This window comes from Dermatophagoides pteronyssinus, unplaced genomic scaffold (genome assembly GCF_027571235.1).
Source record: "Dermatophagoides pteronyssinus isolate colony J.1.1.1.1 unplaced genomic scaffold, Derpt_VIB-CSIC_2022.12 sq0008, whole genome shotgun sequence".
Taxonomy (NCBI): Eukaryota; Metazoa; Arthropoda; class Arachnida; order Sarcoptiformes; family Pyroglyphidae; genus Dermatophagoides; species Dermatophagoides pteronyssinus.
The window spans coordinates 1,480,494-1,591,494 of NW_027461532.1; the positions used below are offsets into that span (position 1 = coordinate 1,480,494).

Here is a 111,001-nt window from a genome sequence, read left to right on the forward strand (position 1 = left end):
TCAGACAAATGACTATCATTATTGTTAAATGAATAATTATGAGATTATCATTAGTAACGACAGCGAAAAAGTTGTTTCAAAAATTAAAAAGTAAGAAATTACGTCAAATGAAATGAAATAATCTTTTCTTTCTTTTTTTTTTTTATGGCCACAGGATCAAGTGTGTAATGGAGAAGCAAAAGAGGGAAATCTTGAAAAAAAGAAGAAGAAGAATCGGTGGTATTGATTATTTGAGAAAACAAACTGGAAGAAAAAAAATGGCAGACTGAAAAAATCAATGTTTTTGTTTGCCATCATCATCATCATCAATTATCATGGAACGAATGGATTGAATGTTTTTTTCAAGTTTCTCTTTTTTTTTTTGCTATAGAAACAACTTTGATTAGCAACACACACACACACTTTGCACACTTTTAATTTTTCTGAAATATTTGATGAATGAATGAATGAATGGTTGGATCCAAGGCGATTCATTACCTGTTGTTGCTATTGTCATTTGCGCTTTTTTCTTTTAATTTCTCTTTCATTTTCTAATTCAAATATTTATGAAGACGGTGATGAAACGAATGGTTAGTGAAAATAAAAAAAAATGGACAATGATAACAACTTAAACAGCGAAGAAGAAGAAGAAGAAAAAAAAAATGGAAGCTACAAAAAAAGAAAAATTTAATGATAATCGCCACTACCACCATCCAATAATTTTGAAGATAGATCGATTTGATGAGAGAAATTTTGTAAGATGTTTTTTTTTTGTTCACTGTTTTGATCAAGTGTATGGTTGGAACAAACAAATGTACATTTATTTACATTATTATTCTAGAAATGATAAGTTAGTGTGGTCAATTCTGATTTAGCAGAAAAAACAGCAGATAAATAATAATAATAATCAAAATTCAAAAATTAAGCAATCTGAAAACTTTCAACAGAAAGTAATATAACTTTCATCATTTGAATCCTTATCACATCATTGTATGATATAATCGATTCAATCAAGTGATAAAATGATGATGAGAAAAGATTTGCATCAATTATCACCGGTAATGATAATTTTATCATTATCATTTTTATGTTTGATTATTTCCACCTGTTTGGGTATGTTTGTTTGTTTGTTTTTTGCTGTTTTGTTTGTTCAAATTTTTTTCTTTTTTTTTCATTATTTTGATTGAATAATAATAGGCCAAGAACAAACAACAATAACAAATGAACCATCAAATGTAACTGAATCATCATCATTACCAAGTGAAGCAACTACACCAATATCGATTCAAGATGATGTTTCGACTGTTGGTACCGATAATACATCTCCAGAATCAGTCAATGTTGATAGTAATGATGGTACTGATAGAGCCAATAATCAAGGTGATGATGAGAATTCCGATAATCAACAACAGCCTAAAGTATTCATAATTCATCATCATTATAATGGTCCACCACCGTATTCAGATTTTATGAATCGATTACAACCGGTTCCATCACCATCTGATCAACAATCATCATCACCATCAATACCAAATCAAAATAATTTCAATAATTTACCACCAGAATTTCAAGATCCAAATTATCCATTCGGTTCACGAATACAAAGTCGATCACAGAATTTTCCACAACAACCACAATCAGAAGAATCACAACCAAATGCAAATGATGAAGATCTTGGCCGTTTTGATCCACTCGGTCAATTTAGTGATCAGCAGAAAAAACGACAATTTTTTCAAGATTTACTTCATAATCAATTGAGTAAATTTGAATCAGAAATTGAACCAATGATTGAAAAAGAAGATAATATGACCGAAAAGAATGATATGGAAGATTTATTAGCCAGTGTTCGTGATCTAAAACGTTCCGTTGAAAATCATCAAATATTCAATATTACAGAATTGATGGATGATTGGAAAGAGGGTCGAATACAACCACCATCGATGCAATCATCAAACCAAAAGCCGAAAAATCAACAACAACAACAACAATCATCATCACCGATGCCACATTTTATGCATAATTATCATCCAAAACAATTTCGACAACAATGGCCATCATCATCGTCATCATATTCATCGGCTATTGATATACCACAGATACCTGCAAGTCATTCAGAAATGACATTGAATATACGACCACCAAAAACACGAACATTATTACTGGTACCACAATCTCGTCTTATTCAGCCAGAATTTGCACCACAATTTCACCCAGGTGGTAATGGCTTTCAATCGGGTTTTTATCCACCGCATTTGCAAGCTCCACGTGGTTTTTATTCAGTACAGCAACAGCAACATCCACAATCAACAGATATGCAACCAATGATGTTTCAAAGACGATCGTCAATGATACCACAATTCAATAGATATCCAATGAAATCCGGTGTTCAATATACTTTGGGACGTTCAGCCGATAGTGATGCTGAAAATGCTCATCCCATTAATGTATCACCAACAACGGATAAAGCCAATGACAATGATTCGAATGATAATCAACGATCATCATCATTAGAAAATGCTTCCGCATCACCTTCATCAAATGCCTATGGTCCCGAAATTGAATATCAAAAATGATAATTGAATCAATATCTGTCACAAACAAACCAAACAAATACAAATGCACACATTCAATTTCAATGACAATAATATTGTCTTCAACCAATCACTGTCATTTCCTATGTCAATAATCAAATTTTTTCTTTTTTGTTGTTGTTATCTCTTCACAAATTGTCATCAACAATAACAATCGAAGAGGAAGAAAACTTTTAAAATGTCAACACAAACAATGAAACAAACAAACAAACACTTTAACACACGCACAATAATTTCATTGAAATTTTTCAGAAAAAAAAATCAAATTGGAAATTTTTTGTAGAAAAAAAATCATGATGAATACATTTGATATAGGTGACATTTATATGATTGATTATCATTAATGGTCATTATCATTGTCATATTTTGTTGATCATGATTATTTGAAAGAGAAAGAATAAAATCTAAATTGTATTGGTTAAAAATTTTCAACAAAATCAAAATAAAGAACGGAAATTCAAATTCAAATATGAAAAATTATGATTAACATCGAACGATTATCGATTAATCGATTGTTTGCGAATGCAATTTATTCATTTAATCTCATTAAATTGATCATTGAATCAAGGCTAATCTTTATTTTTTTTAAAAAATCATTTGGTTGCAATCCAATCAAAGTATTTTTTTTCTCAATTTAAAAATTTAATGGTTTTTGCCATAACGGACATTCCTGATGCATGGATTAAGCATCTTTAATTATCATCATCATCATCATCATCATCATAAAATGTGTGATGGTATTAAACTTGATCCATCATCATAATAAATAAACAGTTACATGGATTGATTCTAGCAACAAAGTTATTTATTTCCATTTTTTTTCTACATACCAATGGAATGCCAATCAATCAATTGATTGATCGATCGATACGTTGACATTCACATTGAACCTCAATCATTAGGAATGAAACAACATCGACATTATGAATACAAAATATCATCGAAATGGCCATCAACAACAACAACAACAACAACAAAAACAGCGTAAAATCGATGAAGATGAAGATGACTATTATTATTACATTGATAATGATAGACCAAGAAATTTTCGGCCACCATCATTATCTATTATAACATTAACTTCGGAAACATCGGTAAAATAAAAGAAAAAAGATTGTTTTTTTTTGCTAATTTTTAACTTAATGTTTTTCACATTTTCTTTTATGATAAGAAATTATTCTTACAATCATCACAACGAAGACGATCACATCTTTCGAATATATCGGCCATTGATATTGAAGAAGTACCGGAAGAAGAAGAAGAAAATGAAGAAACTAAAGTCGAACAAAAAGAAAATGACGATAACGATCATTATGAATCTAAAATACAAAATACAAAAACAGTAAATCGTTTTGAAAATTATCGCCCATCAATTAAACGGCATATAACAAAAAACGACAATGAATCTTCATCCTCGTCATCATCATCATCATCATCATCATCAATGGTCCGGCCAAAAAAGAGTCCAATCGAACGTCGTTTATCCAGGAAATTTTCCGACTCTGATCTGAAAATTCGTTCCATTGTTTATGGCCAAAATGATCCGGATGATTCGAATAATGAAGATTATGAGGAACAAACGACATCAAAGAATAAGGAAATCATAATTCGACCCGAACATTTGAATAATGAAAATTATCAAGCGCCAAAACGTTTATTTGAACAAAGTCGAAATCCTCATCAAAAACAGCAGCAACCAAATGGTGGCAGTAAACTTGTTTTACATCGATTAAATCGTCTTCGACAAGTTGATGATTCTATATCAAATATTATCGGTAGGTATACTGAAATTTTTTTTTGAAAAACATAATTCAAAAATGTCATATTCGTAATATTATCAAGTTCCACAAGCAAAATCGATATTAAAATCACCAACAACCGATCATCCACCACAATTACATTCATCTAATAATCAATATGGTAGTGATATGGCATCGATTGGTGAATGTTCTATAGGTCTTTCGGGTGAACAATTACATCAACAAAATAGTGAACAATTGAAATTGAATGAACAACAAAATCAATTAATGTGTTCACGTTTAATTAAATTATTATCGATTATGTATGCATTATTTTTGGTTGTCATCGGTGCAATGATTACAATCGGTGATATGGACAAAGCAACCAATGATCAAGATCATCTATATTCAATATTGATTACTGCCATTGGCATAGCATTTCTTGTATTCATTCATGTGGATGTTCAACGTCATAAAAAATTCGTTTTGAATTGGCAACAACGCCGTAAAGAATTGATTGAATCACCATTGCTCAAATCGAATGATGATAATTTGGAATTAAATATTGATTCTAATGGTGAAAATGAAATTGTTAGTAAAGAATGTGATTCTGTATCCGTAACAACAGCCGTCATATTTAATCGTGTTTATCATATGAATAATGGCCATAATCAATTAGTTGATTTGGATGATCAAACACGCCAATCATTAAATGGTTATCGATTTTTAACTGGTAAACATTCTGGAAGTTTTTTTCTTAAAATAGGAATGACATGTAAGTTGATCATCATCGTTTAAAATCATTTCTAAATATGATTTTGTTTTGTTTTGTTAACACTATAGTATTCTGTATGGGTAGTATCATTCACCAGGGAATTAATCTATCATTTCAGATACATTATTTCAGTATAAATGCAAGTGATTGTCGTAATGGTATATCATTAGCTGTTTATCTTATACGATGTATATCGGCATTCTATCAACTTTATATTGCATTCAAATATTCCAATGTATGTTTGTTTGTAAATCTTTTTTGTTTATTTTTTTTTAACATTTGACATCCTTTCAATTAGTTGATAATCAATCGTAATCATTGGATAGTTCGTTTTGGCCTAATGCATCTTGTTGGATCATCATTATCATTTTGGGTATCGACCATTATTGAAGAAGCTGTACATGGTTATATGGAAAAAATTAAAGCAATGAATGAAGCTGATAATAAAACCTGCACACCAAATACAGTATTCTTACAAGATGCTTATAATCATTATATTCAATGTTTAAATAAAACATTAGCCGATTTTGAATCAATCGATGCATTACCATTACTTTATCCGTTTTCGGTTGAATTCAACATTATTCTTGCATCAGTATGGTATGTTGTTTGGACAAATATTGGTAATATTGATTCGAATTCAGAAATGCATACAGTGAATGAAGAATTGAATGAAGATCGTCACACTGGAAAAATTGATATCGTTTATCGTTCCAATGTAACTATCTCGGCTGATTGTCATGCATCAAATATAGGAATGTTTAGCGGATTTTTCTCTCTACTTGCCACATTGATAACGATAATCATATTTTTTACAACAATCAGACATGATACATATAAGACAATCGGTATCGCTATCTATACGGCTCAATTGACATTTTTAACTACTTGTTGTGCTATTACCGTACCTATGGCATTTCGACAAACTATTGGATTGAATGTAGCTAAACATTTAGATTCACCACAAACAGTAATGGATGATTTTCTACTGGTTATTCCATTACCATTCTATTATATTCATCATATACTTTGTATCTATTCGGAAATTTTACAATTTACATTGAACAGTGTATTTATGGCAATCTGTTATTTGTTAAATATTATACAGGTTACATTGCAAACACCATTTATAATTGATGGTATACGTCGTTGTTCAAATGAACGACGTTTACGTTATAAAAAACCCGGTAAACAATTGATCACATTTAACATAATTATTAATATTACCTTATGGATTCTAATAACATTCGAAATGAAATCTGTTGATAAATATCATTCAATGGGATCTAAATATGGAAAATTTGTCTGGATGATCATATTGGATACATGTTTACCATTAATGTTATTCTATCGATTTCATTGTTCAGTTTGTCTGGCTGATATGTGGAAAAATTGTTATGAAAAAGATGAACATTGATTTCAAATTTAAAAATTGCAAAAAAAATTATTTCATTGAGAATATTAACAAAAATAAAATATCACTACAAAATTTGATTATACAAACAACATTTTTTTCCATAATATATCAAAATTTTGAACTTTCATTTTCAACAATTGAATTATGATTTAAATCTAATGATTTTTTTGCATTAATATCTGATATGATAATCGATGATGTACGTGATAGATCAAGCATGATTGAAGATTTTTTATCTTTTTTGTCTAGTTGAAAAGAATCATTATTAGTAGTGATGAAACCATTATTTTGATAAGAAAATTCCATTCCATTTTTTTCATTTGTTTTTTCTATTTGTTTAAATTCTGATTCATCCTGATTAGAATCAGTCAATGATGATGATCGTCGAATATAATATGTTCCAGTATGATCACTTGTATTTGATAATGATGAAAGACTTTTTGTTATAGGAAATATACGGCTTGAAAGAACTTCAATTTGAAGAAGATTACGTATTGGTTGTTGTATCATTATATGCATATAATAGGCTAAAAAGAATGATATAACAGCATCGGATACAATTGAACGGAACTGTTTTTGAATTAATTAAATTAAAATTAATTAAAACAATAAAACAAATCAAATAATCAATTTTACCATAGTCTGTCCGGAAAGGATGATTGTCTGTCGTATTGAGAATAAACGATAACAGGTAACAACGATACTTGTTAAAAAGAATCCATAAGATAGTTTCGAAATTGGACGAAATGCAATAGATGATAGAAATCGATTGACGATTGCTAAAAATTGAATGATAATTGATAAGCTTTTTTTCATATATCAAAAACTTACTGATATGTCCAGTGATACAGGAATAAATGATCCATGCATGTAAACCGACCAACATTGGCCGACCTAATGTTAACATCATTGTCAATCTAAATGTAGTTAGATTTGGATTCATTAGATTCATATTTTCAATGAAGAAAAAACAAGTAAAAAATGCAATTAAAGCTAAACATCCTGTAATTGCATTACGCATCGATCTATTTCGATTATTGCCTGACGTTATTTTAGCCGAAATAGATGGTTGTGTAATAATAAGATGACCAACCCATAAACCAATGATCAATGGCTGTAGATGTGGAAATGGATTAAATAGATAAAACATGACCGATTGTTTGATTTCCATGAATGATTTCATTTTTCGATGTTCATATGGTACTTTGAAATTGAAATAAAATCGATAAATAACATTTCCAATTGTTGCCATTATCAATAAACAACCATGAAAAATGTTACCACTACGTGGATTAAGATATGAATTAATTAATAAAATAACTGGTGCCAATAATTTTAGCTGAAAAATCATCGAAACAAATACTGTCGGCAAATTGCACTAAAGTAAGACAATGAAAATTTTTTAAAAAAATAATTTCATTTATAATTAGAAAAGAATTTACCATATCTTCAATATTATTCTGAAAATTATTGGTGAAAAATAATGCTGACCAAATATTATCTTTACATGGTTGTGTCATTGTTTGATCGAACAGATGCCATAATGGTCCAGAGCCAAATAATGGAACAACATAAATCATTCCTATCGATACAATTATCGGTAATGTATAACGGATATAATTTCGAATCAGATAATGTACATAGATGAATGATTTTGGTTTAAACGATATGGCCAATGCAATTCCACTATTTCGGATAAGCAAATAAATTATTATCAGATTTTTAAGTAGAAAAAAAAACATTACTATAAAGCAAATACCTGAAAACAACGAAAACATCGATAAGATAATACATACGAATGAAAAAATATTTCTTTTCCGATATGAATTGAAATGGTCCCTGTACATAGAAACGTTTGATGATCATCGGTGCGAATAACATTGTATAATAATAAACATTTGTAATGAAAAAGAAAATGATCAATAAAAGACGCATCGTATCCAATTGAGGATAACGATTTGGACCTGGATTATCGAATAAATGTCGAGTATTTCGTATGATTGAAAATGATGTTAACACCTGTACGATTGTCGGTTTATCAAAATATAATTTCGATACACGTGATTCATGTGAAATTGTACGTTGATCAAATGTAGATTGTTGATGACCATAAGGATGATGATGATGATGTTGATGATGAACAGCAAATACTGATTCAGAATGAGGAATCGTATGTCGATTTTCAAATAAATGTCTATAAATTATCTCATAAGCTGTGCTCATTATGACCAATAACAGCAATAATATGAACAATGATCTATTTGAAACAAATTTCGTCAAAAAGGATTTCAACAAAAAAAAATTATAAAAAGCTTACATAAATATTATCTGATAAAGATTCAATGGTGGATCATCTGTTGCTTTTACACATTCGGGTCCAACCTGAACGCTCATTCCAGTTTTTCTTACCAGAACTGTGAAAAAAAAGAAATAAATAAATTATCATGATGTTAACAAAATAAAAATAACTTACTTCGATTGATTGCATTTTCAACACTTTGTCGTTCACATTTATGTGGTAAACAAAGTCCAACACGTAAAAATGTACGTTGCATAAATTTATAAAGACCCATATATGTATCGATATATTCATCATTTAGAAATTTTCTTACACGTGGCATACGTGTTTCAGCTATTGGTTCATCTTGATTAAAATTTTCTGGTAATGGTACAACCGGTTTTAGAAGACAATATTGTCCATAAATAATATTTGGATTTTCTGTTGGATCGGATTCAATTTCTAAACATTGATCAAATTCACCCAATGAAACAAACATTCCTTGTTGAAAACCACCGACCAATATAGAGCCAGATGCATCTAAAACTATTAATTGATTGATTTTTTTTCAAATTAAAGATTAGAAAAAAACAAACAGACAAACAAACAAAACAAGCATACAATTCATTGCCCATGTTTCTCGTTGATTAATGGCACGAAATACACGAAATAATGCACCCATACAATCAGAATCTAATTGTGATTCATAAAGATAATCAGACATACGTGATACCATTTCACGTAGAAATGGATTCAATCGTTCCAACATTTTATTCGTAAATGTATACATTCTTTTTGTTTTGAAAAGTGAATGAATAATCAACTTCGTATAACAAATCGTATCGAGATACCTTACCTATTCAAACGTTCAATTGTTTCATTAATATGTTTAACATCTTTACTTATTTCATGTGGATAATCATCCGGTATGACTCGATCAAAAAAATAGCTAGCCGTACAAATACTATTCGGATTAGATTCATATGATTCTTCATTATTATCATTATCATTATCGCCATCATCATCATCATCATCATCATAATCATCATCTTTTTCATTATTATTCTTTTTTAACCATTCTGGTTTTTCAATTCGCATAATTCTTTTACTAAAATCGATTGTATCATCGATATTTGGATCGATAGTACCGTGACCATCAAGTTTACGTTTACGTAATACTGATATCGGAACTGATTCTGTCGTCGTCGTTGTTGTCATTGTTTCATCAATCATTGTTGTGGATCCTTCGTTTTCTTCTTTGTCAAACATCATCAAAGATTTGTCATTTGTCGTTGTTTCAATATCAATTTCTATATTGAATTGAATAAAAAATTATGAAAAAAAAATTTCATCAGTCAAAAAATGGACAATGATAAATTGGTTAAATGTTTATGATAAATCTATATTTAGTAATATAAATAGATTTTCATCGAAAATTGCGCCATTTTTTTCTCGAATGATGAAAAAAGTATGAAAATTTCAACAAAAAAAAACATTGAAAACATTATGATGTAATCGTTTGTATGAGACAATCATATATGAGAAAAGAGATCTTTTGTGTACCACTTACCATCATTGTCTTCGGATGATAATGATGATGATGGTGATGTTGAATGATGATGATCGTTGTCGCTATTAGTGTGAGAATTTTCTCCACTATCTTTATCATCATCATCATCATTATGATGAATATCAATCAACAAAGTACTTGTTTCTAGATCGATTTTTGATCGATTCGATCGAACTGTTTGTGTTGATATAGTAGAATCATTGTTTTCAACAATCATTTTAGTCGTCGTTGTTGTTGTTGTTGAATTATCATCGATAACATTTGATCGATTCGATTGATTTTCAGTATCATTATTTAATATTATTGAATTCAATGATGATGGTGATGAGGTTAATAATGTAGAGAAAATTAAATTCGTATCATTTTGTTGTTGTAACGTTAATAATGGCTGTGACACTTGTTGCTTTTGAATCAATGTCGATGTCAACGGAATGAGAGCAAATAATAATAATAAAAAAATAGATGATATTGATGATGGTGAGAATGTCAATATTGTTGATATCATTGATGAATATTTAAAATGATTGTCCGAAATTGATTTCGAACAAACTGTTGATGATGATGATGATGAGTTTGATTTGGATTTTATCCAATGATGTTGATGATGATGATTGTTGAAGGATTGTTTCCAATTATTCACAATACTCGTTAACCTTGACATTTTTTTCACATCAATAAATTCGGCGACATTTAAAATTGTTGATCTAGTTGTTGTTGTTGTTGTTGTTTGATTATTATTATCATTATTTTTATTATTATTGTTGTTGTTTTTGTTTTTACTGTTGTCAACATTATTATCATTAATTTCACAATGATTATGATTCAAATTATTAGTCAGATTATTATTATATCGATCGATTCGATATCTATTTACTTTGTCGACACAATACTGTCGAAATAGAATCGAATCCATTTCGATCATCATCATCAATGTTGATTTTTTTCTAAAATTAAAATATTTTTAAAAAAATGATCATAATTGAATGAACGAAAAAAACTTGTTGATTAAAATGAAATAATTTCAGGTTGAATTTTTTATTTATTGAATATTCAATCTACAATTCGACAAACAAAAGAACAAAAATAAAATAAAAAAATTTCAATCCATTAATAGAATGTTTTCATGAAGTAAACAAAACGTAAAACTAAATCAAACAGGTATTTCCATATCAATAATGATGAATTTTTTTCAAATATTTTCTTTTCTTTTCTTTTTCAAAAAAAAAAACAGAACGTTATATTTATTTGATTTTTTTTCTAAATATTTGTTTTGCTATTTATATACACACACACAGGTATGTATTTTGTGAATTTATTCATACTTTTTTATAAATTTCTTCTTCTTCTTCTTACATTCATTTTAGATTATTACAACAACATCTTTATAACTATGTTGCCAAAGATGATGATGATGAGAAAAATAAAAGAGAGAAAGAGAACCTTGAACACAAACAAGAAAACAAACAAAAAATAGTTATTGAATCAAACACATAGCTGATATGATAATAATTCAACAAGTGTCGAAAATTTTTTTCATTCAAAATCAACATCATCATCAATCCATTTGGAAATCTATTTACAAAAAAAAACCTGAACAAAAACAACAACAACAACATTTATCTTTCAAGAGTTTTATTATTTTAATTATGATAATAATTTACATCAATGTTTTCTATCTGTGTATTACAGAAAACACTCCATCGTTGTCGATGTTATCGATGTTTCAACAACAACGAATATTCACAAATATATTACGAATGTTATGATAATTGTAAAAATTATGTTACCAAATTAACGAATACAAAAACATCGAAAGAATGTTATTTTCCCTCACTGATATCAAATTCTAATCATTGGAAAAAATTGGTTAGGAATGAAAACATTCACGCCTATCAATTTTGTTATTATCATTCGATTCTTTCAGGTGAAAAATTTCCAGAATAATTGTGTGCTTCACAAAAACACAATTGTGTTTTTTGAAATGTTCATAATACTCATTCATCATCATAATCCATGGGAAAAATGACTGTATTTTTAGCCAAGATGATGGTCGTTAATAATATTATTTTTTTCAACAAAAAAAAAATGATTTATCAAATGGATTGATATGACATTGAAAGACAACAATTATTCACAAATTTTCAAAATGCAATGATTTTCATTCATTATCATTATCACCATCGTCATCATAGTTGAATAATTAACGACTATTGAATGACCACATATTTTTATTTGGAAACAAAAAAATCAATCATCTGATGTTGATAATATTTCAAAGAAATGAAGTATTAAAAAAAGACACTACATTTGATTACTTATTTGATAATGACATTCTTTAACATTCGGATTCGAAAAGCTAAAATCATTAATGTTTAATGTATAATTGAAAATGTATAGTATCAGATTACAAAAACATTCAGTGAAAAAAAAATTGTTTCTTTTTTTTAAGATTTTTCATTACTTTCTATCTTTTTTGCTTTTTACAAAAATTCTGTTTCAATGAATGTTTTTTTTTTTGGAAATTTCTGGTTTTTTTTTCTTCGTTGTTGTTGTCGTCGTCGATTTCGTTGCTGTTGGAATTCATTATCTTCATCCATCTATGATGATTGATTATTTCATTTCAAAATAATTACACTTAGTTTTGATGCGAAAAAACAAAAACAAAAAACATTGAATTATGTATCGATTTTTTATGATGATGATGATAATAATCTATATTTAGATTCGGTTGATAAATAAATAAACAAACTTGATAAACAACAAACAGTAAATGCATGAATGAATTTTGTTGTTGTTGTTTTGTTGTTGATTTCATCTGATTAATTAACTTAACTTAATCAAATTGGAATTTAAATTTGGTGGATAATTAAACGAACAAAAACAAAACAAAACAAAGCAAACCCACATAACCAGAACACATTTTACATATTACACATAGAAGATTACATAACTTTTGCAAATAAATAAATAAACAAACAAACAATTTTGATTTTGAAAATCCAAAAAATCCAAGTTCAATGTCAATTGGAAATTTTGATTATCATTTTTTTGTTTTGTTTCGTTTCGTTTCGTTTCATTCGTTTATGTTAATCACACTAAAATCATTTCTGCTAAAAATGTCCCGTTAAAAAAAAGAAAGAAAACTAAATGGCCCTAAGATCTATTCATCCATCTCTATATCTCTATTTTCATTTTATTTTGTTCCCAAAAAAACAAGTGATCAAATCGAAACTAAGGGAAAAAAATCCAATTTTAAATTTTTTTTCATTATTAGCAGAAAAAAAATTGATGAAATTTTTTTTTCTTTCCAAATAGAGCTACTGTTTTTTTGTTGTTGATTTGCAGCAATGAAAAGTCGAAAGAGAATGGATCATATTGAGATTTGAGAGAAAGTTGAAGAATTGAAAATGTGTGAAAAAGAGAGAAAAAAAAATGAAACAAGAACAGATTTTTGTTGAAGAAAAAGAGTCGAATAATTTTCATTGCCAATGTTTTATGTTTGTTTATCACAATTTTTTTTTCAAAAAAATTTCAAATTTTTCAACAGAAAATTTCAATGTGAATTTGGAACACACACACACACACGATATATTTGTCAAATCAGGATTCATTCAATACAATATGTAATGGCAATGAAAACTCTTTCTTTTTTGTATTTCGCAAAATATTATTTCAGTTTTTTTGTTGTTTTGTTTTGTTTGATTGAAAAAAAAAGATTTTTCATTTTAAATGATTTCAATTCTTTAAATGATAAATCACGATGAATTATCAATTGTCATTGATCGAGTGCAAACCGGACAATATATCATGATAAAATAATAATGATGATCATCATCATCATTGTTATATCATCACCAATCATTATCATGACATTTTCAAAATACAAAAAGAGATAAAGAGAAAATATCAAAGCTTCTGCAATAACAATAGAAATTTAAAGAAAATCACAAGATATTGTCATAAACATCAGTTTGTTTGTTTGTTTTTGTTTTCGGTTTCAGTAGACATAATTCATTTGAATCCATCATAGGATATATTTTGTTGATCAATTTTATCCAAGTTTGATCGGATGATTAATTAATTTTCAGGTATCGATTTCAAGTTGATATTTTTGTTGTTGTTTTGTTTTGATATTTTTTTCTTTGGTGATAATGATTGATCATCATGTTTATGTTGATTGTTTGTTTGTTTTGAATGATCGATCGATGGATTATTCAATTCGATTGTAATATTTTTTTTTAGTGATGAAATTGTAATAAGATAATCCGATTCTTGAATGGAAATACTTATTTTTTTAACCAGAAAATTTTTTATTGCGTTTGCTTTTTTTTGGGGAAATTCCATGAAATGTAACCCATTCGAAAATAATCATCAATCATTTTAGCATTGAAAACAAAAAAAAATGTCAGGATTCGAACAAATAGGTTCAAATATCGATTGTATCGATATCGAAAAAAATTTTATTTCCCAATTTTTTTTTGGATCATCATTTCGAAAAGGTCAAAACAAAAAGTTTCATCAACTGATAACATGGCATTGAATTTATATAGACAAAAACATAATGAAAATGAAAACGTTTTATTTATCAATGACCAAACAAAAATTTGAATTTAACAGATCAAAAAATGCGAAAAATATCAATGATTATGATGATGGTGATGATGATGAAAAGTATTTGTTTGTGTACAATCACGATCACCACAATTGGCTGTAAATAAATTTACCTGTGGTAATGTTAATTTTAGATCCTGTATTTCAATTTTAATCATTTGATGTGATAATGATAACGATGTGTTGTGATTATTGATCGATGTTGATGACGATGATGATGCATGCTGTGTCGATCGATGTTGTCGACAATTTTCATCCATTTTATCATGGCCATTTTGATTGAATTGAGAAAAATTTTTCCCATCCTTGATAATGATATCAACCGAAGAAATTTGGTTACGGTTATCGATTCGATCACCATTATCATTACTATGTGATTTGTTGTTTGTCATTGTTGCAATCTATTGAAATTTTAAAATGAAAAACAAAAATCAATGAAAAGAAAAAATCAAATTTTTTTTTGAAATCAATCAAACAAACATTGAAAACAATCATTGTAGTAAGATTATTGAATGGACGTTCAATTATTACATAGAATATGGCAGCCATTATTGATGTTTGTATAAAATCGATTAAAATGAATTCAAACTTTTTTTTATTGAAAGAAAAATCATACAATCAGATCGAATAAATATCAATAAATCAATTGAATACTTACCAAAAGTTTATCGGTCATTACATAGGTATCACGTACGGTAAATAAACGATGTGATAATGGTATAAAATGTAACAAATAAATACCAAATGTTAAACGTGAAAGAAATTGAAATAAACGTATGGAGAAAATTTTTTCGATTATAACTTTTTTTTGATTATAAATCAGGATTAAGCATCAAGAAATAAAAATTATCATCATTAAATAATTGAAAAAAAAGAAATTGACTTACTTGCCTGTCCAATACAAAGTTCATAAAGCATCCATGCAATCGATAAACAACCGATTAATTTACCAATTGAAAACCATAATAATATTGATGTTCGTGATGGTGCTAAATTAATCGTATGTAATGTCATAAACCAATAAACTGATAATATTAAACCCATAATCGAAATAATCCATAATGTACGTTTTAGCCATAATTTTTCATTAATTTTTTTACGATTATTATTATTATTATTCATTTGAATTTGTCGTTGTATGATTAGAAAACCGATTAGAATACCAAGAAAAAAACTGATTAAATATTGATTAACACCCATATGATAGGCAACAAATGAATGTGTTAATTCTTCCAATGATGAAAATGATGGTCCATCCAAATAAGTACGTTGATCAAATAAATGATCAGGTAATATACTTGTATAACAACCTAATATAATCATAAAAATATTCAATATAATACCAAATCGTTGATAATGATATATAGCCAATATGAATATTGGTCCAATGATTTGTAATTGAAATAATGCCGATAAAAACCATGTTGGTGGATTACACTATGTTTTTTGTTACGAAAAAAAAAATCAATTACTATTATTAAACATCGATTTTTTTACTCAAATTTACCAATGCAAAACGTTGATCAAAATTAAATACATTTTGATTATCACGTATACGATAATTACTTAGATATAAAAAACTTGATAATAAACTCTCGGATTCTTTACAAGTATCGACCAACATTTTCATACCCATATTCCATAATGGACCATTACCAGTTAATGGTAATAACCAGAATAATAATATGATAAAAAACATTGGTATCGAATATTTAAGCCAAAGACGTACAGTGAATACAATATAATTAAAACGTCCACGATTAATTGCCAATTTCCGTAATAAACTATACGAAAGTAATAGGCCACTATTTGATTTTTTTTTGGGGGGGGGGTAAATTAAACAAATTAGTAACAAAAATTAGGTGAATAATAAAAAGATTATTATTACCTGATCAAAAACATTGTATCAATAATTAGAATATTACGGGCAAAAAAATAACGATTATAATCATATGCTTTAGTTATAACTGAATTTAATATTCGTTTGAATGACATAAATGCCATGAATGGTGGAAATAAAAACATATGATCAACACATACATTGATGACCAGAAAAAGTCTTACAACATCAATACATTTAAAATGATCAATAGTTTTATTACGTTTATTAAGTTTAGATTTTTTTCGATCATCATTATTATCATTTGTAATCATTGTTTGATGATCATCATCACGATGAAAATCAAACAATGCTTCAGTATTGGCTATGATTGAAAAACAAACAATCCATTCGTATAATCGTGATTTATTGAATTTTGAAAATAATTTCTGTATTAATGATTTGTTTGTTGTATCACAATAAACTAAACAACCAAAATGAAATCCAGTACATAAAACGTTTATAATGATAATTAACATTATTATTAATCTAAATATTTAAATATAAAATTTAATTATTTTTCATTGAAAAAACTAATCAATCAATCCAAAAAAAAACTTACATTGAATAAAATTCATAATTATCATAGGATTTTTTCGTATATGTTTGTAGATCATAACAATCTGGTTCCAATTCAACGGGAAGTTTAAATACCGGATAAAATACTATATGAATGTTTAATGAAAAAAAAATGTTTAATATAAAAATCAATGGTTTGATGATTGTTTGTTTAAACTTACTTTCATTTATTAATAATTCAAATTCATTTGATTGACATGCAGTTGGAAAACAAACACCTAAACGTAACCATGTACCATGTTGATTATTTAATTTTTCAACTACTTTACGCATTGTTAGATAATTATCCAGATTATATAATTTTAAAAAATTAATAAAATATTCAAAATGATGTCGTTTATATAATGTTTCAATTGATGGATGATCATTATTATTAAATGTAGGTGGATATGGAATAATAATTTTAGCCAAACAATAACGGCCATAAATTGTTTTCGATTCATCATTTTGATCATGATGTTCAATTTCTAAACATTCATCAAATTCACCAAAATGAGCGAATGAACCTTCAGCAATACCTGTTGGAAATTTTCCTAATGCATCCAAAACTAAATCATAATCATTAGTAATTAGTAATTTTTTCTCAGATCCAAAAAAACAACATTACATTTTAATGCCCAAATTTTACGATCAAATATACCGGTTGATACTTTTATCAATGACCATAAACATTCATTACTTATATTTGTATTCATAATAATATCGGCCAATATCATCATTTGTTGTTGATCAATTTCTAGATCGATAATTTTTTCCATTGTTTTCACTAAATGATCAACAATTTTCATTGTATCATTAAAATTATTTACATGTTTTATAATTGGTTCATTTTTATTCATTTCATAAAGATTATTAAGATAATGAAATACTTCGATTGAATGTGATTCATTACATTCACATAAAGATGTATTATCATTATCATCATAATCTTCATAATCATTATATGTTGTTTGATTATTTATTGCTGATGATGTTATCATGATAAAACTTATCATGATGAAAAATAACTGATAAATAATGAAATTGACCATCATTGTGGATGGCAGTTTTGTAAACATCAAAATTAAAAGAAAAACAAATTTTTTGAAAAGAAAAAATATTTCATTTTTAAAGGAAACAAAAATAATTTAAAAATTTTTTAAAAAAGATCATCGATTATAATGAATATTTAAAAAAAAATCCGATAACATCGAATTAAAACGAATTAAAGGAAGAAAAATAAATGAATAATTAAAAAAAAAAATTTGGTTAAAATCGATAATGATGACACAGACGCAAGCAAAAAAGAAAAAGCCGGATAAGGAATGCAACAGGTATTTTTTTTAAAATTCAAATTTTTTATTTTATTATTATCATCATCATAATAATATAGTAATATAAGCATGTCATATAAACAAATTTCCAAAATCAATATATTTTATCATCATTATTTTTTTGAAAATATTCAAACTGGATTATTTAAAATTCGATGTACCACTTTGGAAATGTGTTCACAGATTATAGCATTTGAATTTCGATTCTGACAACGACGACACAAAATCTGTGGTATAGGATCATTTTCATTATCATTTGATAATTTCAATGGATTATTTTTCATTTGTTTCGATGTTGTTGTTGCCGTTGTTATTGTTGATGATGATGATTGGGATCGTCTTGGTAATGGTAATGGCGGTGGAAATATTTGTGTATTTTGCTTTTGACCATCATCATCATCATTAAGATCATCATTATCAATCATTGATGATAATAGGATTGGATTTTCATTAACAGTTGATTCATTTTGAATATCTGGCAGTCGTATTGATGATAATGAAGATTGAATTGAAGATGTAACAATTGGATTATTAATAGTTATAGCGGAAGAATTGGTAGCGTTGTTTGCACTTAATCCTGTAGTTGATTTACGAATTAATTCGATGAAATCATCACGAACACGATTTCTCAATGTCAACCATACGGATTCATTTTTCCAATCACCTTTTTCCGTTAAAAGACGTGAAATTTTTTGTTCAAATTTTCGTAATAATCGACGATGATTTCGTTGATGTCGTCGTTGTTGACTTTTTGATTGTTTTAATGTTTGCTCATTCATGTTAACTATTGAATTTATTTGTTCCGTTTGATTCAAATGATGACCATTAATCTCATCAGATACTTTATCGGTATGATGTAACGTTTCTTCCAATTTCAATTTTTCATTTTCATTTTCATTTTCATTTTCATTTTCATTTTCATTTTCATTTTCATTTTCATTTTCATTTTCATTTTCATTTTCATTTTCATTTTCATTTTCATTTTCATTTTCATTTTCATTTTCATTTTCATTTTCATTTTCATTTTCATCATCATCATCAATGAAGTCATCCGGTAGATCGACACATTCACCAACATTATCATCAAACAACTTTTCTGGAGGATTATCGAAAAGATTATTAAGATTACCCGATTCTATATCAACGAACAATTGTTCCCATGAATAATTTGAATTATCTGTATTCATAAGATGCTGAATAATTTCAACAGGTAAGGATTTTTCCTCGTGATCAAACAAACAGGCTTCGAGCAATCGCTGTTTTTGTTGTCCAAAAGTAGATTCTTTATCGTTAGATAATTTTGATATTAATTTTTTCAAAACATTCACGTGCTTTTCAACACCATCATCCATTTGATTTTCGTCATTATCGATTATTTGTTTCTTTTCTTGAGATTTTCGTTTGGCAGCCAACACTGAAACAAAATTTAATTTTCAATCATTTATTTTGATTCTTTTATGGTTATTTCGTACCTTGTTCAATAACCATCGATTGAAGTATAAAATGAGCTGGATTATCCGGAACATACATATTATCATCATTATCATTATCATTGGATATTTTCTTTTTTGATCCTATTAAGCATTGAACAAAATTTTTTCTGGTGATTTGGTAATATAAACAAATGAAAAACTTACTTTTTTTACGAGAACCTCTTTTACGATTTTTAATTTTATCTTTTGCTACCGTAGATTGTTGATTTTGATTAACCGTAGTTGTTGTTGTTGTTGTTGTTGTTGCTGCTGCAGATGATGACAATGATGATGATGATGATGATGGTATTGATATTGGTAGTGGTGGTGGTGGTGGTTGCACCGGTGGTGGTGTATGACAATCATTCATATGTAAATTCAATTCAAGCATTGATTCAAATCGTACAGGTTCGACACATAATTGACATTCAATACTTTTATCTTTACGAATTTTTAAACTCTTTGCTAATGCTATTTCTGGACGTAATTTTTTTCGATTACGATTATTATCATCGAAAACATTTGTTGTGGTCATTGCTTCGATTACATATTTATAATACATTTGAAAAACAAAATCATCAAGTAATTCACGATTAGCAGATAAGTCTGACGATGATGATGACAGATTTTTAGCCGATTTTATTGAACATTTAATTCGATTTGTTCGTAATTCATTCGAATCATTCAATAATAATGATGATGATGATGATGATTGTTGTATATCATTACGATTATTACCATTTGCCATTGTTGAATAAATGAATGAACAACAATCTTTTAGAACATCAGTATTCATTGTTTCCAATGTAAATGTTTTTGAATCTTCAATTAAATGATCGATAAATTCAAATCGTAGCTGTTCATCTTTATCCAATTCGGCTAATATAGATTTTGTTTTCATTATCTGATTACATTCAATCATTTTGATTGAAAAATTTGGTAATATTTCCGAATGATTACGAAATTTTAAATATTCCTCTTTGTTTTGATTAATAAAGTGATAAAAAAAACATAAAATTAAAAAAAAATTAGAATTAAATTTATATGATTCAAACATACCAATTAAACATTCCATTTCAACATATTTTTTTGTTAATAAATGTTCAATACAAAGATCCAATTCATGGCGATATGATTCAATTAATTGTTGATCATAACCAGAACGTTCAACCAATAATGTTTCACGAATATCACGAAAAAATTGTCGTAACAAATATAGATCAAGATAGATTCTTAAACAAAATTGTAAAACTTTATATGCATGTTTACGTGAACGAGCTGCTAAATTATTCATAATAATTTGTTTACGAATTTTTCGCCTATTGATTCGTTCTTCATCTTCATTATCATCATTTTCATTTTCATCATCCAATTGTCCGGATGATGATGTTAATACTAATGATTCGTCGATTAATTCATTATCGTCATCTTCATCATCGTCATCAACAACATCATTATCATTATCACCATGAACCACACCATCATCTTCATCTTCATCATCATCAACCATTACAAGCCATTCTTGAAAACGTTCAACAATCATTGATTGTCGTTGTCGTATTGATTCTAATGAATCATTTGTTATTGTCGATGATGATGATGATATTAATAACGGATCGGATAACATTGGTTCCAAATGTTGTTCATATAATTCATAGAATTGTATTAGATCTGAATGTAATTCAAATGTTAACATTGATAAACGTTCGACTAATGATAAATTATATTTATAATTATTATTATCATTATCATTATTGACAACAATATTGTTATCAACATCATCATTATTATGATTCTGATGTTCATCATCATCAATCATTTTATGATTAATATTATAAGTTGCCATTGACATTATATCATTATCATCAATATTGATTTTATTATTTCCATGATTATTTAAAATTTTCGGTTGTTTTCGTTGTTGTTCATTCGATGAATGTATGTCATTCATAGATTTATTGTTATCATTTTTAACAATAATTTCTTGTTTCACCGTTGATTTGGTTGATGATTTTGTTTTGTTTCGTCGTTTTCGACGATTATTATGATGATTTTTTCCATTATTTCCATTCATAATTGTTATCATTGTTTATTTTTTTCAATCAGATTCATAAAAAATCATAATTATTCTTTAATCAATCAATTGATTTGAATATTGATGATGATGATAAACAACAAGTAAAGAATTTTATCGATTAGTTTATTGTTGACAATGATTTTAGAAAAAAAAATTCTTATAAAAACAAACAAATCGAGTTGAAAGAATTTTTATAGAATCACATAATATTCTTTACCAATAACATTAGAAAAACATAAACGAATGCGTGATGATAATAAATGATGGTGATAATGACCATATCAACAGCACCAAAAAAAAACAACAACAACAACAGAAAAAAATTATAAAAATACCGGATATTTTCGATTTATTCTTTTAATAAAAAAAGAAATTTTGCATATTAAACAGAGGATATTCAATTCAATTGTAGAGCATAAATATCATTTGGATCATTTTTCATAATAAATGAGAAAATAGACTGTATCTTTAATTTTTTTAATATCCGAGTAGTAGTGGAATTGTATACAAGGAGAATACAAATCAGAATCCATATATGTACCACTACTATTCGAACACAAACACACATTGATGATGCGGCATCCTAGATTCTGTGTTGCCATCTTTTATCAAAGATTTAAATTTGATTTAAAAAAAAAGAATTTTCTTCAAATTTTGGATCAAATAAGTTTATTATTGTTTATTGTAATATTATTTTTGTTATAAAATGATTTGTTTTCATTTATCAATTTTTTTTAAAATCATTTTTTTCGCATTTTTGCCAAATATAATGATATTGAACGTATTCTTGCGTTAAGCATTGCCATATGCATTGGATCAATACTTTCTGTTTTTGAAATTTCTGATTGTGATGTACTTTTTTCATCCATAATGTCTGATTGATTATCTTTTGTAAATTTACTTTTACCATAGTTTGATGATGATTGTTCATTTGATGGCGATAATGATGATGATGATGATTGAGATTCTTGAATAATCGTATGTTTATTACAATGACGACGACCACGACCACGACTAGAACGAGGACGAGAACGACAACAAATCAAATGCTGATAGCATATTATTATTAAAATCATTATAACTACTATGATGGCCATTACAATCAATATAATCGGAATTATCTTTAAAGGAGGATTCCGAGTTGTAGAAGGCATCATTTATGAAAATGAACTTTTTTTTTTGATTCAAGAAAAAATTTACTAAAAATTCGAATGAATTTATTTCCGAAAACAATTTTTTTTTCTTCGAAAAAATTCATTTGTAAACAAAACAAAACAATTTTTAATTCAATTTATTTTATTTTATTTTATAATTTTTTTAAATAATTATTTTTTTTCTTGATTTTTACCAATATCAATAGCTAATCGAATTAAATCAATCATCATTTCAATATCACCACGATTACTAATGCCGGTAGTTAATACTAAAGTTTTAATTTTATTAACAATCGATATCATTGGTGAATTGGCATTTGTTTCTCTTGCCTGACGAATTATTTCTTCAAGAATATCCATCAATACTACTTCGGTTTTATCAATTTCAATGTCGGCTATTTATCGGGTAAGTTTGAGAAAAAAAAAATCAAATAAACAAATGAAAACTTTTCAAAAAAAAAAATCATTTTTTACCTGGAAACAATTAGGCCAACAGTCATGATGCATAACAGCAACAATAAAGCGTTAATGAATTTCATTATAATCTTTTCAACAAAAAAAAAAACTTTAAAAGACAGCAACAACAACAAAAATTATCGTTTCATTCAATCATCCAATCTAAATCAATTTTTTTCCGTTTCCATACATTTTATATGGGATAAAAAAAAATAGGAAAAAAACCACTTGACAAAAATCAAGTACAAAACACTTGTTGTTGTTGTTGTTGTTGCTGCCGCTGGTTAATGAATTTCAATCAGAAAAATAGACAACAACAATATTCTTGAAAAACTTTCTTATATCTAATCAAATGACCTTTAAAAAATAGATTGATTTTCAATCAATTAATCAAAGATAACAAACATAATTTTATATTTAGAAAAATTTATTTATTGTTCAATAAACAAACGAACAAAAACAAAGAACAAAATCTGTTTTGTAATCAATTTTCATCTTTTTTTCTTAATTATCAAAGGATAATGGAAAGAATTTTTGATTATTCAATATGTTTTGGACAAATATCAACAACGGTACGAATCATTGTTAAAATATTTTCCATTGCACGAATTGAATGACCAAGATGTGCATCACGTACATTCAATTGAATTTGTGATAAAAGATCGGATTCTTGTTTACATTTCATTGATCGCATACGTGATATCATTGTGTCTAATAATTTATCCAATATTATACGTTGTCGAAGTGAATTGTAATTGTTATCGTCATCATCATCATCGTCATCATAATCATCATCTTTGACAATAATTGATTTAGCAGCCATGGATAACATTACTGACTATAGGATTATTGAAGAAAAATAAAATAAAAAATAGAAAATTAATTCAATTAAATCGGAAATATAAAAATATTTTAAGAAAATTACCGCAAAAATCAAAAAAAGGATGAGCAATTTTTGATTCATTTTTTGTTCGATTAACAAACGAATGAAAAGAAAAAGAGAAACAGTTTTTTATGATTAATAAAATTTATGTTGATAATAAACACAAATAGACCTTGATTGATGGATTGATCTGATTGATGATGGCCTTTAAATATTTAAAATTTTGGTCAAAATTATTCATTTTTTTTTTTTGCTGATAAAGATGTACTCAATTCGATCAAATGATTCTTATGATTTTTGTTGAAAACACTTATGTTATAATTAATCGATAAGATAACAATAAAAATATTTGAAATTAAGTTTATCTTTAAATAAGTAAAAGTTTATCTCAACGATAATGAAATATCTGTATACAGTTGTCCATCGTATAACACTATTTCGATATACCCCACAGTGAGATAATTGAGATTATTATAACAAGGTTTCGATATGTACAAACGGTACGACTGTACTTGAAAGGAAAGTCAATGAATATGGAATAGATTTGGGAGAAATTTCCGGACATCTAACAAAAATCATCATCATTTTTTTCCGAATAAAAATGTAAGAATTATTCATGGAATATATATTTTAAAAATGAATCTTATCAGTTTACAAACAATAATTCATGATTATATGATTGATTGATTGATGTGCAAACATCTCCTAGAGGAAGTGCGTTTCATACAACTAATCATATCCATAAAGGAAATGTCATTCTAATCATTATGATTTGATTTTCCGGAATCATTTTTGGAAAAATAAATTCATCATTTCAACAACAAGAACAAAAATCCATGAATGACATGATGATTGACATTTTGAACAAGCAACGAAAAAAACCTTCAATTTAATTCGCCAAAATTGTTGTTTGTTGTTAAATGAAATTCTTTGATCTTTTCATTTCATTTGGGCATCATAATATGGATGTGAATCAAATTGATTTGTCGAAAAATCAAGATCAAAATCCAAGAGAAAAAATCTCTAACCTTTTCATATATAAATGAACAAATTTTTCTTGATTAAAATATCAATGGAATTCCAAAACAAATTCATATTGTTCCAAGTAAATCTTTTGAAATTAACCTTTGAAATTGATAACTAATTTTTTTTTCTTCTCTTTCTCTCATAGAAATTGGTAATCGATTTAATTGGTTGATTTGAAAAAAACAATGGAAAACCGAATTTGTTTAGATTATTATCAAGGTGGATGTAACTATAGCGGCTATCATTGTAGTTTTCATCGTTCGGTTGTATGCTGTGATCGGACAGTTTTCTGTATAAAATGTAAACACTGATGTGATTCAATTTTAAATTACGAATTTTCAAATATTTTTTCATTTTTTTTTCAAAACAATAGGTCCATCATTAGCAACCGCAATAACACTTTGTACAACCAACACAATGGAAACTATCGATGTTAATCTTATTGAAAAATCATTGGCTAAATTGTATATAACACCACAAACTAGAATTTGGGATCTAGTTCCGGGAATCGATGTACTTTACGATGAAATCCTAACGGTTTATGTTCCAACCTTTTTCAATCAAGAAATCAATATTTTTAAACTTTCAATTTTTGAAATAACTTCAAAATTTTTCGTAAGAATTTAAATCTTTTTTTTTTGCTATCCAGCCTAGATTTAAAATCCTCCACTTTTTTTTAAAAAAAAAACTTATAGACTGTCGTTTGGTCGTATCCTGAATATCGGCGAATCATTGATTTCACTGATTTCGATATTCGTATTAAAATATTTCTCGATAATCTAATAATATTTGCTATTTTAATGCGAAATGAATTGAAAAAACCAAAAGATCAACGTAACATGTATGCAATGACTATAATGTTGGCACTTGTATGTGTTTTAATTGTTAAATGATTTATGGTATCTCAGTCTTATTAATTTGGATTTTTTTTAACTTCTTCGTCCGATTCAAATAGGAAATGGAATGTTCAGCACGAGCATCTGTAATAACAACATGCTGCAATCAAACATTCATAACGGAAACAATCGATGCTGTTCGTCTTGAAAAATCATTGGCTAATTTGAATATAACACGTCGAACTAGAATTATTGATCTTGTTCCTGGAATTGATTCTTTTTACGTTGAAATCATGACCATATATGTTCCAACTTTTTTCAATCAAGAAATCAACATTTTTAAACTTACAATTGCTGATATAGCTGCAAAATATTTCGTAAGAATTGAATTATTTTTTTTAGTTATTGAAAATTCAGATTCAAAACTTTCCAATTTTTCAAAAAAAAAAAACTTGTAGACGGTACTTTGGGCTTATCCTGGTTATCGAAAAATCATTGATTTCACTGATTTCGATAAACGCATCAAAATATTCATTGACAATCTTACATCATTTGTCATTTCAATGAGAGAAGAATCGAAAAAGCCAAAAGAAAAACGAATCGTGTTTGCAATGACCATAATGTTGGCTCTTGTAAGTGTTCAATTGTCGCTCTTAGTCTTATTGAATTGAATTTTTTTCTGCTTAATTCAAACAGGAAACTGAAAGCTCATCACCAGAATCCGCAATAGAAGAACCAGAACCCGAAATGAAAACAAATGCTGCAACCATAATGGATACAATCGATGTTGTTCGTATTGAAAATTCATTGGCTAATTTGAACATAACACGTTCGACTAGAATTACTGATCTTGTTCCTGGAATCGATACACATTTGGACGAAATCATGACTATCTATGTTCCATCTTTTTTCAAACAAGAATTTAACATTTTCAAACTTTCAGTTTATGAAATAACTACAAAATTTTTCGTAAGAATTGAAATCATTTTTTTGATTTGTTTGTTTTCCAATCTAGATTTAAAATTTTACACTTTTTTTCAACAATAGACAATTCTTTGGTCGTATCCTGAATATCGACAAATCATTGATTTCACTGATTTTAATAAACGAATTAAGATATTTATTGAAAATCTTAAATTGTTTGTCATTTCAATTCGTGAAGAATTGAAAAAACCACAAGACAAACGAACAATGCATGCAGTAACCATAATGTTGGCACTTGTAAGTGTTTAATTGTTAAATGATTTATGGTATCTCTCTCACACTCATACTTATTATTAATTTGAATTTTATTTTTATTTCAAGGAAACTGAAGACACATTACTATCAACAGCAATAAAAGCATTCAACAATATAATATCATGAAATTCTTTTCGTTTCTTTCAATTAAAACAGGACAACAAAATGATTCGCATTGAAACACAAATTACAAATTTACAATTTAAAAATTACAAATTTATTTGAGAAAAAATTAAAGTTTTATTATTTGTTTCTGATTATAAAATGACATGATTAATGAAAAGAAAAAAATTCATTTATAAATAGGTTTACACATATTTCTTAATGATTCAATTAATTTCAATACAATATAAAATGTTTTTGCTTCATAAATACGATGAACATTATCAAATTTTTCCAATATCATTGCTACATCATTACAACTATATTCTTTAGCTTGTTTAGCTGTTGTATTAGCCATTGCTGATAGAATATCTGATAATGATTCATAAAAATCTGGAACATTTGCTGATGGTGATGATGATGATTCATTATCAAGTAATGAATCAATTATTGAATCTTGATTGATCGGTATGGCCAAAACCGATATCATCAATGAACAGAATAAAAGACAAACAAAGAATTTCATCATTGTTAAAAATTTGAAATAGAAAATTGTTGAATTGAAAAATGAAAAAATCAAATTGACATTTATATATGATCGATTTATGGATTGAATCTAACGCCAATTGACAACAACAACAAATTGGATTAATCAATTAGTGGATTTAGTAAAAAAAAAATGAAATAAAATTTATTATTATTTTTTTGTTTCTTTTTTCATCATCTGTCCCATTAATTGTAATTGTAAAAATGATAAAATCTGTGTTTGATCATCATCGGTTACATCTTTTGTTTGTAATAATTGTCCAGCTGTTTCGAATATAATCTGATCACCAGCTAAACCAGATTCATTTGCTCTATGTGCTAATGATTGTACAATCTGTATTAATAATAATCGTTTGGATTTTGAAAGCGATTCTGATGATGATAATGGTGATGATTGTGATCCTGATGCATCTAATGCTATAAGAAAAGAATATATACATTTTTTTTGTTTCAGAATATTTGATTGTGATCGAAACTTTTAAACAAACAATCAAAAAAAAAACTTACCAACAACAATCATCATTAAGGTCAATAAGAAAAATATTGATTTCATTTTCTCCTTTTTTTTAAAAAAATTCTTTCTGTTAATCTTGTTTGAATCTGTAATCCAAAAGGATTTATCCAATCGTTTGTTGTTGTTGTTGTTATATTTATACCAATCAATTGATCAATCGATCGATTGATCAATTTGATTGATTATTCCATGGTTAAATTTTCAATCCTCATCCAATTATCAAAATGTATTTATTAAAAAAAAAATCTCAATCTTGATTGATTTTCAAATCCAATCAAAACAATTAAAACTGGAAAAATTCCATTGTTAAATCAATTAATCTCGCTTTTATTTACTCTTTGTCGATAAACTTGACAGCCAAAAAAATAATAATAAAAATCTTTGTATAATCATCAATTTAAAGTGATATTTTTATCAGTTAAGTAAAAAAAATAATAATAATAAAAATAAAGGTCATCATCACTACCTGTCATCAAACGCGCCTGATTGATCGTATACGTAAACGAAGAGTGAGTAGAAAAAAAACAAATTAATTAAGTCGTAAAAAAATGAAATGAAATATGGTGATAAACTACTACTCGTTTTTTTTTCATTTTTGGTTTCATTTCAAATCATATAGAAAAATCATTTAGTTAGAGAAAGAAAAAAGTCTTCATTATTGAAAATGAAAATGAATTGATTGATTGAACTTTTGTGGATATCAATATATTTTAATTTTCGCATTTAATCTAGGAAACTAGATCAGTTGGATTCATATCACACACACACACACACACACAGATCCAGGATATTACATTGAATCACTGATATAATCAGATATTGATCATGATCATGAACATTTGTGTTTTGTTTTAAATTTGAATATTCAAAAAGAAAAAAATTTAAAAATTTTTTAGTACCATCTTTGTTATCTTGATCGTTCAAGATAAACAGACATAGATAAATGATGATTGAAGTAAAAAAAACGGGAAAACAAAAAAAGTAAAAATGACCGAAGATGATCCGATTGAATGATAGCTGATTAATAACATTCATTTAGAGAAATTCGTAGAAATTTAAAATTCGAGGACAAAAAATAAAACAACAACAAATGATGCGTCCTTTTTTTTCTTGGCCACTTTTTCCTAAGTTCATTAAATTCAAGCTTAACTAAGTAAGTAAATAATTGAAAAGATGTTCAAAGATTGATAAGCAAAATTTTTTCCCAAAAGTAAACAAACAAAAATTTCCGTGTTCCAAGACTGATATCAAAAATATTAGGATTTTTTGTTTTTCTACTTACGGTTGCGGCCAAATCTAGTTAAAGTTCAAATAATCTTTGTCACTGATGATGATGATCTTATACTTTCCTGTTTTCATAGCGAGAAGAAAAATCAATAAAATAAAAAAAAGATAATCTTGTTTCGACTTTCGCTTTATTGATGTTGTTGTTGGATCATTCATTTTGAGAAAAAAAAGAGTGTTTTTCAACAGTGACAATTTCCAAGTAATTTTTTGTTTGTTTGTTTCACGTATAAAAACCGTTCGATATGAATGTTATGCATATCATATTTAGCAAAACCACTATTTATCCGATTTGTTCATCCACGAATGACATAGAATTGTTCTGTTTTATTTTTTATTTTTTTTGAATTGCTTTTTACAATTTTTTTTTCAATCAATCAATCAATCAACAAATAATGCGTTGGTTTCAATTATTATTGGCCACAGTGGTTATTGTTGCCATTATTCATATGAATCAACAGGTTGAAGCAAAAAAATTAAAAAAGAAAGAATTATTGGCATTGATTCTTTTGTCAAAAATACCGAAGAAAAAAATTATTCTACCAATTCCATTGCCGTTACCTCTTCCAATACCGTAAGTTTGTTTTTTGTTTTTTTGATTTAATTTTTCAATGACAATGTTTTTTTTTCTTAATAAATCCTTAGAATTTTTGAAAGAACAAAAAAAGTTATCAAAAAAGAACCGGTTGTTGTGAAAAAAATTATCAAAGTTCCATATGAAGTTCCAGTAAAAGAACCATATTATGAAGAACCATATTATGATTCTTATTCAGCTGCATCCGGTGGTGATTTTGAACAAAATTATCATCCATCATCACGTTCACGTGATGGTTATCGTGGTCCTAGTAATTATGGTGGCAGTTATGATGGTAATGATGGTTCATATGATAATGATTATGAACCTTCATACTAATGAAAACATAATAAAACAAAACAAAAAATCTGAATCTTGGCTGGACTGGATTCGATTTTTAGTATAAAAAAAAATTCATTCATCTGCCGATTCCTCATTCTGATTTCCTAATTATTCATTTTATTTTATAAAATCATTTGAAACTTCAAAAAAAAACCATTCAAGATAAACCCAGAAATAGTCCAACAATAATAATAATAATATTTAACCATTTTTTTCATACAAACAAACATAATCATCGTTTTTATAAATTCAATTTGTAAATAGACAATAATTTTACCACCTTATTTTTAAAATAAAAAATTCAAATTTTTTTCAAATAAAAAAATGATCTGATTTTTTTGTGTGTGTAAATGACCATCAGATGGCGAATAAGTTCATAAAAGTTTTTTTGTTGTTCTTGCTTCTTCTTGAAGACTTTCTTAAAATTAATTTTTTTTTCTTTCTTTTAAAGCGATAATTTTGAACAAGTCATGTCAAGACGATATCGTACAAGTTTAACATCAATCAGTCGTATCGATAAAAATGATGGTAACGATGATTATGATGATAATGTTGATTATTATCGATATCAAGATGATCAACATAATCATCAACAATTTTCACGAAACGATGAGGTTTGTTTGTTTTTTTCAGTCCTGAAAATTTTTTTTCCTCAATTTGAATTTATAATTTTATCAGTTTTTGCAATCATTTCATAATCAATTAAAACGTTTGACCGATCAGATGGCACAGATGACCGAACAAATGCAGAATATGACCGATACGATTAATTCAATGACATTATCATTACAATATTTAACTTGTAATTTTAGTTTATTCATGAATGGTTCATCACCATCAAGATTAAATAGTACAACAATTTTGATTGATGATGATACAACTAGTCGTTCATTTGGTGGTGGTGGTGGTAGTAATTTTATGCATACATTTAGCCATAATGGTAATAATAATGTAATGAATTCAATGATAAATCGTAATGAATCAATCGAACAAATACGTCAAAGATCACCATCGAATGATGAACATGAATCCATTCATATCGAAAGACAACGTTCATTTGTTGTTTCGGATAATGATGAAGAAGATATTTTCGAAGAAAAATCATTGGATCGAAGTAATTATCGATTTTTTCGTAATAAACAAAATAATGAAATGGCTAAAAAACCTACACCAATGAAACAAACACAAAAAAAATTGTCCATTTCAACGGCTGATAATATTGTTGTGGTCGATCATCCTAAAATTAATAAAGTATCCGAAGTTAAAAAACCAAATAAAAGACAAACAAAACAACAAAAACAACCAACAGTTTCAACAATTGCCAATCAAGCGAACAATGATGATCCATATGAATTTCCGTCCACTAATACAAAGGAAAAAAATCGTCGAGGAAAATCCAAAACTACTAAAGTAAAAAAATCGGTAAAAAAACGGTCATAATATTTTATAGTTGAATTTGATTTTATAAATTTTTTTTTTAAAAACAAACTTTTTATTATAAAAAAAATGAAATAAAAATATTTTACAAATACACAAACATGAAAACGATTAATGTGATGATAATAAAAAACAAAGATATTTTTTAAAAAAAATATATATAAAGAACATTGAATATTCTGTGTATTTGTTTTTGGCGATTTTTGAAAAATCATTTTTAAAAAATAGAATATATAAAAAAATAAAAATTAGAAAAAATATTTAAATCAAAGGCATTGTAGATGATATTTCGGGATTTTCTTTTGAAATGACATCATCATCATCATCATCATTATCATCAGCAGTAACAGCAGCCTCAGCATTCATAGTACAACTAATCGCACCACCGGCCGACATAATTTCATAATTACAATTATCATCCACTAGTAATTGTTGCTGTTGTGGATATTGATGATTATGGAATAATAATTGATTATATGGATGTGGATAATGATGATGACCAGATGATGTTAATGTTGTTATATCTGTTTGTGTATCGGTTATAGATGAGCTAGGTAAACTTTCCATACTTGAATACTGTTGTTGTTGTGGATGATGATGATGATGATTATAATGTTGTTGAGCCATTAATGGAAAAAAATTGGAATGATTATTTGAATTCATTTGAATCCATGATCCATAAGGAATAGTAACAGATGATGGTAAATTTGGTATTGGATGATTATTCCATATATTAGATAAAGGTGGATGAGATTGTAAAGTTTGTGATGAACATGTAATCAATGATGATGGTGGTGGTAATTGTAGTTGTGATGATGTTGATGTTGGTGATGGATAAACCATATTCATCATTATCATTTGATCTACATTATTTGTTGTTGTTGTCGTTGCTGTTGTTGCGTTTGTTGATGAAGAACATGTTGAAAATTGTCTATGTAAACGTTTGAATGGTGATGATGATAATAATAATGGTTTCTTTTTCTGAAATCGTAATGGCAATTTCGAACAACCACAATCAATTATAGTTGAAGTGGATTGTTGTGATGAATTTGTATCACGTCTTTGTTGTTGTTGCTGATTTTGATTCTGATTCAATAATGGTTGTGATATGGATGCTGATGCAGCCGAAGTCGATGTAAACATTGACGATTGACGATTCTTTGATGAAGGTGATTTATTTGATGAACACAAATTCCATACACATGAAAAACAATGATTGATCATAAGGCCAAATGTTGAGTATTTAACATAGCTTCCCATACGACTAGATACATAATATGATAGATTATCGAATTGATCACGATTGGTTGATAAATGTGGATAAAGCATTTCAATTATTTCACCAAAACATGGTCGCTGTGTTGGTCGTTTGCACCAACAAAGTTTAGCGATTTCCCATCTATATGAAAAAAATTGATAATTTTAGATAATTTAAATATTTTTTAAATTGAAAAAATAAAAAAATAAAAATTCAACCTACAATGGTTCAAAATAATATAACGGTCTTGAAAGTCGACCATTATTTGACAATAGTTTTTTCACTTCCATATCCGATCGACCATGATAAGGTTGTTCACCAAAAGACATTATCTCCCATAATACTACACCATATGACCATACATCAGAATATGGTGTGAAAACCTGATTTCGTATAGATTCCGGTGCCATCCAACGTAATGGCATTGGTGTTTCTTCGGATAAACTTTTAATAACAAATAAAAAATAACAAAAAGAATAACGATGAACAAACAAAAAAAAAATAAAAATAAAACATACCGATAATAATCTTTTTCATAAAGATCACGTGTAAGACCAAAATCACCAATTTTTACAGTTAAATCAGCTGCAACCATACAATTACGTGCAGCCAGATCACGATGTATAACTCTTTTTGAATGTAAATAATGCATACCATCAGCAATTTGAATGGCCATACGAGCCAATTGATCAAACGATGGTAAAAGATCATTATTTCGACTTTTTAAATAATCCTGATATCGTTGTCGTAAAAATCGTTTTAAATCATTATGTTCCATATATTCCATTACTACAAGAATCGGTTCGACAGCAGTTGAAACACCCAATAATTTTACCAAAAAATTTGAATTAAAAGTTTTCATAAATTTTGCTTCCTGAATAAATTTTTCCTTATTTATTATCGCACCACTACCGGTAAAACCATTATCTTTTAATTGTTTAATGGCAACACGAATCGATGGTATATTATCATTATTTGGATTTGATTGAGTCATACATGTACATGATGATATAGAATTTTCTGACGATTCTTCTTCTAACGTTTTTGATCCAGCCAAACGATGATATGAACAACCAAGATCATGATCTAATAATAATAAACCTTCATAAACGATACCAAATTCACCTTTACCAAGCGTTTTTTGTGGATTTAATTTCAATGATTGACGATTAATTTCACATGTAATATTATCATTCGTTATGATCGATGATGATGATGATGATGATAATGGCTGCTGTGGTCCATAATGAAATGTTGTCGACCAAAAATGATTTGAATGATCTGTATGATGATTATTATTGGACATATTACCATAATCTGGATTCACTGATATAACATCCATATTAACAAATGATTTTAATCCAAATAAACGATATAATCGAATTTGACGTTGACAACAGATAAATAATCCAATAATGGATAAAGTTAATATTGAAATTATAATTATTATGGTTTTGAGAATCCAATTTCCATTCATTTCATGTTGAATTTTGAATAATATTTGTTCAAAATCATCATATTTTGGATTAAATATATAATGTTGATGTACAATACATTTTTCATGACGTCGATCAACACAGAATTCTAATTTTATAACATAAAAATGTTCAAATTGAAATGGATATGTTTCATTTGTTATCATCATTGATTGATGTTTATCATTATTATAATTATCATCATAATAAATATTATGTAAACGACAGATATCGATATTATCCAAACGACGATTATAGAGAAAATGTGCTGGATGAATATGCGATTCATTTTTAAAACTTTCATATAAATTATTCGTTTTCCAATAAGGAAAATTTTTCTGATCAAATGAATTCGTATGATAAGGAAATAGAAATTGTTTATCCGAATAATCTAAATCGGATAATATAACTATTCTTGATGATATATTACAGAAAAATGTTGATCTCCGATCACCAGTTTCAACGAATGAATAAAATGTTGGATCAATTTCATAGATTGATGCATGTAATATAGGATAAATACGACGTTTTATTGTCGATATAATATTATCGAATCGTAATCGCGAATCGAAACCAATAATATTTGATCCATTTTCATCATCATTGATTGTTCGTATGGGTATTAAATAATTCGATTGAAATCTAGCCATTTTGGTGAATAATTTTCGATTACGATATCTATCCACTAGATGCCAATATGTTGATGAATGACGAAAATATGGCCGTGATTCAAGTATTTTAACCGTACCACATACTTGTTGTAATGAATCAATTGAAATATGATCACTTGTCCAAAAATTCGATATAGTTAAAGCAATATTATCAATACGACGATATCCATAAATACGTTTTAAACGTGGAAATATATGTCCCAATGTTATATTTACATTCAAATCATCATTAATTGAACGAAAATTATGTATAAGTAAAAAATCTCGAATAAATTCAAGATTCGGAAAGACTAGATTAATTAATAATGAATCATTTTGATTAAAATAAAAATGTCGTAATGAAACGAAACCGGAAATAATATGGCAATGTTCATATTGGCTTATTAATTTTGTTAAATTATTTGGCAATCCATTATTTTCTTTGATAAATGATAAATGTTTATTAAAATAACGTCCATCAATTTCGATATTTTCATGACAAACTATGCAATAATTTGATTAGGAATATTTTTTTTTAATATAACGACAAATTCATAAATGACATAACGGAAAAAAGATAGATTAAAAGAAAAAAATTCATTTTGAATTAAAAATAAATCACAAGGAAATTAAAATATTAAAAATGAAAACTTACTCTGATTAAGCGGATATTTTTCAACAATTTGATCAAATTGAAAACAATCAATATTGACATTATTATCATTAACAATGATTGATGATTGATTGAAAATTTGATTTGATTTCAATGTTGTTGTTGTTGTTGATGCGGCTGTTGATGTCATCGTTGCTAATGGCAATAAATCATTATTATTATGATTATTATCATCGACTGTGGACAAATTTGGAATAATATTTTTAAATGTTGTTGTTGCTATTATTGCTTCTGTTTTCGGAATAATCTGATTTTCATCATCATCATCAACATCAACATTATTATTATTATTATTATCATCATCTAATAATAATTCAGTAGTTGTAATGATTGTATCATCATTACTTATGTTCATCATCAATGTTGTTGTTGGTAATGATGATGTTGCTTCTGTTGTTGATGATGATGATGATAATGTTTCAATCGATTGATGGCCATCGGTTAATGTTGATAATGATAATAATAATAATATAAATATGGATATCGGATGAAATCGAATGTATAATTTTGTTGTTGTTGTTGCTGTTGTTGTTGTTGTTGATGACGTTGATCGTGGAATTTTTCCTCGATGTGAACCACCATAATTATATGATGATAATAAAAATAATAATTTCCTCAACAAATAGCAATGATGTGGATGTTTGTCTTTTAATATTGCCATTGTTGTCATGTTTGGATATGATATGATATGGATTTTTTTTATTTTTTATTTTTTCATGAAAAAATTTTTTGATAATTTTCAGTATCCACTATATTCTGGAACACAAACACACAAAAACTTGAAATTTCAAAAAAAAACAAACAAAAATTTCACATCAAAAAATGATTATTTAAAAAAAACAATGTAGAAATTGATGGCTCCATAAAAATTAATGGTCTTTATATTCGAACAATGTAAAATGAAGATGAAAAACACGGATCAATAATGTGATGAAAAAAAATTTTTTTTTTGAAAAAGTTCAAATTTCTGTAAAACAATATTTGATGATTTTTTTTTCGAAAATTGTTTTTTTTCTTCAAATCAATATCCTCAATGGAATCTAAACAAATGAAAAAAAAACGAAATTGAAATCAAAAATTAAAAAAGAAAAGAAAAGAAAAACAAATCACGTGAAAAAGCAAAAGCGAAAAAGAAGACACGTGCTTCATACACCCCCCAATATAAATATATAGAACGTACACATAATTGGTTTCATTTTTTATTTTATTCATTCATCCAAACCACCAAAAAAAACTAATTTTGGAATTGTAATGTGGATGAATATAATAACTAAACAAAGAAAAAGAAAAAAATACAGCATGCGAAGAAACATAAAAAAACCTTGAACCAATCATCATCAACATTCTGTTACCTAAACATTGAACAAAAACAAACCATCATTATGTTTTGTGTGTGTGTGTGTGTGTGTCTTGGATCAAGTGAACAACAACAAAGTTATAAAACATTTTTGTTTCCTTCGCATCCTCCAAAAAAATAAGAAGACAGAATGAAAAATGTTGGAAAAACAAAATGAATGTAAATTTTAGAAAGAAAGAAAGAAAGAACCATGAACGACAAAAAACAAAAACAAAACTAAACTAAAGTTTTGAAGGTTACACACACCAAGCATTGAAATTCTCAAATTGATTCATTCGACGAATCCAAAAAAAAAAAAAAACAAAAGAGTTAGTCATTTAATTTGAATTTTTTCTTTCTTCTTTCTTTTTTTTTGACAAAACTAATCAAAATGGATCGCTTATCTTTATGCTTGTAATTCATAGATCTGGAATGGAATTTAAAATTCAAACTAAAATTTCACTGTATTTTTATATCATTATAATTAACAACAAAACAAAACAAAATCGACGAAGAAAGCAACAACTATTTTCAGCTAACAAGGTAAAAATAAAGCCATAATGTTGAAAAAAAATTCAGAATTTTTGTGGAAACATCTGGAAATTCTTATTTTTTCATTCAATCTATAAAATTTTCAAAAATTTTTAAATTTACACACCACCACCACCACCCTTAGAACACACAGAAAAAGAATAACCAAAGTGAACAATTTTTGAATACTGTTTTTTTTCACTTGGTTTCAAATGTCAAAATCAAATATAATTTCAATCAGCCTATGGCCATTTGAATATTTGTTTTCATTTTAAAAAACAAATATTTTTTTAAAAAAAACAATCAATAAATAAATATAAACACCTACCTGAAGTAATTTTTTTTTTAATAATTCAAATTGGTCACAGCAAAAAAATAAAAATGCTTTCAAAAAATTCTTAAAAAACTGTTGATAATGATGCAACAAAAATTATTTGATGTAATAAATTTTCACTTTCACTGTTGTGTGTGTGTGTGGATGATCATTGAATAGCAAAGAGAGAAGAAAAAAAAAACAACAATGACCAGCATTGAACTTTTCAAATTGTCAAAAAAAAAAAAAAAAAAAAAAAAAATTCATTGCCATCACATGCACATTGAATAATTTTACATACACAGAATCTCTATTTCTTTACATTTAGTAATAGTAGTTGAAATGAAATGAAATGAAATGATGATGATTAAAACGAAAAAATAAAAGATTTGTTGCTTGTTATTCAATTTATAAAGTTAAGGTTTTTTTTCAACTCTCACTACATTCACTTTCTTTTTCTACATCTTTCACTGATTGAAGAATGAAAACTGGATTTTTTTTTTTATATATTAAAAGAACATTGGTTTGGTTTGTTATTCAACCCACTGATCAATGATCAACTATCAACCATTGATGATGATATGAATAAAAATTGGAAGGCATGTCTGATGTACGATATCCATAGCATGGCATGGCGGTATTATCTAATGATGTTTTTTTTTGTTATTGTTGAGCATGTACACTGAATGTATGTTTGAATGGATTTGAATGAACGATTATTCCAGGTTTTTTGGCCGAAACAAAAAAAAAGAAGCATGCTTGTCTTTTTATTTGTTTGGTTTTGGTTTAAAGTCTGTCGGTAATGTTTTGAAATAGGATCTTCACTAACAACAACAACAACAACAAAACTTGCTTTTTTCAATGAAATAATTGACAGCAACAAACAACTGAAAAAAAAACAAGCTTGCTTCGCGAATATAGACAAAGCGCAAGCTAGGATCCTTTTCTTTTTAAAGATGATTCAATTTAAAGATGATTTTTTCTTTTCTGTAGATAGATTCAATATTCTATATAGCAATAGTGGTAGTGGTGGCGGTCATAAAAAATGTTGGATGTTGTTGTCGGTATAGTTTAATGATATTCCTATCATACCCAATTCTCATATTTTTAATTTGAAATGAACGAAGAAAAAAATCTTGGTTCATTGTCTTCTTCATTATATTATCTGGTCAGGCGTATTATACATGACAGCAGCATGGATTCTGTTTTGTTTTTGTTTTCGAATGGAAATCTTCGTTCAACAACCCATTTTTATCATTTTAGTTCTTTTGAATTTTTTATTTTTTATTTTCTTCACAAAATTCTTCATCATTTTCGCTATGTCCAAGTTATTCAGAATTTTTTTTTTGGTTCAAATCAAAATCGTCATCAATATTTATTTTTTTCCCCCACATAAAAATATTCTTCGTTTTTTTTCTAATCGAATATTTTTTGTGTTGTGTGAATTTCGAATACGAAATAGAAGAAAAAACAAGGAATCAAACAGGAATTCAAAAAAAAAAAAAAAATGATAAAATTTTTATATTCCGTATTGACCATTGTTTGGCCATCTTCCCCCATAAAATATTGACATATTTTTTTTGTCTACTATTATTGTCGATGATGAAATTTTTGACAAAGATTTTGTTACCATCATTGTTGAAGCTTTTTTCCAAACAAAAATAAGGAATTTCCGCAATGGAAATTCTAACAAAAAAAAAAAAAAAAAAAAAAATCGGATCATTAACAATTCTAATTGAAATAATAAGAATTTCTTTTTTTTTCATCCCCCTGTTACCTATATTAATTCTTTTCAATTTATTATTTTCTAGTTTCGAAATTTTACTTTTCTCTTTTATTTTTTTTTGAATAATTGAATTCTGTCGAAATTCAGACAGAATCAGAATTTGTCTGTCTATAGTGGTATTTGGTGGAATTCAATTATTTGATTTTTTCATTTTCATCACATCATTATTCCATTAGGTAATTAATCAATGCAACAACAAGAAGAAAAAACAAACATTTTTCCTATTGGAGTTTATACTTGTTGAGAAAAGAAAAAAATGTACATACAGGAAAAACCAGAATTGAAAAAAAAGGATCAAGAAAATCAAGATTGATTTAACCATTTCTTCATTAATTTTCATTTCTGTTTCGAATTCAAACAAGAAAATAGAAAACCTATTCGATAATTCTATCGGATAGAATATTTATTTCTTGTTTTTTTTATTTGTTTGTTATTATTTCATTATAAAAAAAAATCTCATAATTAATTATGTTTGCTTTTTTCGAGGTCAACCATTTCTCTTTCACTTTATTTTCAAATGAAATTTTAAAAAAAAATTTCCTGGGAAATCATTAACATCAACTTGAAAGGTTGATTAAGGTAATTTCGAGAGAAAAAAAATGACCATTTTTTACAAACGAATTAATAAGCAATTAGCATAGCAAACAGAAAATTCTGCTGTTTTTTTTCACCTGCTGATCATCTTTATTTCAAGTGTTTGATGAACGGGTTTTGTTGTTGTTGTTGTTGATGTCTGATTTTACTGTCAATTTTGTGTTTGCTGCTTGCAACATTTTAAAATTGAATATATATAATGCGCAAAACTAAAAGTAACAAAACCAAAAATTTCCCAGAACTTCTTCTTTTGCTCTGATTTTTTCTTTCAAGATCATAGAAGATATCAAAGTAAAACCGATATGACCAAACCAACTCAAATCAAACCAAATCAACCAACCAAGTGATAAAAGATGATCAAGGTTAATTGACGACAACTTCTAATAGGAGAAAAAAACTAGAATTAAAAAAAATTCTTCAAGGAGATTTACAATTTAAAACAACAACCACCAACTGTGTATATTTGCCAACAACGAACAACCGTGAAAAAAACTCTTGAAAACAAATTAAGAAAATAAAAACATAAATTTTCAAGTAAAAACAACAACAAATTTGAAAATCATCAGGTTTCCACATTTCAATGTTGTATAAAGGAAAAAGATTGTCAAAAAATGATTCTAGTTTCTAACGAAAAAAAAACGCACATCTACATTCTGTGGAAAGGCGAATGTTTTTTTTTGGAGAAAACATTATCCTATCTAGTGACAAACTAATGATGTTTTTTTTTGTTTTCAATTTTAACTTGGAACATTTCCAAATAATGTATTTTCTTTTAAAAACAAGAAAAACTTTGTTTAAAAAAAATTTAACCAATTGTTTCCTATAATTCAATTACAACGTAATTACAATATTTTTTTTTCATGAATGAATCGAAGGATTCAAAACAAATTTTTCTTATTACGAAAAAGCACTTACGTTGTTATTTCGTTGCATACGAATGCATTGTATGTTTTGGTCGATTGATTAGTCCATTGATGATGGTTAAAGTAATAGAAAAAATATTTACAAAACATTACTTTGTAATTTACTTTTTTTTTATATAAAAAAATTTCAAATTTTAAAAGAATCGTTTTTGTTATTCTCATTGTTGTTGTTGTTGTTTGTTATTATCGGAATTTAATTCACATGAGATTTCAAACAACAGAATAACAGAATAAGAATCATTCTTTGATGCACGCAATTGAAACTTTTGAAAAATTCACAACAACAACAACAAAAAAATATCAAACATGTTGCCAAAATTCATTGTTCAATTGTTGTTGTTGTTAATTGATGATTAGGTAATTAAATTTAATTTCAATTTCAATTTGACAAAAAACTTTGATGTGTTTTAATGGCAATGTTGAATTAATTGAAAAAATATCTGAAAAGTTGATGCTGAAATTCTAATCAATTTCAAATGAAAGTGAAAATTTAGAAAGTAATAAAAATCAATGAATTTTTCTTTTTTTTTTTGCAAAGCAAAGCAAAATTTGACCATTCGATAAGGAGATTATCATATCCGCGGATAAAAAACAAGCCAAACCTTCGAATTTTTTTTCAAAAAAAAAGAAAGAAGAAATTTCCCTGCAAAAACATTGACGGAAAACTTTTTTTTGAAAATTGAAAATTAAAAATTGGTCATTCTAATCAAAAAAAAAAAATATTTCCTTTTATTTAGTCTGATGATGATCAGGATTGATTGCTGGTTGGTTTGTTCGGTTTGTTTGTATTTAAACATGTGATGAATATATATAATTAGCAACATTAAAATGATGATTAGATAATGAAAATCATTCCATTTTTCTCTATTTATTCTATCAATTCACATCGATGATGATAATGAAAATCTAAATAAATAGCGGAGAAAAAAAAAGAAAAGAAAAGAAAAATAAACATTTAAGAAGAAAATTGATTAATTTAGAAATTTTATTAATAGAAAATAATTGCATGCAATTGAACTTACCGAAAATTTTTATTTTCGTTAATGTTAAATGATGGTCATTGTCATCAACGATCGATCAATCGATCAAAATTGATATTAATGATGATAAAGATTGATTGAATCAAAAAAAAAAAATTGAAATTCACAAGTTTCGAAAACATAACAATGTTCGAATTTTTTTGCTGCTCGTTCAAAGATTCGAAAAAACATAACATAACATTCGAATTTCATTTTCCTTTCCTTATTAGATATATAGAAAATGTTGGAATTTGATTATTTAATTAATGACATAGTTTTTTTTGTTTGTAGAAAACTACAACTGTACACATTATTTTTTTCTCTGAAATTTTAGTTTTTAACTGAAAAAAATGAATCGATTTTACAATTCCAGATAATAATTAACAATTTTTTTTTCAACGAAACTCTTTTTTGTTTGTTTGTTTGTGCTATTTGATCATCATCGTAAATGATCAATGTTGGCTATAAATAATCAATTTTTTCCAATGAATCATAAAATTTGGAAAAAAAATGAGGAAAATCATTATCATTATCATCAACAACATCATCATCATCATCATTAAACAAACGTGCAATCATCAATACGTAAAAATTGATGATTATAGAATTTTCATTTGCAGAAAAATAATACAATTCAAATGTGTTTCATGTTTGTTCGAGAATAATTTTTGTTGATCGTCCCATGATGATGATAATCATAAACGAATCGTATAAACTTGTTTATTTTAAAATGATACTGAAGATTCCAACATCATTATTCAAATGATGTTACTCAGAAATTGAATTATTGTATTTAGAATTAATAAAAAATTATCGATAATATTGATGCAAAATCCTTCTTTCATTTACCTCTTTTAGTCTCTTTTCAATCCAAACATTCAATTCCGATTCATCATTTTGATCATGGTTTATTCGATTCGATCAATAACAACAACAACAACAACAAGGATAAACAAACTTGAATATAAATTTGGTAATAAGTAAAGAAAAACAAAAAACAAAAACTATCATTTATAATTACGCCCTTGTTATTTACCTTCCTACACAGGAATTTTTCGTAATAGAAATGGTAAGCATAAATGAAAAAAATTCAGTAAAGTTTTCTTACGATTTAATCATAAATGATGGTGGTTTAATTGAATCGCAATAACCAATTCAATTCAATTCGGTAGTTGAACTTGAGTTATTATTTGAAATGTTTCTTTTGTTTTGTTTTGTTGTTGTTGTTAATTTTTGTTACGTTCAATAATCGTTGATGAACAATTTCGTGAACTTTGATGATCATCATCATTTTTGGGTTGATTTATTTTCACTTTGAAAACAAAAGTGAAAAAAAAGAATTCGCATTATAAAAGAGGAAAATTTTTCGATTTGTTTTCGATTTCAAAATGAGCAATGATTGATTGATTGATGATCGTTGACATTTTATTATTATTATTATTTTTTCAATTGTTTTTTTTCACCATTTTTATTTTCTATCGGTTTTTATTATTATTGTTCAAATCAATAATGCCATCAATATTACGTACGGCCATTGATCTTTTAAGAATTGTTGGTAAACGTTATCTGAATCCACGACGACAACAACATCGTTTTATTCGTCAATCAATGAAAAATAAACAATATCGTTCATTTATTCATAAATGTTTTCCATATTTTCAGGTAAAATCATTACAATTATCATCATGGATACAATTATGGCCAACAATACAAAGTCTTATGATAAATATTGATTGTGATGGTCGAAAATTACATTATCATTGGAAAATAATAAATAGTATACGAAAATTATCAAAACAATCATTGATTATTAAATTCAATATGATCATACAATTAAATAGTAATAAATTGATTGTAAAGTTTTCAAGTCATTGGGAACGTGAATGTTTTTTACTTATCTGTAAAAAATTGGGTCGAATACCAGAAAGGCCAACAAGAAAAATTGAATCATCATCATCATCATTGTTGTCAAAACGAAAAAATCATCAACAACGACGACGACCACGACAACAACGAATTCATATTAAACATCGTCGTAAACAATATCCGGTAATTCGTGATTTATCCGAATCGAATGAAAATAATCAACGTGATGAACAGCTAAAAATTCTTAAAAGATTTTTAAGCATCGGAAATGATTCGAATCGATAGTGAAAACAATCGATATTTTTTTTAATAATAATATTTATATAATAAATGGATTTTATTCGAATTTTTTGTTTGTTGACCATTTTTGTTTTTGTTTCGCGCCGAAAAAAGAAATCTTTAAATTTTTGTTTGTTTTTAAATTTATTAAATTTGCTGATCAAACGATATAGCAACAAGATAAGCAAAAAAACTGTCAAGACACAATTACGATTGTTAACGGCAAAGCAAACACCAGATAAGGACAGCAGATTTTTTTCCTACTCATCATCATTATCATCATCTTCATCAATTGTTTTTATCATTCATTTGAGTGTACAAACTATAAAAACTTTGGCATTTAAACATTGAATTTTTTTTTTCATTTCACCACCAGAGCTTCAGTATTCAAGCATTGAAGGACATTCCAATTTTTTTTTTGGTCGAACGAAAAAAAAAACATCAATCAATCATGAATCAATCACAAATTCGAATGAATTTTCATACTGATTGTGAAAATGGTATTAATAAATTGATCAATCTTCGTAAGTCGAAAATTTTGTTTTTCTTTTTTTTTGAAAATCCTATCAATATTTTGATTAATTGATTAATCCATTGAATAGAATTGCGTGCATCCTATATATTTCAACAGATGGCCAATTATTTTAATCGTGATGATGTAGCATTATATGGATTTGAAAATTTTTTCATTGAATCTTCATTGAAAGAACGTAAAAATGCTGAACAATTTATGAAATTACAGAATCAACGTGGTGGCCGTATCATTTTGGATGATATACGAAAACCATTACAACAAACCTGTTCATCCGGATTAGAAGCAATGAATGTTTCGATTGAATTGAAAAAAACAATCAATCAATCATTATTAGATCTGCATGGTTTAGCATCTAAACATAATGATCCACATTTTGCCGATTTTATTGAATCACATTATCTTGATGAACAGGTTGAAGATATTCGAAAATTATCTGATTATATTACAAATCTTAAACGTTGTGGTAATGGAATTGGTGAATATCTTTTCGATCGTCATTCATTACAATAACCAAAACAAAAAGAAGTTTTTATTTTTTTTTACTCTTTAATTGAATTATAAAAAAAAATACAATTTCGTAAATATTTTTCGTAAATGAGAATTTAAATTCCAATTATTATTCAGATAATTCATCATCATCATTTTCACTGGCTGATGATGATGATTGTGATGAATCATCATATAAACAATTGGCAAATTTTTTTTTAGATTTTTTTGGTGAAAATTTTTGTCGATGTTGATTTGTTGTTGTTGTTGATCGATCGTTAATTTTTTCTATAGTTGTAGTCACTGATGGCGATGATGATAATATTTTTGTCGGTGATTTCAATGGTGATAACGGTGGTGGTGGTGGTGGTGATAATGATGATGATGTTTGATCAGTGATCATCATCATATCTGATTCTATTGGTTCTGATTTACAATCATCATCATCATCATCGTTATTCGATAATTTTCTTTTTTTCGCCTTTTTTGATTTTGTTTTCTTTGTTGTCGTTTCAGTTTGATTGTTTTCAATTTCATTTTCATCAATTGTTGTCGTTGATTGAATTTCATTCATTTCAAATTCTTTTATCTCTTCTTTTGTTGGTAATTTTCCATTCTATAAAATTTTTGGAGAAAAATTTTTTTTTAAAAATAATTTTTCATAGGTTTTTTTTTAAAAAAATCTACAAACCCTTTTAAAACGATTGAATAATTTTTCAAATAATTCACATTTATTTGATTGTCGATCAAGATAATGTTGTTTTTCATCCGCTGACATTGTTTTCCATTTTTCCGATGCAAAACGCATTCGTTCTTGTGTTGTTTTATCTTTCATTGTTGAAAGTATTTGACTACAAAATGCTGTAAAACCACAACGACGTGGTTTACGTAGACCAGTTTTCTGATAAAATTCTGATTCTTTATAATCTTTAAATTTTATTTCTTTTGTTGTTGTTGTTGATGATGATTCTTTTTTATTGGTTGTATTTGTTGGTGATTTTTTTGTTTTCGTTGGTAAAAAATCTTGCATCGATTCAGCAATTTCAAGATATTCAGATTTTTCCGAAGCTGGCATCGATGACCATTGTCCATTAATTATTTCCATTAATTCTGTTTTTGATTTATCCGGAAATAATGGTTTTAAACGATGCATTTCATTCATCTGATATGCAACCATAGCTGCCTGATCAATAGCGGCTGATTTTTGTCGTAATTCTTTGGTCAATGCTAAAATCGATGATGTTGGCATAAATTGTTTACCCAATGAAAAATAATTTTTTTCACTTGGAAATTTAAAATGTCCTTGTTCAATTAATAATTGTTTTTTCTCTTCATCAGGCAATGTATGAACATAATCATCAAATTTTCTTATATATTCACTCATCATATTTTGTGCATCTTCTTTATATTTTGCTCGTTCTTCTTGTGTCATTTCTTTCCATCGTTTAGCAACAAGTACCATTTTTTCTTTGGAAGGAACATCTTTAAATTCTTTGAGCATTATCTGTGAAAATAACATATAACCTGAATTTGGTGGTCTTGCTGGCATTCCCTGATAACGACGTCGTAATTCTTGTTCATTTTTTGTTAATAATGATTTCGATATTGATGGTGCTGTATATGTTGGATTAGCGGCCATAAATTCTTCCAATTCATTATTATATCTTTCTTGATCTTTAAGTGATTTTTTAATAAATTTATAATGTTTTTTATCACTTATATTATTCCATTGTTCACGTATACGATCCTGTATAGTTTTTGCATCTTCATCCGTATCTGGTGGTATTTTTTTCATTCGAGATAATCGAAATAATTGAAATGGTGTGCGCGGTTTATCCGGTCCGATTTTTTCGCCAGTACGCATACGTTGTGAAAATACTTCCGGATGTTTTGATCGAAATATTATCATTTGTTCACGATATTTAATAAGATCTTCTTCATATTCGCGACGATATTTTGCTCGTTTTTTCTCGGATAATTTTGCAAATTTCGGTGACATTAATTTTGCCAATTCGGCAACTGATTTGTCTGGATATTGTGCTTGTAGTTTAGGACGTTTTTCTAAAAAATATCGTAAAAATAAGGAACATGGTTTTTTAGGACGATCAGGATGATTTAATTGACGTTTATCGGTCCATTCAACAGCATCGACAAGCATTTCGGATAATGTTCGATATTTTCTTAATCGATTCATAATATTCACAGCACATTCTTTACATTCATTTGCATCATGATTACCGAATTTTATTTGATTCCAATCGATTGTCTTTTCCAATGTTGTCGAATATTTTGTCTGATCATTTTGTGGTAAACATTTTTTGATATTTTCCAATAAAGTTTTTAAATCTTTTGTAGACCAACGACTATCAAAATCATCTGAAATATAGTTTAAATCAATCATTCGATCGGAACAGTTTGACAAAAATAAAAAAGAATACTTACCATTAATGACAGAATCATTTGACAATTCAACTATATCTGGCTCAATACCATTATTATTATCGGCAATCATCATCATCATCAATGACATTTCATCTTCATCTTCAATTTTAATATTATTCGTTTCTGTAATATCGCTATCATTATTAGCTTCATTATGATTTAATTTTGATTTTTTATGTTTTTTTCTTTTTGTTGTCGATGAATCCGATAATTGTAGTTGTTCGTTTGTTTTCGAAATTAAAATTTCTTCATCCATCATTGTTTAATCATAAGTAAAAAAAAAAAGATTAATGTGATGAATTTATTGCAAAAAATATTTATCATTGATTTGTAGTTGGAAATTATGTCAGAAAATTTAACCGTAAACACTTCAAGCAATGCTTTTAAGCGAAAAATGAAATGAGCAAAAGCAAACCAAAAAAAAGAAACTCGCTATCAACTCGGATCAGTGTATTCAACGTGTATAAGAGACATACAATACGCATACGAACCGGATTTCAATTATTTTACCTTCTTCTTACATTTGAGCCAGTATTAAAGCCAGCCATTCGGCTTTAACATTAACGCTTACCGCTGCCCTAAAACATTGTATTGGAATTGCACATATCACGTGATATCAGGAAAAAAAAGAATAATTTTTTTTCTATCTATTCTCTGATTTTATTTAAACATTTATCAATTACAAGATTTAAAAAAAACATAAAATCGAATCAAAAAAAGTGAGAGATCACAATAAAAAGAAATGGAAAAGATTCGAATGTGGATTGCATTAATTATTTATTCATTCATCCAAAAGGATATTGCCATAAATTTCATCAATTTCATCTTTAATTATTTCCAATTGTTTATTTTCATTACGAATATCCTTAATCTTTGATTGTAATTGTTTACATTTTTTATCCATTTCCATTAATGTTTGATATGTTGTACGTAATTGAATCATATGATAATGGTAACGATCTTTATCATTATTTTCAAATTCTTGAGTCGGCATGGTCATCCATTTTATCATTTTGGATTTTAATATTGTTTCGGATTTATCGTCAACATTATCAGCGTTATCATCATTATCAACATTATCAGTAATAGATGTTTCGGTTATGGTCGATGATTTTCGTTTTTGATTAACATTTGATGATTTTTTAATTTTCACATGTTGCTCATTTTCTTGATCATTATTTTGATTCAAAGTTCGTCCATTTTTTAATGTTTTAAACATTTTGCCAATATCATTAGCATCATTATTTTTGTCATTGTTGTTGTTGATAACAATCGATTGTTTAAGATTTGTTTGTTTAATCGAATCATTATTAATTGAATGACGATCAATACGATTAATATCGATTACTTGGCCAAATGTTCGAGATAATTTATGATTTCGTCGATAATCAGTATTCATATTGTTCAATGTTCTGATGACAAATTAAGAATGTTTTTTGAAAATAATAATTTTCAGATAAATGTCTTCAAATTTCAGTTTATTTTTGGCAAAATAGTAACTTGTTGACCTCATGAGACCGAACTCAGAAATGAACGAATATTTCGCGCTCGAATACGATATATCGAATACGAAACGTACTTTATGAATGATAATTTCGAACACATGCTTGCATGCATGCTTCGTCATCATCCGATTTTATCGAATTTTGATCGATCAAGTGGCTGGCAAGTTTTCTATTTCGTTTTTCTTCTAATTATCTGTAAATAATTAACAGATTTTTTCCTAATTGTGCCAGAATGGATTGTCAATTTCGATTCGGTTAATTTGGAACATTTAGTTCCATATAATTAGCTTTTCTTTTCACTAAAATATATTGTGATATTTATCAAATCATATTTCTATCCTAATCTGACCAATTAATTTGACAAATGGCTAAATTTATTGTACACGATTCTAATGGCCTACATGTTTGGTCGACAGGTGGTCCAAATGAAACGGTTGAATTATTGAAGACTTTAGATAATGGTGATCAAAAACCATTGAATGTATTGCCATCACCGGATTGTAAATATTTGGCTATCATATTCAAAGATCGTGTATGTGTTTTTACACATGATCAACTTGATAAACCAATATTGGAATTAATGAATGAAAATGTTAAACATGCAGAATTCTCACCCAAATCGTCAATGATTATGTTGTTTACTCCATTCGCTCAACAAAATCCATCGCCTAATTTAAAAGTATTTGATCTGACAAAAAATGGTCAATTAATTCATGGTATTGTTTATTGCTTCTATTTTTCTTTCATGAAATTTTGAATAAAATTTCCAATTGATATAGAATGGACAATCAAAAAGCGTGAACTACTTCAATGGTCAACCGATGAATCCATCGCCCATCGTCTTTGTGGATCGGAAATTCTATTTTTCGAAAATAATGATTTCAGTCATTGTGTGCAAAAAATCTCACAACCAAAATTGACTACATATGGCTTTGTAACGGACAAAGCAGGCTGCAGTTATGTTGCCATTTACATAAAAGGCCAAAAAGGTTCACCAAGTATGATACGAATACATGGTTATCCGCATATAGATAATGTTATTGTTTCGAAAAGTTTCTACAAAGTCGATACAGTAGATATTAAATGGAATTCGAAAGGTTTGATTTTGTCGACAAACTTCATTATTTTAATCATTAATAACAATTTATTTTTCAATGGTTAGGCGATGCAATTTTGGCCATGACTTCAACCGATTATGATTCAAGTGGTCAAAGTTATTATGGGGAAACTATGCTACATTTTATGGATCTTCGTGGTGAAACATCGACCATTGTTGGTAAAAAAGAGGGTGCTGTTTCAGCTGCTGAATGGTTACCTAATAATGATGGATTCATTGTCATTCAGGGTAAAATGCCTGCTCTGGTTACTTGGTATTCTAATCGTGCTGAACCAATGTTTTCATTCGGTGAATTACCCGTCAACGGTATTCTTGTAAATCCATTTGGTACATTATTGGCTCTTACTGGTTTCGGAAATCTTTCTGGAAATGTTTATGTTTGGAATATAAAAGCACGATCATTGATTTCAAATTTCAAAGCTGTTGATACAACTTGTTATAGTTGGCTAGCCGATGGTCTTCATATGATAACTGCCACTCATTATGATCGATTAAAAGTAGCAAATGGTTTCAAAGTTTGGAATCATCTTGGTTCACAGATCCATCAACAAGATGGTTCTGATGAAAGCAAAATTCAACTTCATCGAATTTTCCCATTCGATCCTGTTGGCCGATTTGAGGAACCTAAACTGCAAGCAGGTGTCAAGGGTAAAATTCTCTGTGAAGAACCAGTCCATAAATATGTTCCACCAAGTTTGCGAAACAAACAATCCGAACCCTCAAAATTAAGCAAGCCACCACCACCAAAACCATCGATTAAATCGTTGAATAGACAATCACAACCGGTAGCAGCTAAAGATCCACAAGCGATAAAGGAAAAGAAATTGAAAAATTTGCAAAGAAAATTACAACAAATTGAACAATTGAAAAAAATACAAGAAGAAGGTAAACAGCTTGAAAAGAATCAGCTAAGTAAAATCGAAAAATTAGATGATATAATCAAAGAAATTGAAATGTTAAAAATGGAAGCATAACAATAAATAGTTTTTTAATTGTTTATTCATTTGCAAAGGGAACAAACAAACCAATGAATTAATATGTAAAATCTAATGATTTTTAAGAATGAAATGATAATAATAATAATAAAATGATCAATATCAGAATGTCGATCCAAACAAAAAAAAAAAGAATAATATTTTTTTTCATTGTCATTCTCGTATCAATGTTAATCGACCAATGTTGAATCGATTTTACATTATCAACGTGTGTATTTCTTGGTAAAAAAAGAAACCAAAAAATTTTTAAAAAAAATAATCGAAAATGTAAATTATCGATCACAAATGTTCCTTGTCGATCTTTGCATTGCGTTTTTTCTTAATTTTCAATCGTTGGGGCGCATAACATTTTAAAAACTAATATCATCATCATTAAGAAGAAGAAAGAATAATAAAGAAACAATTCGGTTACATTTTTTTTATGACAACGACCATAATGAATGACTTTATCGACATTGAAAACAAAAAAATATTAACCATTATAAAATTAGAATTAAAAATTTAAGTTTTCTTTTCAAGATAAAAACATAAACACACAAGGGTTCGTTTGTTTGTTCTTCAACGGTTTCCAAGACATTTTATTTTTATTTTTTATTTTTTGGTTGATTCCATCCAAAATGAAAACAATATGAAAAATGACTTTTCAATGCCCGCCATTTCAAAAAAAAATAGTGCGTTTCGCAGCGTTATTAGTAGTTACAATTCTTGTTCATTTGATCATCTAAAATAATTTAAATTTTTTTCTAGCTTTGATTGATCGAAATATATGTGACAATGATGATGATGATGATGATGATGGCTAAATATTTGTATTTTAAAGTTTGAAAATTGATTTTTCAAAAAATTAGAAAAAAAAATCAATAACATCCTTATTTTTTTTATTTAACAAAAAAAAAATTCTACCTTCAACAACAATGATAATATTATCATTATCATCATTATGGCCATCATTAACGGCTACATTTTCAATACAAAGTTTATTGATTATATCGATAATAGGAATGATGAATGCTCAACAATCAGCATCATCAATACCATTAATGACAACATTCGATGCAACATGGGATGCATTAAAATGTGCAATGAAAATATCATTAATACAGATGGCCAAATATCATAATAATCAAATGTCATGTTGTGGTCTTTGGGTAATGAAATGGTTTATAAAATCATCAGCTGAAGAATATTGTGAAAGACCTGAAGGTGCAAAGCAAGTGTTTGATCAATATATTAATGGTGATCTAATCTATAATCAAATGGTACGATCAGTATTAGGTGATCCAGATTTAAGCTGTGATCCATATCCAGAAGGTTCAACCGCTTGTACACGATTATGGATAATGTTAATATTATTAATTGTAATCGGTATACTATCAGTTTATATAATTATTATGTGGTGTTGTTGTGTTACTTGTTTTTGGTGTCGAACACGAAAAGAAAATCGTCGTTTACGTGAAAGAATATTAGGTATTGATGGACCAGAAAATTCAACAATAACATCAGTTTCGACAACTAATTCGATAATTGATAATGGTAAAAGTGGACAACAACAATCACAACAGCAACGAAATGATAATGGTGATAAAAATCGATCGGTAACAACTAATCAACCACAACCACCACCACCACCACCTACACATTTGAATCCATTACACGATCAATTACATTCAATGAATCAACAGGAAAAAGTATCCAATAATTTTCTTGCAATCAATGCTTATTCAAAACCATTACAAATTCGTACGGATAGTTTATCGGATAAAATTCCTATTCCAATCGATGATGATGATCTTGCTACGAACGAATCAATTAATAATGATAATAATGATAATAATCTTTTACCTGATAATCGAACAAATCTACCTAATAATAATGAAGTTTAATTTTTATTTTGTTTTTATTTTCCGATTTTAAACTTTTAATATTTATAATTATTGTTATTATTATTATTATTTTTTTTTATAATTTAATTAATCAAACAAGGGAAAAAAATTTATGAGAAAAATAAAGATAAATGATGATGATCATAATAATAACGAATCAAAATAATTAGTAATTAATATTTAGATTAATTAAAACGAAAATCAATGTTTGTGTAATATGAAATAGACAAAAAAAAAATAATAATTTACAAACAAAATAAACAATTCTAGGTATAGAATCTATGACAAAAAACATATCAAATCAAAAAAAAAAATCAAAGATGCTTATTAAGCTATATGGAGATTTTTTTCGGATGGAATAGACAAAAAAAAAAAAAGAATTATGCGAAATTCGAAAGTTCAACGGAAGATATGATGTGAACATTCTAGAGAATGCTAATAATGTTTACTGTCAATAATTTTTAAATGTTTTTCTTCAAAAACCAATGGTAATATATAGCGTCTAGATAAAAATTGAGAAAAAAGTTAAAATCTTGAAATCAGAATTAAAAATGTTTTTCGTAACAAACCTTATAGGAATCATTAAAGCAATCATGAATGGAAAGAATAATCGAAAACTTTTCCATGGACAAAAACCAACAAATGTAATCAGTGCAAGTAAAGCCAATTGTGTGGCTGTGAAACAATGTACGGTACGTTGTGGAACATGTCGCAAATAGGATGTGGGAGGATATGAATGCTATAAAGAAAATAAAAATAATATTGTAGAATCAAAAAGAATCTTATTTAACAATAAAAACACAATATTAACCTACCTGCTCGGTAAGAACAAGAACTACTCGATCACGAATAGAATTATTTCGTAAAGTTGAAAGGGCACAATATAGAAAAAGGCCACAAAGTACAGCAACCGGTATGTTCGACAATGAATTTGGTATTAATAATACTACTGAACCAATCATCAAATGTACAAGTAAACCGGTAACACGTGTTTCACGAACACGTACAACCACATAAGATTTAGTGGAATTATGTTGCGAATCAGTAGCCGGTACAACATCGGCTAATAATCGTGCATGTAATGGTGAATGTGGAAGTACGCCATAAATCCATGGCAAACCAAGCATCGATAGTACGGCATTCAATGAACCCAATACAAATAAATCCCAATGAAAAGCGCTACCCTTTTTCAGATGATTCAATGGTGATCCAACAATCGAAGCACAAACTGATTGAGCGATGAAGAATAACATCGATAGGAAAAAACCAAGGAATGCAGCTAATCCAATGGTTGTTGGTGTTAGTGTTTGAAATGTAGCAAGACGCCATTGAAAATCGGCATTAATTATGAATGAATCAGCTAAATAGTAAAGTCGTAAATAGTCGTCATATAAATCGATTAAAAATTCTATACTTACTGTGTACATCGCGAAATAAAACCGATCCAATCATACTAAATGATATGACTGACAATGGTAAAGCATAATCAGCTAATGTATTACGTAGAATTGAATTTAAAAATGGTCTACATATGTGAAAAAAAATCAAATCAAATTGATTAATTTACTCAAGATAATTATTCGTTTAGTGCTTACGTAGAGCTAAAATTATAAAGCAAAACAGCCATTGCAACCGTACCGAGCATAAGAAATAGGAATAGAATACTTTTAGCTGGAAGACAATCTCGAATGGGTATATCATTCAGATCAATTTTATCATCCATATTGTTGAAAGTTGTAAAATTTGAATAGCCTGTTTGATTATCAAAACAATAATGTTTAAGGAAACTTTCATGACATTCGGCAAATGCTGCAGCTGTGAATGCAACAAATACGAATGTAGCGAATATCTCTTCCGTACTACGAGTAACATAACGCATTAGATTCGATACATTTAACAAAGCATAAAGAATAAGATAGAATGCACAAAAACAACCAACAGCTGCAAATAAATCAAGAAAATCAACATGCCAATCTTGAGAGGCTTGATAAACAATTTTGACATATAATGTTAATGGTGCCGTTGTGGCAATGATAACCAATGGTTGGCCACTTGTCAATGCAAATATAAGTCCACCTATTGCCTGGCCAATTAATCCTTGTTTCGGTCCAATTAAACCATGTGTATTATGTTCATTAACAACACCGAAAGCAATCGGTGGTAGAATGCAAGCAAAAAATATAGATAATACAGCTGCCGATACTTTTGATATGGTATTCTTTCCTACGATACCTAAAATTCAAAAAAAAAAAATTAGCATAAAATTATAATTATAGTGAATGATAATTTACCATCTATAAAATCACTTGGATAATATTTGATTCGACGACGAAAATCATTGACTAAACCTTTACCGAAACCATAACTTTGTCTCTAATATCCAATTATATTACAAAAATAAATAAAATGGAATTTTCAAGGAAAAAAACACGTTTCTAACCTGTCTTACAAAATGATCCGGATGATTTTCTAATTTGTCCAATGAAAATGATTTAAATTTTCTTGATGATTGACGACGTTTGAGAAAGGCAACACGATCAGAAATTTGTTGACAAAATTCAGCTGGCGTTTCACATTGTAAAAGCGAAAATCGCAATGTTGAATCGGCAAATAATGATGCAAATGTTCGTGCTATTTCAAATGCTGATTTGGATGTTTTCTAATCATTCGAAAAAAAGTTTTATTGTTAACAAAAACAAAACTTATTTTGGAAAAAAAATTACCTCTTTGGATGGTACTAAAACTAATATTATAAACTGAACGTGTCGCAATGTTGGACCAAAATTACTTGGACGATTTAATCTGGCAATTACGATACGTCGAGTAGGAAGATTGTTTACCGTTGCACTAATTATAATTGGGCAGTTAAATTAGAAAAATTTCTTACTTTTTTTTTAAATTCTCAAAGTGCTTACAATGTACATAACCATGTAGGATCATGTAGATATTCACCAGTCTCAGTATGATAGATTCCCTGAAGAAAATCGCTTAATTGAAATGCATTTTTTTCATCATATAATGATGAACGAGCTTCAGATAATAGAGTACCATCTAGATCATTATTAATAGCCTTTATGTATAAAGTAAAAAAAAAAAATAGGGTTTTCTTTATGAAATAAAAATTTCAAATTGTAATTTACCGTCAACATTTGGTCAATGATTTCTTCAACAGAATCACCTTGGAGATCAAGTAAAACGCATGGATTTGCCAGAAATGATTTTACATCACGACCGGCACGTACTTCATTGTTAAAATTTTTCGGTTTAACTACTTCATTACGTAACCTTGATATAAGTACTTCTGTATGTGGTATAATCATTTGTCTATTAGCATTATGATCATTACCAATTGCTAAATCTTCATCATCATTATCATGGCCATGATCCATTATCAGACCAATATCTTGACAATCGCTTTCATATTCAGTTTCTTCAAAATTTGATGTTGGTATTAGACTTGTGATTGTATCAAAACAATTTGTTGTTGTTGAATATGGTGATTGATCATCAAAATTTTGTGATGGATTAAGCTGATCAAATGTAAGTACAGTAAAACGGCCAATTTTATTGGATGAAGAATCGGATTGTTGTTGTTGTTTTTGATGTTTTTTACCATGTTGTTTTTTATGTGATATTGTACGATATGGATCAATAATATCTGAATTTATTGTTTTAGATTGTTTATCATCAATATTATTATCCTGTTGTTTATGATGATGATGATTATTTTCATTAACATTTTTCATTTTATAATCAATATTATTATTATGTTCAGAATTGTTTATCGAAATACTATTATTTTCGATTGTTGTATTTGTTTCCGATGAATAAAGTAATGATGTTTCAGTAATACGGCCATCATTATTATTATTATTATTGTTATTATTTGTATCATTATTTACAGCCGATGATTCGGATGTTGATCTTGATGTTGATGCTGATGATGATGAACGATTTATAATCGAACTACCACTACTACTATATGATGTATCCATTTCAATCTGTATTATAACCGGTGATGATGATGATAATCGTTTATTTATTTTTGTTTTTTTCATATTCAAATTCAATTCAATTCAATCGATCGATCAATTCAATCAATCAATCAAAATTCATTGATCCAAAAAGAAAATGGAACAACAACAACAACAACAAAAATTCAATATAGTGAAAAACAAAAATCAAAAACAAAAAATTTTCAATGACAATCTTATAAACAAATCAATAGATCACAATACACGAATGAAACAAACAATGATACAAACGGATATCGAAAATAATTCTTTTTGTTTTCAAAAAAAAAAAAATTCAAAGAAAAAAAATGACTTTTTTCACCAAAAAAAAAATCAATCAACCAATGGTGAATATTAATGGTGAAAATTGTTTAATTGAACAACAACAACAACAACAACGACTGAAAATTTTCATTTTTTTGCAGAAAATAAATTCAAAAAAAATAGACAACATTTATGTATGGTAAAACCACACAAAAACACCATCAAAGTAATGACAAATTTTTATATGTATATGGAAAACAACACATGGATCAAATGCTACATGCATCAATGCATGCACACACACACACACATCGCTACCATTTCACATCTCCAATAAACAGAAAAAAAAACAAAATTTTGAAAAAAATTAGATGAGGAAATGACGAATTGAAATTTATTTTTTGTTGTTGTTGTTGTTTTTTCTATAGATGATCTTTGATTGGTTTCTGGTTTTCGTTTTCGTTTTTTTTTCTGACACTGTATGCACTTCTTCGTTCACTATATCTCGCTCAATTTTTTTTTAATTTCAATTTGTATTTTGGGTTGATGTCAAACACAGTTTTTTTTTGTTTGGTTTGAGGACAACAAGTGATTGTTTTATTCATTTTATTGTTGATGATTGAATAATGATGATGATGATGAGTCAATCAAATTGGTGGGGAAAAAAATTGAAACAAAGGAAATGCAATTACAGAGAATAATTTCAATGATAAGAGAATAAAAAGCTGAAAACATTCAGGTTTTTTTCATTTGAAATATCAAAAAAAATTTCATTTTTTTTTGTTTGTGAAATTGATCAATCAATGAATGAATGATTTGAATTAATGATTCAAATCGATTCGTTTTTGTTTTGTTTGGTAAGCAAAAAACCAAATTATTATCCAGGTCGATGAAATTGATAATTGAAATTGAAATTGAAATTAATCATCCATCCACACACACACACACACAAATGAAAAGTAACGGAAATTATTGTTTTTGTTATGTTGAAAAATGATAACAACAACAACAAAACGATAATGTTATGAACGAAAAAAAAGACGAAATTAAACAATTATCAAAAATGATTATTGAATTAAAATTACCTGATTTCGAAAATTCCGGAAAATATTTGTTCATACAGAAAATCTGTTGATAATGTGATTCATATCGTTGTTCAACATTCATTTGTATTGATATGAAATTTTCATTGAAAAAAAAACAAAAAATTTAACCAGAATCAAATGACTGTCAAGAACAACAACAACAACTGAAATGATGATAGCTAATTTAATTTTATTAAGATTTACGATTTACTAAATTGTTTTTTTTTCGTTTGGTTTTATCTAGCGACCTTAATTGTTAAATATAAAACAAAACAAATAAACAAAAACGAAATGGGAGTTTCAAATGATAATTAGTATTATTATTATGATCAATCATCATAGGAGAGAAAACAGAAACATTCATACGACAATGAAAACATTGAATCATCGAATTGGATTTTTTTTTTTTTTTGATTGTTTTGATTGATTTCCTTCAATTTTCGCTTATGTTCTGTATTATTTTTTTCAGTTGTTTTTAATCGATAAGACAAAGATATAATGATTATTGTCTTTTTTTTTCTTCTTTATAATTATCTCTCTAATGGAGTCTAATTTTGTCTGAATCAATCTCGAATTCTCGATTGCTTTTCTCTTATTTCACAATTTTTTTCCTTTCAAACACACAGGAAAGAAAATGGGGATTTACAAAAGAAAAAAAAATTCGGGAAACAAAAGGGAAAAACACCGTCAACAAAAAAGTGATTATTTAATTTGATAATAATAATTAAACAAATAAACCAAAATTGGTCTTCTTGATCAACAAAAAAGATATTTATATCAATATTTTCATTATCATTACATTCATTATTTGATAATCTTTATCATGTTGATAATGATTATGTAGTTGTTAATATAATAACAATCATTATCGACATTGAAGAAGATCATTCATTCTGGAAACAATAATAATTAAATTGCAAAGAAATAGATTTCTACTTTTTTTCGTATACCAATCACGAATTTGATTCGTATTTCTTTTTTTTTTTCTTGGAAAAGGAAAACAAATTAATGATCATTTTGTTTTGCTCATTTTTTTTATAATTCGATTTGATAATTATAAATGATTTTTTTTTTGTTTTGTTTGATGAATATTCAACAACAACAACAACAACAAAAATAAAATATATCTATAATAGCCAAAAGGCATAAATACCTTTGAATGTTGATTATTCAAAAACAAAGATGATAATGGAAAGAATAAAATGGATTTGATTAACGAATTTTAAATTATCATAATGTTGTTGTTGTTGTTGTTGATTATTTAATTGATCAATTATTGAGAATCAATTATGATGATGATGTTTGTTGTTGTTGTTTAACATTCAATTGATTTGTTGTCGTTGTCTTTATATAATTTCTCAGAATATCCATCATTGGTCATAATTATTTTTGCTATGATGTATGTGTACCCGGTAAAAAAGATGAGTATACAATATGTAATTCGAACATATCATTCAATCGAATCTGATATATCAATGAAAAATGAAATGGACAATCTCATTGATGTGAATCATATATCAAATTATTATGATGTAATGATCTGTCAAAAAAATGAATGTTGATGTTTTTTTTAAAAAAAGTTTATTATATCAACATAGACAGATGATGATGATGATATAACAGAATGTTTTTTTTTTTGAAAATGATCATGTTCAATATAGGAGGAGTACTTTGAAATATGAAGGGACAGTTGTTTGTTATTTTATGATGATGATGATTATTATTGAATTTCATTAAAATTTTTATTTAAAAAAAACAGATGGTTTTAATAATTGATATAATCTATGTACCTGATCTTGCTTGATGGATGTTTTTTTTATATTATTTCTTCTTCAAAGATGACCCAAAATTGTTGTTATGTGAAAAAGAAATGTTGGTAATATCTAATTAATGGAGGTCAGCAATCGATGGTTGTTGGAAAAAATTCAATAAAACACTTCTGGTTATTTAAATTTTTCTATTTTTTTCAACTAATTCATTTGATGATAATAATGATGATGATTGTTGTTTATGTTGTCAGTCGAAGTTATTATTAATTTTTTATTTTCAATACATAAATACAATCGTGATTTGTTTTTTGTTTTTCCACTTCTTATTCCGAAGGATACAATCAATTTTTACTAGCAAAAGAATCATAGTAGAATGAAAAGTTAACAAAAAAAATTCATTATATGATAATTACGGTTTGATGATCGATGATGGTAAAAAAAAAAAGAATGAAATTAATCGGAAAAAAATCTATTTTTAAAGATAAAAAAAAATTCAATTAATGATGGGTTTATGATTTTTATGTCTTTTTTACCCAAACATCATTATGTTTTTTTTTCGATGATGATGATGATCATAATTGGTATCGTCATTTGATTCATTATTATTAGACACAATCAAATTTATGTACCCGTAATCAAATTTGTTTTCTTTGAGCAAAAAAAATTTAAAATTTCAATTTCAATTTTAAAATTGATGATTTATTGGAAAAAAATTTGAAATGACATTGAAAATTACCATCGAAAAAAAAATAATTAAAAACAACAACAACAAAAAAAAAAAAGATGAAACGAAACAGGATAACAGGAAAATAATATTCGTTGAATGAAATAAGATTTGTAAATAAAAAAATCGATATATCGATTATTGAACATCGATTGTTTTAATCATATTTTTCTTTTTTGTTTTCTTTATAATTAGATTTATTTATTTTTGATTATTGCTAAAAAATTTCATTTATTTGGATCGAAATCTTTGTTTGTTTTTTAAAAGAATAAATCAGAATTATTGATTCTTCGAAAGAAAATGGAAAACATTATCATAAATTTATTTGGACAATTATTACAATTGAATCAACAACGTATTAATAATTGGAATAAAATTCAACAATTACAAGGTTCATGGAATACATTTAAATTATCACTTTTAGATCCGGCATTTAAAGATTCGCAAAGTTTTTCCAATGAATTTCAATCCAAAATTGATGAACTTTATGTTTTAGAATTTAATGATGATCAAATGGATTCATTAGCTATTATAGGTGGTGAGTGAAATTTCGAAATGATAATTTTTGTTTGTTTTTTTTTGTGAATTTAAAAACATTTTTTTTTGTTTGAAAAAAATACAGATATGATTGACAAATTGAATCCAGAAATTGATGATTTCGATGAAAAGATACGAATCACAATACAAAACTGTCAAACAAATCGATTAGTTCGTAAAAAGATTATCGATTTGTTACGAAAAAAATTTAATGATTCCAATTCGACAACTGTTGATAATAATAATAATGTGATTAATGAAACATTGATGAACATCGACGATCATGAACCACAAACAACTTCGAATGGATCAACACAAATTAAACCATTGACCACAACAATCGAAATAGCCGAATCAAATTCTATAAGTGATAATGGTGATCAGCTTCCGCTAATAACAAATCATCGTTCTAATATTCAAAATAGACCCAATAGACGTCATCAAAGTAATCAACAATTTTATCAAGGAAAACGTCGATATCGTTGTCCAGATTGTAAACGTTCATTTCGTAGTAATCCAAAACGTAGAGATCATCAATCAAAATGTCATTGATCGAAATTATTTATTTATTCATTTTGTTATCATGTTTGCTCAAAAATGTTCCATTTATTTCATGTTGAAAAACAATTGTTTTTTTTATACAAAAAAAAATTCCATTTATTCTCTGTGTTTATTCGCAATTTTTTTTGATATTAATAATTATAAAAACCATGAACAATTTTGAAAATTAAAGCCGTTCATTTGTGATAATTGGAAAAAAAAATATTCATTATTTTTTTTTGTTTTCCTTACATTCCCATTCCCATACTTTGTGCCGCTGCTGTTTGTTCCTGTTGTGCTCTTGGTGCTTTAATTGTTTCATCAACAGATAATATCAAACATGTTGCTTCAGTAGCGGCAATCATTGCATTACGTTTAACGACACTTGGTTCCCATACACATGCTTCATAATTATCGGATATATCTTCCGATCGTACATCGATACCATACCATTTACCATTCGGTTCTGAATGACGTTTACGTAATCGATTCAATAGATTGGTAGCATCAAAACCGGCATTATCACATAGCTGTCTAGGTATAACTTCTAATGATTTAGCCATTGCTGCAATAATTAATTGTTCTTTACCAGCAATCGTACGTGAATAATCACGTAATATACGTGATAATTCCATTTCAATAGCACCACCACCGGCAACGATTGAATCATTTTTCAATGCACGTCTTACAATCATAATAGCATCATGTAATGAACGTTCAGTTTCTTCAATAAATTGTTCAGCACCACCACGTAAAATGATCGTTACTGTTTTTGAATTTGGACAACCAGTAAAAAAATTATAACGTTCTTTACCAATTTGTCGTTCTTCAAAATGTTCACATCTACCAAGATTTCCATCACCAAGATCGGAAACGGTTGTAAGTATAGCGCCACCACATGCTTGCATTGTACGGCGAAGATCTTCATCCTGTACACGACCAGCACAAAACATATCTCGATCGGCAAAATACTGTGTAGCAACATCACCAATCGGTAATTTTGATAGAACAACTTTAGCACCAGATTTCCAGATTTTTTCCAATTTATCATAAAGAATTTGCCATTCAGCATCAACTACACGTTGATATTCATCTACTGAATCAACACGAACTTCGGCATTATCTTTTTCTGCTTTCAATTCTAATTCAATATTCAATAAAGCAATCTTAGGATTTTCATATGTTTTCGGTTGCATTTCAAAACCAGCATATGAAAATGTTTTCTTAAAAGCAACACCGGCAACCAATAAACTTTCTTCAAGTGCACCACCTTTTTCTTTTTTAATACCTATCATATTCATTGGTAAAAGTTCATCCAATTGCATAACAGCATTGACAACCATTTTGGCGAAAAAATCCTTTTGATGTGCAACAATTTTCGATGATAATGTTGTAGCGGCACATTTTTCCAACAATTCACGTTTAAGTTTTGGATCATTAACGGAAAATTTTACCGATAATTCATCAAATTGTTTAAGAATAATTTGTAAACCTTTACGAAATGAACGTATGATCACCTGTGGATGAACACCTTCTTCAACAAATGGTTTTACTTGTTTAAGAAATTCGGCTGCAATCAATGCAACCGATGTTGTACCATCGCCAACTTCATCATCCTGTGAACGGGCAATATCAACCAATGTTTTTGCACCCGGATGAACAATGTCCAATTTTTTCAATATTGTTGCACCATCATTTGAAATAGTCATTTCACCTTTTTGATTGACAATCATTTTATCCATACCACGTGGACCAAGTGTTGTACGTACTGCTTCAGCAACAGCTTGACAGGCAGTAATATTACTAATAACCTGTGCTTTACCTTGAGTATTTTCAGTACCATCTTTCAAAAGAATGATTGGTGGATTCTGACAAATTAAAACATTAAACAAAAATGAATCATTTCAATCAATCAACATCAAATACAAGCAAATAAATAATTACCATAAGACGCATCATTTTTTTTGGTTTGAAATGATTAAAAATTATCTGAAGATTTGAAAGGAAAAAACAAAAATTAATCAGATTAAAAATTCAATTGTATTGAATGAATGTATGGAGAAAATAAAAAAGCACGCCGGTTTAATTGTGTGTGTGCGAAAGAGAGAGAGAATCGAACAATTGAAAAATTTTGCAATAAAAACACACGCCTTTATGGAATGCTGTTCATAAATATCAGGACACACAGAAAAAAATATGAATTTTCGTAAATCACATTGTTCCATGATTAAAGCTGATATTTTCAATCAATTTTGTGCAAAAAAAAATTTAAAATTTTAATTTTTTATTATTAATTTCATTCATAAATCAATTGGATAAAATTGTGTGCTTGTGTATGTTGTTGTTATTGACAAAATTATTGACAAAAAAAACTGCCGCAAAAGAAAAGAAACATTTCATTTAAAAAAAAGAAACGTATATTAAACGTTAATTAACAAAACAAATTAACAAAATATTCTATTGAAATGAAAAAAAAGCAATGCAAAAAAATAAACGAAACGAAAAAGAAATTGCAGTGTTGAATTGAAACGAAACAAAAAAAAATTAATAATGTTGGTCAATTTGACAGCAAAGCACACACCTGATTTTTTAATTTTTTCAAAAAAGTTTTTAAGTTCTGGCCTATTTAGAAAAAAAAATTTGATATTATAATTTTTGATTTTGTTTTTGTTGGTCACATTATTATTATATGTTGTTGGCATGTTTGATTGGCTCGCGAAAAAAAAATGAAGAAAAAAAGATTGAATTCGTATATCGATTAATCAACCAATTCATATGATGAATCAGAATTACGTTCACCATTTGATTCTTGTGAAGAATCTTCACCAATAATTTCTTCTTCTTTATTTTCATCAATGATTTCTTCGTTATCCGATTCTTTCGGTGATGATTGTGGTGATGGCGATGATGATGATAATTGTTTTTGTTGTTCGGCTAATTTCATCGAGATCAAATTGATAAAATCATTTTGTTTTGATAATGGTAATATATAATGAATATTATCACCATCATAGATTTCGATTTTAGGATAGGCAGTAAGACGATTTTCCTGTAAGTTTTACGAAATAAAGTGTGAAAAAAAATTTGAATATAAAAACAAACAAACAAACAGAATTAGAATGAAATATAGTATACCTGAATATATGATTCGATAGATGAATAAACACGACGACTACCAATAACAACAGACATAATACCACGATAAGGAAATTTTACATAAACAACTGGATCAACTTGTTCAGGTAATTGAGCAAAACGATAACCTTTTTCCATTAACATTGATTTAATTATTGGATGTTTAATAATTGAATCATCGGATATGATTGCACCGATCATAAAAATATATTCACATGAATCATAACGTTCCACATTAATAAATTTTCTACGATCAATTTCATTCAAACGATCACGTTCTAAATAGATACCGAATGTTGAATATTTTGAACGAAAATCCATTGGAAATATTGAACAAATTTCGGTAAACAATGATGAACTATCCGAATATTTTCCATAATCAATACGATAAACAATTGAACAATTACCATATTTATATGGTGATTGTCCACTTGATACATTGATTGTATCGAATAGACCAAAATAATTTAATGCAAACAATATGGTTAATATTAATATTAATGATAATAAAGCTATGGCAATTATCAATAATAACATGATTGAATTTCAATTTTTTCTGTTTGTTTGTTTGTTTGACTAGGGACGATTCAACTAATAATAATAATGATAATAACAATCAATGATGATTATGTTAATCAAGGCGATGAAAAAAAAACAAGACCAGAACAACAAAACAAAAAAAGAAAATTTTCAATTTAATGTGAACAGTCGACAATATTGATCAATCGATTGATTGATTGATTGTATTGAAATGGACCCTGAAATCTTGTTAAAGGATTCCCAAAATTGTATAAACAAAAAAAAATAAATCTGGATAATTGAAAAACCACCCCCAAAACAAAAAACAATAACAAAAAATGGTCGAAATCCTTGAAGACGTTCAACGTTGATGTTGATGATGATGATGATGAAAGAGGGTGACGATGCGCCATCAACAACAACAAACAAAATGCAATATCTTTTCGAATTGCGTCTGCGTAATTTGATTTTTTTTAATTTTTTTTCTTTCGAACAATTTTTTTTTGTTCCAGTTTTTTTTTGTTCCTCTTCTTATCTTATGTCCAGTTTTTGGTTATTTTGTTCCAAAACTGTTTCGATTTTTTTTTGTTTCTCAAATCAGATCATGTGAGCAAATTTTTTTGTTTGTTTCACGATAACAAAAATCAGGTTTCGTTTTTTTTTTCAGTGATATCATTTTTTTCAAATTTCTTCCGGATTTTCGTTATAATTTACAGTTGATCTGTAATCATTTGTATGATTTTATCGTTTTGTTTTATTATTATTATTATTTGGTTAAAATAACGATCTAATGTTTTATTTACAAATTATTATCATTATTACATAATATCAAATACTTGGAGAGTTGTTAATAGAGTTGAATCCTGATCTTGATTAACTTGTTATCGATTGTTTGTAAATAACAGGTTTGTAATGATTTTTGTTATTTGATGAAAATAATTCCAAAAAAATTCAATGTTATTTAACAATAGAAAAATTCATCTCTTAAAATATCTAGAACAGCAATGGTCTAGTTCGATTCACTTGTTTGAATTTGAATTTCGGAATAATGTGCCTGTGATGTAGTGGTATCATATCTGTCTAACACACAGAAAGTCCCAGGATCGAAACCTGGCAGGCACAAAGATTTAAATGTTCCGAATTTTTTTTTCTTTTAATTTCATTGTCCATATCAAAATGATTGATATTCCTAAACATCAAAATGATAAGTATTTTTTTTAAATCTTCGTTAGAATTGTTGATTTTTTTCAGAATTTTAATTCTATGAAAAAAAAATGATTCCGGAAAAGAATTTTTCCCACAAAAAACAATACTTTTTTCTTTCATGGCATACTATACAGATGGAGCCATCGGTTTCATCGATGTAAACACGCATTTTTTGTTGATGGTGCACGTGGATGCATTTTTTTCACATTTAATTTAATTCCGAATAGAATAATCTTTAAAATGTCGAAAATCGTTACGAAACGTTTTCATCGTGCACATCTTTCGGCACCATATTTACGACCATCACGAAATGATAATAATAATGTTTTGCGTAATGAATCTTTGGAATTACAAAGCCAAGAATTATTGAATAACATTCTGGAACAATTACATACAGATCGTCCATCTGAACGAACATTCGGTACCGATATGATTATTTCATATATCACAAATGAACTAATATCATCGGAAAAATTCGATAAAAATAATGAATTTCGTAAAATTCTTCAACAACTGCGAACAATGATTTGTGATCGATCTGAAAATGTTCGATTCGGTACGATCGATGCTTTATGTCATCTAAGTACATTGAATGAATCGATTATTAAACAAATGGCCGAACAAGATATTCAAATTCATCAAGAGATTCTTAATTTTTTTCAACAATTTTTACTTCCATTAAATGTTGATCAAATGAGTGGTAAAAATCGTAAAGTTTCCAGTTTGACTATTTTTATCGATGCTTTTAATCTACTAATAAGTATTTGGTTTGTTTTTTATCGTTGAATATATTGATTTTTTGCTAATTAAATCTATTTTTGTTTGGAAATTCAGTGATCATGTTCCTGATACTATCGATTCGGTAATCAATTTTGTTGGATGGAAACAAATTCTGCTCAAATGCATCAACATTCATTCATCGAATGATTTAGATCGTATGAATTTGACAATAGCTGCCATACAATTGTTATCATTAATCATTGATGAACGTCGTGGAAATCGATTTATTCAACGTTTTGAATTAAATGATTCGTTTAATGAACTAAATAATCGGCTTGAATCTATGAATTCGACCGAAACATCGGTAGACGTCCCGTCGACATCAACCGGAAACTTTTATCTCCAATGTCTTTTGCTTCAAATGTCATGCAGTGATCTTAATCCTACATCCGCACCTAACGAATCGATTTTTGTGCAATTGGGTCAATTAATTCGACGAATTTTTAATGCAAATTTTAATGAAAATTTTAAAAAATTTATCGAACAAATCGAAGATGATTTATCCAATGAAATGCAAAAATTACAACAAATGTATCCATTATATCAGGAATTACGATTATATCTATGTTGTAAACAATTTTGTTTTGAATGGTTAACCAACATGACTGGTTTATCTTTTGATAATGAGGATGCAAATGAAGATGAAATGATGGAAGATGACAATGTCGAAACAACGGAGCTTGATCCATCTTTACAACAATTCATACAAGAACAATCGATATTATCGATTATTTCGAATGAATTATCAAATATTCCATTTCGAATCGATACCGATCATTTGTATGGAAAAGAAATCATCAACCTAATGGATAATTATCTAATGACATCATTAACATTATTACATAATCTGATTGGTCATCATTCATGTTTATCGTTTACCATGAATGAAATTGATAAAATATGGAATATTGTTTTTCTTATTGCTTTTGATGATGATAAAATGGACGAAGATAATGTTCGAACAGAAACACAAATATCGTTTGATGTACGAAAAGAAGCCATAAATGTCATCAGACAATTTGTACAAAAATTTTCCGATAATAGCAATAAATTAACTATGGATATAATAAATCAATTGAAAACATTATGGTCACATAACGACAATGATTATGATCTTAGAATTAATATTGTTAAAATTATATCGGATTATCTACAAAAATCATCAACAATCATAACTGAACGATCATCAATGATAATAGAATGGATTCGTTTTATATTGAATACATTGACAATGAATTCAAATCATTCATCATTGATATTTGCAGCCGAAATATTAGATTCAATTATTGATATACTATCTGATGAATCGATTGCTAGTGAATGTATTCGAAATGATTCATCATTATATTCATTGTTGACTAATAAATGGCAACAATTTCAACGATTAACCAGATCGAAATCAATTCAAAAACAAAATCCATGTATAGCAATTGTACATGAAAATATGCAATCATTTTTAGATTATCTTCGAAATTTTTTATAATTAATTATTATTAAAAATTATTCTATACAAAGTTTTTTTTTCAGATTCAAATTAGATTAATATCGTTCCGGTGGTACATAATCCTCTTCAACCACTGTTTTTGAACGAATTTCAGCAATACGTTTTTCGGCTTCTGTAAAATCAATTTCATGTTTGGGAAAATTTTCAAAAAAATAATATAAACGTTTTTTCTCTTCGAATTCTTGTTGTTTTTGTTCGATTTCTTGTCGTCGACGTTCACGCAATAAACGTTCCATTTGTTCATCCAAAACTTTACGACGATTTGTTTGAAATTGATCAAACAATTCTTGTTGATTAGCAATATCGGATGATTCTAATTTCGGTAAATCTTCAATTCGTTTATCAATCAATGTTGACATTGTTATCGAAGATGTTTGATCAATTTTAGTCAATTCATTGAGACGAGATTTTATCGTTTCAAGTTCTGTAACTTTAAATAATTCTAAATGTTTATCAATAACTTTTATCGGTTCAGCTGTAATAGTTAATGATTTTCCAATACGATCGAATAATCGTAATAAACGTTCCCATTTTTGGTAATAAATTAGACCGATTACCATTGATGTATGGGCCAATTTTAATTCTTCATTCGATTCAGTTGATGATGATTTTTCCAATTCTCTTCCGAAAAAATAAAGACATTTACCAAATATATGATTACGATTTGTAAGATCAAAATGATCATCGAAATATGGATTTGTTAAAAATGGAACACGAATATATTCGATTTCATCGTCATCATCATCATCTTTTTTATCAGCCGATGAATCTTCTTGATCGATTGGTGCAAGTGAACCATATTGATTATCGATCAATAATCGATTTAGAACAAATAATGATAATGTTTTCGTTATATCATTACCCGAATCTTCTTGTAACATCATTAATTTTATAACATCGAATGCTTCAAACCATTCTTCAGCACGTATGGATTGATCCAAAAAAATATTATTGATAAAATGATCCGGAAAAATACCATATTCAATACGATTATTAAGAATGTGCATCAATTCGGTTCGTTTTTGTTGTGCAAGATAAAATCTACAGGTAGCATGATGTGTAGATTCAAGTGTATCAACTGTTTTAGGTGTTTGACGAAATCGCCGTAAAATATGTTCCAATTCCATTTGTGATTCTGGCCGATGAAGTGAATTGATAAAAATATCTACATCGATTGCTGTAACCGGTTTCTTTTGTTGATATTTTTGATTCAATTCAAAAAAGTATCGTTCTATTTATTAATTAGATATTTTTTAAAAAAAGCGAACATTCAAATCTTATTCAAATAAAAGGAAAATTTACCCGTAGAAATATGTTTCAATGTTTCATCTTGTTCAAAACGTTTTGACCATTCATTATCACATGAATATGATGATGATAATAATGTACGAAATTGTTGAAAAGTATTTAAAAAATATAATTTTAATCGATTATTATATCGAATCATCATCATCATCATCAGATTGATTATTTGGATTTTGTTAAAAAAAAAGAAAGAAAAAGAATTTAGATTCGATTTAAACACACATGTGTATTCTTTTGGAACAGTTCATAAAGTATAGGATCCAGAAAATTTTTTATTTATTTTTAAACACAATATTGTGTTAAAACCTTGGAAACTGAATGCAGCATTTTCATTTTCTGTGTATATTCAAAGCCAATTTCAGCTGCAGTGTATGCATACTTCTGCATGCAGAATGTGATGAAAAAAAAGGCAGAGATACAGAAAAAAACAAAATCTTCATTGTTCACGTACAGACCACCGCACAACAAAGTACACCATATCACCGACGATATACGACAACGTGGTCGATAGGAATATTTTCAAATTTATTTTTATTTTTTCTTTTAAAAAATTTATTTTCTTTTTTCAAACTTTTTTTCTTCAAAATTTCCATATGTATATAAAGCTGTGATTTAATTTGGATTATTATTCAAAAAGTGAAACACGAGTGAAACGAATCAACTATTAACGATTCCAAAGTCTAAAGTGTGCGAGTGAAATCCAAACAAGAAATTGCAAAATCATCGGGTATTGTTTTCTTTTTGTATTTAATCAATCTTCAAATGATGATTTTTATCATGTTTTTTTCGTGTATGCAAGAAAAATATTTAGATTTTGAATTTTTTTTCTTTCATTCTAACATTTAGTAGATCTTTTGACTTCGTCGAATCACTTTTCATCAAAATAAAAATCATTCCACATTTGATTTCAGGGGAGAGAGTATTTTTTCGAAAATTCACATTTTCCAATTAATTACGAAAAACCAAGTGAAAAATTTGAAACAAAACAATGTTACGCATTCAGTCATTATGGCAACAATTGTCAAAATCATCGAAAATATTTGGACAACAATTATCGGCAACATCATCAATTGTTAATGATCAACAATTTCGATTTGTATCATCAGATGGAAAAGTATCACGAATTAAAGTTGAACGTCCTATTGTTGAAATGGATGGTGATGAAATGACACGTGTTATTTGGGAAAAAATTAAAGAAAAAGTTCGTATCCATTATCATTATTATTCGAAAAAACAAAACAAATTGATAGTGACCAAAACAAAAAATTTCGCTATTTTAAAATAGTTAATATTTCCATACATAGATCTTGAATGTCTTTATTATGATCTTGGTCTACCATATCGTGATCAAACCGATGATCAGGTTACATTCGATGCTGCAATGGCTATTCTTAAACATAATGTTGGTATTAAATGTGCTACAATTACACCGGACGAAGCAAGAGTTGAAGAATTTAAATTAAAACGAATGTGGCCATCACCAAATGGTACAATAAGAAATATACTTGGTGGAACAGTATTTCGTGAACCAATCCTAAGTAAATCAATACCAAGATTAGTACCAGGTTGGACTAGACCCATTACAATTGGACGTCATGCATTTGGTGATCAATATAAATGTACGGATATTGTTATCGATGGACCAGGTACGGTTGAATTAGTTTATCGTCCAGCTATTGATGGTAGTGAAGAACAACGACATTTAGTCTATACGTTTGAAAATAAAACAGCATCCGGTGGTGTTGCATTATCCATGTATAATACTGAAGAGGTTTGTGTGATATCTGATGATTGAAAGTTGAATAATTTTCAATCAATTTTAATTTTTTTTTCAAATTCAAAGTCAATCATTGGATTCGCTCATTGCTGTTTTCAATATGCCTTGATGAAAAAATGGCCATTATATTTAAGTACAAAAAATACAATTCTAAAACGTTATGATGGACGTTTTAAAGATATATTCCAAGACATTTATGAAAAGTAATAATTTGAATTGATTAATTTGTATTTGAAGAATTTGTTTCTAATCATTTTTTTTACAATAGAGAATATCGTGAACAATTTGATTCATTAGGTATTTGGTATGAACATCGATTAATCGATGATATGGTTGCACAGGCATTAAAATCAAATGGTGGATTTGTATGGGCTTGTAAAAATTATGATGGCGATGTACAATCGGATGTAATTGCACAAGGTTATGGTAGTTTAGGTCTAATGACATCTGTATTAGTTTGTCCAGATGGTAAAACTATTGAATCAGAAGCAGCACATGGAACAGTAACACGTCATTATCGTGAACATCAAAAAGGACGACCAACATCAACAAATCCAGTTGCATCAATATTTGCTTGGACACGTGGTCTTGAACATCGTGCTAAATTAGATGGTAATCAACCATTAAAACGTTTTGTTCGTAATCTAGAAAAAGCCTGTATTGATGCAATCGATGATGGCCATATGACCAAAGATTTAGCTGGCTGTATACATGGTCTTAAAAAGTATGTTTAAAATGTTTGTTTTTTTTTCATTAGAATTTTTATCCTCTTATTCTTGACACTCATTATGCTTTTCGCCATAGCATATAAGTGAATGCTAAATAGAGGAAAATCAAAAAATATTGCACACCTTCTGTATCTCGATTTTGATTCAATCATTTCATATCGGTGATACTTCCTCTAGGTGCAATACATTTCAATATTTATTTATTTATTTGATAATTTTTTGTCGAAATATTTATCACTTTTTTCTTTTTTTTCATAGTGTTGGCGAAGGCGATTATTTAAATACGATGGATTTTATGGATGCAATCGTTGAAAAACTTGAAGATCGTTTATCAGGCAAAAAAGAATGAATGAATGAACAAACAACCGAAGTTTATTCATTCATTTGTTGACAATTTAAATCAACTTAATTTTTTTTTTCATCTCACACTTTATACATTCTTACCATCAATCATCTTCATCATTAATTTTATTCAATCAATCAATCAATTATCATTTTATGAATTATATTTTCTTTTTTTTTCATAATTATTTTCATTCAAATATTTAATTTTCTTTTTTTTTATTGAAAACAAAAAAATGATAAAAAAATAAATTTCAATATCAAACCAAAAAAAAAATCTGTTTTTTTTAAATAAAAACATTATTTAGCTAACCATAATGTTAACCAATATGATATATTGAATAGAATAAATATCATTGGCATTACAATTCTTGAATAAAGATTCATTGAATGTTGTCGAACGATTTGTCCTTGTTCTAATTGATATGATTTACCATTATCACCATGTGGACAACGTGATACAGACGATACGAATGATATAAAAATCATTAACATACAAACAAATACATAAATATCGATTGCAGTTAATGAATATTCATTTGGTCGTGAAATTGTTGTTGTAACACCAAACATTATAATCAATATACCTAATGATGTAAATATACCGATTAATATTCGCGCTGTTGAACGTTCAATTGGATCGATACATAATGACATCCATGATAATATGACAAGCATTATTGATGGTAGATATATGTGAAACAAAAAATAACCACATTTACGTTCTAAATGTATTTTGGCAATCAATCGGCTATATGATCCAGTGGATAATTTAATTCTTTCCTCTTTATGTTCAATAACATTATGATCATTTTTATTATCATCCGAATTGTTTTTAATAATTTTAAATCCAATCAATGATGGTGGTGATGAATCAATCAATACCGAATCATCAATCCATTTATATAGAATATCACTTGCTGAAAATCCATCTTTTTTTTTAAATAATAAAAAATATGTTAAGAAAAAAAGTTATTTAGAATCCAAAAAATAAACTTACAACTTTCAATTTCTAATTTGCAAACAGGATGATCGGATGGAAAATATCCAATACGATTGGCACAATTTACAATCGCCGTTAAACGATGACTATAAAATACTTGACCATTTGATTTAATACGTATAAAACGATTACCATCGCTAAATGAATTTTGTGCATGTGTATCAAGTTGTTTAGCTGTTGATATGAATGTATCGGGTAGCCAAATTGATTCGGATTGTTTCGTTGTCATTACAACATAATTAACATTTTCAAAATCATTTTCGAACATTAATCTTGGATCATACCACATTTGTCGAAAATAAAAATCAATCATAAAATTCATTGAATCCGGTGATGTTAATCCAATATCCATTACATACATCGTTACATTTACATTAACCGTTTTGTTTTGTTCAAAATTTGGTCGAACATTTTTCAATGTTTTTAAATCATTTTTATTGAATAAATGTTCAATAATTTCTGTATGTTTTATATCATTTGCATTGGTAATCACGATAACACTGTAGAAATAATAAAAAAGGGTTAATTTGTCAGAAAAATTAGTTCAAAAAAAATCAATTACATACATTGACAACAACAAAGCTGTCCATTTGAACATTTTGAAAAACATTTTGGATTATTTTGGGATTCGACAGTTGAAAAAAAAAAATTTTAGGGTAAAATGATGAAAATATTGAATTTGTATTTATACTATTCACCACCATCATCATCATTATTGTTTGTTTCGTTTTTTGGATATTATCATTGAATCGATAGGGTTTTTTTTATTGATATTTTTTATTTTTTTACCGATTTCAATCAAATCAAATTGAAAGTTGTTTATTTGAACTTTGTATTTTGTGCTTGCATAAAGATATGATGATTAAATCAATCATCGAATTGATTATTTTGTTGTTGTTGTTGAATCCAATTAAGAAAACTCTAAATTCAATTCAGATCATAAGATTTAGATTTTTTGTTGTTGATGAAATGTATCAACTACTGTATTATCATCGAATTTGATTGTGATGAATAAATTACCGAGACCGATTTCCGATAAGATTTTTTCTTAATTTTAATTTCCAAAATTAACCAAAATCGCCTAATTTTTTTTTACCTGTAATTATTAGTTTCAAATTTCCATTGTTTTTTTTACAATTCAAAATACTGGGCGGCGCTGCTTATCGAAATATGTCGACATTTTGATTCCGGCTTATACCAATACAACAACAATACAGGGCTTCATCACACAACTCAATGGCCATCATCATTATAATGATGATACGCCAGTACACAATGGCGGTTTGGTATATTTTTGAAATATAACGCCACAACGTGATCAAAATAAGAACTAAATCCCCGTGTATAGATTAATTTCTTGATTTGATTTGATTTTAATCGAAAAACAAAAACAAAACAAAAATTTCAAATTATAATTTATATTCGATGAGATAGAATTTGATTTGATTTGTTTGTTATTATATTCCATTATCATTTTAGATGTGGAAAAATTTTCAAAGTTTCTTGAATCATTTTATCAATCCAATCAAAATGCGCGCCAAATAAAATATATTTTGAATTTTGAATATTTTTTTTCAAACATTTCAATTCAACTTGAAAGCGCATCTGCTTGCTCATCAGCGAGAGCAACACAAACACAATGCGCCTGCTCAATTCGAAGTCGTTGGATTTGACTTTTCTTCGTTTCTATTTTTCTTGCAACTAATTCGAACACATACAAAAACACATACAGATTTTATACGTTCGAACTTTTCAAGTTTTTGTTTCGTTTTGTTTGTTGAGGTTTATTTTTTTTCCCATTGCATTAAGTTTTCATTTGGAGAACAAAATCATTTGGAAAATCAATTTCATTTCATTTTCATTCAATTTGCTGAAAAAATTATTCATTTTTTCTTTAAATCGAGACTGTGAAATTTCATCATCCATTTTTATTTGGATTGGTTTTTGTGTGTTTGTGTGGTTTCAATCCTAATCATCCGAATTTTTGGTAAGTGTTTTACTTTTTTACTTTGTTGTTTATGAAATTCCAAAATTTTTGAATCTGTTTTGGTTTGTTGTTATTATATCTGACGATATAAGTTCAATGTGTTGATTGATTTGATGTCAATGATTCATATTGAATGATGTGATTATTTGATTTAGTTTGTTTGATCTATATCATTGCAATGATATCATTATTATTATATGATGTCATTCATTATTTTTTGTTTGTTTGATCAATATATCGTTATAATAGAAAATCAATGATCATTGACATATGATAGTTTTATTAATATTTACCTGTTAGGTCATTATTTGCATATTATTTTACAACGAAATGATTTTTCAGAGATGTTTTTTTTTGGAATTGGTTGAATCAAATGACGCAAATTTGTGACTTTTTTTCATTGATAACCGTTTTTTTCCAGATAATCATTTCCAATTATTAACATCGATGATTTTCGAAAATAAAGTTCATTTCTTTTTTTGGCGGTTTCGATTAACGCGTGCGCGTAAATTTTGTTACCGCCAAAATAAAAAAAATAAAAAATAGCCACGCATCCGAATTGGAAAATGTGTAACAAAATCAATGATAAAATAGATATTGAATTCTTTCATCTTAGAATTTTTGTTGTTTTATTTTTATTTTTTTCATTACAATTGATTATATTTGATCTTAATAAACTATCACAATGGCTGCCTTTTTTTCTTTCTGTTCGATTGATGCACCATTTTTCTTTTCATTCCACATTTATTACAGCAAATACACACATACACACCTTGTGTCATTATATATAAGCAAAAATGTATTGAAAAAAATTGGCTGTAGTTTTTTCTTGCTTGAAAATCTCATAGCTTCGCCGCCATAGACAACCATTAGATTTTCTGTGTGTTTGTATATTTGCCATTTTTACCATTGCAAATTAATGTATTATAATGGAACTGTCATGGCTGCCAAAGTCTATGATGGTGATGATTTCTTGGTTTGGTTTGCTTTTCAATGCAAGTTCTATGTATGTAATGATGAACAATAAACCGGCAGTGTATGTTCGCTCGTATAGCAGATACGAAGGCAGCCATTATACGCATAGGCCTGTTTGGTTCAGTTTTTTTAGCAATTTGTGTGTGTTTAGATTGCCTGCCTGCATTGAATTTCTATCGTATTTTTTATACATGTAAAGTCTATGACGATGATGATTACAATGGGATGTATGGATAGAAAGAGCGCATAAATGCTATGTTGGTTGAGTGATTGGAGATATGTATGATATTGGATGTGTGTGTGTGTGTTGAATCGTTGAATGTTTTTTCTATGCTATGGCAATGGCGGTCTATGGAATGAACTGCCTGACTTGCCTTAGCTTGCCTGTTTGTCTCTATGGGCAAATAATGTGTATGTGAGATTTTTTTCTAAATGGTGATTTGGTTTTTCTATAGATTTCCTATGGGGTAGTGTGTGTATGTAATAGGTTTCAACCAACAGCAGCAAAATCGTATAGAAATAAGCAAGTAAGACAAAAAAACAAGGCAGGCTTATTTCTATGCCTATCTCGACATATAACAACGAAGAGAATAACCGTTTGGATAAAAAAATATAATTTTTGTTCTCTTTGTCGTCGAAATCAAATATTCGTATTCGTGTCGTCTTCGTTGTCGTTGTTTTTCATTATCTTGTAATTCCGATTGTTCATCGGTTATTACAACCAACAAAAACCTTCAACGTCAACCGAAAAAATTCCATGCTGTAATTGTTTTGATAATATTCGATTTTTCATTTTTCTTAACATTCATAATTGATTTTTTTTCTTCCAATCTTTGACAGATCGATCGTAATCAGTTTGCTGAATTCAATTTTTATTGTCACTATATCATCAATTTCGTGTCATCTTTTCATTTCATCAACTTAATTGATAATGGGAAAAGATAATAAACCTCGTGGTCGTATGTCGGCCTATGCATATTTTGTGCAAACTTGCCGTGAAGAACATAAACAAAAACATCCGAATGAAAACGTTGTATTTGCAGAATTTTCGAAAAAATGTTCCGAACGCTGGAAGGTATGTGTAACCTTTAGAGTTTGATTTGCAAATCATTACTCAATATTCGAATGTTTTCTTTTTGCAGAACATGAGCGATAAAGAGAAAAATCGCTTCCATGTAATGTCCGAAAAAGATAAAAAACGTTATGATGGCGAAATGTCCCGTTATAAAGCTACCAATAAAGGTGCCGAAAAAGGCCGCAGGAAGAAGCGCGTCAAGGATCCCGATGCACCAAAACGATCATTGTCGGCATTCTTCTGGTTCTGTAATGATGAGCGATCTAAAGTAAAAGGTCAGAATCCCGAAGCTACCGTTGGTGAAGTAGCCAAAGAATTGGGTCGTCGTTGGAATGCCTGTACCGAAGATCAAAAAGCTAAATATGAAGCATTGGCACTCAAAGACAAGGCTCGATATGAAAAGGTAAGTCAACTTGAATCAATTCTGACTGAATTTTCAACTAAAATTGCTTATTTATCTCATTAGGAAATGAAAGCTTATAAAGGCGGAAAAACTACTGGTGGCAGTAAAGGCGGTGCGAAAGGTGGTTCATCCAAATCAAAGAAGGAATCCTCTGACGAAGAAGAAGAAGAGGAGGAAGAAGATGATGATGATGATGAAGATAGCGATTAGACTAATTAATTTTAGACCTGAATCGATTATCAGAATATTATCGCTTCTGACCATCATCCATCTTGAGATTCTCATTTACATTCATTTTTATATCCATGAAATTGTCATTATAAACATTCGATGATTCAACCACATACACATACACATTAAATTCATAACCCGAGTAATCGGATTTCATTTCAATTTTTTCGGGCTTAATTAATAATTCTTAAAACTTTTCTTTTTCATACATACAATTTGTAATTGATAAATTGACATAATAATTATCAAAAGCAAAACAAAAACAAAAAATTATAGCCTCATTTATACTCATCAAATTCTCATATTGAAATTAATTCATTTTTTTTCTCATTTAATTTCATTTCGATTCATTTTGGTGAATTTACATTTCAAATGTTGAAAACACATCCCTATCTATAATTGCTATTAAAATATCTTCATTTAAATACGAAATTGACCATACAATTAATTTAAAAAAAAGGAATAATCGATGTTATATGTCAAATTATTGATTGAAAAATTTACAAAAATTTTCATCAGATTTTAGACAAACAATAATGGTAGCCTATTTATAATGGTAACAATTATGGCGCGTATAAATTGGCTGGAATTTTTCAAAATTTTGCTCATTCATTTTGATTATAATGCCATCTATCCATAGTTTATCATCAATTTAATTGTCTACATCACCTTCATGAAGGTGCATGCTGTTGTTGTTTTTGTTGTTGTTGTTGATTTGTATGATATATTTTTTTGGATGGTCAATTGTTTTTCGATTTGTGTTTTTTCAAAATTGATAGGGAAAATAATAATCAAAAAACGAATATGAGTAATTTAGTTGAACGAACTCGGGAATTTTTACCGAATGATATTATCGAACCATCTTTATCTGAACGAGAAAAATTAATTGATGAACGAATTGAAGAATTACGAAAGAAACGTGAATCATTTGATCCGGAAACCGAATTTGTTGGTATACGACGGCTAGGATCAAGCTATACAGCTGCCGAACCGTTTGCATATTTTGATGGACCTAGTCAACATCAACTTCGTTTTGTCCATGTTACATACATTGGTTTGACTTCAATGGTTATGGCTGGTGCAACGATTTTTGCTTTTCACCTAAAAACTCTTCCATATGTTTCTTGTTTATTTCGTGGTGCATTATCGGCTATACCAGGTGGATATCTTGGTCATAAATTTTTTGATTGGCGACAACAATTTGGCCGTAAAAAAAATAATACCTTTTTTGCTTATGCACTTTTGCATGAAAATGATTTTCCAAAATTCGGTATGTTTATATGAACAACAATCAGATTTCACAGATATAATTGACAAACTCTTTTTTTTCAAACAGAGAGAAAAAAATTCAATGATATTACCCGTGATTTTACTGCTCATCGATCATTGAATATACCCGTACTGAAAATACGTTGGTAAAAACATTGTAATTGAATTGATTTGTTTGTAGTTTGTTCGTCTCAAATTAAAATGAAATGAAATTGAATTAAAATTTTTTTCAATTAGAAAAATTTATTTATTTATCATCATTTTTTTAAAGAAACACAAATTCTTTTCCCATCAATTTTGTTTGTTAATTACAAAATGTTCAATTTTCGTTCCATAACCATATGTGGTGGTAAATTAACTTCACAAAATTCATTCGGTTGATCGTATATATTTTCCGGCATAATCATCTCATCATGACCCAATAATACATCCATCATTAGATTTGAACTTGGTAAAAATGGTAAACGACCAACATTAGCGGCTGATTTACGTTCAGCTAATTGACGAAGTGGTGCCTGAATTCCTTGTACCGAACGTAATATCTGAAGATCACGATATTCATCACGAGCAAGACGTGTTTTTTCCAATCGTTCCAATGGATGACCACCATAGTTTGATTGTCGAATCGATGAAGGACTAAAATTATTATTATTTTTCACAAATAATTAAAAATTTATTATCAATGTTGGATTGAATTTTCTTACCCATAAATAAATGTAGATTTTAAAGGATTTCTTTGCTGATCAATTTCATATTTGTTACTGTGATTGCCGAATTGAACCACTTGTTCATGAAGATCATTTCTATCCATAGTAATCTTTTTTCGATAATAAAACTTTTAAAATATTCAATCTGTCAAATGAATATGAATCGATTTTGTAATAAAATGAAATTTATAATGCTCGAAAATATGCTTTGTCATTAGCGCTATTGCCGATATTGGCCAATGTTTGCCTGTGTGTGGCTGTTCATAAATGTTAGGATGAAATTTTTTTTTCAAATAACAATTATTAAAAAATTTATTTCAACTTTCAAAATCAAATGATAAAAATTAAATAAAAATGTTTAGGATTTATTTGCAAGTTTTTCATCTGCTTTTCGTGGCTTTTTAGGTAATATACCCATAAGATTGGAAATAATGCCCAACATAATTTCATCGGTACCGCCTGCAATTGACAAAGCTCGATTATCTCGATATGCACGGCCAACAAGTAAATCTTCAGTAAAACCCATACCACCAAAATATTGCAGGCATGAATCAATAACTTCACGAGAAAGACGACCAGCTTTAAGTTTAGCAATAGATGCTAAATACGTAACATTTTCGCCATTCATCATTTCATCAGCAGCACGATAATTAAGTGATTTTAAACATTCAACATCTGATTGTAATTCGGCTAAACGAAAATGAATATATTGATTATTGATCAATGGCTGATCAAATGTCATCCGTTGTCGACAGTAATCAATAGTTTCTTGTATGACACGGAACATCATACTCACTGCATTTATAGAAGCACAAAGACGTTCATCTTGAAATTGCATCATCTGATACATGAATCCTTGTCCTTCTTCACCGATTATATAACGATATGGAACACGAACATTATCGAAAAAAATTTCAGCCGTATCCGAACTACGTAAACCAATTTTGTCGATTTTTCTAGCTACCGTTACGCCAGGGCTTTTTAATGGTACAATTACTAATGATTTATTTCGATGAACTGGACCATGACTTGTATTTACCAACATAGTCATAAAATCAGCTTGAGCACCATTTGTGATCCACATTTTACTACCATTAATAATTAGATCATCACCATCACGACGTGCATACGATCGTAATGCAGCTACATCAGAACCACCTGATGGTTCGGAAACACCAACACAAGCAACATAATCACCGGATAATGATGGTGCAAGAAATTCACGTTTCAATTCATCGGATCCAAAATTTACAAGAGCTGGTAATGACATATCCGTATGTACCATGATTGAAGTCGTTATACCACCACAATTTATGTTAGCCAATTCTTCGAAAAATGCAACCGAATACGAATAATCCAATCCATGTCCATTATATTCTTTAAATATTATATATCCAAAATAGAATAAAATAAATTCAATTCATTAATATATATTCAAGGTTTTTTTGTTTGTTTTGTTTTGTTAAACAATTAATTTCTTACCTGGATCACGAGTTATACCAAATAATCCTGCATTGGCTAATTTTTTAAACACTTCATGTGCTGGATACATTCCTTTTGCTTCCCATTCATTTACAAATGGATTAATATCTTTTTCAATTATACGATTACATGTTTTACGTAATTCATCATGTTCAGTTGAAAATGTTACTGTACGTATTATCGATTTATTAATGTTGATGGTTTTGGAATTATAATTTTTATTCAACAATAAATTTATTGTTGATTTAAATAAAGGTTTTTTGAACATTTTTTTTTCGTTGTTGTTGTTGATTGTAATTAAAAAAAAAATCAAATCAATATTGAAAATTCATCAAATCAAATATTCACAAACAAATATTTTATATATAAAACAAAATGATTAAAAGTTTAAGTCATTTTGTTTTTGTTATTGTGTGTACTCAAACAATAACAAAAACAATTTATATTTGAGGGTACATCCAGACCATTTTTATTGGGAACACCGTTATCTTTAAAATGATGTTTATTTTATAACGAAAAATTCGACTCATTATATAATTTTTAGATTAATTTTTTTTTCAATATAAACAAAAAAAAAATAATATACAGTTTGATCATCACGAAAACTAGATGGGGATACTATAGTGTTTGAAATTTTTTTATTATTCAAATGAAATTAATTATTTGTTTTTTTTTATCTCCTGTTGCTTATGATGATAATGGAGGTGTTGATGAGCTGTTTATATAACAAGAATAATATCAATGTGTGTGTGGGGGGAGAAGTGTATCAATTTTTCTTGCTTATTTAATAGAATTTAATAGATTATTATTATTTTTGAATATTATTATTCAAGACCAAAAATATAATTAACACCTTGTACGGCAAACAATATTAATGGTTGCCATGCAATCAAATAACGTATAAAATCCAATAGATTACCATAAAGATAATGTGGTTTTTGAAAAGGCAATGATGAGAATAATTTGTTGAGATCAACTTTCTCACGACAGAATGGACATAATTGTTTTTTACCAACTAAACACCAACCAAATATACAATATTGATGGTATGTATGGCCACATGATAATGTATAGGTTTTTTCTTGTAATGATGGATCCATTGTCATATTATTGTTGTTATTGTGACTACCACCATTAAAACAATCAATATTATTCAAATCGGATAGATGATCATCGGCTAATAAACTTGATCGATCGCTATCATCCATCATATGATGACTATTGATTGACATTGATGTACGATGAGTACCACCATGAGGACGGCCACATATTGCACAGGTTTTTGAATTTAATTGTTTACTAGGTAATGATGATGATGGTGAATAATAGCCAATATTTGCAGCTAATTTATCGACAAGAAAATCGGTAAAATCTCTTGTTAAAACACCATAATAAATGCCATAGAATAATAATAATATTCCAATATCTAATGTATACATTGGTTTTATACCCAAAAGAATATTGACACCTAATAATGTTAACATTATTATTGAATAACCGGTAACAGCAATCACCGATGATAATGAATATAAATAAAAGAACCAACGATATACTTGTCGTGGAATGGATGAACCATTAGTACCTAGTTTCTTATAGAATAATGGTCGATATATTAATAACATTGTCATCGCTGAAATAAATAACCAAATAATTATAAAACGCCAATAATGTTGATAGGCTGATAAGAATAATGGTATGATCCACATACCTGAAAAAAAACAAATCAAAACCAAAACAATTGAACACTCGGAAATCATTGAAAATTTGCAAAAATACGTACCAAACATGGAAACATTTTGATATGATTTAAAATGTTTTTTACGCCAATAAATTAATAATATTTGTGAAATAAACATTGCACTAATCAATATGAGTAACATAATAGCATGCATCGATTCATGACCACGATGTTTTTCATGCATAAGTAAATGTTCTTGTTGACTTTTCGGTAATGAACTTATATTTACTTTGGTTATATCGATTCCATGATAAATATGTGGACCATCATCATTGTTTAAATGATGTCCATGATCATGTTCTGAATCCATTTGCTCAAATTAAGTTTTTGTATTTTGTATTTTGTAAATTACAAATGAATGAATGAATCTTATTCGAAATTGAAATCGGATAATTTGATTAAAACTAATTAATTACCAGAGGATAAATTACATATTTAGAAATGATTGTAAATCGAAATTTTAACAACAAAAAAAAACACAAATCGACAACAAAAATTAAGACCACGCAAACATATCGATGAAAGAAATTTTCTTGGAAAGAAAAAAATTCTTAAATAATTCCAAAACAAATGATAAATAGGAAAATTTCTTGGAAATCCAAAAAAACCTTTAATTTTCATTTCGAACCACAGATGGCATTAAATGAGTCGAATTTGGATTCGAATTCGAATTCCAAAAAAAATTCTAAAAAAAGAATAGGGAGCATCAAAAGAACAAAAAACTGAATTTTTGAAAATTCAAATTTTCAAAATTTCAACAACAGAATTTCCATTTAACAACAACATCAAAAGCAGCATATCGTTTTTCATTTATTTCAGTTTTTTTTTTTGAAAATCGATTCTGATTAGAATCAGTGATTATTAACAACCATCATCATCATCATCATCATCGATATTTATGTATTATCAATTGGATAAAATCTTTTTGAAAATCGATTTGGCCAAAAAACACCACCACCATCATCATTATCATCAACAACAACTGCAAAACTATACAATATTTTACGTTTATTTTTTTTTCGGGAAATAAATCCATGGAAAGAAATGTAAAAATCAAATGTCGTGAAATTTTTTAACTTCGTCGTCGTCGTTATTTAAATTGAATCATCATCAAAATAAGATGAAGATTATGATGAACAATGTACAAGGCAATAGGCAATGAAAAACTTTTTCTTTTCTAATATCATCATTATTTTCATCAATTTCAATGGACATTTTTCATTCAGCCACCGAACAACAACAACAACAAGGAAAAAAAACAGCCATTCAAAACAGAATTTCCTGTATGCAATAGTGTTTGCACTAACGCAAACGAAGAAAAAAAAACCCAAAGAATATTCATTCTGTCTGAATATTATCACCATTATCATCATCATCATCATCAATGATAACGGCAACAAGAATGATTTTTTTTTTTTAAACTTATGGTGACAAACAAAATCATCGATTGAAATTTTTTTTTCACCCCGTTCAGAATCATATCATATATCTATGGTGATGAGAATTTTCATTTTTGTTTTGTGTTGGAATCATGAAAAAAAGTTTGTTTTTTTTTTTATCAGTGAAAAAAATATTCAATGTTGATGACTAAGATCATGATCGGCGAATCAATCACATATCGATTTTTCTTTTGGTTTGGTTTGGTTTGGTTTCTCGTTCGTTTTCTTGCTGATTTAAAAAAAAAATCGAAATATCATGACAATATTTTGTTGTTGTTTTTTTTAATATTTCGCAGTTCGTCTTTTAAAACGATCGATAACGAAGACTTTTTGTTGTTGTTGTTTGGCTCGGTTCTGTTTGAATTCTGTGTTTTTTTCTCTCTCGCAGGCCAGACTTAAACAAATCGAATCAAAAATTACATTTTGATTCGAATGCTCGTTACACTTTTTTTTGTTTGTTTGACTTTTGATTTTTGATCTTTATTGCTAGAAAAAAAAGATTCTAAACTTTTTTTTCCCAATTCTCTCTCCACATAATGAACATATTCACGAATCTAATATCGTTTTTGTTGTTGTTTTTATCGATAATTTCTTCTTATTCGTCTGTTGACTCTATTTTCACTTAATCAACTGACAAATGGTTACATTTTTTTTTTTGATCACTTAACACTAACAACGTACACTAACACTTATACATGATATTCACATTAGAATCGATTAGTGTACTTTAGTATTCTTTTACGCCCACAAAGTTCCACACACACACACGGTAACCACAAATTATAAGGCAAACGATAATAACAATTATTATTGCAATGGCAAAACGCACACACACACTTTTACTTTAATTTACTTTACTTTACTTGGATAGATAAATAGATGTTTTAGTTTTGGGTGATGATGATTTTTTTTGCCCAAATTCATTATCAATTCGATTTTTGTTTTGTTTTGTTTTTGTTTCTTTCGTCATCACCATCAACAATTAGCGCTTGCATGAACATGATTTTTCCATTTAATCGATAAATTTGTGAATAATTGATTGATTGATTGATTTATTAATTTTTTTTTAGCTGAAAATTAATTGCATTTTTGTGTTTTCTGTTTTTGCCATGGACTCTTTCTCTCTCTCTCCCAAATAAATTTGAATTATTCAAATTATTTTGACTGGAAAAACTTTTCATTAAAAAATTCATTCATTTTTGTTGTTGTTGTCAAAAGAATAATTACACGATAAAATTAATTAATTTGAACGGTGAAAAAACAGATGAAAAACTTATTTACACTTTTTTTTTCGTTTGGCTGCTGCTGGTATCCGAAAATTCAAAAGAATTTTTTTCATTTAAAATGAGAAAATTATTTTTCAATTTCGTTTCCCCTTCCCAAAATTCGGTCAGGATTTATTTTCAACGAATTTCGTTCTTGATTTTGATTTCGATTTTAACTTGCAAAAAAAAGAATTTACTGAACAACAACTGTTTTTTTTTTGGATCAAACAAAATGTTGTTGAATAAATTCTATTCGCGTATTTAGATCTTTTTTTTGGGGGGGGAATGAAATGGAATTTTGTTTTCTACTTTTTCAACTGCCATTTAGAATCTATTATAATTCATATTCATTTTGTATGTGTATGATTGGGTGGTGAATAGTATTTATTTCGGGAGAGAGAGAGAGAGAGAGAAAAAAAAAGTTTTTCTTGATTCAAAGTTTGCTTTTTCTTTCGGTTCCTCGGGTAAATCAAATCTCTCTTTTGGGCCTCCCGGTTATTGTTTTTCATTGTCTGAGAGAGAAAAAAAAAGTTTCCAAATCCTGAATTGAAATAAAACAATCAAGTAATCAACTGGATAGAATCAATGGATTGAATGTTTGTGTGTGTGAGTTTGTGTATGTAGAGAGTTAGAGAAAGAGAAAAAAAAAGTTCAAACAAGAATCCAATGTTATATTAAAATCAACTAAGACTACCAGAATCAACTGAAAGACTTTTTTTTTTTTGTTTAGTTTAGTTTAACTAATTTATTCTTCTTTTTGGATTTGTTGAAAGACTAGAGAAAAAAGAAAATCATTCATTCATACATTCATTCATTCGTATTGATTGATCCAAAAGAATCTGTATATTTAGTGAAAAGAAAAAAGGAAAAACGTTTACAATATGTGCCCAACAAAGACACATTGGTCCACACAGAAGAATATTCTTATTGGGTTTTTATTTTTTTAGGAATCTTTTTACAATATGATCATCATTGAATGACGGAAAAAAAGTAAAAATGTCCCAACGAAAAAATGAAAATATCGTTGTTTATTAAGTCAATATTTACATTCGATCCATCAATATATTGATATGATATATATGGCCAAATTCAATGGCCAAAAATTCAATCTTATCAATAATAATATTGGAAAAAAAATTACTTTGCCATTCATTTTTACTGTGCGATTTTTATGTTTTTTATGTTTTTTTGTTAGTCAAGATTTTCGCGATGGTCTTTTTGTTGTGTGAATTTTTTTCAAGAATTTCAATCATTATAAAGAAATTATTCATTCATCATTAGCGAATCAATCCAAAACAAAACAAAATGATGAAATGGTGAAAACTTTTTTCTTATTGCATCAAATCCGATGTAAAGAATATTCTCACTAGTGTCGATTATCCACTATATATATTGAATATAATTCATTTTGAATTTATTATTCTGTTTCGCTTCTCAAGAAGAAGAAGAAGAAGAAAAAATTATAGTGAAATATATTCCATGGAAAATTTCCATTGGTCCCCTGGATTAAATGGATTTTCCACCCACACGCACACACACAATGATCCATATATAGTCTGAGTGTTTTTTGTTTTTGATCTTCATATACAGATATTGTTATTAGCTTGCTTTTCTTGATTCCATCCGTTTTTGTTTTTTACTTTTTTTTAAATGATGACATAGAAACGAGGAATAGAGGAAAATTCCTTTGAGAATGATTTCAAACAAAAAAAAATAAAGAAAGAATTTGGTTTTCTTTATGTCGTTTGTATTCTGTGTGTCACCAACACATTCAGTTTGTTTGTGTTTGTGTGTGTGTGTGTGTGTGTGTTCACAATTGGTTTTGGTTGTCGTGTATTGGTGAAAGTGTCAAAGTGACAAAACCCAATGAAATGAAAAAAAGTTTTTTATTTTGGGGGGGAGGGTAATTCTTTCGACAATAATAACGATGATAATAATAATAATGAGAAAACCAGTTGGATCACGAATCTTCAGAATGACAGAATCCTTGTTTTTTTTTAAAAAAAGGAGAAACTTTATTATGTATGATAATCATCATAAAGCTCATCATTGTGTGTGTGTGTGTGTATGTGTTTTATCTTGGTGTTGATGAAGAAAAGTTTTTGTTCGTCTTGTATTTTTTTCCATAATGATTATGATATGTTGATGATGATGTTTGGCAGAAAGAATTTCTAGTTTATCTTTTTCTGATTCAAGATTTTTCATTTGAAAAAAAGTTTTTTCTCGTAAAAAAATTTTTCAAATTCAATGACGGTCACTTTTTCCAAACACAAATTTGCTTTGATACATTTTGAATGAAAGAAAAAACAATGGAAAAAAACAGATGTGAAATTTGTTTTTCTACTTTCTTTCTTTCTTTTTTCACACGAATTCTCAATTCCTGATTCTTAACTATATAATCGGATTAACATTCTATGGTAGAATATATATAAACATCAATCATATCAATTTTGTTTTTCATTATTGATTAATTGTTATCGATAAAGAGAGTGAGAGAGAGAGGGAGAGAGCGAGAAATTAATAATTTAAAAATACATTAGAAATCCATTGATCGATTATTCAAATTAAAACAAAGGAATTCTCTCTCTCTCTCTCTTTCATCTCTTGTAATATTTTCATTTCAAATTCAATTGATTCACGCAACCAGAAACAAGAAAGAAAAAAATAATAACCAACCATTTGATTAATAACAGTAAACAACACAGAGTTACAAAGTAAAATGGAAAACAAACACCATTTAGAATCTAAATTTTAGATGATTGTACTGTTGTTCTGTTGTTTGGTTGAATTAAACATTGAAAAAGCACACACACGGCTATTTGTCAATGACAAAAAATATATTCATATTTTGGCCACTTTTTTTCTTCGATAATAATTCAAAAAACAAGCGGAATCAGACACACACACGCAATAATCCTATAACCCGAAAGAATTTTTGTTTTTCTTCATTGAATATCAAATTATTGATTTATCCATGTATAAGTAAAAGTTTTTGTTGTTGTTGTCATTTTCGATGTAATTCTTTCGTGAGTCAATTATTTAAATTTTTTTATTATTATTCAAATTCGTCAATTTTTTTATTCGGTTTTCAGTGTTTAGTTGGAATTTTTTTTCTGGTAGTTTTTTTTATATTGAAACTATAAAGTTATGGGGTATATTATTCTTGCGGGTGTTGTGAATGGGTGAAACCGAAGAGAGAGAGAGTGAAGAAGAATTTCCAAGAATGATTCCGGTTTCATTTTTTTTTTTCATTATTGATAAACGTTGTTTTGTTCATTCGTTCATTCTTGTTACGGAAAATAGTGATAAAAAACCTTTTTATTTCTTAACGGAATCAATTGATGATGGTGATGATGATGGTAAACCAGAAAGACATTTCACATCAGATAATGATAATAATAATTATGGCCCCAAAATACTCTAAACACACACACACCTATTGTTATTTTCTAAACGATATTTTTCAATGAAAAAAATGTAATTGAAAATTTAATGTTTTAATCTTTTACGGTGGAAATGATAAAATTGATAATCAAAATCAAATTTGAATTTTGGTAATGAAATTTATTAAGAATTGTTTCAGTTTTTGAATGAAAAGGAAACCAGAAAAAAATCCATCCAATTTGTTATTGTTGTTGTTGTTGTTGTCATAGTGATTGGTAAATTGAATTCAATTGAAAATGAATGGCAACAACAACAACAACAACTACAAAAAAGAATTAAATCAACTCAATAACATCCTATGTATATTCTGTGTTCGTGTGTGGATGAATGGTTATAAATTTTCAATTTTGAATTTTGAATTTCCATTTGAAAGAAAAAAATCCAAATTGAATTCGTTTTGTTTGCTCTTTTTGAATTCAAATCAACTTTTTTTTATATTCTCGGCCAACCGTAATTTGTTTGATTTGAACAATGAAAAATGATTTGAATTTTTTCAAAAATTTGACAAAATTCTTTCATCGATTTGAGTCATTTGATTTTAGATTTACAATTTCATCACTCGACCTGACAACAACAACAAAATATTTCAGCATGAAAATAATTTAATTTATTTATTAAGTTTCGATTTTATTTTTCTGATGTTTGTTTATTTATTTATCTGGTCAACTTGAATTGATATTAACTTGATGCTTTTTTTTCCTCCTCCAATTATATATTGATAAACTGATCGGTTTGAGCTAATTTGTGTGTGTGTGTAAGTTTGACAGAATAGAACCCGAAACAAACCAAACATTCGAATGACACATCGTGTATTCTGAATGGAATTCTAGAATTTTTTTGTTGTTGTTATAATTGATTGAACAAACATAGTAAGGGAATGATGGAAGAAAAAAAAACTATCCAAAATCCATTAAAATAATTATAATTTCATTGATGGAATTTGACCATTTTCAATTCAATTTGAATGTTGTTTGGTATTAATTGTGATTGTTTACCATTCGATTGTTTGTTTGTTTGTCATTGAAAATCAAATTCGAATTTGATTCAAACTTTGTTTGAGAAAAAAGTTTTGCGAAGAAAAAACACTGGAAAAAAGGATCGATTCAATCGATCAAACAAAAAAAAACAAAATTGCTTTTGAATTTTTGAAGGTGTTTTTTTCCATAACCAGAATCAGAATTCTGATTCGAAAGATAAAAATAATGATAAATAAATATTCATGGATTATGGATTTTTTTTTCATTTCATTTATATACACAATATAATCAATAATGATTGGACAAAAACCTTGTTTGAAAAGGCTTTCTAATCGAAATGCACGAAAACTTTAATTGTAAAAGATTTCATTTATTGAAGTTAATAATTAATTTAAAAAAATACAAAGTTGATTGAAAAAATTGTGTTGTTGTTGTTGTTGAAAACAAAATGATATGTCTGTTGTTGTTGTTAGCATGACCTGACATGATGCGTGTTTTTGTGTGTATGCATGTGAAAAAGGTGAAGTGGTTGAAAATGTTTGTGGCCTTTTATATGATGTGACATCAAGTTTTTGGCGCGTTTTTACTTGTTTTTACCATATGACATTGATGTTAGCGCCATCCAATATTTTTGAGTTTTTCCAGGCTATTTTGACAAGTTCGGCTGCAATTCCTCCCCCCTCGAATGGGTAGAGGCCCGATTTTTTGCAAAGATGGACAGCAACGCATTGTGGATATTTGATGATGTCGTTTGATGGTTGTTGCACGTTTGCTAAATTATATCTGGCTTCATCGCCGTTGCTTTGATATACTGCAACTCCTATTGCGATGTTGCTAGCGTCACAGAAAATGATGAGATTGTAATTTGATGATGCTCTGGTGAATAATCGTCGTGGTGATTTGATGTTTTTTAATTCTTTGTTGTCATTTAAATTCGTTATTGCTTCGCATTGAAGTTTGGGTGGTAATATCTCATCCCAATCAATTTTTCTTATCCATAAAAACTTGACGTATTTTTGATGATCTTGTTGAATAAAAACACTATGAAATGCAGCTTTGATGTCTGCTACTAATGCTATTTGTTTGAGATGAAATTGTAATAATGACTTTGGTAAACTCCATGTTGTTACACCTTTGAATATTGATTGATTTAAATTGTTGACGCCGTTTGATGCGTTGAATACAAGTCGTTTTTTGGTTGTTGTTTTTTCCGATGTTGGTTTTCGACTCACTATACTATGGGGCATATGGTAACCCGTATTTGATGAGATTTCAGTACGTTGTACGATATTGTCGTTTGCTAAATCTTGTATGATATTGTTGTGATCACAGTAGACAGAATCTGACATTGAAGATACCTTTGATAACAACATTCGTTTGTCGTTATTGAAATTTGGATCGATGTTGTTATTGTTGATGATAGGAAACTTTATTTCATAAATCTTTTCGCTATCGTTGTAATTGAAATCGTTGTTGACAAAATTGCTGACAACTTCACGCATAGCTTTATCATCTTCCGGATTAATGATTGAATCGATAGGTAGATCATGATTTTCAGCAAGACATCCGACGATTTTAGATGGTGAATCTTCGGTTTGACCATGAACGATATATCCTAGCGATGTCTTACCGATGATTAATGAACCAATATTTTTGTCGGTAACGAGAATCTTAAGACGATTTACATCGCTGTTACCGAAAAGTATGTCAGTTGAAATGTTTTCGTCATTAAAATTTATGTTGAATACTTTGTTAACATAGTTTTGAATCATTGTTGGTAAAACGTTGAATTTGATATGACATAATGTATCGTCGATTGTTAATTTAAATTCAGTGATGTTGCCATCTCGATCTGGCAATTTGATGATAGTGAAATGATGACCGATGAGACGTCCATGATGACCACCATACCCGTTAATTCGAATGGGTACAGATTTAAACTTTGGTAAATTCAATAATTTCACCAACTTGTTTGAGATAAACGATAATTCGGAACCTCCGTCGAAGATGACTCGGGTTTTGATGTTGTTAATTTTGGTAGTCAACGTTTGTAGATATTGAGATGATCCGCCGGTTTTTGCTAATGCTGTATTGACCGATTGATTTTCAATAATTGTCTCTGATGATGGATTCGATGAAGATGATGATTGTGATGTACCGACAGATGATGATGATGATGACGATGGTGTGGTACTTTGATTGGTGCGACAAAGAAATGTAATGTGATTTCCTTTGCACTTATGACAGATGTAGGTTCTGTTGCATTCACGTGATCCGTGATTCTTGTTTGTACATTTGAAACATCTTCTCTCTTTTTTCAGCACTTCAAATTTCTCATCGACTGATGTTGGACACAAGCTGTGGCGATGATGTTGTTGACAAAAAATACACGTTAGATTTGAGTCGTTTGATGATGAAGTGACAAGTGTTTTATGCGACTCTAGAGGTCGATTGATTTTGTTGTTGATGCTACTAGTTGTCACTTGGTTGATTAAAATATCGGTGGTAGTAATCTTTCTGAAATACTCTTCCACGTTTGCCAGTGTCAAATATTCTTGTTCGTTGGAATTGTCAGTTTGTTGGAATGCTCTTCGTCTATGTTCAACATCCATTTTGTTCAACACGTGGCTGAGGATCGTTCGTGCATCGCCTTCATTTAATTTTATCGACCGGACGTTCAACAATAAATCGTAGTATTTTGCATACAAGCTCGGCCCAGCATCCAAGCGCAGATACGGTAATGAATATATTTTACTTGTTAATTCCTTAATAATGATCGCCGGTGAACCATAAAATTTATCGAGAATGTTGAATATAGTTGCGAAATTCGGATTTTCACGTTGATTCCTTATTCGAGTCTGTGCTTCTAACGGTAATGCACTGAATAGACGTCGAAATTTAGAGCTTGCCGTTGGAATCAATGTATTGTTGACAATTAATTCAAGGACAGCATCTTTGAATTCTGGCCATTGAATAGCTGAACCGTTGAATTTGGGCGTATCTTCAGCTTTGACTTTCATTGGATGACCATGGTTTAGAACGTTGTTAATCGGTGGTGATTGACTTGTTGATATTGGTGATAGCCGCAATAATGGTTGAATATTTTGCATGGATCTGTTTGCGACTACAATACTATTGTTTGCAATATTATCTGGCGTTGGTGAACGATTTAAATTCGCATTTGCTGTTGAACCAGATAATGGTGTGGATGATCGGTTGGAGCCCACGTTGGCTTCCGGATTCATAGATATTGGTGTTGATGGTGCTAAGCTAGATGAATCTAGTTTTGCCTGTAATTTGCAAATAAGACCAAAAGCTGCAGAAAATGTGGTTGTCATTTTGTTCAACTCATTGATTGCTTGTTGGCATTGATTGAATAAAATTGAAGATGAAATATTTTGAGATGTTTGATCATCGATTTGAACGTATAGATTAATGAATTTCAATATTTGGTTCAGTTTGTCCATGTGAACATTGTCATCAATAACATTATGTTCTTCTAGTTCAAGGATGATATCTTCGTAGTCCGAATATAGCGATGATGCTGTATCTATTTCAGGCATAGTGCCAAGTACACTTAGCTGATTGAACATTTTTGTGATTTTTGTACGATATATTTTTCGTTGTGCCACAAGATCGTCGACCGAAAATTGAATATCTGGATCGTCCGACATGATATAAAACAGTAAGACGATATTTGTTACGAATGATGAAACGATAATTGATGTTACCAATTAGACGATGGTTACTGAAAATGATGAACGATAATTGACGCCCACCAATGACACGATGATTGATGTAAACAATTAGATGATGACTAATGTAAACAACGGATGATGCTTGACGCAAACCAATGAAACAATGATAGTTGATATAAACAATGGATGATGCTCGACGCAAACCAATGAAACGATAATTGTTGTTACAAACGATGAACGATAATTGATGTTAACAATTAGACGATGATTACTGCAAATGATGAACGATTATTGACGCCCACCAATGACACGATGATTAATGTAAACAATGGATGATGCTCGACGCAAACCAATGAAACGATAATTGATGTAGACAATGGACGATGCTTGACGCAAACCAATGAAACGATAATGATAGTAAACAATGGATGTTGCTTGACGCAAACCAATGAAACGATAATGATAGTAAACAATGGATGTTGCTTGACGCAAACCAATGAAACGATAATGATAGTAAACAATGGATGTTGCTTGACGCAAACCAATGAAACGATAATGATAGTAAACAATGGATGTTGCTTGACGCAAACCAATGAAACGATAATGGATATAAACAATGGGTGATGCTTGACGCACACCAATGAAACAATAATTGATATAGACAATGGACGATGCTTGGCGCAACCCAATGAAACGATAATTGATGTAACACTGGATGATGCTTGACGCAAACCAATGAAACGATAATTGATGTAACAATGGATGATGCTTGACGCAAACCAATGAAACGATAATTGATGTAACAATGGATGATGCTCGGCGCAAACCAATGAAACGATAATGGAAGATGCTTGACGCAAACCAATGAAAACGATAGTTGATATAAACAATGGATGATGCTCGGCGCAAACCAATGAAACGATAATGGAAGATGCTTGACGCAAACCAATGAAAACGATAGTTGATATAAACAATGGATGATGCTCGGCGCAAACCAATGAAACGATAATGGAAGATGCTTGACGCAACCCAATGAAACAATAATAGTTGTTACAAAACGATGTTTGACTGCACGTATGTGTTTTCCAAATATCGATTAACGCGGATTACGACCAACGTTGTACCAATAACGATTTGAACGAGATATACGAATCTTGCGTTCGATGTTGAAGCTGAACGAGACGTTTGAGTCTTGCGTTCGACGATGATAAATGGAAAAACACAATGGTGGATTCTAATCGAATTGGACAAAAACCTTGTTTGAAAAGGCTTTCTAATCGAAATGCACGAAAACTTTAATTGTAAAAGATTTCATTTATTGAAGTTAATAATTAATTTAAAAAATACAAAGTTGATTGAAAAAATTGTGTTGTTGTTGTTGTTGAAAACAAAATGATATGTCTGTTGTTGTTGTTAGCATGACCTGACATGATGCGTGTTTTTGTGTGTATGCATGTGAAAAAGGTGAAGTGGTTGAAAATGTTTGTGGCCTTTTATATGATGTGACATCAAGTTTTTGGCGCGTTTTTACTTGTTTTTACCATATGACATTGATGTTAGCGCCATCCAATATTTTTGAGTTTTTCCAGGCTATTTTGACAAGTTCGGCTGCAATGATCGATAATGATAAAAAGAACAGAATATTCTCTTTCTCTTTTGGATATAATCAAAAAATGTTATGAATATTTTATTGGATAACCTTGGATTGTGTTTGCGTAACAAGTTGATCATTATATTACGTTTACAGGTGGCGCCACTTTGATTATAACATGATTACATCTCTCTTAAGAATTTTTCATTTAGCTTAATTGAATTTTATCATTAAGAATAGAATTTTGGATTACAAGCAAACAACCATTATCCAACTAAATGTATCTTGTACCTTTTTCATCTGGTTTTTTTTAATATTCATTTATCTAAACACATTTTGTTGTTTTGGAATCGAATAAACAAAAACAAAAAAAAATTACTGGTTTAATCACTTCCATTTAGACGTTAACTTTGTTGTTGTTTGGTTTTTTTTTCTATGATCGATTGCAAAAATTCAGGCTAGATATACGATTGGAAACAAGGCAAACAAACAAACAAAAAAAATGAAACAAGACATCCAAATTTTTTTCCATAATAAATCATTAAGAATATGAACATAGCAAAAAAAATAAAAAACAAACAAACAGGAATTGTATCCAATTTTCGTTTTTTTTTGTCATCATCATGGCTATTATTAATTTTTCTTTTCTTCGTTTGTTGGATGTCCTATAAGGATATCCAGGATTATGAAATTCTTTTCCAAATTCTCCTTTTTCTCTCTCTCCCATCTTCATCACTGGATTCTGTTCATCATCATTATTATTATTAGTGTTTTTTTTGTATTAGTGAAACAAATAGAAACAAAAAAAACTGATGATGATGATATTCTTTGGAAGGATCTATTTTTCATTTGGTAAATCATAAAAAGATTGATTGTGTGTCTGGGTAGATGGATGAATGGATGGATTGATGGTGGGGATTGTTGTTGTCCATATTCTTCCCCCCTCTATCTCTTATTTACCGTTATTATTTACTTATTGTTTTGTTCCAAACTTGATTCGTTATAAATGTCTGTTTTTGTTTTTTTGTTTCTTTTTTCGGTTGATTCAAATCGATTCAACTATGATGACCAAATGATGATTCGATTCTATTTCGACTCATCATGTTCATCATTATCATCTTTTCTGGATAAAAGTTATTAATTTATTTTCATTGTTTTTTTTCTTCCCTTCGTTCATTGAGTGGGTGTGCGTCTGTCTATGTATGTTAGCATCATCCTTGATGTAATGTATCAAATGAATGAATGAATGAATCGGTGAACGTGACTTCAGCATTTTGTTTGTTCACTTTTTAATCTAATTCTAATTCTATAGAGAAGCGATATTTTGTACCGAAAATAATAATAATTTTTGATTCAATTTTTCATTATAGAAAAAAAATGTTTGACACCAAACAACGCACTGAACGTTCGTTTACCCGACCCGATGCTTTTCAGTTTTTTTCTCTTTTTCGTCTTCAAACCTAGCCAACTATTTCATAGAATCATCATCCATCAAAATGTAACAAAAAAAGAATAAATAAAAAATTTTTGCCTGCAAGTTTCGTGGTGGCAATGGTGGTGGTTTGGTGATTGTTTGGGTGTTTTTTTTCCAGAGAAATTGAAATTACAACAATTCTTTTTTGAAAAAAAAAATGAAAAATGAAAATGAAAATAAATTCAAGCTGATGCTATGTGCGTTTGGGGAGCTTCGTTTATTATTATCCTCGGTTATTATTATATAATGATTATTATTTCGAGTTACATAATAATAATACACGTTATCCACTGTGTACAGTGTTTAAAATAATTTGTCATTAGATTTTTTTTTGAAAAAAAATGAACATTTTTTCGGATTTTCGATCATTAATTGTAATAAACTTTCACTCTCCAAACAGAAAGAAATAATTTTACTTTTTTTTTTGTAATTTGAAAAATAATAATTCCAGCATTTTTTTACCACGAAACTTTCAAGAATTTTCTTTTTTTTAAACCAACCAAAAATCGATTGTTCATAATTAAACGATTTTTTTTTGTAACGTTCATCACTCATTATTATTATTAATATCCATAATAATAATAATAGGCAAACATCCATAAATGATTATTGATCGATGATTGATTTTTTTTTTTTTTGCTTCATTCGGGTGGTAACCGAAGAAAACTTACATAGGAAACACCAAGTTTTCTATGGGCACCATCAATGATTTTTATGTGCTCCAATGATATGATTGTGGTGCCCAAACACACACACACACACACACACTTCAAAATCATTGGAAAAACTATAACCCCAAAAAAACCAAACCAACAACAGAAAACTAAAATGAAATAAAAATAAAAATAAAAATAAAAACAAGCAATTCAATAATGAATCTTGTTATATTCTTTCTCTCTTTCTCTATCTTGCTCACTTAGTGTTATTAATATTGACTTGAATTATTAATATTAGCTCCATTAATAATGGCTGTTTCGTTTTTTTTCCATTCGCCTACCACCATCCAAATACACACACATTACAAACTGATTCGTTTTTACACACACACAAAAACAAAACCCAAACATTTTGGATCGATTGATAACGATGAAACAACCACTCATTCATAGTTCAATACACACACTCAGAATTCATTATTTGGATTTTTTTATTCTTGTTGAAAATTTTGCTTAAATTTTCAAATTTAAAGAATGTTTTTTTTCTTCTTAAAACAAAAACGAATGACGACGATGATGATGACAAAGAATTTGTTTTGTTGACTTTGATCGATTTTTTCTTTCTTCTTTATTCTCTTCCTTCTTTCTTTCGCATCAGTGCTATTTGTTTGTTGAAAATTTCACAACAACAACAATATTCTCTTTCAGCGAAGAAGAAAAAAAATCATTCACACTTGAATCAATAATGATTTTTTTTTGTTTGCTGTTTGAAAATTCTAATTTGAAATATGGTGAAAAAAAGGATTTGTCAAAAAAAGAAAAAATGCCGCATATTAATCCCTGTTGAAAAACAAAATATTAATAAGAAAAAAGAGTTGAAATATTCTGAATGAATAAAACAATCAATGGCAAAATGTCATCTTGAATATCAATCAAAAGAATGGATTGAAAAAAAAACATAGAAAATTGATTGATTGATATTCATTGTGTTTTCATACCAACCATACTAGAGACTAGAGAAAAAAATGGGATTCTGTGGAATAAAATGAAAAATTGTTTCAACAAACAAAAATCTTAACATCATCATTATTTATATCTATAAATGATTTAATAGATGATTTTCTCACTCTCAATCTCACCATTTCTTCCTTTTTGCTTTTTTTCAATGCCAATCACTATGAATAATTCGTGAATATAAATGATGATGACGATAATGAAGATGCAAATTGGATAATATTATCTATTATAAACGCGAAAATCCATACAATGATGACAAACAAAAAAAGAATCCAATTTGTTTTGTTTCTTTCAACATCTCTAAACTAAGAAGCTGAATTGCAAACAAAAACAGCAACAATAACAACAAAGAATGGTATCCATTATGACATTTGGATAACAAATATAAAAAAATTTCCATTTTGAAACAACCGAAACAAAACAAACAGAAAAAGAATTTTTGTATTTTTAAAACTGGCAAAAAAACTAAACAGTTGAATGAAAAATGTTAAATTACATAATGCATAATGTTTGATTTGTTAGATTTTTTTGGTTGTTTGATTGTCAAAGAAAATTCGAACCGTTGAAAAATATGATTTGCATAAAGGACATCGATTTGGATCAATTGAAAAAAAAGAAGTTTCCGAAGAAAGAAAAAGTTAAAAATATTATTTAATTCTTCCCCGGGAAACTTTCTATCAATTCAAAATTACGTGTGAATCTATTCAATTTTTTTCTTTTTCTTCAAATGAAATGATGATTGTTGAGAAAAAGTTTTTCTTCCACCATTTCTTTTTATAGAATTTATATTTTTTTTAAACATTGAACAATATGGAAAAAAGTGAAAATGATATCAAATTAACTGTATATAAAAAAAACTTTTGATGATGATGATGATTATTATGATGATATAATGTTAAAATGATTTATATACATTCAGGAAGCACACTGACAAAAGTATTAGGCAAAAATATAATGATAACGTATGCTGATTCCGACAAATTCTATTCAATTTGATAATTTTTTTCTTGCTTGCTTGTTTGAATGAATGAATGAAATGTGAAAAAAAGCTTATCATTTAAAAAATTCTTAGTAAATTGAAATTTATATTCAATTTTTTTTTTGTTGTTGAAAGAAGAAAAAAAGTTTATCGATATTCAAATTGAACAACAACAAATGGCTAATGTGAATTGAACAAAAAAAAATTTCCTGATTTGAATTTGAACAGAATTTCTTAACTTTTTATTTCTTTTCACAGAACCAAAAAAGAAAAAAAGACTAGAATAACTAACACTATTCACATCTAAATGAAATTTTCAATCATTTTTGTTCCCCCCCAAAACTTCTAACCAAGAAAATTTTTTTTAGTTCGGTGTAAGTACATTTCATTTGCACATCATTATCATTATCATATTTGTCGATATTGATAACATATGGAATTTTTTGCTTTTCTCTCTATCTCTAAAATCTCATTTTTATGATGAAAAAGTTATTGAAAAGATAGAAAAATACTGTTACTGTATCAGATGTTCCTGGACACAAATATTTTCCACTTTTCCAATTTGAATTGATAATAAATTTTGTATGAGTTTTCATTCAGTTTCTTGAAAACGATTCAGTATTCAACATTTTGTAACATGTTTTCTATTTTCAAATGTAAATTATAATTTAATGTTGAAAAAAATAGGAAACATCAACGAAGGTAGAATGAAAATGAAAATGAAATTCAATTTAAATCTAAATTTCGAAATTTGTATTGATAATGTTGAACATAGGTAGTATTTCCAACATTTTTTAAAGGGAATTTACCTGAATAAAAATTCCATTTTTGAAATTAGAAAAAAAGAGAGAAAGATATCGATCAGATGAATGTTTTATATTGAAACAAACATCATCCTTTATTATCAATTTCTTTGAAATGTTTTTTTGTTTTGTTTTGTTTTGTTTTACTATTCACAAATACAAAATGAATGTAATTCAGAAAACAAAGTTGGAAATTTCGATTCATGATTTTTTCAAAAAAAAAAATCCAGTGCATTGCATATTTAGTATTCTTAACATGTTAGTTTTTCCATTATTTTCAATATTTTACATTTTGGTTTGGAAAAAAAGGTTTCCTTTTTGGCCATAACTAATTTTTTTCCTTCTTTCTTGAATTTCAAATTCTAATCTCATATATGATGATGATGATGATGATGTTTGGAAAATTCTGGTTTCATCATATATTCTTGTTATCTGAGTAATATACATTCATTCATATAATTCAATGCATACATCAACCAACAAAGAAACAATCAGAATAATAACAACAACAACAACAGACTACAGAATAATGGTTGATTGAATCTTTTCCTTTCGATCCATTTGATCATCATATAAGGGAATTCATTATTTTATTAATTTTATCCTGAATACAAAAACAAAATACAAACAAACAACAACAACAAACAAACAAAGGGAAAATAAACATAAAAATTCAGCACAGAATATATACACACACAGTAACATCAATTAGCATCATTGATCAATTAAATGTGAATGAACGAATGAGATAATAATAATAACAACAACAACAACAACAACAACAGTGACTGATAATGAAATTTATTTTTGTTTTTCCTTGTTGTTGTTCGAGTATGATGATGATGTTAATATCACATGGGATACCGCACACACTTATGGCAAACACACACACATATACAGAATATTTTTCGCTTTCTTCTTGTTGTTCAAAATGATTGAATTTTTGTTGTTTCGATTGTTCGGTTGTTTTCATTTTCATAATTATAATTTTTTTTTGTTTTGTTTCTTCTCAACAATAAAATGCAAAAAAAAAACAAAAATTAAATAAACAAAAAAAAAACAGAATATTCTGTTTATTCACAAAATATTCATATTTTATCGTAGCAGAATTTCGCATAAATCGTGAAACACACATGTATGCTTGTTGTCGTCGTGTGGATGTCAATGTCATTTGAAATTTAATTTCGTTTCGTTTTTTGTATCCAATCAAAAAATGTCTTGCTGTTATTTTTTTTGTTTTTGTTTTTTTATTTCAATTCAGGAAATTTAATCCTTTCCATACACACTATATTCAATACAAATTTTTGTAATTTTTTTAAATTTATTCTTTTACATTTTGTTTACAATTATCAAAACGTTTAAATTCTGAATGTAAAATTTCCAAACAATCATCTAATAAATTTTGTTTAAATTTATCAATTATTTTATATAAATTTTTTAAATTTTTAAACAATTTTTGTTCCAATTCATATTCAGTCATTTTGGTTGTTGTTGATTCAAATTTGCTACCATCACTAACACCATTGCTATTATCATTATCATCACGATGTTCCAAAACATTAGTTTTATCCATTGTTGCTTGTTTATCCATTCTCCTTTTCACAGTGGCAATAGAATTTATATTGTCGAATTTAACTGCGGAGAAAAAAAACGAAAAATAAAAAATGGAAAATGAAATGCAAAATCAATTGTCAATGGGAAATAATATGATAATTTGCTTTCCACACTTGAATTTTTCTTCATTTCATTTAAATAGATCACAATCATAATGATTGATGATGATATTTTGATGAAAAAAATGTCATAAACTTTGTTTCAAATGATAAAACAACATTCAAACACATTTGTGATGAAATGATTTGATGTTGACAATTACCTTAATCAGTTAAAGTTGTCAATGAATGAATGAATGAGAGAAAATGAAATCCGCTTAAAAACTTTTTCGTTTTTGTTCCTGTGAATAACAATTACAACGTTGAAATCTTGTTAAGCGTCGCAGTGTTTTTTTTGTTGTTTTTCACTTTTCGAATGGATTTTTCTTCTCGAATTTTCAATAAAATTAATGAACAAAAAAAGGAATTTTCCGAATTAATTAATTAATCCCGTGTGCGAGAGAGAGAGAGGGAGAAAATTGACTGAATATTTTTTTTTTTGTTTTCGTTACATTATTCATCAAACTTAATGAATGAATCCAATTAACCGCCACCACCACCACTACTGCCATCATCAATGAATGAATGAAGGAACGAAAAAAAAACGGAAATAAAAATGCTACCAGCCGAAAGAATATTCTCTACCAAACACAATTGAATTTGACAATAATGAAAAAAAACTAAAAAAACTGAAAAAAAAAATAAATTCATTAAGCGTAAATGTTCATCATTTATACACAGAATTGAATGATGGAAAATGAATTCTTTCATTCAGTAGCGATTCCGGAAACATTTCTTCATTTTTAACATTTCATTTTCATGAATGATTTTCTATCTTTTTAGTTTTTCTTTGTTTTAAAATTTTTTCATTTTCTTTATGATAAAATTCAACTTTAAAAAAAAACATTGAAACATCTCATCTCACAGGAAACAGATGATTTTTTTTTCTACATGCTTGTTTTTGTTCAATACAATTCAGTGAACCGAAAAACAACAAAACATCAACTGTATCTTGAAAAATAAAAAATAAAAAAGAGAAAGTGACTTTTTCTATTATCACCGATTTATTGGTTGTTGTTGTTCTTGAAATAGCCATCATATTAATAATGAAAATAATGATGACCAACCAATAATAATAACACAAGATGTTCGGATAGTTCATTCATCTGAAATAGTTATTGGTCAAGTCATTTTATTTTCGCGAAGAGAACAAAAAATGGATAAAAAGAAAAAACAAAATACCGGACAGGAAAATGTTTTCGAAAACAAAAAACAAAACAAAAAATGTTTATTGTTTCCGTTTTTATTTCTCTCTCTGTTTCGCTAAAACTTTTCTTTTTATTTATTTTTGTTGTTGTTTGAAAACAGAATTGCTCTCTCTCTCTCTCTCTCTCTCTCTCTCTCTCTCTCTCTCTCTCTCTCTCTCTCTCTCCCTCTCTCTCTCTCTCTGTAAGTGTGTGTTGAATTGAAGTTTCATCATTTTTGAGAGTAGGAATGCTGAACATTTGTTCTTGAAACAAATAATTGTGTGTGTGTGTGAAATGGAAAGTTGAAAAACTTTCTGTAAAGAATAAAAATACAAACAAATTGAAATTGAAAATATAGTGAAAAAAACAAAATGAACATAGTCAAAAGTTTTATTCTATTTTTTTTTTTTTTTTTTTTGTTTTGTTTTGTTTTGTTCAGATATAGCCTGAAACTATAAATGTCAACAATCTCTCTATTGTTGTTAAAGAATTTCATTTCAAAAAATTCAGAATTCAGAATCAAATAATAAGAAAGAAAAAGTTTTATATATAAAAAATCAAAAAATTATCATTGAAAAATGGTAAAGTGGTTGTTGTTGTTATTGTGTACATTTTCAATTTGTTTGATTATAAATTACCGGAAATTCTTGTTGTTGTTGTTGTTTAAGATTAAAGATCGAAATGAACAACAACAACATTTTTGGATCAACAATTGTAACAAAATCGAAAGTTCAATAAGCATTTTTCTCTCTCTTCTCTGTATGGCTGTAATGAATTTTTCTGTATCTTTCTCTCGCTCTCTCAACAAATCAATGGAAATAAGAATGGTATAAAATGAAACATTGTTTTATTCTGGAAAAAAATAGAAACGAAAATAGAAAAACCCTGTCAATCCGAATCCAATTCCAATCGATCGATCGATGTGAGATGAATAAAATTAGATTGGCTGGTAGATTCTTTGGTAAAATATTTTCAATTGAAAAAAAAAATAACAAAATGATGGTGAAGTGTGTGTGTGTGATGGTGTGAATGAATGAATGAATAGTGTCACATCCACACACGTAAAATGTGAAAATGAAAAGAATGTTTGTATCATCATCATCATCATCATCATCATCATTCGAGAATATCAAGTGGAAATAACAGAATTTTTTTCTTCTGCTTCTCTTCTTCTACTTGTTTGCCTGTCATTGCTATTTTGGGTATAAATTGAATTTTTGTCATTTCACCAAGAAGAAAAACCACACGAACAAAATTATTTCTGTCTATTCTTATTTATCTATGTCAAGTGTTGTTGTTGTTGTTGTTGTAGTGAACAAGTAGAAACAGGAAATTCTTGTCCACTTGTGTTGAAATTTCAATTTTCTAAGAAACTTTCCGGAAATATTCATATTTTTTTTTCTCAATCAAACAAATACGGTTATTTGGGCAACAAGTTTGTTTTTTAAGAAGAAATTAAAAAACAGAAAAACTTCAAAAAAAGTTCAATGATACACACACAGAATAATAAAATCCATGGATTACTGATATGATTGATAAGGCAATGGCTTTTTTTGAAAAGATTGGAATGGAAAGATTTTTCACAATCAGAGCATCAACAACAACAACAACAAAAAAAAAGTTTCACAAAATCAAAAAGTTTTATCATTATCACCATCATCACATTTGATTTTAAAATTCAAATTAATTTCTACATCAATGATTTTCCATTGTAAGTGAATTTCATTTGAGCAGGAAAAGAAAGAAAAGAAAGAAAGAAAAAATCTCTTTGTGGATGGGTGTGATTTTATCTTCTTTTGTTCAAGAATATTCTTTTCAAGAAGAAAAGAAAATATCAAATGATTTTTCGCTTTTCAAATTTGGTTGAAAATTTTTTATCGATAGAAAAATAATTTCCGAAATATTTCCGAAATCTTTATTCATTTCATTTCATTTCATATCTTTTGTTGTTGGCGTTATACAAAGTGATGATGATGATGATATAAATCATAAATCTTTTTCTGTTTCTTTGCCATTCAATATCACCCAAAATCAAAAAAGAAAAAAAGAGAAAAAGATGATTCTGATGATGAAAATGATTCTAATGAATTTCGATTCTTCAAAGTTATGATATTTATCATCGCACGATTATTGTGGAAATAGTGAAATGGGTTTTTTTCGTGAAAAAATAAAAATTATAAAATTTTTTAATGGAAAAAAATTTCTCCACACACAAACGGCATATGATAATCATTTTTTGCTTTAAATTATCATTCGGAAAAATAATTTATTTTACATTAAAATGTTTTTTTGTTTGTTCTTGATCTACACATTTTCACAGAAAACTTATTTCCTTTTCATACGATGATTATCGATTGAAATTTTCGTTTTTGTTTTTCTTTCCTTCATTTTAGTTTCTGGTGTTGTTTTTTAAATAAAGAATTTTAAAATTCACAGAAAACTAACAAAAAGAGTTAAGTTTTTGTTTTTTGTTTTTCCTTAAAATTCATTTCATGCTTCAAGAATTTTTCATTTTAATTTGTCATCATCATCATCATCATGATGGTTTTTTTTTCTCAAACCAAATTTTCACCATATCATTATCATAATCATTATCAACTACCATTCAGGATTCACAATTGATGATAATGATAATGACAACAAACAACTCAAAACAACAACAACAATGGAAATAAGAATAGAGAATTAATGAAAATGTTGACGAACGACAACAAAATGCGACAAACCATTAAACTTAATTCAAACAAACACAAGGAACAACAACAACAGCGAAAAATAAAATTAAAAAAAGCTTTTAAAAGATTCTTGGATTTTTTTTTTCTTCAGAATTCTAATTTTCTATACCGACAAAGAAGAAGAAGCAAAATTAGAGAATTTCAAACTGAAAAAATCAGTGAAAAAAAAACCCGACAAATTCGGTTTCAATGATGATGATGATGATGGTATTTTTTCATCTTATTTTTTCTTGTTTAAAATCGATTAAAATGTGAAAGTAAAAAAAACGGTAATGTAAATTTCTGGCTGAAAATTCATGTGTGTGTAGGGAGAGAGAGAGAAAAGCATTATCATTATCATGGACAAATAATCTTTTCTTCATTTAGATTTTCTTTTTACAAGAAATTTTTTGTTTTTTGTGAAAAATTTACGAACAAAAGTTGTTTTGGCAAATGATGATGATCACCATCATCAAAGTCTTGTTTCCTTATACGACACAAGTAAATTGTCATTAAATGAGAAAATGTTTTTTTGCTTTATTCTGGTTGCAAAACAAAAGGAAATCAAAAAAGCTTTTTTTTTGCAAAAAAACTTCAAGAAGTTTTCAAGTTTGAAAAGGAAAGTTTTTTCACTTTTACTTTCATCAATATATTCTGTGTGTATGTGTGTTTGAAATGACAATAAAATTCGAATTGAATTTGGAAATTTTTTTGTTTGAAATTTCAAATTTTTTTTGAGTGTTTCTGGCGAATCTTTTTTTTTGTTTGTCATCAATTGGTCATTAGGATAGAAATGTTGTTTTCTCTGCTTGTGTTTCTTGTTGTGGAAATCTTCATATTTTCTATAATCTTTTTATTCTTCTGCATGATCACTAACCAAAGAATTTTTGTTTTCAGTTTGTTTCACCCACGAATATTCTTGAGAATTGTTTTGTCCAATTCTTAATATTTTTGTTTTTTTTTGTTGTTGATTTCAATCATCATCATATATCTCAAACTATCATTACAATCAACAATTAACAGCCAAGAAATGAGAGAAAAACCTTTACTATTTTTTTTCACTATTTTCTTATTATAATGAATAAATGAATAAAGAGAGAGAGAGAGAGAGAGAGAGAGAGAGAGAGAGAGAGAGAGAGAGAGAGAGAGAGAGAGAGAGAGAAAAAAAAGTAAATGAGCCTTGAGATAATTTATACTAATGGATGGATGGATGGATGAATGAACGAATGAATGAAATGGATCGAGGCAAAACAGAATCAGATAGTCAAGAACTATCAGAGAATTACAGAACGAAAATAAAGTAATTAATGTGATTTCGCGTTAAGAATATTTCTCCATACGAAATAGACAAAACAAAAATTGTAATTCAAATAAGAATTTTTTAGTTTTAGTTTTCGTTTTGTTTGTATTTTTTTTTAATTTCATTTTCTTTAGTGCAATTATTTCATTTGGTTCGTGATTTCTTCACTTATAAGTGTGTGTGTGTGTGTTTATATAAGAAGTTTAAATCTAATTAAAATAGATTTAGATTGAAAAAAAATGTTATGTGAGAAATAGTTATTCGATCAATGATTTTGTTGTTATTTTTTCCTGTTCAATTTAAAACAATGAAATTCTTCTATAGATTCTGGTAATTAACTGGACATAAATCGATGACATCATCATCATCATCATCATTGGTTATTTGGGTTGTTAACCATAGCCAAAAGATTATTAAAAGTTGTTGTTGATATAAACTATAGGTATTTCATTTTCATTTGAATCTATAGATATACGAAAATACACATATCAAGACAATTTGAAAATCGGATTTAAGAATTATTAAGAATTATTTTTCTCATTTTATCCATTTTTTTCAATCTATTCTGTTTTATAGAAAATGGATTTTACATTTGTTTCATTTCGTTTCATCATCTACTTATCATTACATTGCAAATATATCCATTTGTTGTTGTCGTTTTCATCAGTATTTTTTTTCATTTCTTCACTTACACACAATATCTATCTCTCTCTCTCAACCATCCACCCATTCACCAAACACTCACACACTCATTCTCTAGAGGTTTTAAATGCAATTTTTATTTTCATCTATGGATCTATAGTCTATTTTCCATTTTATTTTCATCTATGCAGAATATTATTATCGTTACGACAACAAACAAACAAACAAACAAACAAACAAACATACACACAAGCTTTATGCATTTCTATATTTCGAATGAATGTGTATTTCGATTGTTGTATTCCTAATGATGTATTAGCCATTTTTTGTTTTCCAATGTGTATCTGTGTGTTGTGCTTGTGAATGTTTTGTTTTTTCTTTTACATGAAAAAAACAAAAAACAAATGGTGTCATTTAGATCAACTTGTCACCTTTCAATTTATGTTGTTGTTGTTTTGGTTTTACTTTTTTTTCCTGATTCTACTTTTTCCATTTTTCATCATCATCATCATCGTTATTATTTTTTTCTCGTTCAGGAATTCCGATTCTTTCTTTCGATTCAGTTAATGACCGATTATATAACCGAGAGAATAAAAGAAACGCCTACGCTTATAAAAGACGAAGAATTTGATAATATCAAGTGATCAATGAAATGGAAAGGAAAGG

The 111,001-nt window shown here is 28.0% G+C and overlaps 30 protein-coding genes, 1 long non-coding RNA gene and 1 other non-coding gene across 36 annotated transcripts; 14 read left to right on the forward strand and 18 right to left on the reverse strand.

Annotated features, from left to right (window-relative positions):
• The first annotated feature begins 823 nt into the window (after positions 1–823).
• Positions 824–3,137, forward strand: LOC113788934 (uncharacterized). The gene is made up of 2 exons (XM_027338400.2): positions 824–1,092; positions 1,177–3,137. Exons 1-2 carry the CDS (start codon positions 1,002–1,004, stop codon positions 2,550–2,552), a joined length of 1,467 nt encoding a protein of 488 aa, XP_027194201.2. The 5' UTR covers positions 824–1,001; the 3' UTR covers positions 2,553–3,137.
• Positions 3,138–3,347: 210 nt separating this feature from the next.
• LOC113788915 (uncharacterized) lies at positions 3,348–6,593 on the forward strand. The gene is made up of 5 exons (XM_027338380.2): positions 3,348–3,664; positions 3,742–4,345; positions 4,413–5,084; positions 5,153–5,319; positions 5,383–6,593. The coding sequence occupies exons 1-5, from the start codon at positions 3,494–3,496 to the stop codon at positions 6,499–6,501; spliced, it is 2,733 nt and encodes a 910-aa protein (XP_027194181.2). The 5' UTR covers positions 3,348–3,493; the 3' UTR covers positions 6,502–6,593.
• LOC113788914 (uncharacterized) lies at positions 6,284–11,535 on the reverse strand. The gene is made up of 10 exons (XM_027338379.2): positions 10,350–11,535; positions 9,636–10,089; positions 9,401–9,570; positions 8,975–9,325; positions 8,819–8,915; positions 8,261–8,758; positions 7,944–8,187; positions 7,333–7,879; positions 7,138–7,280; positions 6,284–7,071 (listed from the first exon to the last, which is right to left on the reverse strand). Exons 1-10 carry the CDS (start codon positions 11,275–11,277, stop codon positions 6,610–6,612), a joined length of 3,894 nt encoding a protein of 1,297 aa, XP_027194180.2. The 5' UTR covers positions 11,278–11,535; the 3' UTR covers positions 6,284–6,609.
• Positions 11,536–14,930: 3,395 nt separating this feature from the next.
• Positions 14,931–18,419, reverse strand: LOC113788916 (nose resistant to fluoxetine protein 6-like). Its single transcript, XM_027338381.2, has 9 exons — positions 18,026–18,419; positions 17,580–17,966; positions 17,402–17,504; positions 16,849–17,328; positions 16,468–16,765; positions 15,848–16,397; positions 15,619–15,761; positions 15,441–15,548; positions 14,931–15,361 (listed from the first exon to the last, which is right to left on the reverse strand). The coding sequence occupies exons 1-9, from the start codon at positions 18,411–18,413 to the stop codon at positions 14,987–14,989; spliced, it is 2,832 nt and encodes a 943-aa protein (XP_027194182.2). The 5' UTR covers positions 18,414–18,419; the 3' UTR covers positions 14,931–14,986.
• A 425-nt stretch (positions 18,420–18,844) lies between these two features.
• On the reverse strand, positions 18,845–22,567 carry LOC113788935 (uncharacterized). Its single transcript, XM_027338401.2, has 4 exons — positions 21,263–22,567; positions 20,369–21,181; positions 20,204–20,305; positions 18,845–20,145 (listed from the first exon to the last, which is right to left on the reverse strand). Exons 1-4 carry the CDS (start codon positions 22,287–22,289, stop codon positions 18,863–18,865), a joined length of 3,225 nt encoding a protein of 1,074 aa, XP_027194202.2. The 5' UTR covers positions 22,290–22,567; the 3' UTR covers positions 18,845–18,862.
• Positions 22,568–23,558: 991 nt separating this feature from the next.
• Positions 23,559–23,934, reverse strand: LOC113788931 (uncharacterized). The gene is made up of 2 exons (XM_075820970.1): positions 23,925–23,934; positions 23,559–23,829 (listed from the first exon to the last, which is right to left on the reverse strand). Exons 1-2 carry the CDS (start codon positions 23,932–23,934, stop codon positions 23,606–23,608), a joined length of 234 nt encoding a protein of 77 aa, XP_075677085.1. The 3' UTR covers positions 23,559–23,605.
• Positions 23,935–24,299: 365 nt separating this feature from the next.
• On the reverse strand, positions 24,300–24,976 carry LOC113788918 (uncharacterized). The gene is made up of 2 exons (XM_027338382.2): positions 24,816–24,976; positions 24,300–24,728 (listed from the first exon to the last, which is right to left on the reverse strand). Exons 1-2 carry the CDS (start codon positions 24,852–24,854, stop codon positions 24,429–24,431), a joined length of 339 nt encoding a protein of 112 aa, XP_027194183.2. The 5' UTR covers positions 24,855–24,976; the 3' UTR covers positions 24,300–24,428.
• Positions 24,977–25,770: 794 nt separating this feature from the next.
• LOC113788921 (uncharacterized) lies at positions 25,771–28,692 on the forward strand. Its single transcript, XM_027338387.2, has 9 exons — positions 25,771–25,878; positions 25,945–26,099; positions 26,173–26,414; positions 26,495–26,668; positions 26,755–27,012; positions 27,094–27,267; positions 27,332–27,604; positions 27,683–27,856; positions 27,941–28,692. Exons 2-9 carry the CDS (start codon positions 25,985–25,987, stop codon positions 27,998–28,000), a joined length of 1,470 nt encoding a protein of 489 aa, XP_027194188.2. The 5' UTR covers positions 25,771–25,878; positions 25,945–25,984; the 3' UTR covers positions 28,001–28,692.
• On the reverse strand, positions 28,641–29,188 carry LOC113788920 (uncharacterized). Its single transcript, XM_027338386.2, has 2 exons — positions 29,030–29,188; positions 28,641–28,939 (listed from the first exon to the last, which is right to left on the reverse strand). Exons 1-2 carry the CDS (start codon positions 29,073–29,075, stop codon positions 28,674–28,676), a joined length of 312 nt encoding a protein of 103 aa, XP_027194187.2. The 5' UTR covers positions 29,076–29,188; the 3' UTR covers positions 28,641–28,673.
• Positions 29,189–30,580: 1,392 nt separating this feature from the next.
• On the forward strand, positions 30,581–31,359 carry LOC113788922 (uncharacterized). Its single transcript, XM_027338388.2, has 2 exons — positions 30,581–30,894; positions 30,966–31,359. The coding sequence occupies exons 1-2, from the start codon at positions 30,716–30,718 to the stop codon at positions 31,231–31,233; spliced, it is 447 nt and encodes a 148-aa protein (XP_027194189.2). The 5' UTR covers positions 30,581–30,715; the 3' UTR covers positions 31,234–31,359.
• Positions 31,360–31,624: 265 nt separating this feature from the next.
• LOC113788919 (uncharacterized) lies at positions 31,625–32,765 on the forward strand. Of its 2 annotated transcripts, none has more exons than XM_027338384.2 (2): positions 31,625–31,850; positions 31,960–32,765. In XM_027338384.2, exons 1-2 carry the CDS (start codon positions 31,707–31,709, stop codon positions 32,674–32,676), a joined length of 861 nt encoding a protein of 286 aa, XP_027194185.2. In that variant the 5' UTR covers positions 31,625–31,706; the 3' UTR covers positions 32,677–32,765. The 2 variants fall into 2 exon arrangements, with proteins under 2 accessions (XP_027194185.2, XP_027194184.2); XM_027338383.2 differs by having other exon boundaries at positions 31,627–31,850; positions 31,915–32,765.
• Positions 32,766–32,832: 67 nt separating this feature from the next.
• Positions 32,833–37,715, reverse strand: LOC113788925 (uncharacterized). Its single transcript, XM_027338391.2, has 4 exons — positions 36,712–37,715; positions 34,450–36,559; positions 34,154–34,375; positions 32,833–34,072 (listed from the first exon to the last, which is right to left on the reverse strand). The coding sequence occupies exons 1-4, from the start codon at positions 37,397–37,399 to the stop codon at positions 32,935–32,937; spliced, it is 4,158 nt and encodes a 1,385-aa protein (XP_027194192.2). The 5' UTR covers positions 37,400–37,715; the 3' UTR covers positions 32,833–32,934.
• A 7,969-nt stretch (positions 37,716–45,684) lies between these two features.
• LOC113789062 (nucleolar transcription factor 1-A-like) lies at positions 45,685–49,274 on the reverse strand. Its single transcript, XM_027338549.2, has 3 exons — positions 48,840–49,274; positions 47,089–48,773; positions 45,685–47,013 (listed from the first exon to the last, which is right to left on the reverse strand). The coding sequence occupies exons 1-3, from the start codon at positions 49,096–49,098 to the stop codon at positions 46,528–46,530; spliced, it is 2,430 nt and encodes an 809-aa protein (XP_027194350.2). The 5' UTR covers positions 49,099–49,274; the 3' UTR covers positions 45,685–46,527.
• On the forward strand, positions 45,763–46,506 carry LOC113789065 (ferritin, heavy subunit-like). The gene is made up of 2 exons (XM_027338553.2): positions 45,763–45,900; positions 45,979–46,506. Exons 1-2 carry the CDS (start codon positions 45,828–45,830, stop codon positions 46,419–46,421), a joined length of 516 nt encoding a protein of 171 aa, XP_027194354.1. The 5' UTR covers positions 45,763–45,827; the 3' UTR covers positions 46,422–46,506.
• Positions 49,275–49,455: 181 nt separating the features above from the next.
• On the reverse strand, positions 49,456–50,394 carry LOC113789064 (uncharacterized). Its single transcript, XM_027338552.2, has one exon. The coding sequence runs from the start codon at positions 50,236–50,238 to the stop codon at positions 49,621–49,623; it is 618 nt and encodes a 205-aa protein (XP_027194353.2). The 5' UTR covers positions 50,239–50,394; the 3' UTR covers positions 49,456–49,620.
• A 105-nt stretch (positions 50,395–50,499) lies between these two features.
• Positions 50,500–52,460, forward strand: eIF2A (eukaryotic translation initiation factor 2A). Its single transcript, XM_027338551.2, has 3 exons — positions 50,500–51,060; positions 51,124–51,441; positions 51,507–52,460. The coding sequence occupies exons 1-3, from the start codon at positions 50,709–50,711 to the stop codon at positions 52,433–52,435; spliced, it is 1,599 nt and encodes a 532-aa protein (XP_027194352.1). The 5' UTR covers positions 50,500–50,708; the 3' UTR covers positions 52,436–52,460.
• A 124-nt stretch (positions 52,461–52,584) lies between these two features.
• On the forward strand, positions 52,585–54,658 carry LOC113789033 (uncharacterized). The gene has a single exon (XM_027338518.2). The coding sequence runs from the start codon at positions 53,371–53,373 to the stop codon at positions 54,337–54,339; it is 969 nt and encodes a 322-aa protein (XP_027194319.2). The 5' UTR covers positions 52,585–53,370; the 3' UTR covers positions 54,340–54,658.
• LOC113788933 (solute carrier family 4 member 11-like) lies at positions 54,653–61,078 on the reverse strand. 2 transcript variants are annotated; one of them, XM_075821072.1, is made up of 11 exons: positions 60,855–61,078; positions 57,480–58,340; positions 57,255–57,409; positions 57,063–57,186; positions 56,780–56,998; positions 56,631–56,712; positions 55,935–56,571; positions 55,758–55,864; positions 55,155–55,699; positions 54,909–55,078; positions 54,653–54,841 (listed from the first exon to the last, which is right to left on the reverse strand). In XM_075821072.1, exons 2-11 carry the CDS (start codon positions 58,332–58,334, stop codon positions 54,775–54,777), a joined length of 2,961 nt encoding a protein of 986 aa, XP_075677187.1. In that variant the 5' UTR covers positions 58,335–58,340; positions 60,855–61,078; the 3' UTR covers positions 54,653–54,774. The 2 variants fall into 2 exon arrangements, with proteins under 2 accessions (XP_075677187.1, XP_027194200.2); XM_027338399.2 differs by lacking the exon at positions 60,855–61,078 and having other exon boundaries at positions 57,480–58,642.
• Positions 61,079–62,381: 1,303 nt separating this feature from the next.
• Positions 62,382–64,823, forward strand: LOC113788928 (uncharacterized). Its single transcript, XM_027338393.2, has 2 exons — positions 62,382–62,732; positions 62,817–64,823. The coding sequence occupies exons 1-2, from the start codon at positions 62,495–62,497 to the stop codon at positions 63,281–63,283; spliced, it is 705 nt and encodes a 234-aa protein (XP_027194194.2). The 5' UTR covers positions 62,382–62,494; the 3' UTR covers positions 63,284–64,823.
• CCT7 (chaperonin containing TCP1 subunit 7) lies at positions 63,277–65,359 on the reverse strand. Its single transcript, XM_027338392.2, has 2 exons — positions 65,216–65,359; positions 63,277–65,139 (listed from the first exon to the last, which is right to left on the reverse strand). The coding sequence occupies exons 1-2, from the start codon at positions 65,228–65,230 to the stop codon at positions 63,520–63,522; spliced, it is 1,635 nt and encodes a 544-aa protein (XP_027194193.1). The 5' UTR covers positions 65,231–65,359; the 3' UTR covers positions 63,277–63,519.
• Positions 65,360–65,538: 179 nt separating this feature from the next.
• LOC113788909 (testis-expressed protein 264-like) lies at positions 65,539–67,327 on the reverse strand. Its single transcript, XM_027338373.2, has 2 exons — positions 66,407–67,327; positions 65,539–66,320 (listed from the first exon to the last, which is right to left on the reverse strand). Exons 1-2 carry the CDS (start codon positions 66,941–66,943, stop codon positions 66,030–66,032), a joined length of 828 nt encoding a protein of 275 aa, XP_027194174.2. The 5' UTR covers positions 66,944–67,327; the 3' UTR covers positions 65,539–66,029.
• A 648-nt stretch (positions 67,328–67,975) lies between these two features.
• Positions 67,976–68,047, forward strand: TRNAV-AAC (transfer RNA valine (anticodon AAC)). Its single transcript has one exon. It is a non-coding gene; the product is annotated as a tRNA-Val (tRNA).
• Positions 68,048–68,241: 194 nt separating this feature from the next.
• Positions 68,242–70,425, forward strand: LOC113789066 (uncharacterized). Its single transcript, XM_027338554.2, has 2 exons — positions 68,242–68,898; positions 68,966–70,425. Exons 1-2 carry the CDS (start codon positions 68,372–68,374, stop codon positions 70,392–70,394), a joined length of 1,956 nt encoding a protein of 651 aa, XP_027194355.2. The 5' UTR covers positions 68,242–68,371; the 3' UTR covers positions 70,395–70,425.
• Positions 70,365–71,986, reverse strand: LOC113789068 (uncharacterized). The gene is made up of 2 exons (XM_027338558.2): positions 71,718–71,986; positions 70,365–71,646 (listed from the first exon to the last, which is right to left on the reverse strand). The coding sequence occupies exons 1-2, from the start codon at positions 71,872–71,874 to the stop codon at positions 70,451–70,453; spliced, it is 1,353 nt and encodes a 450-aa protein (XP_027194359.2). The 5' UTR covers positions 71,875–71,986; the 3' UTR covers positions 70,365–70,450.
• A 299-nt stretch (positions 71,987–72,285) lies between these two features.
• LOC113789067 (isocitrate dehydrogenase [NADP], mitochondrial-like) lies at positions 72,286–75,430 on the forward strand. 2 transcript variants are annotated; one of them, XM_027338555.2, is made up of 6 exons: positions 72,286–72,447; positions 72,567–72,921; positions 73,006–73,491; positions 73,564–73,700; positions 73,766–74,221; positions 74,484–75,430. In XM_027338555.2, exons 2-6 carry the CDS (start codon positions 72,709–72,711, stop codon positions 74,572–74,574), a joined length of 1,383 nt encoding a protein of 460 aa, XP_027194356.2. In that variant the 5' UTR covers positions 72,286–72,447; positions 72,567–72,708; the 3' UTR covers positions 74,575–75,430. The 2 variants fall into 2 exon arrangements, with proteins under 2 accessions (XP_027194356.2, XP_027194358.1); XM_027338557.2 differs by lacking the exon at positions 72,286–72,447 and having other exon boundaries at positions 72,782–72,921; positions 73,025–73,491.
• Positions 74,770–76,296, reverse strand: LOC113789070 (gamma-aminobutyric acid receptor subunit beta-like). Its single transcript, XM_027338559.2, has 3 exons — positions 76,137–76,296; positions 75,568–76,070; positions 74,770–75,499 (listed from the first exon to the last, which is right to left on the reverse strand). Exons 1-3 carry the CDS (start codon positions 76,178–76,180, stop codon positions 74,868–74,870), a joined length of 1,179 nt encoding a protein of 392 aa, XP_027194360.2. The 5' UTR covers positions 76,181–76,296; the 3' UTR covers positions 74,770–74,867.
• A 1,023-nt stretch (positions 76,297–77,319) lies between these two features.
• On the reverse strand, positions 77,320–78,834 carry LOC142645228 (uncharacterized). Its single transcript, XR_012846372.1, has 2 exons — positions 77,851–78,834; positions 77,320–77,722 (listed from the first exon to the last, which is right to left on the reverse strand). It is a non-coding gene; the product is annotated as an uncharacterized LOC142645228 (long non-coding RNA).
• Dsp1 (Dorsal switch protein 1) lies at positions 77,397–80,673 on the forward strand. Of its 2 annotated transcripts, none has more exons than XM_027338365.2 (4): positions 77,397–77,557; positions 79,373–79,607; positions 79,675–80,010; positions 80,074–80,673. In XM_027338365.2, exons 2-4 carry the CDS (start codon positions 79,464–79,466, stop codon positions 80,218–80,220), a joined length of 627 nt encoding a protein of 208 aa, XP_027194166.1. In that variant the 5' UTR covers positions 77,397–77,557; positions 79,373–79,463; the 3' UTR covers positions 80,221–80,673. The 2 variants fall into 2 exon arrangements, with proteins under 2 accessions (XP_027194166.1, XP_027194167.1); XM_027338366.2 differs by lacking the exon at positions 77,397–77,557 and adding an exon at positions 78,934–79,294.
• A 234-nt stretch (positions 80,674–80,907) lies between these two features.
• On the forward strand, positions 80,908–82,357 carry LOC113788903 (uncharacterized). The gene is made up of 2 exons (XM_027338367.2): positions 80,908–81,511; positions 81,578–82,357. The coding sequence occupies exons 1-2, from the start codon at positions 81,046–81,048 to the stop codon at positions 81,658–81,660; spliced, it is 549 nt and encodes a 182-aa protein (XP_027194168.2). The 5' UTR covers positions 80,908–81,045; the 3' UTR covers positions 81,661–82,357.
• Positions 81,734–82,431, reverse strand: Pomp (proteasome maturation protein). The gene is made up of 2 exons (XM_027338368.2): positions 82,215–82,431; positions 81,734–82,146 (listed from the first exon to the last, which is right to left on the reverse strand). The coding sequence occupies exons 1-2, from the start codon at positions 82,319–82,321 to the stop codon at positions 81,819–81,821; spliced, it is 435 nt and encodes a 144-aa protein (XP_027194169.2). The 5' UTR covers positions 82,322–82,431; the 3' UTR covers positions 81,734–81,818.
• A 67-nt stretch (positions 82,432–82,498) lies between these two features.
• On the reverse strand, positions 82,499–84,136 carry LOC113788901 (putative acyl-CoA dehydrogenase 6). The gene is made up of 2 exons (XM_027338364.2): positions 83,700–84,136; positions 82,499–83,594 (listed from the first exon to the last, which is right to left on the reverse strand). Exons 1-2 carry the CDS (start codon positions 83,965–83,967, stop codon positions 82,576–82,578), a joined length of 1,287 nt encoding a protein of 428 aa, XP_027194165.2. The 5' UTR covers positions 83,968–84,136; the 3' UTR covers positions 82,499–82,575.
• Positions 84,137–84,326: 190 nt separating this feature from the next.
• LOC113788940 (E3 ubiquitin ligase RNF121) lies at positions 84,327–85,981 on the reverse strand. The gene is made up of 2 exons (XM_027338409.2): positions 85,480–85,981; positions 84,327–85,407 (listed from the first exon to the last, which is right to left on the reverse strand). Exons 1-2 carry the CDS (start codon positions 85,745–85,747, stop codon positions 84,524–84,526), a joined length of 1,152 nt encoding a protein of 383 aa, XP_027194210.2. The 5' UTR covers positions 85,748–85,981; the 3' UTR covers positions 84,327–84,523.
• Between the last annotated feature and the right edge of the window lie 25,020 nt (positions 85,982–111,001).

What these genes read in the sequence shown, in the direction of transcription:
- LOC113788920 (XM_027338386.2), bottom strand. Translation starts at nt 29,075, where the DNA reads ATGAAATCAATATTTTTCTTATTGACCTTAATGATGATTGTTGTTG. An exon ending in CTTAATGATGATTGTTGTTG is followed by an intron (nt 28,940 to 29,029) that starts GTAAGTTTTTTT and finishes CTTTTCTTATAG; the next exon opens with CATTAGATGCATCAGGATCA.
- Pomp (XM_027338368.2), bottom strand. Translation starts at nt 82,321, where the DNA reads ATGGATAGAAATGATCTTCATGAACAAGTGGTTCAATTCGGCAATCAC. An exon ending in AAATCTACATTTATTTATGG is followed by an intron (nt 82,147 to 82,214) that starts GTAAGAAAATTC and finishes TAATAATTTTAG; the next exon opens with TCCTTCATCGATTCGACAAT.
- LOC113788935 (XM_027338401.2), bottom strand. Translation starts at nt 22,289, where the DNA reads ATGATAACAATTATGAATGGAAATAATGGAAAAAATCATCATAATAAT. An exon ending in TGAAATGGAATGTTTAATTG is followed by an intron (nt 21,182 to 21,262) that starts GTATGTTTGAAT and finishes ATCAAAACAAAG; the next exon opens with AGGAATATTTAAAATTTCGT. An exon ending in AAGAGGTTCTCGTAAAAAAA is followed by an intron (nt 20,306 to 20,368) that starts GTAAGTTTTTCA and finishes AATGCTTAATAG; the next exon opens with GATCAAAAAAGAAAATATCC.
- LOC113788903 (XM_027338367.2), top strand. Translation starts at nt 81,046, where the DNA reads ATGAGTAATTTAGTTGAACGAACTCGGGAATTTTTACCGAATGATATT. An exon ending in AAATGATTTTCCAAAATTCG is followed by an intron (nt 81,512 to 81,577) that starts GTATGTTTATAT and finishes TTTTTCAAACAG; the next exon opens with AGAGAAAAAAATTCAATGAT.
- LOC113788933 (XM_027338399.2), bottom strand. Translation starts at nt 58,397, where the DNA reads ATGAAAAAAACAAAAATAAATAAACGATTATCATCATCATCACCGGTT. An exon ending in TCCAAGTGATTTTATAGATG is followed by an intron (nt 56,572 to 56,630) that starts GTAAATTATCAT and finishes TTTGAATTTTAG; the next exon opens with GTATCGTAGGAAAGAATACC. An exon ending in TTCTTGTTCTTACCGAGCAG is followed by an intron (nt 55,079 to 55,154) that starts GTAGGTTAATAT and finishes TTTTCTTTATAG; the next exon opens with CATTCATATCCTCCCACATC.
- LOC113788925 (XM_027338391.2), bottom strand. Translation starts at nt 37,399, where the DNA reads ATGACAACAATGGCAATATTAAAAGACAAACATCCACATCATTGCTAT. An exon ending in TATGAAAAAGATTATTATCG is followed by an intron (nt 34,376 to 34,449) that starts GTATGTTTTATT and finishes TGTTATTAAAAG; the next exon opens with TTTATCCGAAGAAACACCAA. An exon ending in TTATATTATTTTGAACCATT is followed by an intron (nt 34,073 to 34,153) that starts GTAGGTTGAATT and finishes TTTTTCATATAG; the next exon opens with ATGGGAAATCGCTAAACTTT.
- LOC113788901 (XM_027338364.2), bottom strand. Translation starts at nt 83,967, where the DNA reads ATGTTCAAAAAACCTTTATTTAAATCAACAATAAATTTATTGTTGAAT. An exon ending in TGGTATAACTCGTGATCCAG is followed by an intron (nt 83,595 to 83,699) that starts GTAAGAAATTAA and finishes TAATATTTAAAG; the next exon opens with AATATAATGGACATGGATTG.
- LOC113788914 (XM_027338379.2), bottom strand. Translation starts at nt 11,277, where the DNA reads ATGATGATGATCGAAATGGATTCGATTCTATTTCGACAGTATTGTGTC. An exon ending in GATGTTTTCGTTGTTTTCAG is followed by an intron (nt 8,188 to 8,260) that starts GTATTTGCTTTA and finishes TATCCGAAATAG; the next exon opens with TGGAATTGCATTGGCCATAT. An exon ending in CTGTATCACTGGACATATCA is followed by an intron (nt 7,281 to 7,332) that starts GTAAGTTTTTGA and finishes TTCAATTTTTAG; the next exon opens with CAATCGTCAATCGATTTCTA.
- LOC113789067 (XM_027338555.2), top strand. Translation starts at nt 72,709, where the DNA reads ATGTTACGCATTCAGTCATTATGGCAACAATTGTCAAAATCATCGAAA. An exon ending in TTCCAAGACATTTATGAAAA is followed by an intron (nt 73,701 to 73,765) that starts GTAATAATTTGA and finishes TTTTTACAATAG; the next exon opens with AGAATATCGTGAACAATTTG. An exon ending in TGTATACATGGTCTTAAAAA is followed by an intron (nt 74,222 to 74,483) that starts GTATGTTTAAAA and finishes TTTTTTTCATAG; the next exon opens with TGTTGGCGAAGGCGATTATT.
- LOC113789064 (XM_027338552.2), bottom strand. Translation starts at nt 50,238, where the DNA reads ATGAATACTGATTATCGACGAAATCATAAATTATCTCGAACATTTGGC.
- LOC113788909 (XM_027338373.2), bottom strand. Translation starts at nt 66,943, where the DNA reads ATGTTATTATTGATAATTGCCATAGCTTTATTATCATTAATATTAATA. An exon ending in CTATCGAATCATATATTCAG is followed by an intron (nt 66,321 to 66,406) that starts GTATACTATATT and finishes TAAAACTTACAG; the next exon opens with GAAAATCGTCTTACTGCCTA.
- LOC113788928 (XM_027338393.2), top strand. Translation starts at nt 62,495, where the DNA reads ATGGAAAACATTATCATAAATTTATTTGGACAATTATTACAATTGAAT. An exon ending in TTCATTAGCTATTATAGGTG is followed by an intron (nt 62,733 to 62,816) that starts GTGAGTGAAATT and finishes AAAAAAATACAG; the next exon opens with ATATGATTGACAAATTGAAT.
- LOC113788918 (XM_027338382.2), bottom strand. Translation starts at nt 24,854, where the DNA reads ATGAATCAAAAATTGCTCATCCTTTTTTTGATTTTTGCG. An exon ending in TCCTTTTTTTGATTTTTGCG is followed by an intron (nt 24,729 to 24,815) that starts GTAATTTTCTTA and finishes ATAATCCTATAG; the next exon opens with TCAGTAATGTTATCCATGGC.
- eIF2A (XM_027338551.2), top strand. Translation starts at nt 50,709, where the DNA reads ATGGCTAAATTTATTGTACACGATTCTAATGGCCTACATGTTTGGTCG. An exon ending in AAATGGTCAATTAATTCATG is followed by an intron (nt 51,061 to 51,123) that starts GTATTGTTTATT and finishes CAATTGATATAG; the next exon opens with AATGGACAATCAAAAAGCGT. An exon ending in TATTAAATGGAATTCGAAAG is followed by an intron (nt 51,442 to 51,506) that starts GTTTGATTTTGT and finishes TTCAATGGTTAG; the next exon opens with GCGATGCAATTTTGGCCATG.
- LOC113788934 (XM_027338400.2), top strand. Translation starts at nt 1,002, where the DNA reads ATGATGATGAGAAAAGATTTGCATCAATTATCACCGGTAATGATAATT. An exon ending in GATTATTTCCACCTGTTTGG is followed by an intron (nt 1,093 to 1,176) that starts GTATGTTTGTTT and finishes GAATAATAATAG; the next exon opens with GCCAAGAACAAACAACAATA.
- Dsp1 (XM_027338365.2), top strand. Translation starts at nt 79,464, where the DNA reads ATGGGAAAAGATAATAAACCTCGTGGTCGTATGTCGGCCTATGCATAT. An exon ending in AATGTTCCGAACGCTGGAAG is followed by an intron (nt 79,608 to 79,674) that starts GTATGTGTAACC and finishes TTCTTTTTGCAG; the next exon opens with AACATGAGCGATAAAGAGAA. An exon ending in ACAAGGCTCGATATGAAAAG is followed by an intron (nt 80,011 to 80,073) that starts GTAAGTCAACTT and finishes TTATCTCATTAG; the next exon opens with GAAATGAAAGCTTATAAAGG.
- LOC113788919 (XM_027338383.2), top strand. Translation starts at nt 31,707, where the DNA reads ATGTCAAGACGATATCGTACAAGTTTAACATCAATCAGTCGTATCGAT. An exon ending in AATTTTCACGAAACGATGAG is followed by an intron (nt 31,851 to 31,914) that starts GTTTGTTTGTTT and finishes TAATTTTATCAG; the next exon opens with TTTTTGCAATCATTTCATAA.
- LOC113788922 (XM_027338388.2), top strand. Translation starts at nt 30,716, where the DNA reads ATGCGTTGGTTTCAATTATTATTGGCCACAGTGGTTATTGTTGCCATT. An exon ending in CCGTTACCTCTTCCAATACC is followed by an intron (nt 30,895 to 30,965) that starts GTAAGTTTGTTT and finishes ATAAATCCTTAG; the next exon opens with AATTTTTGAAAGAACAAAAA.
- LOC113789066 (XM_027338554.2), top strand. Translation starts at nt 68,372, where the DNA reads ATGTCGAAAATCGTTACGAAACGTTTTCATCGTGCACATCTTTCGGCA. An exon ending in AATCTACTAATAAGTATTTG is followed by an intron (nt 68,899 to 68,965) that starts GTTTGTTTTTTA and finishes TTGGAAATTCAG; the next exon opens with TGATCATGTTCCTGATACTA.
- LOC113789068 (XM_027338558.2), bottom strand. Translation starts at nt 71,874, where the DNA reads ATGATGATGATGATGATTCGATATAATAATCGATTAAAATTATATTTT. An exon ending in ATTGAAACATATTTCTACGG is followed by an intron (nt 71,647 to 71,717) that starts GTAAATTTTCCT and finishes ATTAATAAATAG; the next exon opens with AACGATACTTTTTTGAATTG.
- LOC113789062 (XM_027338549.2), bottom strand. Translation starts at nt 49,098, where the DNA reads ATGATGGATGAAGAAATTTTAATTTCGAAAACAAACGAACAACTACAA. An exon ending in AAATGATTCTGTCATTAATG is followed by an intron (nt 48,774 to 48,839) that starts GTAAGTATTCTT and finishes ACTATATTTCAG; the next exon opens with ATGATTTTGATAGTCGTTGG. An exon ending in TATTCAATCGTTTTAAAAGG is followed by an intron (nt 47,014 to 47,088) that starts GTTTGTAGATTT and finishes AAAATTTTATAG; the next exon opens with AATGGAAAATTACCAACAAA.
- LOC113789070 (XM_027338559.2), bottom strand. Translation starts at nt 76,180, where the DNA reads ATGTTTTTCAAAATGTTCAAATGGACAGCTTTGTTGTTGTCAAT. An exon ending in ACAGCTTTGTTGTTGTCAAT is followed by an intron (nt 76,071 to 76,136) that starts GTATGTAATTGA and finishes TTATTTCTACAG; the next exon opens with TGTTATCGTGATTACCAATG. An exon ending in CAAATTAGAAATTGAAAGTT is followed by an intron (nt 75,500 to 75,567) that starts GTAAGTTTATTT and finishes TTAAAAAAAAAG; the next exon opens with ATGGATTTTCAGCAAGTGAT.
- LOC113788921 (XM_027338387.2), top strand. Translation starts at nt 25,985, where the DNA reads ATGGAAAACCGAATTTGTTTAGATTATTATCAAGGTGGATGTAACTAT. An exon ending in GACAGTTTTCTGTATAAAAT is followed by an intron (nt 26,100 to 26,172) that starts GTAAACACTGAT and finishes TCAAAACAATAG; the next exon opens with GTCCATCATTAGCAACCGCA. An exon ending in TAACCATAATGTTGGCACTT is followed by an intron (nt 27,857 to 27,940) that starts GTAAGTGTTTAA and finishes TTTTATTTCAAG; the next exon opens with GAAACTGAAGACACATTACT.
- LOC113789065 (XM_027338553.2), top strand. Translation starts at nt 45,828, where the DNA reads ATGAATCAATCACAAATTCGAATGAATTTTCATACTGATTGTGAAAAT. An exon ending in TAATAAATTGATCAATCTTC is followed by an intron (nt 45,901 to 45,978) that starts GTAAGTCGAAAA and finishes TCCATTGAATAG; the next exon opens with AATTGCGTGCATCCTATATA.
- LOC113788916 (XM_027338381.2), bottom strand. Translation starts at nt 18,413, where the DNA reads ATGATAAGTTTTATCATGATAACATCATCAGCAATAAATAATCAAACA. An exon ending in GATACAATGTTTTTGATCAG is followed by an intron (nt 16,766 to 16,848) that starts GTAATAATAATC and finishes AAAATCAAATAG; the next exon opens with TGGCCTATTACTTTCGTATA. An exon ending in ACTTTGTATTGGACAGGCAA is followed by an intron (nt 15,762 to 15,847) that starts GTAAGTCAATTT and finishes ATCAAAAAAAAG; the next exon opens with TTATAATCGAAAAAATTTTC.
- LOC113789033 (XM_027338518.2), top strand. Translation starts at nt 53,371, where the DNA reads ATGATAATATTATCATTATCATCATTATGGCCATCATTAACGGCTACA.
- LOC113788940 (XM_027338409.2), bottom strand. Translation starts at nt 85,747, where the DNA reads ATGGATTCAGAACATGATCATGGACATCATTTAAACAATGATGATGGT. An exon ending in TCAAAATGTTTCCATGTTTG is followed by an intron (nt 85,408 to 85,479) that starts GTACGTATTTTT and finishes GTTTTTTTTCAG; the next exon opens with GTATGTGGATCATACCATTA.
- LOC113788915 (XM_027338380.2), top strand. Translation starts at nt 3,494, where the DNA reads ATGAATACAAAATATCATCGAAATGGCCATCAACAACAACAACAACAA. An exon ending in TTCTATATCAAATATTATCG is followed by an intron (nt 4,346 to 4,412) that starts GTAGGTATACTG and finishes AATATTATCAAG; the next exon opens with TTCCACAAGCAAAATCGATA. An exon ending in TTGCATTCAAATATTCCAAT is followed by an intron (nt 5,320 to 5,382) that starts GTATGTTTGTTT and finishes CCTTTCAATTAG; the next exon opens with TTGATAATCAATCGTAATCA.